Source organism: Anoplolepis gracilipes, chromosome 9, assembly GCF_047496725.1.
Source record: "Anoplolepis gracilipes chromosome 9, ASM4749672v1, whole genome shotgun sequence".
In the NCBI taxonomy this organism is placed as follows: Eukaryota; Metazoa; Arthropoda; class Insecta; order Hymenoptera; family Formicidae; genus Anoplolepis; species Anoplolepis gracilipes.
The window spans coordinates 5410439-5547234 of NC_132978.1; the positions used below are offsets into that span (position 1 = coordinate 5410439).

A 136796-nucleotide genomic window follows, 5' to 3' on the forward strand; every position below is an offset into this window, starting at 1 on the left:
TTAGAGTTGGTCTCGCCTTACGGAGGTTTGTTAAAATTTTATTGTCCACGTAACGTAAGATTCGTGGAGTGTGGCTAAAGTGACAGCTCTCACGGCTTAATATTTCGCCGTAGAGCGTTCTCAGAATCACTATCTTTAAATGTTTATGCATTCCCTTCGAAAAGAAAGAATCGTGAAGTCTACAAGACGTAACAGCGTGATACTACGTGATAAAACTTGACGTATTAAAATTTATATGTATATAAAGTGATTCTAAAATGCGTAAAATTTCTTAACTAATATGATGCAATACATTCGACATATTTAACGCGATTATGAAATATAATGCGTAAGCAAAGTACTTTAATCAAAGTAATCTTATAACTTGCTGTGTATTAATTGCACAATGATTCTATTTCCTCTTCTTATATTCATTATAATGAACTTACATTGTAATAAAAATTATGTCAATAGTGTTAATGATTATTTGTGAAAAATAGAATTCTTTTATTTAATTGGTTCGGTTAAAAGTTAAAATATAACATTGCCACACTTTTGGCATAGGAATCTTGATCTAATCATTGGATCAGTAAACCTCCATATTGAATGAGACGATAACGCGACTATTTTAAGGATTACAAAATTTATTTTATCCTGTTTTGAAATCTCCTCTTTGTTGCAAAATCTTACTCAATGATTGAAAGAAGCGTAAACTATATAATATTAATAATATGTTTCGGATTTTTATTTTTTTGTATATACAGGGAGATCTATTGAGTCATTATCTCTAGTTAATCAAGTGTACACGTACTCAATCTCACGCGTGCGGATCTTCAGAATCGATTTTTCTTAAAAACTTATTTTTAATTTTATGAAAAAATTTTGTTCTATTTTGTTTCCACTTATATTTGCACAAGTAATTATTTCCATTTTGCTTTTCTTTTCTTAAATATTGTGGTGAGATCCATTGTATATATAATAACTTTTAAATATCTCTTCTATGAAATATGTATATGTAACATTGCATTTATAAAATATATTTAATAATATATGTATGTGTGTGTGTGATACATTTAAAAATATTAAAAAAAATAAATTTCATTATCTGCATAAATTTTATACTCTCAAACAAATACACACGCACGCACGCACGCACGCACGCACGCACGCACGCACGCACGCACGCACGCACGCACGCACGCACGCACGCACGCACGCACGCACGCACGCACGCACGCACGCACGCACGCACGCACGCACGCACGCACGCACGCACGCACGCACGCACGCACGCACGCACGCACGCACGCACGCACGCACGCACGCACGCACGCACGCACGCACGCACGCACGCACGCACGCACGCACGCACGCACGCACGCACGCACGCACGCACGCACGCACGCACGCACGCACGCACGCACGCACGCACGCACGCACGCACGCACGCACGCACGCACGCACGCACGCACGCACGCACGCACGCACGCACGCACGCACGCACGCACGCACGCACGCACGCACGCACGCACGCACGCACGCACGCACGCACGCACGCACGCACGCACGCACGCACGCACGCACGCACGCACGCACGCACGCACGCACGCACGCACGCACGCACGCACGCACGCACGCACGCACGCACGCACGCACGCACGCACGCACGCACGCACGCACGCACGCACGCACGCACGCACGCACGCACGCACGCACGCACGCACGCACGCACGCACGCACGCACGCACGCACGCACGCACGCACGCACGCACGCACGCACGCACGCACGCACGCACGCACGCACGCACGCACGCACGCACGCACGCACGCACGCACGCACGCACGCACGCACGCACGCACGCACGCACGCACGCACGCACGCACGCACGCACACACACACACACACACACACACACACACACATTTAACAATTATCATTTATTTTTCTTTCTCCTTTTGTCTACTTTTTACGAAAATAATATTCTTTATGTGCGCGTATATATAATAATATTCTTTATGCATAATATAATTCCAATAATTTTGTAAAATATATATATATATATATATATATATATATATATATATATATATACACAATTTTAATAATTTCTACAATAGTACCTATATTATTAGCCATAATATGTATAAAAATGAAAAAAAAATTACGCGCAGCTAAAATAATGTAATGAAATATATTTATAATATGAAAATAAATCTGTATTTTTCCATACTTTTCGAATCTACAATTATGATTATGGATCTAGCACGAACTAATCGGTTGTTTTACCATAAAAAGTAGATCTAGTTATGTAGTTCCACCGACTCTAAAATGGATCCATTTATCGCTACTATACTGTAAAACCATCGTATGAAAAACGGCATATCTCTTCTGACTTCTCTCTCGTATTAAGAAATTTAGAAGAAAAAATAAAATCAGAATAAAAATGTAAATGTTAAAAATATTATCGTAAAAAAATCGACAATATTATCTACATTTACATTATATTATACTAATGTTCTTTTTCTGATGATTGTAATTTCCTTAAAACAATTAGATTTCAATGAGAATTTTTTATTCTTTTGTAGCCAACAAAATTAATTTATATAAATCAAATTTATAAAAAAATTTGGCTTTAAAAATATTTATAAAAAAAATCATGAGATATAGCAAGACAAAAAATTTATTATAAAAATCTAGAATTACAAATATTTTAATATTATATAAATCACACATTCTATACTACAATAATATATAATTTATTATATATTTATAATAAATTTTACTATATACACATATTATTTCTTATATATATATATATATATATATGTTTATATTTTATTATTTTTAAATTCTGAAGACATTCATTTGGCAAATAAAGCAAGTTGCATATATAAAACTCTACATTAAATCTTTATATTTAATGATCAAAAAATAATACATTTTATATAAAAAAATTATGTAATTATTATCTAGTTTATTTTATAGTTTTCCAATTATCATGTTTATTAAAATTTTAATCATTTTCATCTTCAACTGTTTTTAAACTACCAAATACTTGTGATGGTATAATTCGTTTTTCAATTGGTACGTCTGAAAATAAATAAACATTATTAAAAAGTGATTTAGCGTGTGTATCTGTACACGCGTATATGTATAATATATAAAATCATTTATTTTCATCATATGAAATTTCGATGACAGATTTACGTTTAAAAGTTCAGAATTGATTTGTTTCTTAACAAAAATTGTCGACGTAACAGCTCTTCAAAATCATTAAAGTAAGTATAATTAAACTTTAAAAGATAACAATCTCATTCTCTTCAATTATTTAAATTTAAACTTTTAAATATAATAAAAAAATAATTTTAATTATAAAAGTATTTAAGACAAATATTTGAAAAAAATATTTGCAAATGATAAATTTTCCTGATACATTTATGAAAAATATCATAAAAATTTAATACGATGAAAACTCAGTCTTGTATACAGGGTGATTCAGACCACTCGTGCAAGTTTCGAATGTCTCGAAAACCGAGAACGGCAGTCAAAAATATTTCCTACAAAAGTTGTAGGGTTTCAAGTAACGCATTACATAATAATATTAGTACGACCTTGAATAGCGTTGTCAAGGTCACGTGAAGGTCACCTTCAATTTCTTAAATGGAACCTACTATTTTTTCTTACATATTCTTATAGCTTACCTTAAAAGCTTTCCAAAACGCTACAATAAAATATTTTTTCATTAAATACTTTCGAGTTAGTTAAGGATTCAAAGTTGCAGTATTTTGACGTAAAATACAAGATATCTCATAAAATATTCATTTTTCGATTAACTTATCTTAATACTTTTATGCATAGAATAATGGGACGAATCAATTGGCATTAAGAAAACACATAATTATCTTTAAGAAAAAATCTGAATTTGCAACTGGCAGTTACACATTTTTACTTTAACATAATTTTGTGTTTCAATTACGGCAATTGATTTGTCTCATTATTCTGTGCATAAAAGTATTAGGGTAAGATAATCGAAAAATGAATATTTTACGAGATATCTTGTATTTTATGTCAAAATATTGCAATTTTGAAGCCTTATAACTCGAAAAATGTTTAATGAAAAAATATTTTATTTAGTGTTTTGGGATAAGCTTTTGAGGTAAACTACAAGAATATGTAATGAAAAACAGTAGGTTCCATTTAAAAAATTGAAGGTGACCTTCACGTGACCTTGACAACGCTGTTCAAGGTCGTACTAATATTACTATGTAATGCGTTACTTGAAACCCTTTCAACTTTTGTAGGAAACATTTTTGTCTGCCGTTTTCGGTTTTCGAGATACTCAGCTGACACAGGTGGTCTGAATCACCCTGTATATCTGACTAATGTTGACAAACAAAACAGAAAGGAAAAAGTCTATATATATGTATATATACATTTATATATACATATATATATGTATATATATACACATATATACATATACATATATATATACATATATATATATATATATATATATATATATATATATATATATATAACATTTTAATTTTAAGCTACTTGTAAATGTCAATTTACCTTCTTCTATTTCTTCATCATCTTCGTTTTCATTTTCATCTATATCGATATCAATCTCATCTGGATTATTCACATGAGATTCTTTACCATCTTTTTCTGTTCCACCACGTACAAATTTAATACCTCCTTTGATATCAGCAGCATTGTCTGTAAATTTAAAATTTGTTAAGATATATTTTGTTAAAAAATAAAGAAAATAAGTATTAATCTCTAATTACCTGTACTTGATGTAATTTTACTATCTAATAAACGCATAGCATCCATTGGAACATCTAATATTTGATTAGATGCATTATTCAACATTTGTGCAGACATCATGTTTACTTGAGTATTATACATAGCTTGCACACTACGCTTAATTCGTAGCATTTCACGCATTGTATCCTCATTTCCATGCCTAACTTCAAATTCTTTCCAAACTTGCCAGAACTTTGAAGTGACCTATATAGTATTTTAAAATGTTTCAAAAATTTGCTTTATCAAAGTTGTCATGTTGCAAAAAGAAAGTTCCAGTTTAAATTTCTAAATAATTAGTAATTTCAATCGCTTGTTAAATTAAAATAAATACATTATATATGTAATGCTGGTTTTTTGTGACAATATACTATAAATATTTTTCATATCATACCCTTGGATCACATATTTGACTACAATGTCCGTATATCGCTCTCGCTCTGTCTACTTCTCCTAATTTGGTTTCCATTTCTGCGAATCGTAAACACATTTCTCTAGTATTCTCATCATTTAAGACTTCTATAGCCTTTTCATATATCTGTCGAGTTTTCGGCACTCCATATATATCTGCAGCTTTCTTTATATATATGTTGAACATCTGCAAATTGAGAAATTAATTTCTAAGTTTTTAATTTCTAATTTTCTAAGTTTGAAATTAATATACATATATAAAATTAATAAAAAGATGCAAAATATTTAAGTATACAGCAGTACACTTCCTTTTACAAAAAAAAAAAAAAAAATGTTTTAAAATTATGCATAACTTGTTAGCATATATATAATGATATTACATCAAATCTCTCTTCCGGGAGAACAGCATTTGTCGCTCGTTCATATACAGACATAGCATGTCTTGCTAAACCATGTTCTTCTTCTAATTTTGCATATAATAAATATAAGGCTGTAACAAACAAAAATTAATTATTCTCTTTTTATATAATATATTGATTAAGATAAAAAACAAATTATATACCTTTGGCGTATTTTGGTGGACAATGTTCTAAACATTGCTCAAACAAATCCCTGGTACGTTCTAATTTCGTACCACCATAACGAGTCAAAAATTTTGTGAGATATGTATTCCAAATGTCATAGACATTAGGCCATTTAAACAATGCAATACCTTTTTCATATGCCTAAAAATAAAAATAATTTTTTAAAATGTTATTAGATTTTACTAGATGCATACTATCCGACAATAATAATTCGTTCCGTTCTTCTACCAAGATAAATATGGGATATGTAATATATCCTAAGTAAAACTCACTATAGAAACGGAACGAATTATTGTTGAGCAGTGTACGTGTGTAATTGCTAAAAAATATTTAACATACTCTAAATGCTTCTTCAAAGTAGTTGTTTTCTTCTAGAAATAGTCCATAATTAATGATAATTTGAGGCGTCGCAATTTTCAAGTCGATTATTTTATCATATACCGCTTTACAAGTCTGTATAATGAACATATGTAAAATGAAAAATATATCAGCAATGTAATAAAAAACTATGATATACTGCATATGTGTAATAATATATACATACTTTAAATGTTCCAAAACTTTCTTCTAAATCTGCATACATAGACCATACTTTCAAAGATTTGTATAGTCTCATTTGCACTGTTTCTGTTTCATCATGATACGCCACTTTTCTAGCTGGCATTGTAGTAGCACGATGCATGAGTTTTAAAGCTTCTTTACAATTTCTGTATAACAATGCATAGAAAATGTTTATTTAAATTCAATTATTCTTTGCCTAATTTAACAGCAATTTTTCGCTATTTGTATACAAAGGTTACAAAATAAATATTTAAACGAATAAACCGAACTTACCCATGTTTAATTTCTATTTCTGCCCATTCACACCACACTGAAGCAAGATCATCTACTTTCGTATATGGAACATGAGTCGCCTTTTCAAATACCACTCTAGCATCTTCAATTTGTCCATTTTCCTCATAAAATTTGCCAAATGCAACCCACAATGTATGTAATTTACCAACTGCTAATTGTGGTTGCACTGTCTGCACTGCTTCTGTGTATGTATTAATTATCTACAAAAGTATAAACCAGTTATAATAATATTAATAAATAAAGATTTATCTATAAATTTTACGTAACGTTCTTTTACCTCATGTGGTTGCCCTTCATAAAGCTTAATTCTTTTGTGCCATTCTGCTACATTATGTGGATTTTGTCGTAGTAATACAGAATTAAGTAACAATAATCTTCTTTCCATAAGATGTTCTAATCGAGCCAGTCTCAATTCTAATTTTATATCATCTAATGCAAGAAAAATGTAGTTAATAATCAAATTTTTAATAAATATGTAAATATATATATTGTAAGTTATATTAACAAACTGAATTATAATATACACATTATTTACCTTCTTCAGTGGAATTTTTTGCTGCTTCTTCTATAAGTTTTTTAAGACTAAGTTCCTCAAATTGTGCATAAGCATCAAAAACTTGAGTAAAATCTCTGACGGTAGTAACAGTCTGTATAGCTTCTTCATAAATATCTCTTGCCTACATAAAATATATTCATTTTAATAGATAATGTATAGAATACAATATTTTATAATAAATAATATACTTGTAATAAATAATGTTAATTATATATATATATTTAAAATTGATATACCCTTTCAAAGAGACCACTTCGAACATAGTAATCTGCTAGTGAATTCCATAAAGGTCCCAATTGGTCTGTATAACGTCTTAAACCACCTCTAATAATAGCATCTACATTCAGAGACTTTATTTTAGCAGGATTTTTTGATATTAAATCACATAATTCATTCCATAATTGATGATTAGATTTTCCATGTTTTGATACAAAATCATCTTGATTTACAATCTGTGCAAGTTTTACAGCAGCCTCATCAAGTTTACCAACTGATATTAGATATTCTATATATTCTTCCGTATCTTCTGGTGCCAACTATACATACACACACAAATATAAATATATATGTATATGCATTTATATAAAATAAATAAAATATATGCATAATAAAACAAATAATTTTGCAAAAAACAAATAGTTCTCTCAAATTTTGAAATCTAATCTTATACTAGTCAAAAATTTGAAGAATATTAAAGTATTAAGTAATAATACTATAAATTGTTACAAATATTAATATTATTAAATATTAGTGTTATTACCTTTAAATATCTTCTAAAGACCCTGACAGCAGTCTCATAAACATTATGTTTCTTTAAGAAATTAATATATAATGGCCATATACGATGATGCTGTGTGATGGGAAGTGCTCTAAGAGAACGATCAAATACCTGACGTGTTCGTGTTATATAACATTGTTCAGTCATTAGTGTACAATAGTCCATCCATATGCGTGGCATTTTATGCATAAATACCAAAGCACGTTCAAATGCATTATTAACATCTTCGTACAATGGATCTGTTATACATCGATCTTTTAACTGGTTCACACGTTGTCGAAGATAATTGTACCACAGCTTATAACTGTAATAAATGATAAATATAATAAATAATATTTAAAATAGTAGATAAAGTAAATGTACAAGCAGTTATATACCACAAAAGATATAAAAAGTGCTTTTACCTGCCTGGAAGTTCTTTCAATGCTCGTTCATACACCACGTTTAAATTTTTACTCTTTGAATTTTTTAGATGATCGATGTAGCGTTGCCAATGTTTGACTGAATATGGATTTCGTAAAATTTCTTCCTCATATGGTAAATCCTCCTCATTCTGTTTAATAAAATTTTTAAGGTTATACACACATATATGTACGCGTAATATTTTATGTAATTATAAAATATTTTTATAAATTATAAATGTACTTACAAAGGCATATAGATTTTCTTCATTATGTGTATCTTCTGAAACAAATTCCATTCTTTCTTTACGTTTTCACAAATATCGTAAATTCTGAGAGCTTTCCGGCATGAAATACACATAAGCATAATGTCACATGATTAGCTTAAATAAAAAAATTTTTGAGACGTTAAGTTAGGTTAAAAATTCTCTAGACTCAACAACCAATTGCGTGACAATATTTGTGTTGCACGCATGCGCATGAAATTTCTCTCGAATTCGCGCAATACTGCTTGTGAGGTGAGTGTGCTCTCTAAATATTCATTATTATATGCAATAACAAGTAATAATTATTACCGGTTACCGGTTGTCAAATGTACACAAAGAGATATTCAATTATAATATTAATATAGTGTTAAATGAATTCGTTAAGTATAGATATAAAATTTGAGTAACAATACTGTCTAAGCTATCCTAAGATACATTATGTTAAATATATTTTTAATTAAAAATTTAATGAATTTTTATTGTAGAGAGCCAGACATGTCCTCTAATAATGCAAACATACATGTTCCACAAAACTCGAAGAAGGAAAAGAATAACATTCTAACCGCCTATCATATGCTGCAATTTTCAAAGCAAGATAAAGATATTGATGCCATAGATATTGAACGCAGATCTCTTGCTATGAAAAATATAACAGCAAAGTTATTGTAAGTTGAATTATAGTTTTCTGTCACATGTCTAAGATTTACTGTATCAAACATTTTATTTATTTTTAAAATATTACACATTACAGTGATTCAGAGGATACAGCAGCAGTACTTTTACGAAGAGATCTTGAAGATTATCATACTTTAATGACAGATACAAATAGAATAAACAATTATTACAAACAGATAAAATCTCAATTGCAAGATGTAAAAAATGATCCATTGAAATGGAAATCAGAATTAAAGGATGAAGCTGCTACTTTGAATCTTATAAAACCTTTGGTTTGTCAAAAAATTAATACTTTAGCTTGCAAAGGAAGATCTTGTAATGATAGGGACATAGAAAAAATAGTAAATAATTCAAAGAGAAGCAAAGATGTGCAAGAAAGAAAAATCTCTTCACAAATACAAGTATCTTCTAATCAAAACTTAAATAAAGAATTTTTGTTGAAGCCTGATAATAGTGAACAAAATATATCTACATGTTTTACAAATATCCATGGAAATGACAATTCTAGTAAACAGATAAGTTATATCAAACAAAATGCATTAAAATTACAATCAAATAGGCATTCTTCTTATCAGAATTTAGATAAATTTGTACAAAAAAGACCTACAATAAGTAATAATAATACAAATGATACAATTGACGGGTTGTACGGACGGACAAATCCACATGCACCAAAATTAAAACGAGCTGCTTCTCCACAGTCTAGCAATGAAGAGACAAAAACAGAAAACAGCGCACTCGATTCTTTTAGAAGCGCTAAAGACGAATTATATATTCAAGAAATGAAGAGAAACAAATCGGCACCAAAAAAAACTCTAGGTGGTCGTTCAACGGCCAATTCTCAGTTCGTCTGTCCATTTAAACGAGATAAGGAAAAGTCAATACAGAGTAATAATCCATTACAAAACAAAACAAATACAGAAGAAGTGGAGGATGAGAGACTAAGAAATATCGATCCAGAGATGATCGAGTTAATTAAAAACGAAATCATGGAGTCGGATAAGACGATAACGTGGGACGATATTGCAGGTCTCGAGTACATCAAGAAGACTGTTAAAGAGGTGGTAGTATTTCCTATGTTGAGACCAGATATCTTTACCGGTCTTCGTCGTCCGCCCAAAGGGATTTTATTCTTTGGTCCACCTGGAACGGGAAAGACTCTCATCGGTAAATGCATTGCTTCACAGAGCAAGTCCACGTTCTTCTCGATTTCAGCGAGCTCCTTGACCTCTAAATGGATTGGCAATGGTGAAAAAATGGTTCGCGCGCTATTTGCGGTGGCCAGGGTTCATCAGCCGTCTGTTGTCTTCATCGATGAGATCGACTCGCTATTAACGCAACGTTCGGAAACAGAGCACGAATCTTCTAGGAGACTGAAGACAGAGTTTCTTGTACAGTTGGACGGCGCGACGACTTCGGAAGATGATCGTATTCTGATTGTCGGTGCAACTAATCGGCCTCAAGAATTAGACGAGGCAGCGAGACGGCGTCTTGTCAAGAGGCTGTACGTTCCTCTGCCAGAGCTCGAAGCACGCAAACAAATAATTAATAATTTATTGAGATCAGTACGCCATAATCTCGATGAAGCTGATATTATGAGAATTGCAGAAAAATCGGCAGGATATTCCGGCGCCGACATGAAGAATTTATGCATGGAAGCGAGTATGGAGCCGATTCGAAGTATCCCTTTCCATCAGTTGGGAGATATCAAAATGGAAGAAGTGAGGCATATAACGAGTTATGATTTCGAACAAGCACTGATTAACGTGCGCCCGAGCGTGTCTCAGTCTGATTTGAACATTTATATTGAATGGGATCGTACTTATGGCTCTGGTAATGCGCAAAACTCTAATAAAAAATGATACAATCAATAAATAAGTATTTATAATGTGCTGATTGTTGAAAAAAATTCTCTTATATTTAAATTTTTTTTTAAATATTTTACATAATATCAAATTTTTGTAATATATGTAGCTTAAAAATTTTATATACGAGTTTTGTCATTAATTCATTATCAAGATTGATTAAAAACTTGATTCTTTGTTTATAGTAAAATATGACATGTATTTATTGCAGTAATATTACCAATACATATACGTATAAATTTGCATATTCTTTTCTTTAAAACCAGAAAATTTCACCAGAACAAATCACCTATAACTTGGAACAATAATAGTCTAGATTAATTATATACTAAGAATGTATATTTAATATATTTTTTAAATATACGTTACATGAACTGAACAAATAAAATGTCTATTTTGTAGATAATAATTTTTAGAACAAAAATTATTAACTTTCATTTAAGAGATATACAAACTTTTACTGTAAAATAATAACAAAGATTGCTGTTATATATATAAAATAAATATTATATTATTGCTATATTTTTCCAAAGTTGGTATTAATAATTTTATTTAAACAAAAGTTATTAATATTTATAAAAGATCAATGCTCTATCACGACATGATAGTAAAAGATTGCGATTATAATATAAAATAAATTACGCATGTACATAATGTGTATAAATTAAATATTTTTTACTGTATTTCTCTTTCTAATTTTTGCTTATTTTTCTAAAACGTACAAAACTAAAAACGGTTTTCAATTAATATCAGATATGTATATCGCATTTTAAATTAAAAACTTTATTCTGTGAATAACACAAATGTGAACTTTCCATAAATTATTAGTACTAGAAATTGTATAATCTAATTCAACTCCATGTATATGACGTTTTAAATTATAATTTTGTTAATACAATCGGCATCTCTTTAATCTGAGTTAATAGCTCAGGATACATTTCTATTAAAGTTATAAATTCTGGAGTATTCTCAATATCTTTTAAATATAAATTGATAAAACTTTTGGCATACTTCTCTAACATTTCTCCATTATATAAACATGCCATCTTTAAATGTTCTACAACGTTGCTTACTGTTGTATTTATAATTAAGTCGTTTTCACATTTTAATTTAAGATTTTGTATATCATATTTATCAGTTGCTATAAAAAGCTCATACAATGCATTTTTCTTTGTGCCTAGTGTAAATACATCACCAGTTCGTACAAAATCTAATAATGTCTTTAGAATATCATAATTTATATCAGTTATTATTACTTCATTCTTTACACTTTCTATTAGACCATTGTTAAACATAGCCTCGAAGACTTTACTTTTTGAACATAGTAAACTCTTATTTGCTTCAAGACGTTTATTGTCTACTATAAATGTAACAGACAAGTCAGATTTCTCCTTACGAACCATCAGTATCTCTTTATCTGTATCGTCATTAAAAATATCTGTATTTTTTGTTGTAGCATGTCCCGAAACGGTTATACTACTGTTATATATTTGTACAACTACATTGAATTCAAAGTGTATTGTAAGTGTATCGTTATGTGATAAATACTTATAAAGGGAAGAACGTGAAGGAATTAGTTGATACAATAGATGAGAATTCGAATTATTTTTTAAATCTAAATGTGTTAGTCGTAATACAGAAGCAATTTCTTCTTTCTTAGTCTTTAAAGAAACAGAATAAGAAATATTTCTCAAACAATTGTCCTTTGTGCTTGTGTTTTGCATATTTTCCACCAAATAAAAATTACACCGATGAGCTTTCTTATCAGGAATCATTTCAAGATGAAAATTTTTTATGTTGCTAGAACATAAAGTATTAAGTTTATACATTTTCAAAAAATCAGCAATACTCCATATATAATAGAATTTGTCTTGTTTTAATTGTGTTCTACAATAGTAAGTGGCCTCTTCATTTATAGAAGACATCTTTGTCATCAACCCTGCCTGCAAATATAATTGATATTCAGTGATATATTCTTATAAACATCAAATATTATATCTTAAAAAGCATTTTATAATTTTGTAACTTTTTTTTATAAGTATAATGAATAATATGCAAGTAATATTAAATAGCCTTTTTAGACTATTGATATTTATTCATTAATTTTTTCTAGTAATTTTATAATTTTATATCAATTAATCATTTGTACAAAAGATAATAACTCCTCTAAAACTGTACAGTACAATCATTATTTAATCCACAAGGTATATGATTTTTTTTATTCACAACAATAAAAAATTGTTTGGATATAAACAATTATTGTGCTAAGTTAATAGTTAAAAAAATTTGATTTTCACTCTAAAAACTTTGAAAAATGAGATTAATTTACAAAAATATTTTTAACAAAAATTATTTTTTAAAATAAGAAAAGCGAGGAATATTTTTCAATATTAGTTTAATTTACAGATCACATACAATAATATATTATTATATCTTAAAATTAAGAAAACAACTATCATTACGTATAGTTACCTATTTCATTATTCCATATATAATTCTACATAAAAATAATTAATTAAACAATAATTATCACTCAAAAATATAAATGAAAAAAGATATTAAATTTTGTATTTTCAAAATTTAAGAAATTTTAAATACTTTTTAGACAATCTATAATTTACAACAAAATTCAAACAGAATAATGCTATGTATAAATTATATGTGTCGCATAATGTAGAAAATATTTAAATATACATGTATATAAAATAAAATATACTCGTATATAAAATAAATATAAGTCAAAATATCTATCAGAAGGGAAAAATATACACTTATTATATATTATAATATATAATGCATAAAATTATAAGTAAAATTGTTTTGTCACAAATTATATTGCCTAATGAAGCTTTTACTCTATACTCTCTTTCGATCAAACAATGGACCAATAAAACAAATAATTAGACCATAATAAATTGATACATATAAAATTATAACTCCATATTAGAAATTGCATCTGATGCATGTGCTTATTTCTATATCACATAAAGTAAATATAAATACTGCAATAATATCGAGTAAAATATAATATAAAATTTAATTTTATTCAATAATGTGTATATTTTTAGAGGAAAAAACATCTAGAATAAAAGAACAGTTTACCTATTTATAAAGTCAGTGATTTAATTCAAAGAACTGAAATTGCAAGATGCTTGCTTCATTATTTTCCTTTCTAATAATAATTCTTCTAATTTAATAAAAAATCTGAATTTAATAGTGAAATGTGTATTATGTAATAAATATAAATATTGTAAGAAATTCTACACACAATTCTCAATCACAAACTTTTACACTCGTATCGCAGCAAAGTTGTTAGCTGTTACTATATAGTGATTGTAAATCATTACAACTTCTTTTGTTTATAGAATTGTTTTGTATATTGTACAACCTGGCCTGAACCTTGAATATAAAAACAAAACACACACAGGAAAGAGAGATTTTCCAGACCGATAATCGTCTACGTCAATATAAATATAAAGCATAAAGCTCGTATCAGACTCATTGTCAGTCAGACAAAGGCTGAATTCAATTAACGCGTATTTGTTAAAAGCGTTTGATTAATCAGAATAAAAAATTTGTTTCTTTTGTCTATTTATCTATTTTCGCTACAAATTAATCTTATAACAATTTTGATCGAGACATTTACATTTATTCACAAATTAAAAAGAGAGTTTTTGTTTAATATTTTATTAATGTATAGTGTTTATCGAATACGAATTATTCGAAAAAATATTTCGATATATTTTGCAAGAATGAAATTGTTGCTCAACGACAAAAAAAAAACATATATTATTTAATCAGTTTTCAACAAAACGTGTTTATTTTTTTTTTTTTTTGCTTTATGTGTGCATTAATATTTAAATAAATTGTACAAAATTATATGTATAAATTAACGAAAACCATCAAAAGTCATTACTCTTCACAATTTCGCAATTTTTAATTTGATATCTTATTGCTAATTAAATTTTAAGTGTATGTATATATATTTTCTATATTCAGTTTATAGATTTTTTTATTTTTGAAATTAAAATTGTATAGCTATAAAATCAACTCTGTATTAAGTGTTACGATTTTATGAATGAAATCTATCATCAGTGTGGAGGATCTCGCCACGACAATAACAAAAGTTTCATCGAGTACGAGGCTGCTTATCCCATTTAAATTTGAAGATTCCTTTGTAATATATTGTGCATAAAAATATTCTTAGATTTATTTAGTCGTCATGATAATGACCGAGAAATAAAAAATGAGCAATTGCTTTTCTTTCTTAACAATTATGCTAATTTGTGTCTCATTCATAAATTATAATCACTTTACTTTTGATCATAAATTACAAATCAATCAACAATATTCAAATGTGCATTCCAAAAGGTGATACTTTCAATAACTATATCTTAATTAAAAACATTTACAAATGTTTCTTCTTCCACATATTTTTACAAATATTTTTATTTTATTGTATTTTGTATTTTTACATAATACAAAAGAAGAACTAACGCGTGAAATATATAAATAACTATCTTCTGTCCGTTTTGCCGATTCCCCTTTTACCGGTAAATAAGTGTTTCGGCATTTTATTGCCAATGAAACGATCAGCTTCGCCCTTGAGACCCTTCTTGGCTATCTTTTTCTTCAATGCTTTATGTGCTATATTCTTTAGTTTTGTCTGCATCTGCAACACGAATAAGTATAATGTATAAATTATATTTTTATTCGATGTATATAGAATTTATATGGATGGCAATATATAATCAACAACAATCTTTCATATAAATCAGAAAACAATTAAAATGAAAGACTGGACTCAAAAATAATAATTTCATTTTTTAAGAAAAATTGACTATCAATCAATCTATATATATGAGTTTTTTTAATAACTTTTTCATTTTAAAATTAATTTTCTGAAATTTTTAAGAATAGTAATAAGATTAATATATTGTGATTACAGAATCTTCAAATATCTCTTTTTTAACATACCACTACGTCTTTAACACCCATTTCATCTCGCGGAGGTCTTGACATACTACGTGCACGCGATTGTGACACAGATTCCAAACGCATGCGTTTCTTAGCAGGTTCTGAACGCGATCTGGATCTTTCTCTCGTTCGTTTAAAGTGTGCCTAAAAAGTTATAATAGTTTATAATCGACAATACTTAAATACATGCATAAAATAGTATTACTAACACTATAATAGTAATTAAGAGAGATAATACCACAACATATACTCGAAATAAAATTTTTTTGGAAATATTTAAATTATATATATATATATAAATGTTAACATTTACATTTTCAGTATCTTCTACATCCACACCCAAATCTTCCATCTGTCCCTTCAACTTCGCGACCGATCGGTCACGAACCCTGGCCGCGGCTGTACGCGGCATAATTGGCTTGGTAGAAGCTTTCATTATTCGCGCCTCGTCCTTCATAATAATCTTCTTTTCTCGAATCTGTTTCGCCAGTTGCTTGATCTCGCGCATTGTCTCCGACAATTCGGGTACCTTGTAATCGTACATACCAGCTTCTTCTCTCAACTGTTCTTCTTTTTCTAATTGATTCAATTTCTGAAAAACGGAAAGAATGATACGTTTTATCACAGCAACTCAACTATATATAGTCTCGTATAACTTGGTAAAACAAAGTTTAAACTGACTTCGAATATATCCGGATCTATGTAATCTGCAATGTTATGACCTTCCCACATCTCTGGTATGATGTCGTACTTTTGATCTCCCTCAATATCGTAATTTTTCTTCAGATCAAGGACGTAATCGTCTCCCATCTCTTCTTCTATTTCCCTCTCCAGTTTGCGTTTTCTCTCAGTTTTCTCTGCAGCATGCTGCCTTTTCTTTAAAACACTCTCTGGTATGCACGTGACGCGATTAGGATCTATTCTTTTCGGCTGAGCAATATGTAATCGATTGAGAAGCCCTTCAACCTATTAATTATCATAAATTATTGTTACAATTGTGTATCAAAGTTTTCTAGAAAAAAAATTTTTTAAGACAAATTACCTTTTTAGTTTTAATCTTTTGATCGACTCTGAAAGCTAACAATCGTTCACAAGCCTCCAATTTTACTTCCATCACACCGAAATCGGTGACGGTGCTCATTTCTATCATGGGTACGTTTGCATCATTCTCAAATGGTTTTAGAACAGCTCTCTTTTCCGGGGGTAATTCATTTAAACGTATAATATCTGTTTTGTTCATCACTATTATTAGAGGCTTATTCGTAAATAAAGGCTTTATGGATTCAAACAATTTTACCTATATATGGACAAAACAGTTCTTATAATATTATATTAAAATATTATGACTATCTCTTTGTGCTCTTCAACTCACTTGTTCTTCTAAAGTATGACCACATTGCTCAGACAAGTCGAAGAAATAAAGCACAGCAGCTCGTAAATGAGCAAGAGCAGTCACTGCTTGCATTTCTATTACATTTCTCTCTTCCAGTGGATGATCTAATATTCCAGGTGTATCTATTACTTGCCACGTCAAGTATTTATAATCAGTATGTCCTACATATAAGGATTTTGTAGTAAACGCGTATGGTTGAACCTCTACATCCGCTCGAGTAATCTGTAGTTTAAATTACATAAAATTAATCACATTAAATACTGCTAATATAATATATGCAACAGTCATTATATATTACTTACTTTTATTGATAAAGCTGCTTTTGCCAACATTTGGGAAACCACATATAATTATTGTGCGCGTATAAGGATCTATACTTGGTAATCTAGCTAAATGTTGGCGAACTTGCTCAAGATATGTTAAATTAGCCGCTTGTCTTTTCATAATAGTGGCCATTCGACCCAAGGCAGCTTTCTTTAACTGTTTGCACCGATATAATGAATCTCCATACTTTAATAAACGAACATAATCTTTTGCCACACTGTAATCATAAAGTAAATTTTGTAATTTTATCGCATATATATATATATATATATATATATATATATATATATATATATATATGTGTAGATATACATAAACATTTTTTTACTTGTCAATTAGATGCCTGGCTGTATTTATCTGTCCAAGAGCTAACTTATAATGATCCTTGTCATATAAAACATTCATTAAATCAGCATAGAAGGGATGAACATCATCCAACTTTGGAAATTCTTGTATTATTTGGGATAATTTATCGTGAAAGTTCTGCTGAGTAAATTTGACTTTTCGTGTATAAAATGCGCGTATTCTTGTGATTTTATATTGCTTGTGGACAACTGTCGGTGTCTTGCGTTGTGTTTTCGATAAAATTATATCAATAAAGTCCTGTGTAAAATTACAAAATGTAATTATTTAGTTCAATGTGTTTTAAGAAACTACGAGAAATTAAACGCAAAATATATCAATTATAATCTAGAATATAAAATCAACCTTCGCAGGTGGAACAACCGCAATTTTCTTGAAATTATATAAAGCCATTTTAAAAATTTTTAATTTATTATCTTTGTATTAGAGAAAAGCACTTCTCTTTTTTTCTTTAATATTTGTCTGAAAACATAAAGAATATATACGCTTTACTCTTATCTTCTTTTACTAAAGCATCACGAAATATGAATAAGAAACAAGCACGTGTTTTAGAGTTTCACTCAGTTTCACCAGTTTAAGGTTATATAAAAAAATGTTACACATTACCCACATTACATAAAGGTAGATTTTCACAAGCCGCTGAAATCGCTCGTTCATATTGTTTAGGGTACGTTTCCGTTTTTTGCGTTCAGCAGAACAAACCGCGTCGTAGCAATAGAACGTGATTAGCTATTACTTTCAGAACCAACAAATCAACGTCGAGTGTTGACAAAACGACGACTCAGCAGTAGAGATCCTCTAATAAGAGTCTCGCCATATGATATCCTCGCAAATGATATCAGTTTTGATTGGTCCTCTATAGTTAAACAATTCCCGCTCATATTTGAATCATATTAACGTTACTATTAACATAAACATTATATTTCAGTAATATAAATAAAAAATAAATGTTTTAGAACTAAATATTATAATCTTTTTATGTTAAACACATCAAAATAATATATATAATAAAAAACTGTTTATATTTAATTTTTAGTAATTAAATTTAATCCTTATTAATTGCATAAAAATTAACAAAATAAAATAAAAATAAAAAAAAATAAACATATAAAACTGTAAGGCATAAGCCTTACCTTCCGCCGCCATTGGCATTCCCCTAGTTTCCTCCCTAGCATTAAGGCTATATCGAGATGGCATTTGAGTCGACAATGCAGATGACGTGCAGCCTGTGATTGGCTGAGAGAGAGCAAGTAATCGAGGCGCGAGAGTTATTGTTTGTCTCGCGAGCGTGACTGGTTTGAACCAGTCAGTCTTTGTCCTGACTCGTAAAGTAACGGTTCGATATACTGTGCGGTTAATAATTATTGAGTATAATAAGCCGTAGAGTTCTTCCGCGGTTGTTCGTGATTGTAATACGAAATACAGTGTGGAACACGTACAAATAATTTCTTTATTTCACCAGTGTGACCACGATTTCTCTTAAGCCCTCTCTTCCTAAATTCTCCGCGGTTTCTTCCTAGCCCGCTCGACTACCCTTACAAAACATGAAATAATAAATTGCTTTATTTTCATGAGAAAACAAACTGTTATCACAAGCATTATAAAAATCTAAAATATATAATATTTGTGTATCTCATGAGAAAACATAAACTACTATCACAAACATTATGGCCTTGTTTACACCGACATACTTTGATACGCGTACTAAATACTACTGGCCAATCATAGCCATTCCATTCTTTAGAAGACTGGCCATGATTGGCTAGTACAGTACTTAGTACGGGTATCAACTGCTCGGTGTAAACTAAGCTTATAACATCAGCGGTCAGCGCATTAAAAGAGGTTAGGGTTAGGGTTAGGTTAGGTAAGAGAGAGAAGGATAGTGAATATATATCTTTCTCTCTCGCAGAATTTTGCCCAGATTGCCAGCTCCGTACAGTTAGCCGAACCACTTTGATTTTTTTATAATTAAAATTAACTAATCGTTTGGTCATCGTTTGGTGATGATTGGTCATCCAATTAAAACGTTTGGTCATTCATCGTTTTTTTTTTAATTAAATAATTAAAATTTCGAAGTTAAATTAGCCGAACATTTTTATTTTTCGTCCAATCGAGTTAAACAAGTCAAATTCGTTCATTTTGAGCCAAAATCTATTACTAAAAAAATTTTCAATAAGATCGGTGAGGAGGACCGCTTATCTTCACATTTACCTGTTTTTCTGCCAAAGTGTGAATCAGCCTTAAAAGAATTTGGAATTTTACCGCACATAATTCTTTTCATTTATCGGATAAACTATGAATCACCAAACGTTGTAAAGAATTTATTCGTGACCACTTAACGATTCTGTATCGAATAAGCTCTTATTTAACTCGATTGGACGAAAAATAAAAATGTTCGGCTAATTTAACTTCGAAATTTTAATTATTTAATTAAAAAAAAAACGATGAATGACCAAACGTTTTAATTGGATGACCAATCATCACCAAACGATGACCAAACGATTAGTTAATTTTAATTATAAAAAAATCAAAGTGGTTCGGCTAACTGTACGGAGCTGGCAATCTGGGCAAAATTCTGCGAGAGAGAAAGATATATATTCACTATCCTTCTCTCTCTTACCTAACCTAACCCTAACCCTAACCTCTTTTAATGCGCTGACCGCTGATGTTATAAGCTTAGTTTACACCGAGCAGTTGATACCCGTACTAAGTACTGTACTAGCCAATCATGGCCAGTCTTCTAAAGAATGGAATGGCTATGATTGGCCAGTAGTATTTAGTACGCGTATCAAAGTATGTCGGTGTAAACAAGGCCATAATGTTTGTGATAGTAGTTTATGTTTTCTCATGAGATACACAAATATTATATATTTTAGATTTTTATAATGCTTGTGATAACAGTTTGTTTTCTCATGAAAATAAAGCAATTTATTATTTCATGTTTTGTAAGGGTAGTCGAGCGGGCTAGGAAGAAACCGCGGAGAATTTAGGAAGAGAGGGCTTAAGAGAAATCGTGGTCACACTGGTGAAATAAAGAAATTATTTGTACGTGTTCCACACTGTATTTCGTATTACAATCACGAACAACCGCGGAAGAACTCTACGGCTTATTATACTCAATAATTATTAACCGCACAGTATATCGAACCGTTACTTTACGAGTCAGGACAAAGACTGACTGGTTCAAACCAGTCACGCTCGCGAGACAAACAATAACTCTCGCGCCTCGATTACTTGCTCTCTCTCAGCCAATCACAGGCTGCACGTCATCTGCATTGTCGACTCAAATGCCATCTCGATATAGCCTTAATGCTAGGGAGGAAACTAGGGGAATGCCAATGGCGGCGGAAGGTAAGGCTTATGCCTTACAGTTTTATATGTTTATTTTTTTTTATTTTTATTTTATTTTGTTAATTTTTATGCAATTAATAAGGATTAAATTTAATTACTAAAAATTAAATATAAACAGTTTTTTATTATATATATTATTTTGATGTGTTTAACATAAAAAGATTATAATATTTAGTTCTAAAACATTTATTTTTTATTTATATTACTGAAATATAATGTTTATGTTAATAGTAACGTTAATATGATTCAAATATGAGCGGGAATTGTTTAACTATAGAGGACCAATCAAAACTGATATCATTTGCGAGGATATCATATGGCGAGACTCTTATTAGAGGATCTCTACTGCTGAGTCGTCGTTTTGTCAACACTCGACGTTGATTTGTTGGTTCTGAAAGTAATAGCTAATCACGTTCTATTGCTACGACGCGGTTTGTTCTGCTGAACGCAAAAAACGGAAACGTACCCTAAACAATATGAACGAGCGATTTCAGCGGCTCGTGAAAATCTACCTTTATGTAATGTGGGTAATGTGTAACATTTTTTTATATAACCTTAAACTGGTGAAACTGAGTGAAACTCTAAAACACGTGCTTGTTTCTTATTCATATTTCGTGATGCTTTAGTAAAAGAAGATAAGAGTAAAGCGTATATATTCTTTATGTTTTCAGACAAATATTAAAGAAAAAAAGAGAAGTGCTTTTCTCTAATACAAAGATAATAAATTAAAAATTTTTAAAATGGCTTTATATAATTTCAAGAAAATTGCGGTTGTTCCACCTGCGAAGGTTGATTTTATATTCTAGATTATAATTGATATATTTTGCGTTTAATTTCTCGTAGTTTCTTAAAACACATTGAACTAAATAATTACATTTTGTAATTTTACACAGGACTTTATTGATATAATTTTATCGAAAACACAACGCAAGACACCGACAGTTGTCCACAAGCAATATAAAATCACAAGAATACGCGCATTTTATACACGAAAAGTCAAATTTACTCAGCAGAACTTTCACGATAAATTATCCCAAATAATACAAGAATTTCCAAAGTTGGATGATGTTCATCCCTTCTATGCTGATTTAATGAATGTTTTATATGACAAGGATCATTATAAGTTAGCTCTTGGACAGATAAATACAGCCAGGCATCTAATTGACAAGTAAAAAAATGTTTATGTATATCTACACATATATATATATATATATATATATATATATATATATATATATATATGCGATAAAATTACAAAATTTACTTTATGATTACAGTGTGGCAAAAGATTATGTTCGTTTATTAAAGTATGGAGATTCATTATATCGGTGCAAACAGTTAAAGAAAGCTGCCTTGGGTCGAATGGCCACTATTATGAAAAGACAAGCGGCTAATTTAACATATCTTGAGCAAGTTCGCCAACATTTAGCTAGATTACCAAGTATAGATCCTTATACGCGCACAATAATTATATGTGGTTTCCCAAATGTTGGCAAAAGCAGCTTTATCAATAAAGTAAGTAATATATAATGACTGTTGCATATATTATATTAGCAGTATTTAATGTGATTAATTTTATGTAATTTAAACTACAGATTACTCGAGCGGATGTAGAGGTTCAACCATACGCGTTTACTACAAAATCCTTATATGTAGGACATACTGATTATAAATACTTGACGTGGCAAGTAATAGATACACCTGGAATATTAGATCATCCACTGGAAGAGAGAAATGTAATAGAAATGCAAGCAGTGACTGCTCTTGCTCATTTACGAGCTGCTGTGCTTTATTTCTTCGACTTGTCTGAGCAATGTGGTCATACTTTAGAAGAACAAGTGAGTTGAAGAGCACAAAGAGATAGTCATAATATTTTAATATAATATTATAAGAACTGTTTTGTCCATATATAGGTAAAATTGTTTGAATCCATAAAGCCTTTATTTACGAATAAGCCTCTAATAATAGTGATGAACAAAACAGATATTATACGTTTAAATGAATTACCCCCGGAAAAGAGAGCTGTTCTAAAACCATTTGAGAATGATGCAAACGTACCCATGATAGAAATGAGCACCGTCACCGATTTCGGTGTGATGGAAGTAAAATTGGAGGCTTGTGAACGATTGTTAGCTTTCAGAGTCGATCAAAAGATTAAAACTAAAAAGGTAATTTGTCTTAAAAAATTTTTTTTCTAGAAAACTTTGATACACAATTGTAACAATAATTTATGATAATTAATAGGTTGAAGGGCTTCTCAATCGATTACATATTGCTCAGCCGAAAAGAATAGATCCTAATCGCGTCACGTGCATACCAGAGAGTGTTTTAAAGAAAAGGCAGCATGCTGCAGAGAAAACTGAGAGAAAACGCAAACTGGAGAGGGAAATAGAAGAAGAGATGGGAGACGATTACGTCCTTGATCTGAAGAAAAATTACGATATTGAGGGAGATCAAAAGTACGACATCATACCAGAGATGTGGGAAGGTCATAACATTGCAGATTACATAGATCCGGATATATTCGAAGTCAGTTTAAACTTTGTTTTACCAAGTTATACGAGACTATATATAGTTGAGTTGCTGTGATAAAACGTATCATTCTTTCCGTTTTTCAGAAATTGAATCAATTAGAAAAAGAAGAACAGTTGAGAGAAGAAGCTGGTATGTACGATTACAAGGTACCCGAATTGTCGGAGACAATGCGCGAGATCAAGCAACTGGCGAAACAGATTCGAGAAAAGAAGATTATTATGAAGGACGAGGCGCGAATAATGAAAGCTTCTACCAAGCCAATTATGCCGCGTACAGCCGCGGCCAGGGTTCGTGACCGATCGGTCGCGAAGTTGAAGGGACAGATGGAAGATTTGGGTGTGGATGTAGAAGATACTGAAAATGTAAATGTTAACATTTATATATATATATATATAATTTAAATATTTCCAAAAAAATTTTATTTCGAGTATATGTTGTGGTATTATCTCTCTTAATTACTATTATAGTGTTAGTAATACTATTTTATGCATGTATTTAAGTATTGTCGATTATAAACTATTATAACTTTTTAGGCACACTTTAAACGAACGAGAGAAAGATCCAGATCGCGTTCAGAACCTGCTAAGAAACGCATGCGTTTGGAATCTGTGTCACAATCGCGTGCACGTAGTATGTCAAGACCTCCGCGAGATGAAATGGGTGTTAAAGACGTAGTGGTATGTTAAAAAAGAGATATTTGAAGATTCTGTAATCACAATATATTAATCTTATTACTATTCTTAAAAATTTCAGAAAATTAATTTTAAAATGAAAAAGTTATTAAAAAAACTCATATATATAGATTGATTGATAGTCAATTTTTCTTAAAAAATGAAATTATTATTTTTGAGTCCAGTCTTTCATTTTAATTGTTTTCTGATTTATATGAAAGATTGTTGTTGATTATATATTGCCATCCATATAAATTCTATATACATCGAATAAAAATATAATTTATACATTATACTTATTCGTGTTGCAGATGCAGACAAAACTAAAGAATATAGCACATAAAGCATTGAAGAAAAAGATAGCCAAGAAGGGTCTCAAGGGCGAAGCTGATCGTTTCATTGGCAATAAAATGCCGAAACACTTATTTACCGGTAAAAGGGGAATCGGCAAAACGGACAGAAGATAGTTATTTATATATTTCACGCGTTAGTTCTTCTTTTGTATTATGTAAAAATACAAAATACAATAAAATAAAAATATTTGTAAAAATATGTGGAAGAAGAAACATTTGTAAATGTTTTTAATTAAGATATAGTTATTGAAAGTATCACCTTTTGGAATGCACATTTGAATATTGTTGATTGATTTGTAATTTATGATCAAAAGTAAAGTGATTATAATTTATGAATGAGACACAAATTAGCATAATTGTTAAGAAAGAAAAGCAATTGCTCATTTTTTATTTCTCGGTCATTATCATGACGACTAAATAAATCTAAGAATATTTTTATGCACAATATATTACAAAGGAATCTTCAAATTTAAATGGGATAAGCAGCCTCGTACTCGATGAAACTTTTGTTATTGTCGTGGCGAGATCCTCCACACTGATGATAGATTTCATTCATAAAATCGTAACACTTAATACAGAGTTGATTTTATAGCTATACAATTTTAATTTCAAAAATAAAAAAATCTATAAACTGAATATAGAAAATATATATACATACACTTAAAATTTAATTAGCAATAAGATATCAAATTAAAAATTGCGAAATTGTGAAGAGTAATGACTTTTGATGGTTTTCGTTAATTTATACATATAATTTTGTACAATTTATTTAAATATTAATGCACACATAAAGCAAAAAAAAAAAAATAAACACGTTTTGTTGAAAACTGATTAAATAATATATGTTTTTTTTTTGTCGTTGAGCAACAATTTCATTCTTGCAAAATATATCGAAATATTTTTTCGAATAATTCGTATTCGATAAACACTATACATTAATAAAATATTAAACAAAAACTCTCTTTTTAATTTGTGAATAAATGTAAATGTCTCGATCAAAATTGTTATAAGATTAATTTGTAGCGAAAATAGATAAATAGACAAAAGAAACAAATTTTTTATTCTGATTAATCAAACGCTTTTAACAAATACGCGTTAATTGAATTCAGCCTTTGTCTGACTGACAATGAGTCTGATACGAGCTTTATGCTTTATATTTATATTGACGTAGACGATTATCGGTCTGGAAAATCTCTCTTTCCTGTGTGTGTTTTGTTTTTATATTCAAGGTTCAGGCCAGGTTGTACAATATACAAAACAATTCTATAAACAAAAGAAGTTGTAATGATTTACAATCACTATATAGTAACAGCTAACAACTTTGCTGCGATACGAGTGTAAAAGTTTGTGATTGAGAATTGTGTGTAGAATTTCTTACAATATTTATATTTATTACATAATACACATTTCACTATTAAATTCAGATTTTTTATTAAATTAGAAGAATTATTATTAGAAAGGAAAATAATGAAGCAAGCATCTTGCAATTTCAGTTCTTTGAATTAAATCACTGACTTTATAAATAGGTAAACTGTTCTTTTATTCTAGATGTTTTTTCCTCTAAAAATATACACATTATTGAATAAAATTAAATTTTATATTATATTTTACTCGATATTATTGCAGTATTTATATTTACTTTATGTGATATAGAAATAAGCACATGCATCAGATGCAATTTCTAATATGGAGTTATAATTTTATATGTATCAATTTATTATGGTCTAATTATTTGTTTTATTGGTCCATTGTTTGATCGAAAGAGAGTATAGAGTAAAAGCTTCATTAGGCAATATAATTTGTGACAAAACAATTTTACTTATAATTTTATGCATTATATATTATAATATATAATAAGTGTATATTTTTCCCTTCTGATAGATATTTTGACTTATATTTTTTTATATACGAGTATATTTTATTTTATATACATGTATATTTAAATATTTTCTACATTATGCGACACATATAATTTATACATAGCATTATTCTGTTTGAATTTTGTTGTAAATTATAGATTGTCTAAAAAGTATTTAAAATTTCTTAAATTTTGAAAATACAAAATTTAATATCTTTTTTCATTTATATTTTTGAGTGATAATTATTGTTTAATTAATTATTTTTATGTAGAATTATATATGGAATAATGAAATAGGTAACTATACGTAATGATAGTTGTTTTCTTAATTTTAAGATATAATAATATATTATTGTATGTGATCTGTAAATTAAACTAATATTGAAAAATATTCCTCGCTTTTCTTATTTTAAAAAATAATTTTTGTTAAAAATATTTTTGTAAATTAATCTCATTTTTCAAAGTTTTTAGAGTGAAAATCAAATTTTTTTAACTATTAACTTAGCACAATAATTGTTTATATCCAAACAATTTTTTATTGTTGTGAATAAAAAAAATCATATACCTTGTGGATTAAATAATGATTGTACTGTACAGTTTTAGAGGAGTTATTATCTTTTGTACAAATGATTAATTGATATAAAATTATAAAATTACTAGAAAAAATTAATGAATAAATATCAATAGTCTAAAAAGGCTATTTAATATTACTTGCATATTATTCATTATACTTATAAAAAAAAGTTACAAAATTATAAAATGCTTTTTAAGATATAATATTTGATGTTTATAAGAATATATCACTGAATATCAATTATATTTGCAGGCAGGGTTGATGACAAAGATGTCTTCTATAAATGAAGAGGCCACTTACTATTGTAGAACACAATTAAAACAAGACAAATTCTATTATATATGGAGTATTGCTGATTTTTTGAAAATGTATAAACTTAATACTTTATGTTCTAGCAACATAAAAAATTTTCATCTTGAAATGATTCCTGATAAGAAAGCTCATCGGTGTAATTTTTATTTGGTGGAAAATATGCAAAACACAAGCACAAAGGACAATTGTTTGAGAAATATTTCTTATTCTGTTTCTTTAAAGACTAAGAAAGAAGAAATTGCTTCTGTATTACGACTAACACATTTAGATTTAAAAAATAATTCGAATTCTCATCTATTGTATCAACTAATTCCTTCACGTTCTTCCCTTTATAAGTATTTATCACATAACGATACACTTACAATACACTTTGAATTCAATGTAGTTGTACAAATATATAACAGTAGTATAACCGTTTCGGGACATGCTACAACAAAAAATACAGATATTTTTAATGACGATACAGATAAAGAGATACTGATGGTTCGTAAGGAGAAATCTGACTTGTCTGTTACATTTATAGTAGACAATAAACGTCTTGAAGCAAATAAGAGTTTACTATGTTCAAAAAGTAAAGTCTTCGAGGCTATGTTTAACAATGGTCTAATAGAAAGTGTAAAGAATGAAGTAATAATAACTGATATAAATTATGATATTCTAAAGACATTATTAGATTTTGTACGAACTGGTGATGTATTTACACTAGGCACAAAGAAAAATGCATTGTATGAGCTTTTTATAGCAACTGATAAATATGATATACAAAATCTTAAATTAAAATGTGAAAACGACTTAATTATAAATACAACAGTAAGCAACGTTGTAGAACATTTAAAGATGGCATGTTTATATAATGGAGAAATGTTAGAGAAGTATGCCAAAAGTTTTATCAATTTATATTTAAAAGATATTGAGAATACTCCAGAATTTATAACTTTAATAGAAATGTATCCTGAGCTATTAACTCAGATTAAAGAGATGCCGATTGTATTAACAAAATTATAATTTAAAACGTCATATACATGGAGTTGAATTAGATTATACAATTTCTAGTACTAATAATTTATGGAAAGTTCACATTTGTGTTATTCACAGAATAAAGTTTTTAATTTAAAATGCGATATACATATCTGATATTAATTGAAAACCGTTTTTAGTTTTGTACGTTTTAGAAAAATAAGCAAAAATTAGAAAGAGAAATACAGTAAAAAATATTTAATTTATACACATTATGTACATGCGTAATTTATTTTATATTATAATCGCAATCTTTTACTATCATGTCGTGATAGAGCATTGATCTTTTATAAATATTAATAACTTTTGTTTAAATAAAATTATTAATACCAACTTTGGAAAAATATAGCAATAATATAATATTTATTTTATATATATAACAGCAATCTTTGTTATTATTTTACAGTAAAAGTTTGTATATCTCTTAAATGAAAGTTAATAATTTTTGTTCTAAAAATTATTATCTACAAAATAGACATTTTATTTGTTCAGTTCATGTAACGTATATTTAAAAAATATATTAAATATACATTCTTAGTATATAATTAATCTAGACTATTATTGTTCCAAGTTATAGGTGATTTGTTCTGGTGAAATTTTCTGGTTTTAAAGAAAAGAATATGCAAATTTATACGTATATGTATTGGTAATATTACTGCAATAAATACATGTCATATTTTACTATAAACAAAGAATCAAGTTTTTAATCAATCTTGATAATGAATTAATGACAAAACTCGTATATAAAATTTTTAAGCTACATATATTACAAAAATTTGATATTATGTAAAATATTTAAAAAAAAATTTAAATATAAGAGAATTTTTTTCAACAATCAGCACATTATAAATACTTATTTATTGATTGTATCATTTTTTATTAGAGTTTTGCGCATTACCAGAGCCATAAGTACGATCCCATTCAATATAAATGTTCAAATCAGACTGAGACACGCTCGGGCGCACGTTAATCAGTGCTTGTTCGAAATCATAACTCGTTATATGCCTCACTTCTTCCATTTTGATATCTCCCAACTGATGGAAAGGGATACTTCGAATCGGCTCCATACTCGCTTCCATGCATAAATTCTTCATGTCGGCGCCGGAATATCCTGCCGATTTTTCTGCAATTCTCATAATATCAGCTTCATCGAGATTATGGCGTACTGATCTCAATAAATTATTAATTATTTGTTTGCGTGCTTCGAGCTCTGGCAGAGGAACGTACAGCCTCTTGACAAGACGCCGTCTCGCTGCCTCGTCTAATTCTTGAGGCCGATTAGTTGCACCGACAATCAGAATACGATCATCTTCCGAAGTCGTCGCGCCGTCCAACTGTACAAGAAACTCTGTCTTCAGTCTCCTAGAAGATTCGTGCTCTGTTTCCGAACGTTGCGTTAATAGCGAGTCGATCTCATCGATGAAGACAACAGACGGCTGATGAACCCTGGCCACCGCAAATAGCGCGCGAACCATTTTTTCACCATTGCCAATCCATTTAGAGGTCAAGGAGCTCGCTGAAATCGAGAAGAACGTGGACTTGCTCTGTGAAGCAATGCATTTACCGATGAGAGTCTTTCCCGTTCCAGGTGGACCAAAGAATAAAATCCCTTTGGGCGGACGACGAAGACCGGTAAAGATATCTGGTCTCAACATAGGAAATACTACCACCTCTTTAACAGTCTTCTTGATGTACTCGAGACCTGCAATATCGTCCCACGTTATCGTCTTATCCGACTCCATGATTTCGTTTTTAATTAACTCGATCATCTCTGGATCGATATTTCTTAGTCTCTCATCCTCCACTTCTTCTGTATTTGTTTTGTTTTGTAATGGATTATTACTCTGTATTGACTTTTCCTTATCTCGTTTAAATGGACAGACGAACTGAGAATTGGCCGTTGAACGACCACCTAGAGTTTTTTTCGGTGCCGATTTGTTTCTCTTCATTTCTTGAATATATAATTCGTCTTTAGCGCTTCTAAAAGAATCGAGTGCGCTGTTTTCTGTTTTTGTCTCTTCATTGCTAGACTGTGGAGAAGCAGCTCGTTTTAATTTTGGTGCTTGTGGATATGTCCGTCCGTACAACCCGTCAATTGTATCATTTGTATTATTATTACTTATTGTAGGTCTTTTTTGTACAAATTTATCTAAATTCTGATAAGAAGAATGCCTATTTGATTGTAATTTTAATGCATTTTGTTTGATATAACTTATCTGTTTACTAGAATTGTCATTTCCATGGATATTTGTAAAATATGTAGATATATTTTGTTCACTATTATCAGGCTTCAACAAAAATTCTTTATTTAAGTTTTGATTAGAAGATACTTGTATTTGTGAAGAGATTTTTCTTTTTTGCACATCTTTGCTTCTCTTTGAATTACCCAGCGAGAAGGCTGATGTCAATTCAATGTCGAAACGACGTCAATGTTCTCGATATCATGTCTTCGGAGTGTTCATATCACAGACTTCTATACTATAACTAGACCGCTAACTTCCTTATATATTAGACCTAAAAAGTGACCCCGAAAAATATGTACAACATTAATAGGATAGAGAAAAGGAGGGGATAGATATATAATATGGCTACTATAGAAAACTCGTCTGTGAGTGACATTGCTTTAAATTCAACCAATCAGCGTGACTGTCATCCTACTAATGATGACGCATACACATAAGTTTTGTACATACTTTTCGGTGTTATGTATTTTGCCGGAGTTAGCAGTCTAGTTATATATAGAAGTCTGTGGTTCATATCGAGTGAGGCCCAGTTGTACACAGACCGATTAGACACAAACTGATTTGATTGGCTAATCGTGCTGGTGACTCTAACCATCGGTTGATATGATTGGTTGTGTCCAATCGGTCTGTGCGCAATTGGAATTCTCCCTTCATATCGAACAGAATTCGAAATTGTCTATTTTTCGATGTATAATGGGAATGATAAATTAATGCGTAGAGATTGGAAGTGGAGCCCCCCGCAGGGGGGCGGAACCCTCTGTATCCACGCATACACTTTTCACGCATAGAAAGTCTACGCGCGGGCATAGTGAGTTCGCCCCCCTTGCGGGGAGCTCCACTTCCAGAAAAAATAACCTAACCCAACCCATTTGTTGTGTGAATAGGAAAGTGTACGCGCGGATACAGTGGGACTATATTATATATTATGTTGTAATTAATATTGTATAAGGTTTAGAGTCTTTATCGTTGTTTTTCTCGAAAACTATCGCTCGTATAATAAAAATGGATAGGGTATAAAATGTGTATTTTGAAGAGATCTACAACTTTTATTTGAAACATTTTTTTAAATTTTCAATATTTGATAAAATAATTGCAAAAAAAATGTCAATTTGAAAAAATTTTTGTAACTTTTTAGTAAACAACGAGCGACGGCTAAAACCTTTTAAGCGTTACTTAGGGTGATGACCTTGGCAACATATGTCAAGATCAAGGACATCAGAGCATCCTTCCCTAAACAGGATATTTACCGAGAGAAAGAGAGAGAGAGAGAGAGAGAGAGAGAGAGGGAGAGAAGAGAGAGAGAGAGAGAGAGAGGAGGGAGAGGGAGAGGGAGGAAGAGGGAGAGAAAAAGGGAGAGGGAGAGAAAAAGGGAGAGGGAGAGAAAAAGGGAGAGGGAGAGAAAAAGGGAGAGGGAGGGAGGGAGAGGGAGGGAGAGAGAAGGAGAGAGAGAGGGGGAGGGGAGAGAGAGAGAGAGAGAGAGAGAGAGAGAGAGAGAGAGAGAGAGAGAGAGAGAGAGAGAGAGAGAGAGAGAGAGAGAGAGAGAGAGAGAGAGAGAGAGAGAGAGAGAGAGAGAGAGAGAGAGAGAGAGAGAGAGAGAGAGAGAGAGAGAGAGAGAGAGAGAGAGAGAGAGAGAGAGAGAGAGAGAGAGAGAGAGAGAGAGAGAGAGAGAGAGAGAGAGAGAGAGAGAGAGAGAGAGAGAGAGAGAGAGAGAGAGAGAGAGAGAGAGAGAGAGAGAGAGAGAGAGAGAGAGAGAGAGAGAGAGAGAGAGAGAGAGAGAGAGAGAGAGAGAGAGAGAGAGAGAGAGAGAGAGAGAGAGAGAGAGAGAGAGAGAGAGAGAGAGAGAGAGAGAGAGAGAGAGAGAGAGAGAGAGAGAAAGAGCCGCTCCGCGACGGTGCCGCGACGCTCCTTCGATTGTCATCCACATTGTTGTCGATGATCTCAGACCGATCGATATATTGATTTTCCGGCTCAGCTGAGAGAGTCAATCAATATTTTTAAAAAACGCGCGCTATTACGTTTTTGAAACTATTGCATTTATGATGCAAAGAAAAAAATTTGGGAAAATTTATTTTTATTTTGTTCACAATGAGATATTTCAACGTGAAAATGTTTGGTCGCTCTGAAAAGAGCGGATTGAATAAAAAAACATTTTTAGAGCAGATGCTCGAAATGCCCGTCGTTCATTCTAACGCAAGCTCTCATGCATTTTATTAAATTTCTTTCGACGTTCTTCATTATTTCTTTGTCGATATTCCAAATAGCAAATCGTAATTTTATCTCTAGATCTTCTATATCTTCGGGAAGCGGTTTATAAATACCAGAAATAAGTTGGAGCTGGAAGTTCATATTTTTTAATAAATTATAGCTCAAACGATTGCTCCTTCATTGCTCTCTTCGAATTTGCAATTGCTCCATTATTAAATAAAGTACTTTATAAAATATTTACAAAAAACGTAAAGCTAGTAACTTTTACAAAAAACATATTTCTACTTACACGGAATTTAACATCCAATGGACGTCCATACAACCTCCATAACTCCGTATGACATCTATGTCCATGGTGGATGTTGATTAGATATCTAATAGAAATTGTCGTAATTGTCGTAACCCGATACACTTACCTGGAAAGGAAAAGTAAATACATAAAATTAAGAAATAAGAAACTAAAATCAAGTAAGCAAAGCAAAGCATTAAAACAATTAAATAAGAAAATTAAATAAGAATTAAACAAAAAGATTAAGAAAAAAAAATAAGACGTGACCAACAAGAAAGCAAGTCACGGTCAAGCTGAATAAGCATTACGACACCCGAGCACGGAGCACGTCCCGCGCTCCGACCCAGAAAACCTCATCCTTTCACCTTCGAAATTAAAGCGATATATAAACCGATCGCGAGACCCATCGCGGTCGCTCGTAAGAAAGTAGCTAATAAGAGAGCCGCGCGTAATTAAGTTATCAACCTATTGATACCGTTCATCTACACAACAACCGAATACGCGAGTTAACAGTAGTGTGAGAATAGTGTAACAGTACGACCGAAATATATTCTTTTACTAAACAAGTACGGAGTGCGTTTATTTGCTGCCTGAGTTCCAACTCTTTGGGCAAATATCCCGGAAGACCCTATCCTCACGGCACGGGCACAACATCCTTATTACCTCCATGGTAGATGTCATCTACAAATCCATCATGGATGTCTACTGGACATCTGTTATGGATATATGATAGATTTTTACATACATATATCTTTCTACCTACAAAAAAAGTCATTTTTTGATAGATGTCTAAAAGATGTCTTCTAAAAGTCATAATTAATTTTAGTTGACGAAAAGATGTCTTTTTGATCATCTTTTCGACAAGATAAAAAAGATCTATTTTATAATATACGTGTTCCTTTGCTTGCCGCTCCGTGGCGTGCTCTGAACTATAACTCGTATTCAAATTTTCATAACATGTATATAAAGCCTAACAGAACAGATACTACTAAAAGTATAATTTAAAGTATGTCTTTTTTGTCAGTTTATCTTCTGATATAATCTCGACAAGAGATTCAGAACATGATAAAAATTTTCATCTAATCGGATAAATTGGAAGTAATCCGTTTTATTGTCTATTTGAAGCACAAAGTCGAAATTTCTATTATCTAAAATTAAAAATACATTAATTTTTTTAATTCAAAATTATACAGGGTGTTCCCGAACTGGCGGATCAACTCTCGTCGGTAGATAGAGCGTGTTAAACTGAACAAAAAAATCTTATATTATTTTGCTAAATTCGCAATAATTAATAAGATATAAATTAATAAAGATCGGCCAATCCATGCCAGGATAAGCGCACGGCGCGAAGAAACCTCCCAGTTGTTACTTGATACTAGGCGTGCGGCAAGACATAAACGCAGAACGCAGTGAACATGTCTCTTTAAGTACGCCCTTTGTACGTTCTTTGTACGTCCTTTGTAGAGCACTCCGCCTACTGCGCGCGCTTATCCTGGTACGTATTGGCCGATCTTTATTAATTTATATCTCATTAATTATTGCATTAATTATATCTCATTAATTATATTACTCTATCTACCCACGAGAGTTGATCCGCCAATTCGGGGAACCCTGTATATATATATATATATATATATATATATATATACATATATGCATTATTTTATTGGATTTGTGAATAAACAATCTATTATTGCTCCATATAACGTACATATGACATCTATGAATACGTCTAATGGATGTCGAATGGAGGTATAAAATGCGGAACTGTGGATGTCTAGTAAATGTTTACGGGACGTTTCATGGACATCTAATGGAGGTTTCGAATCTTCATGGTAGACGTCTAGTGGACATCCATTAGAGGTTTTTGTTCCATGTAATAGTTTTCCGTACTTAAAAACAGCATAAAACGATTGCTCCTTGATTGCTCCACCCTAACATTCATGATTAAGTATTATTAATAAATAATTAACAAATTATTAATTGGACAAGTGACAACGGCGCCACCTGTCGGCCACTAATCGGAATTACAGGGCTCAACAGCGGGAATCATCAAACACAAAATAACAACTTTATTGTTTATAATTATACCTCAAAGAATTTAACAATGATTTTTCGATAGAATGATTGCTTCACGGTTTCCTTATTAGAAAATTCAATTGCTCCGTTTGTAGCATTACTTTTTCCGATGCAGTAACTAAAGAACAATGAAGGAGCAATCAAGGAGCAATCAAAGAGCAATCAAGGAGCAATCGTTTTATGCTGTTTTTAAGTACGGAAAACTATTAGAAATATGTTTTTTGTAAAAGTTACTAGCTTTACGTTTTTTGTAAATATTTTATAAAATATTTTATTTAATAATGGAGCAATTACAAATTCTAAGGAAGCAATAAAGGAGCAATCGTTTGAGCTATAATTTATTAAAAAATATGAACTTCCAGCGTCAACTTATTTCTGGTTTTATAAATTACTTTCTTGCAGTATCCCCATAAAAAAATCGAGAGGGTTGAGATTCGGAGATTTTGCGGGCCAACGTATCGGGCCGTACCGACCCATCCAGCGTCCGGGAAAATTCTTGTTTAAATAATTGGTAACGATCCTGGCGTTGTGTGGCCCAGCACCGTTTGTTGAAAGTCGCGCCCGCTAATTCGCGATTCGTCGCGGGAAGCGAGGAGGGGGTATAGCGAAGATTGTACAAATTATCAGCCTGCGATTATCAGCGATTATCAATAAGCGCGAAGAAGATATGACATCATACACAAGTCAAGAATACTACGACATGCTGATAGCACTTGGCGAGTGTCACGGGCAGCAGAACCATGCTGCAAGAAGATACGCCGAATTGTATCCAAACATCCATCAGGTCACGTCATACTTGGAGCAGCTCAAAGACTGTACGATACTGGCAGTGTCCTGCCGAACAAACACGACACTGAGAGAAATCGCGACGTTAGAAATGTACGGAACACAGAGAGAGTCATCCGTGCTTTGAAGGATGCTCCCGAAACGAGTATTTGAGTAGTTGCACGAGAACAAGATTTATCTTGTACAACCGTACAACGAATATTGAAAGAAGAAAAATTGCACGCGTTTCATTATACACGCGTGCAACATTTACGACCAGCAGATTGCCCTGCAAGACGAACATTTTGCGAAAATTTTCTGCGAAACATTGATCCAGATCCCACATATTCCTCTCGTGTGATATTCAGCGATGAATCGCTATTCACACAAGAAGGAATTTTTAATGTGCATAATATGCACTTTTAGAGCGAAGAAAATTCCAGAGTCACGCGACTTCGAAATTTCCAAACTCATTGGAAGATTAATGTGTGGGCTGGAATAATGGGCACTGAAATACTTGGTCCAGTTATTCTTCCAGATATTTTAACTGGAAGAACCTACGTAGATTTTTTAACAAAAAATCTACCACATTTCTTAGAAGATGTGCCATTATTTGAAAGAAACGATATTGTCTTTCAACAAGACGGTGCTGGGCCACACAACGCCAGGATCATTACCAATTATTTAAACAAGAATTTTCCCGGGCGCTGGATGGGTCGGTACGGCCCAATACGTTGGCCTGCAAGATCTCCGGATCGCAACCCTCTCGATTTTTTTTATGGGGCTACTGCAAGGAAGTAATTTATAAAACGCTTCCCGAAGATATAGAAGATCTGGAGATAAAATTACGATTTGCTATTTGGAATATCGACGAAGAAATAATGAAGAACGGTCGAAAGAAATTTAGTAAAACGCATGAGAGCTTGCGTTAGGATGGACGGCAGGCATTTCGAGCATCTGCTCTAAAAATTTTTTTCTAATCAATTCACTCTTTTCAAAGCGACCAAACATTTTCACGTTGAAACATCTCATTGTGAGCAAAATAAAAATAAATTTCCCCAAATTTTTTCCTTCGCATCATAAATGCAATAGTTTCAAAAACGTAATAACGCGCGTTTTTTAAAAATATTGATTGACTTTCTCAGCTAAGCCGGAAAATCAATATATCGATCGGTCTGAGATCGTCGACAACAATGTGGATGACAATCGAAGGAGCGTTGCGGCGCCGTCGCGGAGACGGTTATTTCTCTCTCTCTCTCTCTCTCTCTCTCACTCTGTCCCTTTCTTTTACGCACACACTCAGACATACACACTTCGCGTGTAGCAATCAGCTGATCGCAGCGTCCAACGTTATTTTAAGGAACACTTATTCCTGACGTAATTGTAAGACATTTTCTTCTTTACCAAAATTTTATTTAAAGCATAATTTTATGTTATAAAATAAAATAGTTTTAGCGACTCATGCGACGGTAATCACCCGTCCGACGGGTTGAGTTGCTGATGCACAGTGTGGTGATTCAGATAGATGTAAATAATATTAGTGAAGGAGAGAAGAATTAAGAGATGAGAATGTCACAGAGATAAGCGATTCTGATAATGAGCGATTCTGATAATGAGTTCAATGAGTTTCGACAGAATAATAGTGATGAAGATGAAGATGGAAGTGGTGATAATGAAAATGACATAATACTTATATTTGCTAATGATCATGAACGAGGTTTATATATTCTTGAAATAATTCGACAATCGGCTTTAGAAGAAGGAATTCTGTCAATGACAAAATTAGATGCTCTCCTTCGACTTCATCCTGTGTTTCCTGAAGTGCCACTCAGCTACAAAACTCTCTCGACAACTCAAAATCATTTAGATGTGGTTGAGTTAGAAAATAATACTCAAATGTGGTATAAAAGTATCCGAGCTAATTTAGATAGTATGAATTTTCGAGAATATTTACAAAAATTTAATAAAATAACTATCGATATCAATGTGGATGGGCTGCCTCTTTCAAAGAGCTCCAAGCAGAAATTTTGGCCAATTTTAGGTAAACTAATTGGATGCAAAAATGAGCCATTTATTATTGCAATACATTATGGCAACAATAATCCTGAGATTGATGAATTTCTGATAGACTTTGTTTTGGAAACTCAAAACTTATTAGATAATGGGTACATTTATGATGGTCAAGTCTATCAATTTGTTATAAGGCATTACATTTGCGATGCTCCTGCTAGGGCCTTATTGAAGGGTATTATTGAACATGGTGGACGTTATGCTTGTGAGAAATGTACTGTGATTGGTGAATGGATTCAGAATAGGATGACATATTTAGAACTAGATCAGCCTTTAAGAACTGATGAATCATTCCACGAACAGAGAACAGCCCTCTCATCATCGAGCTGAATCTCTTCTTGAAGTCATTCCAACGGGAGGATCTCAGTTGCGCACAGACCGATTGGACACAACCAATCATATCACCCGATCCTTAGGGTCACCAGCACGATTAGCCAATCAAACCAGTTTGTGTCCAATCGGTCTGTGTGCAACTGGGCCACACTCATTCCAACAGGTATGGCAAATCAGTTTCGATTGGATGTATTTCATCTTGTTCATTTTGGAGTGTTTAAAAGATTATTGCTTGCATGGATGAAATGGAATGGTCCTTGGAAGCTGCATTACATAACAGTTGATGCAATCACAGTTGCTCTGAAAACCATTAAAAGCTCGTGCCCTTCAGATTTTAATAGAAAGCCAAGAGAATTCGACTTGGCGCATTATAAGGCTACAGAGTTTCGTAGAATTCTTTTGTGTGATGGAATTGTTATTTTCAAAGATAATGTACTCAACAACGTTTATAAACATTTTCTTCTTTTGTACTGTGGCTTCTTAGCAGCCCTGTTTTTGTGCAGTCTCATCTTGATTATGCTGACGAATTGCTTAAATTATTTATTACGCATTCTGCAGTTATATTTGGTGACAAATTTGTGATCTACAACGTTCGCTCCCTATGTCATTTGGCGCAGGAATGTGCTGAACATGGAAATGTGGAATCTTTCAGTACATATCCCTTTGAGAATAAATTAAAATCCATAAAATCACTTTTGCAATCCTGCTATAAGCCATTGCATCAAGTTGCGTACAGAGATCATGAAAGAAATCAAAATGTTGAGATTATTTTAGAGGATAACAATCACATTCAGCTTAGCATGAGACACTTTTTGCCTGAAAGTAATGTTCAAGGCTTACAATTTAGATGTGTCTCTATTAATGGTGTTACGTTGAAAGTCAACAAAAGGGATTCTTGTTTTAGAACGAAAGAAGGTAAAGTTGTGTGCCTCCAAAATATAATTCTGCAAGGTAAACAAGTGATTTTAGTTAGATTTTTGTTTCAAGATTATGCAGATGTATATGAATATCCTCTATACTCTTCAATCTTGGGTATTGTTAAAGTATCAAATTTGGAAGAACAAAGGGTTTTTTATCTCGCGCAAGTTGAAGCTAAATGATGGTTTATACCAGATGGAAATTCATACATGTGTGTGCCTTTACTTCATACAGTGTCAATGTTTCTATAATTTTTTAATTTTTTATTATCACTCTGTTTTATTTATGTTTAATGTGTGTCTTTAAATTAATATGATAGAATTGCATTCTTGTATTTGTTTCATCATGTCCAAGTCAGAATGATGGTGAATTAATGTTCTTCACCTCTCTGTTGTGTTGTGTAAATCGTGTTTTTAGTAATATTTTCTCTATATTTTAGTTTGTCGTGTTCAAATTTATAAACCAAGAAAATCCTAATAATAATGAGTTCTATGATGTTGGCTTGGCTCAATGATTAAAGACGGAAGTTGATGCAAACATGAAAACAAAAATAAAATGGCCTAGTAGTGGCTCTAAATTAGTTGAAGATTTTGTTTGTAAAGAAAAGTCAGCCCATCCATCTTGGCCATCGTCAGATATTCTGGTAAAGAGATTTTATGGTAAGCTTTCATTTAAAAAAATTCTCATGTTATAGTAAAACTACTTGGGATTAAGCTTACAACTGCTGATTATAAAGCTACTTAGAATTTCCCAAGAAGAGTTTAATTTACTATTTTAATAGTATTTTTCTTAGAAAGAATGATTGAACTTCGAATATTATGAAGTATGGCTTAATTCCTTGAGCATGTTGTCAATCATAATATAACTTATTATTCATATGCTTTTTGGCCTATGTATTTGCCCAGAATTATTCATTTTGTGTCTATATATTAATATCTGGCGTATTTTCAGATACATACATCAATGCAGCTCAGGCGTGCAAACAATTTTTTTACGACTCCAACTATGAGAGTTCTAAGGAAATGGGATCGGGACATAGAATTAAGAAAAAGTCCAACCACCTTGACAGTTCTTCAGAAGAAAATGAAGCAAATATGTATCATATAAAATGCGGCAATAATTCTAGAATTCCGCTTCCTCCTCGTTTAAACTTTAAACTTACTAGAAAAGGCATGACTTTAAAGTCGTCAAAATGTGAAAACCAAAACTTAAAAAGAAACGTTTCATCCAGAATTGAAATTGTAAACTCTAAAAGAGCCAAACAAGCAAGTGATATTCTTCATTTAAGGAGTAATGATTCATCCAGGAAAAGCTCATCTGTCCAAAATGAATTTCGCGAAACATTAAATGCTTTAAAGAACAAATCTGAAGATAAAAAATGTTGAGCTAAAAGCATTGAAAGAACTTAATCAAGTAAAACAAAAGGCGTCTACTGTAGTGACTGAAGCATTACAACAAGAGAAAGCATTGATATCAGATATGTGTTCTCCTTCTATTTCCAATGCGAATCTTTCTCCTCTAGACAGTTTTTGTCATTCCGTATCATTATATAAAGGAAATACCGACACTGATGATACTGTGGAGGAAAATATATCAGAAGACAGCAATGTGTCTCATATTTTAAATAGATCAATTGAGGGTGAGTTTGATTTTTCATTTTAAGATTGATAATATATATATCTGTAATCATTAAATGGCTATCATCTAATTTTCAATGATTTCTAAAGTAATACATATCATCTTTGTGTGTAAGGATTTAATGTGGAAAGTCAAGTAAATCTGTTCTCCCTCAGAAAAGAGGTGAGAGAGGTCAACAGTAAATTAAACATTGTAATTATGAACCAGGAACAATTGAATTGATTTATAATACCTGGTGAGAAAGTGGTGAAGAGATCAAGCAAACTTCCTCCTTTTCTCTTAAAAACTGAGAGAGAATTAACTAAAATGGAGCAGTTTCTGGCTGCCACTGTGAGCAGTGATGCCAGAAGTCTAACGAGAACAACGCACAACCACGAAAACAACGTACGACAAAGCACGCTCGACCGTCACCCAGCGACTTGCTTGTAACGCAAACCGTTCACGACCCGCACTGCGCCGCTTGTAAATACTCGCGCTGCGAACTGCATATACTACGAATCGCTCGCAACCCGCGCCGCCTTAGCTTGTAGATACTCGCATGTACGGCGAACCGCCCGCAACCCGCGCGGCCTCAGCTTGTAGATACTCGCATGTATCGCGAACCGCCCGCAACCCGCGCGGCCTCAGCTTGTAGATACTCGCAGCCCGTTTACATCTGTAACCAACCGCACCGCTAACCGATTACACCCGTACCGCTTGCCGAACACGCCCGCTTGCGCTCACGCACACATACACACTCACCCCCCATGCACTCACACACGCACATCACACGTACACAATCACACTTGTAAATAGCACACGACCCCTACCACATGTAAATACTACGCTTAATAAACATTTGTTACTGACAACCCTGTTCTCGTCAATTGGAGTCTTCCCCTTCTCCCGAATCCTGGAACCGACGAGCTTGTTTGAGACGTCGGAAAAGGTGCACCGTTACAACTTAAATTTCGACGCAAAATTACCATGAACATTTTGAGCCCTTTTTTTGGACTCAAAATCACATTATAATTTTATCGTTTACATCAGTGCTCGGAGTTAGTTGCTCTTTTCGGGCTGATTTCCGAGGCAACGCCTCCTATTTTCCCACTAGCGCTCGAGGCTCGACGGCTGAGCAGTCGAATCGCTTCAGGCGTGTCCCTGTAAGAAATGTATTGGGATCCGTATGTTACGCACACAAATCGTCACATCATTAAAGGTTTTTTTGCTAAATAATTTTTATTTTTATAAATAATTATAAACAAAATTATGTTAATAAATAATAAATATAATAATAAATAATATATATAATAATATATAATAAGAAATATATAATAATGAATTATAAGAAAAAAAAATTAAAAATTCTATCATGAATATTATGTAAATATTATATATATATATACATATACATATACATATACATATACATGTACACGTACCGGCATAAATGGCGTCCGTCGGTAAATGTGTATGATGTACGTGTATGACAACCGAGAGCGTCACATACACATGCAGCGTGTACGTACGTCACTTGAAGCGAGTTCATGCAGCGGAGGAGAAAAAAGTGGGAGGCAATCCGATGTTGCATCCTTAGCGCAAGCTGCACGATCGAGAGAGAAAGCATGACAAGACGTGATGCCGATTAGTGGTGTCCTGTAGCACTGCCTCACTCATTCTACGCATGAATGAACGAGAGAGCTATAGGACACCTCGTTGTCTCTATATGCGTCTCGTTCGCTCTCGCGCTTATGTCATGCTTTCTTTCTTATTCCTTCAAGAAACGTGGCTGAACCCTGCGCATCAAATGCCGGCATTCATAAAATTATAATTATATCATATTAATATTAGAAGTTCGGTTTCATACATAGCAAAAAAACATATGCTTATTCTAATTAAATATTAATTTATTTATGATTGCGTAATTTTTTTTTCTATTTATGTAAAAAAATTTGGTAAAAAATATATATACATGTATCATTATGAGTAATTTTGAGATTCACTAGAATAGTAATTGTAAACTTGCACCCGTTTGTAATTAAATTTATAATTACATATAAATAAATGTGTAGAAATGATAATTCGTGATATAAAATATTTTTCGTAATTGTATTATTACAAAACTCAAATTTTAAATTCCCGATAAAAAATTTCTTATGTATAGTTATGCAGAATTGAATATTATTATAGAGGATTCTACACAATTGTTTAAAAATATGTATAATTATTATAGATGACACCGTATAAAACGTTACGTATATTTATATATAAATGGATTGATAGCTACAATTAGAATTATGTATATGTAAGCTTATACATACTTATACACAATGCCTGCAACATTTTATGTATAATTATTAATAATTATATATAAAATGGACAAATTTTGTATATAAATTTGTGTAATTAGATACTACTATTTTTGTCTGATCATATATAAAAATTTTTTACCGGGTTTATAACACAATATCGATATCTGATCGAATTCATGGTTTGTCACAAATGAACCAACGAGCATTTAACTGTAAATTTACAATACTTATATAAAAATGTAACTAATTTAGGGAAGATAACGTTATGCTGCGTAATATTACAAAATTTAGATATCTTCATAAAATTTTTTTAAATATTAATGATTAAATTATACATATATTAATATTAAATATTAATTTAAAGTAAATTAAAAACTCTATTTATTTTCTCTCTTTTTTTATTTATTTTCATAAATACATATATATATATTTTTATATATAATTATATATAAAATATAAAATAAAAAATATATAAATATATATATATTTTTTTTTAATTTTATATTTTATATATAATTATATATAAAAATATATATATGTATTTATGAAAATAAATAAAAAAAGAGAGAAAATAAATAAAGTTTAAAAAATAGAGTTTTTAATTTACTTTAAATTAATATTTAATATTAATATATGTTGTGATGCATATGTGTACATGTATAGGGACATTATACGAACGTCCTCCGCAGTACACGGATTTGAATCAACTAATTATTATCAACCGTCACAGAATATCGTATGAGAATTTCAACGGTCACTGCTTATTCTTATGCAATATTACCAAGTTAGTGATTTTTTATGTAAAGTTGACTCATGGTGACTGCCAAAATCATTATAAAAACACCCTTCAGAGACGATCCAGAATAATTAAGTTGATAGCTTAACTACATCTTTATATTTAATTTATTGTTTATATTTCCCGTTCCATAAAAATTCTTATTATTGTATGTAATCATAGCACTGAAGAAGACTCAAAATTGAGCTCGAAACGTACGCATTTTAAGTAATTAATTCTATTCTTTTATAATATCTCCAATTTTGTAAATTTGGGGATTGCGATTTTCCAAAAAAATTTTTTGTAAGTGATTTATTACTTGAACATGTTACGATATATGTAAGATTAGTGGATAAATAATCCATTATACTCAAACTTTGTTATTTATTTTATCATAGATTGAGTGTATTTACCTTAGTCAGGACACATTTTTGCTCTCTATCGCCGTTTACATTTTATACTTTAGTCAATATATGTATAATTTAATCATTAATATTTAAAAAAATTTAATGAAGATATCTAAATTTTTGTAATATTATATATATAAGTAGTAATGGGGCAGGTATGGCCCGTCAAAACAAACCCCCACCACCGCGCCCTCGGGCACCGCGGGGGGTGTCTGGTGTTTTCCCCCACCACCACCGGGACTGACAGAAAAAAAAGTGGTGGTTGGAGGGGGAAGGGTTCGTGTTCAGGTAAGAAAAATTTATTTTTTGGAAAAATTTTCTGGTTTTCTCGGGACTTGAACCTGGGTCCTTTGTATTGCTGATCCTGGTCCTGGTGTGCTGAGCTAAATAAGAACTTACTAGAGTAAAGGTTAGATAAGGCATTTATGTTACGTAGTGGGGCAGGTATGGCTCTTGGTCCGATATCGGTTACGGTTCTGGTGAAGGGAGTAAAAAGCGCTTTGACGTTCTGCAAGCGAGGCAGGTATAGCTCTTGGGGCGATATCGGTTACGGAGACGGTGGTGGGACGGAAAAGCGCGTTCTGCACGTGGGGCAGGTATGGCCCGTCAAAACAAATGACGTCACATGGTAGTTGACCACGTATAACGTCATGCCTGTGAAAATGAAAAAAAGATAATAACACAGGAACGTGCAGGTTCTGTCAAACGCGATGGTATGACGCAACGAAAGAAATAGTATTATCGGTGTCTTATATTACGATGAGCGCCTATTGTTGAAAGAGGTTGCGGAACATCCCCTTTCAACAATAAAAGTAACGGAACTACTTATATGTAAAATGGGAAAGAGGAGCGGGTGAAAGAAATAGATGATTAAAAATAAAATTGCTCACATTTATTGATGCAGATTTTTACTACAAAAATTAAGATTCTTATTACATATAATTAAGGTAATAATTAATTTTTATTAAGTAATAGTACAATGTATTTTTTTATATTTTATTACACAAAGGTTTACATGTTTAAGCGTTACATGTCGGTATGTTTAATACGTTTTTCGTGAAAGAAAATTTTATTAAATAATCGTACAATCAAGCGATCGTTACGTTCGCAATCTTCGGTAAAAAGAGTAAGAAACTGATTAAGATCGTAACCACTACACATATAATATAAAAATACGCAGCAGTATTGCCCGCAAGTTTGAGAAAAAATTCCTTGTAATTGCTGGGTGTTCCAATGGTGGATGGTGGAATTTCGTCGCAGTCGGAGTAAAAATCCGAAATACAAAGGGGGTAATCCGTAGTTATCGAAGTAAGTGCCTGTACCGCATTTATCGAGGAAGAAAGCGACCCAATGTTCTCCAGGTCGAGTATGGTTGTCGGTGTTAGCAACGATGGCCGTCGACCTCGTCCACACCCTCGGAACTCTGTCGGCAGAATACACTCCCACATGTCTGGCATCGAGATGATGGAGTGCTTGCAAAATTTCGCGAGAGTTCATTTTTTTCCAACAAAGGCGAACGAACGTGCGGTATTATTTGAATAACGTCGGTTTTTACCTCTTTTGATAATGCGATTTTATCAACATCGACTTTCGGGTTTTCAATGTCGGTTTGCGTAGTAATGTTAGTAATTTTGAACTTGTTTTCATCCAGCAACGTCTTTGATTTCGTCAATTTCACGAATCCCTCTTCTTCTTCTTTTTCAATTAGATGTTCGATTTTTTGCAGGTTTTGTTTCTCTATTTCATTACTCGATTTAATATTTTCATTCATGTCACAAAAAACATAATCTTTGCTTTCAATTTCCTCGGCGATTTTGTCGTCCGTGTTCTCGGAGTATATTTCACAATCTTTCTCAGTACTACAACTAACTTGAGTACTAAACGTAACGTCGATATCATGATTATTTTGTGTGACTAACCAGTATTTTAGTTTATAAGCATTGTGTAATGCGCAACGGAAGATTCCAAAATTCCAAAATCCGTGGTGAGAGCAATATCGTCCGTCTTCTTCTTTTGACGATAGGTTTTTAAATGGCGGAGAGATATCTTCCAAATTATTTATATCTCTGGAAAGTATATTCCGCAAGTAGCTTGCCTTTTCGTTGCCTCTAACGTAAATGTAACGCACACGTCTTGTAATTTCGCGCAAATGTGAAATAAAATATTTCAGATTAGTTTCACCGTCGAACCACTCGATACCGTAATAATTTTGCGAGAGCCAATTGTTTTCTCGTCTTGCTTTTGCGGATAATTCTCCAAATGGATGTGGAGGCATCATAATCCAATGACCGACGATTGGGGCGTCAATCGAGACAATAGCGACTTCCTTTGGGATAAATTTATCGTTGACATCGCGGAAGCCTTATATGTCGATGACTATGTCCATATTGTGAAAATTTATGTGCTTGCAATGACAAAGTATAACCTCTTCACGAAACGCTCGCGTTCACGTCTCGAATGAAACTAAATCTTTTGTTACAATACACGTTTTTGGAAAACACGGCGATATCGATATTTTATTTGAAATTGGAGGGGGAATTTTTAACCGAGTATTACACTACGTGGCATAAATCGTGCATAGATAAACTAGCCGGAAAAATCGACGATGACTTGACGCGACGCGTCGATTTCTATCACATTATCGAACTCTGCGTAAACAATACAGTTGATGGTCTCGGCGAGAGCTCTCTCGAATCGCACTTGTAATCGCAAACTTCCATGTTTCACAAGATTTCAATGGCCGGCACAATTAGCGGACAAATCGGGTGTAAGGTCAAAAGCAAATAACGTATATCCCTTGAAATAATCCTCTCTGCTTATAGAATTTCCTTCATTCAAAAAATGGATACCTGTCCCCGAAAAAAGTGTTTGATAAGCTTCAACATAAAGCGGTTCTTCAACCGAGAAAACCGGCTTTAACGGCCTACTGGGAATTTGCATACCATCAACATACATCGAGAAGAAATTTATACCTCAATTTTTAAAATTAAACGGATTTAATTTTCTATCACCATTAAATGCTTTATTATTGACGAAACCGACTATTATTTGTTTCGGTAGTTGACCTAATATTGCATTATCTATTGATTCCGCCATTATCCCGCTATGAATCGTAAAAGTTTTAACCTCGACTCTCGTATGTGGATACTTCGCAGTAACTTTACTCAACATTTTAGCGTGTGCGAGTAACACCCCGGCGCTTATTTTCACTCTTCTCACAAGTAAGCTGGCATCCAATATATGAATTTTCGATAAACTGTTACTTTCCATGAGACAAAATGAATCTTTGGAGCGTACGAGTCGTAAGCGTACTTCTATGCCGTTAATTAAAAATTTGTCTTGATTGAAAACGTCGCAATGAAGATGTTCTTTAAGATCTAGCGCTCGTTCTCCGTGAATGTATCGAGCTCGTCTCACGAGCGCGGCGTTGCCTTTTGATTCCAATAGATCGTCCATGTATCCGGGTGTATCTGCGTCCCACAGACTCGAGGTTAGATGGGTAGTTTTTGCGGGTGAAGAGTAATTTAACAACGCCTCGATGTACGCGCGGTACGCGTAAGCGTTGTTCGGAGGCGACACGAGCTTTTGATTGAAATACACGTCGATCTGATTGAAGATGGAGTGGAATAAATGATTTACGGGACCTACTTTGACCTCTGTGGCGGCGGCGGTATCTCCCGTTCGCGGCGCGAGGTCGTCGTTGGTTTCCACGCGCACTCGAAGACTCAGCATGGTATGTGTGAGATCTAAATATTCTTCTCCATGGCCTGGGATGACGAATTCTATTGGTGAGTCGTCCGAGAGCGAGCTGACGGGTTTGTAATAGATCCATTGTGAACTTTCGATGCTAGTCTGCGTGGGTGGTAAAGAAAAAAGATCGAGTTCACTTTTTAAACACTCGCTCGAATGCGTATGAAGAAAAGACATGATTATTTACCGTAAATTTTTATCAATATCTTTTACCGATATTTTCGTTGTCTACTGTGTTTAGCGTAGTATCGTTTAAGAAAATATGTCGGATACGGTGCGCTTTCTAGAAGTTTTACGACGTTTCGCGGAGGAGTTATGTCTTTTCTTTGACTTGCGATTTTTCTTTCTCCCCTTGCTTTTTAATGTTTTATTCCGCGCTTTGGTTTTTTTCGGTAATCTTTTCTTATTTGATCGCCGACGTTTACGTGACGACGTTACCGCGGATTTAACGATACGCGCGTTAAGCCCGGCGAAAGGAAACTGAGCTGCGTGCATTTTCGCATCTGTCTTATATCCCGAGCCTTTCATCAGACTACTTATTTTTTCTTTAGCTTTTCTCTTGAGATTTTCGCGCGATTCTTTAAAACGGTTTTCGGCCGACACCTTTAACGGTATATTATTTTCAATATCACCGATTATATTAACACCTGCTTGTAAAGCTTCTTTCCCTACTGCACGCGCTCCTCTACTTAGATAAGGTAGTATACGTCTAAATAATCCTCCTAGAAAACTTCCGATTCCATGACCGCGTTGATAAGGTGCGTCGACAAAAACTCTCGGAATTCCACCACCTCTGCCGCTTTGTAAATTGTAATACTCGTAGTAGTCTGTCATATTGCATTTGAGAACTTAATTTTTATCTTTTTCCCTATGACGCCGACGTTCGCAATACTAACGGGTTCGCCTAAAGTGTAACGTCACAGTCGATGTTCCGGATTCGAATGCTATTTTTTTTCCAAACTGATCTCTTATATCGATTTCTATCCTACTGAAATTTGTTCGTCGTAACGGGATATAATGCAGAGAAGAGAAATGTTTCACTTGATTCGTTCCGTACTCGTAATCGCGACCATGCCCCTCGACCGACACTATTCGGAGAAGAGGAGACTGCACATCGCTTGTTATGTAAGGTTCGCAAATATCACAATAAACGAATAGTTTATCAGGAATACCGCGAGTCAAACTACAGGGTTCGTAACTAAAGAATCCAAAGCGTTCCTTTTCAAAACCGAGTTTAACAAAAATTGATGTAGATTTTTTTTTTTAATCAGGATTATACGTCGTAAGCATAGTATAGCATCGTCCTTCCCGCTTAGGAGCATTACAAAGTGCATCCCCTAAACCGAGTATTCGTAGAAGTTTATCGGAAAAGTTTACATAATGATTTAGTTTACATTTATTTTTATCACACTCAAGGTAAAATTCTATACTACCGGCAGATAACCCCCGTCGATCCAGACGAAAATGCGAACCGACTCCTTTACACGTCGTATTAATCGCCGAGAAGTTCGTCCATATTTTTATAAATGCCAGCCCGTATTTCGTCTTCCCTCGAAATTATCACAGAATCTTTTTCCTCGTTACCTTGAATGTCAACATCGGCGAATGTGAGTATATTCTCATCGCGTTGTATATGAAAAAAAGTATTGGGAAATTGAATTTCGCTGAGCGCGACTTCCCATTCGCCGTATAACTGTATCGATTGAGACAATTCCGTAATAAATGACGAGGTAGTATTGTCCGGAAAATAACGCATACTGCTATTGCTCGGAAGAACCAGTAGAAATTGGTCCTCCCTCATCTCAAAGATTTGTTAAACTTGAAGCGGGAATCCAACTATCGAACTTGCTAGGATAACCACGCCAGCTAACTAACAGCTGTTTATTATCACCACGTCCTCTGCTCTTTATCACGCGATAAATTCTTCCTCCTGTAAATTTTCCTCAACTAGGGCTAATTCTTGCTCGTAAAAAATACCGTCTATGACCTCGCCGGCTAAGTCACTTAGTTCGTACACTCGCGGTTTTCGCCAATCAAGAACCCGATGAATTCGAAATATCTCCTCGCTCCACTTTGCCTCGTATCCTTTCTCGAAGGTGACTTTTGCTCTACTGATCCGCACGAGTTCGCCAACGCGATATTTAGCCTTTTGTTTTTCGCATTTCTCGTTTTTCCAACGAAGAGTTATATTTTCGCGCGCAATGCGGGCATTTTCCCGCGTAACGACCGCAGATTGCATTTTGATACTGGAATGACGCGTGTGATTATAAGCGTGAACGATATCCTGCAAAACATTTATGTAACGTCGTGTATTTTTATGCGTAAAATAACGCCACATACGTTCCTTGAGTGTTCTATTAAAACGCTCCACTATAGCTGCTTTAATATCAGGATTGCGAGTTACGCGAAAGCGAATGTCTTTTTCTTTTAAAAATTTTTGTACAGGACGCGCTATAAATTCTTTACCTTTGTCGGTCTGTAGGCAAACCGGTAGACGACCATTGCTTCTCGAGAATATACGATCAAAAGCTCGTATTACACAGATACCTGTTTTGTCACGTAAAGGTTCAACCCATACAAATTTACTAAGCACATCGATTACTACGAGTAAATAGGAATAACCGTCATTATAGCTCTTGAGATTACGGAGATCAATCAAATCAGCTTCCCACAAATCGTCGATATTTGTCACGTTATAATGTAAACATGGAAATTTTCGTCGTACCGGTCGATGCAGCGTGTACGCGTCTTGCGATTTAAGCCAGTCGAGAACATTGTTGGGACTAAAATTCGGTTTAACGGCTCGCGTTAAATTGTCCACCGCGGAATATCCTGCGTAGTGCGAGGGGTCGTAATACAGTTTTTCGAATTCCGACATTAGAGTCTCATCCAATCGAGTAAACGTTTTTTCCCTTTCGACGGAGAATCTTCGTTATCGTGTGTTAATGTTTCATCGGCGCTGTCTTCGCCGGCGGATACAAATATCGTGTCTGCGTCGGACTCGTTTAATTTACGAGTGTATGATTTTGAGCGCAGAGTTTTCTTCGGAGTGGAGCTCCCGTGAGGTAACGGATTTTTAATACGATGAACTCGTAACAAAACGCGATTACCTATGAGATTGGAAGGCGTGTTTATATCATGCAGTAATCGAGCAAACTGAATTCTTCCGGTTGATTTTACGGTTTTTCTTTCCCGTATCGCGTCGTTTATGAGATCCGAGATATTCGATCCCGTTACGACTATACCGTCTATAGTCACAACTCCGCGTCTATCCCAGCTAATCTTAAACTCCGGGGTGTCTACCAAATATTTCAATAGAGCGCGTGCTTTGTCGCGATAAGATTTCGGCACGGAGACGACTATTTGTTTTATCATTTCCACCGATTGAGCGCGTTTTTTTCTGAAACTGCTACTAGCATTACTACCGCTAATGTTACCGTCACTGCTAATTAAAGTTTGCGTTTCCAAAAGTTCATCGTTATCGTCATCATACAAATCTTTTATGTCTTCGTTCTGCTCTTCATCTACCTCGCCATTATCTTTGCGTAAACGTTTTCTCGCAGCTCGAACAAAGTGAAGATAACGTTGAAGTACTTCCTTATACATTTTCCATCTTTCCCCCTCGTCGCGGGGAGTCGCGAGATTAAGAATACGGCACATCTCAGTATCGAGTCGCGATAAAGTAGTTCCAGGCGTCTGCACCGTATTATTATTTTCGTTAACATTTTCCAGATTTTGTTTTATCGAATTATCCGACGATGATGCGCTGGGTGCTATTTCCGGATGATGTTGATGTTGCATGCGCTGCATTCTCTCGAGATTTTCCGTAGAAATTAAAATCATTTTTTTTAGCTCTTTCCATTATTCAAATATCGGAATCGTTAATGCTTTACTTTTTATTCTGAAAAAAAGCTGATATAAAAAGTTGTATAATTTTTCATTTCCCGATAATCCGTGATAATATAACCTCGAGTAAAGGAGCAATAAGATAGGGTAAGAATCCTCCCCGTTGTACCAGTAGCTTTCTTCTGCCTCTCCAATTACCTCGTTTTGTCGCGACGCGTCGTAGGATGGTTTTATGCTTGGCTAATCGTCTTTTTTCGTTATTTCCAAGCGGTACGTTTCCTTTGAGCGTATTATAAGCGCACTCTTGTATGCACTTTATTAGTTTATTATCTGCAGTGCGTAAGAAAGACACTCTTTGATATTTTTCAGATAGCACAAAGTTTTCAAAAGACATGCGTTTCGCTCGCCGATTGATCGTCTAGCAGTTTTTATTGCTCCGTCTGACGAATTCCGCGACGCCGGTGACGAAGGATATTTATTCTCTTTTACCATTACGATGTAATAGCGCGACTGGCAAGATGCGTATGTAATCACCTTCCTTTTATATACTCCCTCCTCTATTGCTCGATCTACGAGGTACGTAGACGTAATGCAGCGAATCGTCGGGAAAGATACACGCCCGAAATCGATATTCGTCTGGAGTGGATTGTTTCAAATCAAGCAATAAATACCCATGCGGTCTCGAGGTTGCGTCGTAGTATGCTTCTTCCATAAACTTTGGGTCGTCGGGATATACTTGACGTGCTAAATGACGAATTTGGGCACGATCACGCGGATTTTTGAAAACAACTATATAATTCGCGTTGAGAGATATGTCACGCTGTCCACGCCCCTGATGAAACAGATTTTGCGAGATAAGAATAACACTGAGATTCTTATGATGGCTTCCTTTCGTAAACAGATCCACGATAGCGTCGCACGATGATGATTCTCTCATAAGATCGTCGATTATTACCAATTTCGGAGAAAGCGGATCGTTGGAATATTCTTCCGGGCGCGGCAATCCCTCTCGAAATTCGATTATTTTTTTTCGCGTTTGTCAAAGTATTATTACCGCTAAAGTATCCGCTTCTTCGCGCGCTTTTCTCTTCTACTTCTCTTTCACTCACAGCGTGTTGTAAGTGTTGATACGCATCTTGCCACTCGGCGTAATAAAATAAAATTCTCTCGAATCGTACATCGGACATGATTGATAAACTTCGAAGAAAAGTTTCCACGAAAATCGTTTTTCCGCATCCCGTAGGTCTGCAGACGATCGACGTCCAAGGATGTTTCCAGCGTACATCCATTTTGCAAAATGAGCGATTGCGCATTTATACACAAATTTATAAATGAAATAAGTTCATCGTCACCCTTACAAATAATAATAATAATAAGCCTGTTAAAAATGCGCATGCGCGATAAATTTTTAATGTTAAACGTTGGAATGCAGAGGAATAAGCTTATCCGCGCTTCGGGGACCTCCATCCGCGGCGGTCGCGTGCTCGCGCTAGCGAATATCTCGCTGAGCGTAATGGCGCGGTGATAAGCTGTAACTTTAGTAAAAATGCTCTCACTAGCATATATATGCTCGCGATAACAAGGGATTGAGCGTACGCGCTATTTTTAAAAAATTATTGTTTTACTAAATAAAAAATATACCACTTAAAAACTAAATTAATAAAACTAAAAAATATAAAAAGTTGGGAGGAAATAGGAGCAGTATTTTTATTGAAAATAAATTTTTTATTTTTATATATGCATTTACATAGTATTTTTCTTATTAGTTATATTTACATTTTCCAACTAAACTAAGATTTACATTTTATTATAAAAAAAATTACAGTTATATTTAAAACTAAAATTTTATTTTACAAAACTTTACATTTTGACAATATTTATATTTTATGCAGGGTGGGCGGAAAACATGCGCAATTCTATATTTTTACACACAAAGTTAGAGGAGTGAACAGGAAAGTATGCTAATATCTATCAAGTTTCTGATAAATACCCGTACGGTAGAGAATATCGTTTTGTTTTTATAAATCTTCGTTTTAATAGCACAGGCGCACATCTTTTTGTTTCATCACGCGTAATTATATCATGAAACACTGTGCGCCGAATGGCTTTAAACCGAAGATTTATCCTCGATTCAGGGGTTGTTTCTTCTACTTGTTCCTCTGCCTGTTCCTCTCTTTCTCTTTGTAATAATAATTCTCTAATGCTAATAAAATTAACTAAGCGCGAGTTTTTAAAATTCAGAGTTATACCCTTTACTTTACAAACTTCGCGAGTGAGTCCATCGGGTGTACGAACCACATACGCGTAAAATTTCGGTCCACCGGATACGAACGACTCTATGTAGCTACCCTCGCCGTAGTTTGCGAGTTCATCTGTCATATCGCCTAAAAAATTACCCGTACGCGGTTCGTATTCCTGAGGATCGCCGGTACTCACGTATATACATGAATCGGTATCATAATATAAAACGCGGTTTTCTAATTTTTCTAAATATCCGTATAATTTTAATCTTACTTGTGCCGTTGTGTAAGCTGCTATTACTACATTAGTAAGGGGCGAAGGTACGATTGCTTCTTGTCGCATTCGTGACGAAACATATATTACCTCGTCGTTTACGGGCAATATATCGGTTATTTCGTTACGGGATAGTGAGTAGGCTCATTAATTTCTGCTGCGTTTTAACGATGTTAGTATGTGGCAAGTTTTCGCGTTGACCAAATTTTCCCTAAAAAGAATTTAACGCTAGTTTCGCGACCGAACGTAAACCGGGGTTGTGTACGATGTTATTTTTCTCAAGAGCAATACCTTCTGTTTCCTCGTACTCACGAAGATATCGCTCTTTAGCATCGTCATCTGTGCATTCGCTCGGCCAACTATTAGCCTCCTGCTTTAATTGTAAAAATGTGTTTATATATCCGGCGAATAGACCTTCCTGGCGCGTGGTGTGATTATAACGAGTGACATTATACTGCCAAATCTTACTAACCTCTGTCACAAAATAACCTTTCTCAATAGCTTTCTTTAATTCGCACGATATCCATGTACCTTCGAATTCGCGTTCGGAAGGTTCATGAGCGCACACGGATTGAGAAAATGTTTCGCAACAAGCACGACACAATGCGAATAATAATTTACCCTGTACGCGATAGGGTAATACAGGGTGAAAAAGATTGCGGGGAGGGAGTACTCTGCAACGAACGATTCCTTCGACCGAATCGAAATTATATCCCGGCGATATTCCGATTAATTCCGCGCATTCCTCGCCTACGTATACCGTTGGATGCCCGATCGGAAGAGCACCGGTTTTTAACACATACGGGTACAGTGAACATACATCAACGTAACGTATCTTCTCCGTTCCCGTAATCTCGTAGCGCGTCACAATATTTTCCGTGCGCCCTCCGTAGAAGGAGTGTCGAGGATCGAGCGGTTCGTTGTCTAACATTTGATGACGTTGTAAATATTCACGCATCTCAACATTTTCATTTATATCGCGATCAAAGTCGCACTCCCATTTCTCTATCACCCTGTATCCCCGTGTTCGAAGACGCGATGTCGTTGCGACGGTATGCTCATAACGTAAATCGATTGTATCTGTATGATCTGACGAAAGCGGTTTATTGCGATTGACTCGAAAACATCTCGGACAACCATGCCAGAAACATCCGTGAAATTGTAACGTAATATTGCGTTACCCCGTTTTCCGCAGACTCGTAGTACCCATCGACAAGCGAGCCATCGGGTAAACGATATTCCCTGCTTCGCCCTGCGTGGAAAATGCGATGACCGAGCTCACGCTCCTTCCACACTAACCACTGTAGAGCTTTGTGCGACTGAATATTTACACGTCTGTAACCACCCGCAGGAATAACACCTATCTCTCTTTCGCGCAAAAAGTTTTTTCTGAATACTCTCATGCACGTAGAAGCAATAGTTGTACATTCCTCGAATGGACACACATCCCCGCGCTGTAAAAAGATCTTTTTAAAAGCCATGCACGCTTGTCTAAGAATATCTACGTCATTACAGCAGTAATCCAATATTTCGCGTTGAAAATCAAACACGTAGTTCGCACGCGTCATCTCCGAGTGCCATACCAAAAATTTTTTGCATTCTTTCACCTGCATAGAATCAGGTGAATAATATTGTACATCGGGCAGTGGACCGACATAAGATTGATTATCGATAGTATTAAATAAATAAGGAAAATTACCTTTATTCGAAATATCCGTCAGACCGAAAGCCTTGGGTAATTCGGATAAACGCATCGGCATATAATTAACACTATCGATAAATTGTGTACGTCCCACCGTTAATACAACTATTTTCGTTCCATTTAAAATTACTTGCGGCTCTAACGAGATACGGTTTTCCACGATATGATGTAAAATAAATTGAGCATCAAACGATTTAGCGTTATGTGCGATACAAATTATTTGTTTAAAATATTTTGTCGGACGCGTTACAAAATCTACAAATTCCTGTACGGGATTACGATGAAATATATATTCCCGAATCCCGCACCAACGACATCGCACCGAGGTTTCATTTATTTCCGTGCATGACTCACAAATTTGATGAGCGACGCAGAGCGTAGGCACGTGAATTTTTACATTCGTGGTACTTTGGAGCGTTTCGTCTTGCCTCGTCTCAAAGTCGTAAAACACGAATGCTACGCGGCTTTTTTTACGTGCGGGTATACAATTATTTCCGCCGACGTCCCTTCGTTGTTGTTGCTCCCCATTCTCTTCGATAAATTCCGCACAATAAGGATTGGAATTATCGCCGCGCCGAATAGGTAACATATAACAAAAGTGGTTCAGCGATTGTAAAGAATGACACACGGTACAATAAGCCATGTCGCATTTGTGTTGTTTATTTCTTTGAATTAACCGGCCGCAATCGTTACAAAATCGTACAATTTCGCAAACGTTTTTTTGCGATTTTCCATCGTATGATTTCCGCGCGCGGTGACGCTCCAAGCACTCACGATTAAAAAATCCCCGTCCACAATTATCGCACCTAATATGCGGCGTATCTGTTTGCTCGCACGGCGGCATCGCGTTACATCGCGGACATTTGTTAGAGCATCGATGCTCCCCCTTATCGGAGCAATAACTTAAATTACACGGAACGCAGTATTCTCGCCCACCCGCGGCGGCCCTTAAATTTAAAATTACGTCGAAATGCTTTATGTCCGGATGAAATAATATATTTAAGCACGTTCTTGTCTCTCGCTGTAAAGAGGCTAAGAATTCAACCCCGTTGTACAACGGTTTACCGCCCCGACCAAAAGTAACGATATTATATATCACTATAGCAATATTATCCCCGGCGAAATATTGTTGAAAGCGTTCGATTTCGGGAATTCCACTTCCTTCCTCAGGAATCGTGACACCCGCATTCCTCGTAAGTTGCAACGCTAAGTCGCATTGTAACACAGAGTTTTGTCGTCTCACTGCGTTCCATTTTTCATGTAACTCTCCCGTGCGCAAATTTCCACGCTCGTTAAAAATTTGAGCGGATACAAGCGCACGAGGGAAACATAAATTATCCGAATTGGAAATCGTTAAAATCGAATGCTTAACAATAATATCCCGTGTAAATGCGTTTCGTCCGCTTCCCTGAGGAGGAGTAACTTTAGAAACGCGGATATTAAACGCTAGAGCTATATCATGACCGTCGCAACTTTGCGCTAACGAATTTACAAGATTCCAAATATTCTCGTAAGTCAAGTCGCGAAATGGTCGGAACGATATACCTGCGGGTCCATGCGTAAAATTTCCAGAATCAAAAGTCATCCCGACGTAATCACCCGGTACGCACGAACGCGTTACGTACGTGTGAAGTTCCCGAAACGCGTTCTCTAGCCAGTTATATACATTAACCCCCTCAGGTACGGGTCGGATACGAAAACTAATTTCGCGTCCCTCTATACCGAAATTTCTAAATTGGCGCACGTTTTCCGATAATAATACAATACTTCTAAAATTATTTTCTACCTCTTCCTCCTCTTCTCTTCTATCGGGCTCGTTTTCCACAGCGTCAAGTGTTTCCTCATCTGCATGCGAGTGATTTTCTTCTTCTCCTACGCGTACTTGTTGATGTTGATCTTGTTGAGGTTGTATTTCGCCGCTTCTTCCACCCCCGATCTGTACTGTGAAAAATAAGAATAATTAAATTATTTTGATGAAATATTTCGTAAAATATTTCTCTCTTACGTTTAAATTTTGTTAATAATGTAAAATTGTTACGTTATTATTTATGTTAAGCTAACTTACTCGTTTTAATCTTCTCCCTTCAACCTTCTGTTACGCCGGTATATCTTTAGTGATCGTACACCGGCGTGTATGAAATGTCGGAGACGATAGTTGTTGAGTAAAAGTTTCCTAGTAAAATTTTTTCAATTAAAATAAAATTTAAACGTAAGAGAAGAACTAAAGAATGTGTTAAGTTATTACCTTCTTCTATCATCGACACGTCATTTATATCATTTTCTTTTTCTTCTTCCTCCTCCTCGTCTTCCGCTTCTTCTTCCACTTCTCTCATTCCTTCTTCCTCTTCTCTCATTTCTTCTTCTTCTTCTTCTTCCTCAGTCATTTCGCCCGATTCTATTTCTGCCTCTTCATTTCCCTCCATCAGGTCTTCATTTCGTACTTCTTCGTTTGCTGCGATGTAATCTAAAAAATATTGTATTATTTCTCTTGTTTAAAAAATCTTTCGCGCTATTTTTTTATTCGTTGTAATATTTTTTACATACTTGCAATCTGGGAGAATATGACCATTTCGTCAATCGAGCTAACTTCTCCGGAAAGCGGTTCCTCTGTGTCATTCTCTGTGTCCCCCTCCGTTAAATCGATAACAGGAGGTTCTGGAATTAACACTATGCGTGCCCGTCCTGAAATGTACGGTATTTTAAAATTTGAAAAATAATATTTTGTTTTTCATCAACGCTATAAAATATGTGTTAAAACTTACGTGAAGGACCCGCCTCTGGCGACGTGTCTGCTTATCGTCTCCTGCGTAAACTTAATCTTCCGGTTCGATCTTCGTTTATTCGAGGGAGACGATTTCCTTCGACTCTCGCGATTGCGAACGGACGCGTTGAGTCTAAAAATTGTTTGATTTAAATAACATATTTTATAATTTTAAACCCGATAAAAGTAAAAATAAAAACTTACCATTCAAATTCTGGAGAAATCGATGAAAATGCAGCCGAAGAAATTCTATGTGCCCACCAGCATCGCTCTCTTCCTCACCAAAACAGATTCGCGATTCGATAACTTCTCCGGCGATATTCAAAAGTTCGCGAAAATTGCAAAAATGTCCTAGGCGGAATAATACCGCGAGCACCACGCTAGGACACTCGCCAGCGAACTTTCCGAAGACACTATAATTTTTTTCGTCGTCGCTTGTTAATCCCGATAACAATTTGTCAAATTTCTGGCCGCATAAACTTTGTGCCAGTGAAAGGCAAATTTCTACAACGTTTTTAAGATTCGACATGATAATTAATTATTTGCACTGTAACTCGCGCGATGGATAAAATTCAAATTCGGAACTTAAAATGTACTTTTTCCAATACGGAGAACCATATTTATACATTTTAAAGAAAACGGCTCTTTAGGAAGAGGGGAAAATTCTTTGATTTTGTATTGGTCGGATTGTTAAACAAAATGCGATAGGACAATGCAAAACTTTCGAAAGAATGTTTTATTATTATATTTTCTTCTTTTATGATGGATTAACGGTAAGTTCAAAGAAAGTTTTGGAAATAATCTATTTCCCGCGTTTACATTTCTTTTTTGTTACGTACGATAATAAACGAATATTCCTTTTTTGTTACGTGAAGTAATTTTTATTATTTTCTTTATTTCCGCGTCGCCTCGTTATAAGAAATATGTCGTGAAAAAATTTCGGTAATCTTTATTATTTTCTTTATTTTCTCGCCGACTATTTATAAGAAATATATCGTGAAAAAAATTTCGGAAAAAACCAACAAGCAATAAACACTTATTCCTTTTTTTTTGTTACGCTAAGTAATCTTTATTATTTTCTTTATTTTCCCGGCGGCTAGCTATAAGAAATATGTCGTGAAAAAATTTTGGAAAAACCAACAAGCAATAAATAAATATCTTTTTTTTTTTATAACTTTTATATGTGACGCAAGGTTTTGTTTTTTCTTGGCACTCTTTAGAATTTCTTTCTCTAAATTTATATTGAATACAATTTTATTTATTTATATATATATATATATGAAAAATTTTCCTTTATTATATTTTTCACGATTTTTGTAAAACTACGTTATAAAAATATTATTCTCTGAACTTTAGACGCGACACAGAAAAGCTATGGAGAGTAACGTACATTTTTATAATCTATTTTTTAAATTGATTTAAAATTCCATATACATATAATTTTTTATTATTCTGCGCGCGCATTTTCCCCACCGCATTTCTATTTCATCTTTCTAATTTAAGTATTCGGGAAAATTAAGTTCAGTCGTTTCCTGCCATCCGAACTAGCAAGTTCAACTGTAAAAGTTCGTTGTTTTCATTTGTATTCTGTGCGTGATTATTCGAACTTCGATTTTCTACGCAGAAGCAGCTATCATGGACAATCATAAGGAAATTTCAAATTTCAAGAAATCCTTGTATACAGTCAGCGCTTCTAAGTCAGAATGCAATTTCGTGGGAAAAATCGAACTGCAACGTATGTTGTTATCTACAACATATGGCCTGAATTCATCCTATACGAAGAAAATTCATGTGGGCCTTATGGCGTCGGATGGAGAGGAACTGGATTTTCTACCGATTGTTAAATTATCATCTCATAGCGCTGAAGGAATTTGCTTCGATATGGAATCGTGGCAGAAATTTCAAGAAAACATGGAACAGATGTCTTTGTACTTAAACGGTGATAAAATTTAATATTTTATTTAAATATTATAAAACTTCTGATCAATAGTAATAGCAAGGAAATAGAACGTAACGTTCGCATTCAGCTAAAAGATTTATCATTTCTCGATATATACTTTGAAATAACATTTTTAGAAATAATCTCGCTTTACCTCAATCAAATTGTACATATGATAGTAACAAAACGAAAATTATAATCATTATCCCAGGAATATTTTCTTCAATTATTCATTTTGTAAAAACTTCTTGAATAATTTTGATTTTGTAAAAAATTTTAAATATAAACGTTACATATTTGTACATTTAAATCTATTCTTGATTTCTTTCACCCACTCCTCTTTCCCATTTTACATATAAGTAGTTCCGTTACTTTTATTGTTGAAAGGGGATGTTCCGCAACCTCTTTCAACAATAGGCGCTCATCGTAATATAAGACACCGATAATACTATTTCTTTCGTTGCGTCATACCATCGCGTTTGACAGAACCTGCACGTTCCTGTGTTATTATCTTTTTTTCATTTTCACAGGCATGACGTTATACGTGGTCAACTACCATGTGACGTCATTTGTTTTGACGGGCCATACCTGCCTCACGTGCAGAACGCGCTTTTCCGTCCCACCACCGTCTCCGTAACCGATATCGCCCCAAGAGCTATACCTGCCTCGCTTGCAGAACGTCAAAGCGCTTTTTACTCCCTTCACCAGAACCGTAACCGATATCGGACCAAGAGCCATACCTGCCCCACTACGTAACATAAATGCCTTATCTAACCTTTACTCTAGTAAGTTCTTATTTAGCTCAGCACACCAGGACCAGGATCAGCAATACAAAGGACCCAGGTTCAAGTCCCGAGAAAACCAGAAAATTTTTCCAAAAAATAAATTTTTCTTACCTGAACACGAACCCTTCCCCCTCCAACCACCACTTTTTTTTCTGTCAGTCCCGGTGGTGGTGGGGGAAAACACCAGACACCCCCCGCGGTGCCCGAGGGCGCGGTGGTGGGGGTTTGTTTTGACGGGTCATACCTGCCCCATTACTACTTATATATATATATATATATATATATATATATAGGTCTTTATATCTGTCTCACTCAACAATGCCGTTTCTCTTTTCTTTTTATTTATTCTTTGTTTATTGATGCATTACTAGGAGACCGCGTTTTTCAACTTTTTATTTCCTTCCTATTTTTGTTTTATTAAATTATTTATCGTGGTGCCATAGCAGAGAACGCATTATTAATCGCGATAAGTATTACGATGCCTCAAAACTTGTGTCCTGAGATACGAGGTCGCATCGTCTGACAGTGGCAGGCCGGAAGAACAGTAGCGGAAATCGCTGCTGCGATTCCGTGCTCTGACAAAACTGTTCGACGATGAATACAACGATTTGTCGATGGTGGTAATCATGCTTTGCATGATCATCGTTGGCATAATCGTAAGCCTCGTAAAACCAGGGCGGAAGAAGACGAGGCTATCGTTGCCGCAGCAGTTGAGCAATCCTTCGGCGCTGTTCAAGAGGCTCTCAACGCGGCGAACGTCCAAGTATCGGATCGGACCGCCCGGCGACGTCTGAACGAAGCTGGGTTACATTGCTACTGTCCAGCCCACAAAATTGCGCTGACTCTTGTTCATCGGGAGCAGCGCATCGCGTTCGCTTTGGAGAACCTGGTGATGAGCCGTGAGGAGTGGGAGACTGTGATCTGGACCGATGAAAAGGTCTTTGTATCATCTGTCGACCGCACATCTCATGTATGGCGACCAAGGGATCAAAGGTTGCATCCGAACCATGTTGTGCCTCTTCACAAAAGTGGAAGGATTTCGTGTGGAATGTGGGGCTGGATTTCGGGAACTGCAATCGGCGAATTGGTGCAAATTCCCTCGCGGATGAACTCTGCGGACTATATTCGCATACTAGAGGATGTTCTTCTTCCTTCAGTACGCGCAATCTATCCCGCAGAGGATGTACCAGTTATCCGGTTAGTGCAGGATAACTCCGGAGTCCATACCTCACATGAAACACGGGCATGGTTTCGGGATCATCTGGAGATTCAATTGGTCAACTGGCCTGCACGTTCACCAGATCTAAATTTGATCGAAAATGTCTGGGCACAAATGGTTCAACGATGGGAACCAAGACGGGAGAGGACGGTAGCAGCGTTAGTTAACCATACGAGAGAAGTCTGGGAAGGGCTTCGGCATCGACCAGACTTTCTTACAAACTTGATTGATTCGATACCAAATCGACTCAATCAAGTTATTGACCGGGACGGATACTGGACGGATTATTAAATGATATGCAGCTTCCGCGTTTGTCCCACGATCGGCCCTTTTCAGGGCCAATAAAACTTTCACACCGCGAGGAGAAGCGTCTATAGGCGTCTCACTCGTTCGTATACTCTGTATATATATATATATATATATATATATATATATATGCTCTGTATATATATATATATATATATGCTCTGTATATATATATATATATATATATATGTATGTATGTATACACACAGACGCACACACACACATGCGTGCGTGCGTGCGTGCGTGCGCGCGCACGCGCGCATATGTATGTCATGCATTAATAATAGAGAAAAAATTTTAATATTTTTAAAACTATTTTTTCGCTGTTTTTCTCAAAAATAATGTTTATTAATTTCTTAGACGACTCCTATCGAAAAAGAAGTTTTGCAAATAAAAGATTAATTAAATAACATTAATTAAATAAAACATATTTTATTAGAAATTATAACACAATAACATTAATTTTTTAATAATTTAAATAATTTATTATTTATGGAATTATTAATGTTAAAAGATTTTCTCAATCTACTATAATGTAAAATCTTATGAAATATTTAAACACAGAAAAACAAAGAAAAAGGAAAAAAAATAAATTAATTATTTTAATAAATTATTTAAATTATTAAAAAAAATGTGATTATGTTATAATTTCTAATAAAATATGTTTTATTTAATTAATTTTTTATTTGCAAAGCTTCTTTTTCGATAGGAGTCGTCTAAGAAATTAATAAACATTATTTTTGAGAAAAACAGCGAAAAAATAGTTTTAAAAAATATTAAAATATTTTTTTCTTTATTATTAATATTTTAGAAAGAGTATTTATTATGTCTGTAAATTCTTTTTCTTATCAGAGTAATGTAAAAAACTAAAAAATGTAATTTTCGAAAAAAAAATTGCACAAAATGATCTTAAAAAATCAAAGTTATTTGAATCCCCTCTTCGTTCATAGCTCAAAAATTTTGTATTTAAGTCTAAAATGTCATCAATTTTTTAGAAAAAAATCGAAGGGGTCTTATTAACAAAAAAAAAAAAAAATTTCGATTAAAATTGACTAAAACGATGTCAAATTATTTAAAAAAATTTTTTCAATACTTTTTTTCGAAAACTACATTCAAAAACAAAAAAAATGACCACCTGATAAATGCCAATATTTTTATTCTTCTTAAAGTAATAACTATTTGAATTTTTTTTATTAATTTCTTTTCTTAATTTATAACTCGAGTATGGATGGAAATAAAAATCTAAAAAAAATCGTGGAAACTACTTTCAATAAGTGCAAAAATATAAAAAAAATGAAGCAAATAAAAAATGTTTGCGGAAAAAAGTGATCGACTTCGTATGGAATGCCCCATATATATATATATATATATATAATTTTTATATATCTTTATATATGTATATATATAATCTTTATATATTTTATATATATATATATATATATATAATATACAGGGTGGCCCATTTTAAACAATACGGTCAATTTTCTCGTAAACTAAGCAAAATATCGAAAAATGGTTCAGACATGTGTTGCATGGTTTCGAAGAGGCTATAAGATGGTGCCATTGGTTTGACTTTGGATAATCATTTGAAGGTCACGTGAAGGTCACCTTAATTTTTTTAAATGGCACCCCCTATTTTTTATTACATATTCTTGTAGCTTACCTCGAGAGCTTTCCAAAACATTATAATAAAATGTTTTTTCATTAAACACTTTTTGAGTTAAGGCTTCAAAGTTGCAGCATTTTGATTTAATTATGTTAAAGTAAAAATGTGTAACTGCTAGTTGCAAATTCAGATTTTTTCTTAAAGATAACTATGTGTTTTCTTTACACCAATTGATTCGTCTCATTATTCTGTGTATAAAAGTATTAGGGTAAGATAATCGAAAAATGAATATTTTACGAGATATCTTGTATTTTATGTCAAAATACTGCAACTTTGAAGCCTTATAACTCAAAAAATACTTAATAAAAAATACTTTATCATAAGTGTTTTGGAAAGCTCTCGAGGTAAGCTACAAGAATATGTAATAAAAAATAGGGCCATTTAAAAAAATTAAGGTGACCTTCACGTGACTTTCAAATAATTATCCAAGGTCAAACCAATGGCACTATCTTATAGCCCCTTCGAAACCATGCAACACATGTTTGAACCATTTTTCGATATTTCGCTTAGTTTACGAGGAAATTGACCGTATTGTTTAAAATTGGCCACCCTGTATATATACATATATATATATATATATATATAATTACTTTATCTTTTTCTAATCACTCGCTTACATATCGCTCTGTTGCCTTGTCACTCATATCCTATCATACTTCTTTTTATATTTATATCTTTCACACGTCATAATTAGGTTTTTATATCGCTTTTTCATCTAAGAAAACAGAGATATAAATGTTTAGACGAGCTTGTGAAAAAGCAACAGCAATATATAGACTAAATTTGTCTTAGTTAAAAACGTCATTCTATCTTTGTTACTTACTGAAAGTTGAACAAAGACAGAGCATGCTTTCAGCTAGCAAGCGAACATGGCCTAGAAAAAATCATAGCGCCATCTATCACGATATTAGGCAACTATTTACGACTCTTTTTTACTCTTTGTGTCTCGATCTCGCATCACGCAACTGCATAAAAATTTTGCGTGTACAGATATTTTTTTTGGCTACTCAGATCGATAAATTTTCCACAATTGAAGTACTTATAAGAAACAAAGAATGGACGCTATATATTGTGTATGGAAAAATTGCAGAATTTTTATTTCAAACAAATGTTGACATGACGAGCAGATAACAAAACTGTAATTTCTTAATTTTTTTCCTTTCTCAGCTTAAATTATAGCGCCCATTATTTGTTCTCATAACTACTTCAATTGTGGAAAATTTATCGATTTGAATAGCCAAAAAAAATATCTGTACACGCAAAGTTTTTATGTGGTTCGTCGGTAAAAAAGAAGCGTTTAGGATCCCCTTAAATATATAAACAATATTTTAAATATACACCCTCCGGAAAATAACCGGAATGGCTTTCTAATATATGGAATCGGTAACGCCATTTATGGCTGATTGATTTATGTAGTGTGAACCTTCCTTACCAAATTGTGAAAATTTCATGACATTTCGTTCAGTGGAAGCCAAAATACAACGGATTAAGTGACAGTCGTTTTTGTGCATCGGTCGAAAAATGTATAAAGAACAAAGAATTAAAATTAAATTTTGTTTTAAAAATGGTAAAAATGCTACCGAGCGCTTGAAATGCTTAAAATCGCTTATAGTGATAACTGTTTATTAAAAACAAAAGTTTTTGGCATTGACGATTCAAAGACGGCAGAGAAGATGTGGATGATGACGAACGCCCAGGCCGACCATCCACAGCGACTAGCGAAGAAAACATCCAAAAAGTGCGTGATTTCGTGAAAGTTTGCAAGAAAGTTGAAAGTTTGCATTTGCTAAGCCGTATTCGTCGTGTTCATCCTGAATATCGAGAAGTTGGCGATTATTGCACGATAATGCACCTCTCGTCCTATACTTGCGTACCACTTCCGGGTATATAACGTAGATTCGCGGTCCTACGATGAGATGCTATTGAGAATAAAACGAAAATGAAGAAATTGCAGTCTATCCCTTACCCCCCCCCCCCTACCACAATTTTGGATCTTACATAGAAGCAAATTTTTCTTAATAAACTTACAAAAAATTATGATTTATTAAAAAATGACACTGTTAAATGTTATAAGTTAAATCTTTATTTATAATATGTTTGAATTGACTGTACAAATTGCTTTTAATTTTAAGTATAACATATATACTAATATTTAGATAAGCATAAAATGTTCTGATTTTTTTATCATTTTGTATTCTGTTTTATTCTATTTTTTATGTTCTATACATACATCAAAATTCACAATGAGTAATATACTCATCCTTTTCTTATTACACATATACAAGTAAAATGAATATTTCACGATTATTAGAACATTCTCTATGAACATTTCTTTATTATTTCTGGTATACATATACAGAACTTTTGAAATACGAATGAAATATTTCAGGAATATATTATGTAACATTTATTGAGATATAATATTAATTATAAATATAATAATTACAAAGCCTGTTAAAATACAAAAATAAAAATCTATAAGCAATATTAGATAATAATATAATTTTACAATTAAAAATTATTTTAATATTTTGTGTATTTGTGTGTTGTATACTGAAACAACGATATTTCTTTCCGTATCATATCTTTCTGTATTTTGCTTATATTATCATCTTTTATTTTATCATCTAATATGAGTTCTTATTTTAGCCGCAATATCACTGAGAGGACGCTAGCGCGTAGTGTGTTTTCTCAGTCATGCCGACTCTCGTAAGACCATCGGTCTTTAATAGTATCTCATCGGTGATATAACATAATGTATTTTTCTGCAATAACATTGCCAGTACACGTTTATACACTTGAGTTTATATAAACAAATAATTTAAAATAAAAAATTTTCCTTAAAACAAAAACAAAAAAAAATTTGCTCATAACTTAGAAAAATACAATTATGCATGTGTTACGTCCGGTGGACTCCACGATTCTTTTCTTTCATAAAAGATCAATCACCAACAAATATCTGATAGGTGAGACGAAAATTCCAAAAAACCGTAAGATAACGAATGCTAGAAACTGAGCCGTGCATAAACATTCAAAAGGCTCTCTAGCCTACTTAAGAATTTTTAAATAAAAGTCACCGTAAATTGAGATCGTTGTTTAAAACTAGAGTCATAAATTGGAGACGGTGACGAAAACTGAAACCATTTGATAAGAGTGCTCGCCTAACAGACCACCCTTGGGTGACAGTTGCTTATAATAAATTCTATAGAATATAGCAACAAGCAATAATTTCCTCGAACTGTATCAAACTCTCCATTGGTTAAGACCAAAATTCTCTGATAAAAATCTGTAGCAATAGGCAAAAGCCTCTAAGGTTCGAAACCGAAAAGACAACCCCTCCAAATATATGAGAGCGTTAATTACAATTCTTATTCGTCAAATTATCCAATGGAGAGGAGGTAGTAGAACTCTGCGTTACGCGAGAAAACCCATTCAAACAGGCAGTCGATTTCCAGCAGTCAGTCCGCTTTAAACAGTCAGTTCGTTTTCATCAATCAAATATTAACTATCGTAATTGTTATGCCGTACTCGTGACCATCTAGTTTTCTTCATTTTGACTTTAAATATATAGCCTCGGGGATTCTTTTTCTTGACATCTATTTGTTGTTCTAGAATTTATATCTCCGTGAAAATGAGTTCATATTTAATTGTATAGTGTGAATGTGACTTGTTATAATTCTCTGATGGATGTCGATCATCTTTTTCACGGATAATTAGAAATCAGTATTCGCCGACCCCAGCCATTATTGCTTTATCTACGTCCGCATTCGTCAACAAATAATGAGTTCAAATTTAAACAGGGTTGGGTAGTAACTAGTTAAATAGTTAAAAGTTAAGTTAAAAAGTTAATAACTTTTAACTTAACTTAGTTAATTTTAAATGCCATAAACTTTAAACTTTACACTAGTTAATTTTAACTTAACTTATTAACTTTTTTTCTATATCAGTTAATAAATAATTTATTAATATCAAAGTCATATGAAAATTGATGATCGTAATGTATAAAATATATATATATATTAAAGCTATTTTATTTGTTTATATGTCGATTTATTATTAGATAAAGAATTATTAGAGTGCTTGGGGAAGAAATAAATTAGGGACTTTAGAAGAACTCTATTTAAAAATTTTAATGATGTTATAATTAATAATGTAATTTACCAATTAATAATATATAAAGAAAAATAAAAAATAATAAAAGATAGTCTTTTATAATTTATAAGAAAGAAAAATATATTTTCTACTTTTTTATATATTTTTTTTATTATAGCCTAAATTAAAAATATCAATTAAAAGATTAATTATACAAAAAAAGTAGTTTTATATAATTAACGTTAACTTTTAACTTTAATTTTTAACTTTTTAACTTAATTTTTAACTAAGTTAGTTTTTGTTTTTAACTTTAAATGTTAACTTATTTAATTTATTGCCAATTAACTTTCAACTTAACTTAGTTAAAAAAAAATTAACTTCCCCAACTCTGAATTTAAACAATTTTATTTCTTTGTTTTATCCTATTGTCTCATTTAAATTTAAACAATACTAACTAAGGTTTTCTAAAAAATCTTTCATTCTTTTAAAATTATTAAGCCACTTACTTAGATCCACTTATGTATATTCTTGAAATTAATCATTGCATTTCCCTGTTTCTTTTCTAAATTCCGATTTCTATTTTTTTCTGCGGGCACCTATGTATTTTTACAGAACCGATATCTCGTATACTGGCACAAAATACAATTAGGCAGAACCTGCAAATTCTTTCTATCTTTCTCTGCGGGCACCTGTATATTTTTGCAGAACCGGTATCTCGTATACTGGCACAAAATATAATTAGGCAGAACCTGCAAATTCTTTCTATCTTTCTCTGCGGGCACCTGTGTATTTTTGCAGAACCGGTATCTCGCATACTGGCACAAAATACGCAAATAAGGCAGAACCTGCAAATTCTTTCTATTTCTCTTTACGGGTACCTGTGTATTTTTGTAAAACTGATATTCCATGTACTGGTACAAAATACGCGTATAGGTAATACTCTCAAAATCCTAATTATCCTTCTTTTTCTTTTCTTTTCTTCCAAATAATATAACGATTTATTAAATTCTCAATATTCTCTTCTCTTTTGTTCTTAATGGTAGAACTTCAAAATAATTAATAAAGAATTGCTCGAAGAATATATAAAATTATTAATAAACAAGTAATTTTTGGTGGCTCGGGCTTGGTGAATATTATACTTTTTTATATTCGTAGGAATCGGTCCTCGCGCCTAAAAAAGTGCGTCGCTGCAAGCAGTGAGATTGACGAACGCGAGTAACAAAGAGTTAGTTAGTCTAGTCGTAACCAGCGAGCGACACACACCTTTTATATTACTTACATGTATTTCCATTTTATCATAATAAACCATAGTAATTCCGACATATCTTTGGGGGCTCGTCCCGAGATAAATGCAATAAAGTCGTGCAGAGATAAACGAGTGATAGCGTGTAAATTACGACGAAGTAAAGACGAACCGACGCGTGCATATAACCTCGTTAATTCCGCGAAATAAAGTCGTTCAGTTGTACAGTTATTAAATCGCGAGATTATTAGTGTGGCTATTGCAATGTCGAAGAAAAAAAGTCATAAAGATGTCGGATCACGGATCACAAAATAAAGACAAAGATGACACAGGATGTGAAGACTACCCGACCGAAACGGTATCGCGTAGAAAGTCGAACATACGTCGAAGGAACGATGTGTCGCGGATATTGATAAATTGAAGATAATCGATCTAAAGGACAAATTACGGAAATTAGGTCTGCCGACCACAGGCAATAAGACTCAGTTAAAGATGAGGCTACAGGACGCCCGCCCCGGTAGTGAACGAGAAAACGAAGTAACGAAAAAAGGAAGTAAGAAAAATATGGCGGACTATGAAGACATAGAAGACGATAAAGAAGCAGAAGACGAAGACATTACAAGTGACGAAAATATAAGTAGTGAAAATATAACAAGTGACGAAAGTGACGACGATCGTATGACACGAAACGCGCGCAAACGGGCATTAGCCAATAAGATGCAGCGACGCCACGATACGCGATCAGGCGCAGACGCCACAGAGAAACGCGAAAGAACAACGACACGATGACCGTACCGACACGACGAAGATAACGTGTCTTCAGACGAAGATACCGATGTTTCCAGTAGACAAAGACGTGACGTATTAGAGCGAGTCAACAGACGCAGCGCTAGTAAACGAGAAATTACAGGAAACAATTTTACCATCAAAGACGTAGAGGGAAGCTTATCATACTTCACGGGTGACGACAAATTATCGATCGAACATTGGATTTCGGAATTCGAAGACATGAGTGTATTACTCAAGTGGAACGATTTGCAAAAGTTAGTCTATGGTAAGCGAATGCTAAAAGGATCGGCCAGGCGATTCATATCGTTTGAAAAAAAAAATCACGTCATGGAATTACGCTCAAATGTCGCCTGAAACGAGAATTCAAAGTCAGGTTAAATAGTGCAGTGATATACAGTCAGTTATATAAGCGAAAACAGCAACCGACCGAAAACAGCAGACAGTACATTTATGCCATGCAAGAGATTGCTGAGCAAGGTTATATTGAAGAAGATGTCCTCATTCAGTACATAATCGACGGTGTACAAGATGATGATTGCAATAAGACAGTGCTGTATAATGCAACGACGATACGTGAACTAAAGAAATGTTTCGAGGAATATGATCGCATAAAAGAAAAAAGACAACGACGAAAAACGGTTACTAAAAAAAACGGCACGAAAGACAACACGAAAAATGCGACGAAGACATGAATAAAATCCAGTGCTAAATCAGTGGACAATAAACGTTGTTTCAATTGCGGTTCCCCCGAACACGACGCCAAAAGCTGCGCGAATGCAGACAAAGGACCTAAGTGCTTTAAGTGCAACAATTACGGACATATAGCGTCCAAATGCTTGGCGACACCACGACAACCGGAAGCTACAGTATCCCTTGTAAAACGTGTAAGAGGCACGGATGATAAATGTATCCCGATAAATATTAACGGAAGGGAATATAGTGCATTGGCTGACACAGGTAGTGAAGTGAGTCTAATGCGGCATGATATATACGGCGAGATTGGTAAACTCAAACTAATCGGCACAACGAGATCGTTTACTGGTCTAGGTAACGTGTCCACAAAGCCTTGCGGCACTTTCCGCTTAAAATTTTTGATTCAAGAGGATTATTCAGATTCATACCTATGAAGCTGAAATATACGTAGTATCCACACATTCAGTGGTAACAGGATTAATACTACGTGTAATTTTCTGGACAATACCGATGTCATAATATGAAAGGGTCGAGTTGAAGTCAAACGCCCAGCAGATGAAGCCACCAACGTGACTATTGGTAAAGAAATCACCATTGATACACATGATCATTACGACGACCGGACAGGATTCGAGGAACTAGCCATGAATTGTATCGCCACAGAAGAAATAGATGTGACCGAATTATACCGAAGCAGAATCGAGGCGATGATTACTGCAATTAAGCCGAGAGATGACGTCGAGACTGCCGTTAAAACCAGAATTACGTTGAAGGATCAGACCTTGGTTTATCTTCGTCCACGCAGGCTTGCTCCGAAAGAAAAAACATAGTAGACAGACAGATAAATGAATGGTTAGAATCCGACGTAATTAAGTCTAGTCGCAGTGAGTACGCTAGTCCGATAGTTGTAGTACGAAAAAAGGATGGATCTCGTGTTTATGTAGACTACAGAGCGCTAAATAAGAAGGTGGCCTGCGATAAATATCCGATGCCTCGCGTAGATGACATAATCGATGGATTGTAGATTTCCGCGTATTCTCAATCGTCGATTTGAAAAATGGCTTCTTTCACGTCCCAGTAGAAGCAGAGAGTCAAAAATATACGGCCTTCGTTACTCACAACGGTCAATACGAATTCACGAGAACGCCGTTCGGATTGTGTAATAGTCCAACTAGCTTTTTACGATTTATCGACAAAGTATTCCGCGATCTCAGTTAAAGGAAGGTGATTTTCATGTATATGAATGATATAATTATCCCAGGTCGCGATGATGAAGACGTATTCAATAAATGAACGGAAACTTTAACTGTCGCAGCGAATAACGGATTGAATATTAATTGACAAAAATGTAAATTTCTACAGAGACGAGTTGAATTTTTAAGCAACATTATCGAAGACGGTTGCGTCACCATCCAAAGTCCACGCTGTTCAGAACTTTCCCCAGCCAAAATCGTTTAAACAACTGCGAAGCTTTATGGGACTCACGAGTTACTTTAGGAGGTTTGTTAAAGATTATACGAAATTAGCCTATCCACTGTACGAAATAAAAGATGAGCACCATTTTCACTTCGGATTGTCACAGCTAACAGCCTTTAATAGCCTGAAAAACGCGTTAACAAAAGAACCAGTACTTCGTATTTACGATCCGTCCGCGATTACAGAGTTACATACGGATGCCAGCAAACAAGGTTTGGGAGCTGTTCTGCTACAGCAAAAGGTTGACGAAAAAGATTTTCATCCGGTTCATTATATGAGTAGCAAAACAACAGACTCTGAAAAGAAAAGGTGTTCATACGAGTTAGAGATCTTAGCCATTATTAAAGCGATAAAGAAGTTCCGCGGTTACTTATTAAAAATTAAGTTTAAAGTCATAACCGATTGCCAAGCGTTCCAGAAGACGTTGAATAAAGACTTACCGCCTAAGGTGGCCAGATGGGCTCTTATTCTAGAAGAATTCGACTACGAAATCGAGCATCAAGCTGGTAAATGCGTACAATATGTAGATGCCTTAAGCAGATACCCAATCATGGCCATACAGGACTCCGTTTTAACTCTGATTGAAAGTAAGCAGAACAAGGAAGAACGTCTACATACTATTAAACAACTTCTTGCTAAGGAACCTTATAAGGACTATGTGATCGAAAACGGATTGCTTATGAAGAAATTAAACAATAGAACTGTCGTTGTACTACCATCGAGCATGCAATACGAAGTCATGCGAAAGGCTCACGAAAACGGTCATTTCGGAACAAAGAAAATGATCGAATCAATTCAAGAAGATTATTCCGAAACTAAAAAAAAGGCTGAAAGTTTTATCGAATGTTGCTGTTACGTCCTGTAGACTTCACGATTCTTTCTTTTCGAGAGGAATGCATAAACATTTAGAGATAATGATTCTAAGAACGCTCTACGGCGAAATATCAAACCGTGAGAGTTGTCACTTTAGTCACACTCCACGAATATTACGTTACGTGGATAACAAAATTTTTAACAAACCTCCGTAAGGTGAGACCAACTCTAAATAAGACAACCAAAGAAGTTTTAGAAATCGAATAAAGTATAAACACTTGAACTGCTTTCTAACTCTAAAAGAATTTTAAATAAAACGGAGTCGCCGTAACTCGAAGCAGTTGTTTAGAACTGCAATCATAAATTTGAAACGGCGACGAAAACTTAAGAAGTATTCGATAAGAGAGCTCGCCTGACGGACCACCTAAAGTGACAGCTGTTTATAATAAATTTCTAAATAGCAATAAACGACTCTGACGGTACCAAACTCCTCATTGGCCAAACGAAAAAATCTCTTGAACCAATAGAGAAGAAATTCTGAGTCTCGAAGTCGAAAGAAACACCCCCTAAGCATATGGGGGCGTTAATTAAAATTCTAATTCGTCCAATTGTCTAATAGAGAGGAGGTACGAATTCTAGTATTTAATGCGAAGAAATGCGTCGCGATCAACACTACGGTTTGATCTCTCTTGCATAGTAACAATTATTTTTCTTCGACCTCGGCTTCGAGACGCGGAATTGATACTCCATCTCAGCTATTAATTCTTCGGGTGTTAACACTTACGAGTATTAATACTTTCAAATCCGCGACGTGCGTTTCGGCTCATAATTAACCCAGACTCTTTGTGAAGTGGTTGTGTGCAAATTAAAAGTTCAAGACGATAACGAGTGTCAATCATTGTAAGTGGTTGTGCCATCCAACACGAAGGAATGGACCGCTTACCAGGGTTCCTGTCAAATTCAAACCGACGTCGCTAAATCCTCTACAGCTTTTAAAATCGATCAACGCACTCAAGAAGTAATGAGTCTCTAACAAATAATTTCATATGATTGCTACCTCTCTTAAACTTAAAATCATTGAAACAGTTTTTGGTCTATCAGTAAATAATTTAAGTATTAATATTTCAATTTTTGTTTGCCTGTCCCCTCTCCCTCCTCTCTGTTTTACTCTCATTTTTATTTTTCTCTTTACCATTGTATTTATGTATACCGATATTCACACGTCAGGTTACTAAATATAGTTAAAGGTAACATTTTATTTCTCTTTTTACCTCTGTATTTATGTACACCGAAATTCGCACGTCAGGTTACTGAATACAGTTAGAGGTAATCTTTTTATTTCTCTTTTACCCCTGCATTTATGTACACCGACATTCACACATCAGGTTACTAAACACAGTTAAAGGTAATCTTTTTATTTTTCTTTTTACCTCTGTATTTATGTACACCGACATTCATACGTCAGGTTACTGAATACAGTTAGAGGTAATCTTTTTATTTTTCTCTTTACTATTGTATTTATGTACACAGACATTCACACGTCAGGTTACTAAATACAGTTAAAGGTAATCTTTTTATTTTTCTCTTTACCATTGTAATTATGTATACCGACATTCACACGTCAGGTTACTAAATTTATTCAAAAGTAATCCTTCTGTTTTTCTCTTCCTACCTGTATTTATGTATATCGGGATTCTCATTCAGGTTACTAAATATAGTTAAGGGAACTTATACCCCTTCCTCTTTCATCCTAATACTGATAATAAAACCTTGTTAATTTGTACAGTCATATTGTTACTACAACTAATTTAAAGCCTATTATTTTAATATTAGTGTCATTTTTTTTAATTCTAATACTATTGCACTTATTATCGACAGTATTCTATATTATTTTGTTCTCGGTTTGTCTCGTCCCATACAGCACGGAAATGTTGCAGAAACATTGCATAGATATTATACTGAAACATTGTAATATTGCATAGAAGTTGCGAAATATTTCTGCAATATTGTTGCAAGATTGCGGCAACATTGAAATGTTCGCCCTGGGAGATATTGCAATGAAACATTGCAGCAACATTGAAATGTATGCTTTCAGAAACATTGCAATAAAATATTACAGCAACATTGAAATGTGTGACCTCAGAAACATTCCAGACAGCACAAAGTCGACTAAAAGTATTACTAAAACTGGGCATATTTTTGTCAAAAACATCTTTTAGTCGAAGCGTTTAGTCAACAGAAAGTTGACTTAAAGCTGTCTTATGACTCGAATTCAGTCGCTTATAAGCCTATCCATATGTTGACTTAAAGATGACTATTGTAGATATCTTTCAGTCGTCTTTATAGCTTCTTTTAGACATCTTTTTAGTTATTTCTAAAGTTTTTTTTGATGTCTTAATTATAGATTATTCTTATAGGTTATATTTCATATTTTGCATCTCTTATTGGAATTATACCAGAAATTAAATTGATAAAAAAATATACTTTATATTTCATATTTAGTAGTACCTGTTATTCTTTGTAGTCTTTATATATTACATGTTATGAAAACTTGAATACGAGTTATAGTTAAGTCTGAGCACGCCACGTAGCGGCAAACAAAGGAACACATATATTATAAAATAGATCTTTTTTGTCTTGTCAAAAAGATGACTAAAAAGATGATCAAAAAGACATCTTTTCGTAGAAGTCATCTTTTAGACGTCTTTCAAAAGATGACTTTTTTGTGGGCAGAAAGATATCCTTTTAGACATCTTTTAGCCTTGTCAGAAAGATGATTTAAAAAAGACATCCTCTCGTCATCTTTTAGTATTATGTGCTGTCTGGACTTTACCGCGTTGACATATGCGTGCGCCACTGAACACTGAACACTGAACACTGAACAGACGACAAACATTATAAAATTTAGCGCATACAGCGCCGCCGTTAACGCAGAATGTTTCTGCAACATTGCTGCATCGTTTTGATGAAATATTGCAATTGTATGTCTCTGTAATATCCATGCAATATTACATTGAAACTTGCAATGTTGCAACGTTGCTGCAATATAACTAAAAGTTTCGGTGTTGTATGGGATTATTCTTATTAGTTTTTGTAATTTAACAAATAAATTAACCAAGAACTGTTTCCCCAAAAAAAATAAAATATTAACATTTCCTCGCGGGGGTTCATAGTGGATCCTGCCACCCTCAAGAGAATTAAGTCGGGCGCCAGAGTAAACAAACGGCGCCGTAACCATCGCATAGTCAGAATCGCAAATAGGACCTTAGCGGATAAGAATTTCATTGTAGATTTTTCAAAAATTAATATAGAGTTATTTAATTTATAGCTAAACAAACTAAACCGCAAATAAAAACTGACACCTCCCTTCCTATTTCAATAAACATTCCTTCTCCTCTTCCTCCTTCAAGAGAGCCGGAATCATCCCGCTCACCTGACCCATCTCCTCGTACCACCATCGATCCCCCTCCCCCTTCACACCTCATAGCATTGTCCTCTCACGAGCAACCCTCCCCATCTCCTCCCGATTTATCGGGCCCTTCCAACGAAACTCCCTCTACCTTTGAACCTCCTCCACGTCCACCCTCAGCAGCTTCTACCATTGTCTTGGTTGATTCACCCCCATCTTCCCCCCACAATTTACCTGATTCTCAAGAAGAATCAGATAAAATTTAGGAGACCCTTCGTGAGATTGCCGAGGTCGTCGATCTCGAGAAAGAAAACGCGTTTCACCGAAAGGGAACAGCCCAATAATTCCAAACACCAAGAACCTCCTCGTCCTCCCCCTCTGGATCCTCTCCAATATTTAATCAACAACCTCCCAGAGATATGATATCCCCTTCCAGACGGCTCGTATACAATCGGGCTTGGCTCTGTCGATTTAGAAACACTGTACTCCGTCCTTACATACAATCCTGCGGGATATGTTATCCCGTGGTTCCTCCCTGGTCATAGATATCTTCTCGCCGTTCCAATAGAGACTCTCTGGAAGAAATTTCCCCCTTTCACGATTACTTTTGAGGAATTATAATTCCTTCCCTGCCCTTTCCCTTAAAATTTTAAGTATTATTGTATAAATATCAGTCAGATAACAAGTCCTTTTTTTTCCTCTACTTCCAATTTATCTGACTGACGTCCTTCCGAATTAATGTAACACCCACGAATTCCCACACATTCACCACATACACACACACACACACTCTCTCAACCTATTAATAAGTCAAATAAATCTAATTTAATGTTAATAAATTTTTAAGTTTTATATATTTATATTTTCATTTTTATTTAATAAATGCATAAAATTAAAATTTCAAATTTTTAATCAAATTTATTAATCTTTTCAAACACATTCCCTGACTGCCAGATCGCACAAGGTCCCGTCCCGCGTAACAGGGATTAAATTCCCTTACCGAAAAGGGACCACTGAACGAACGGCCTACTGACCCAGTAAAAGAGATCCTCAAGGTCTTTGACCAGGTCCGGCCTTGCACAGTTCGTTCAAGTCGAGAACGTTAAGATTTTACGCGTTTCGACAAGAGTAAGTTCTGTCCTTCTGTTATCTCATTCTTTTTCCGAGTCTGGACGTAACATTGCATACCGTGTATACTATCTGAAAGGAAGAAAGGAAAACGGGAAGGCGAATTACGACCAATCCCAAAAGGCGATGTTCCGTTAAGGCGGGAATCTCTTTTTTTTGGTAAAAAAAATCGATTTTTTTTTACAGAATCTTGTAGTTTAAGGTCTTGAAAATACTTCTGTAAAGTTTTAATTTGAAATTAATTAAATTGTGAAAGTTATAAACCGTAAACCGACTTGGCGCGCAGATATATTTTGAAGAGCACAGCAGCTGTTTGAACTCTTTGCTGCGCGGTTGATACAATGTGAATAGATTTCATTGTTTTGACGAAAGGTTTCCCGAAGGACAGATTTGAACTTGTCTGTATTATTTTTTCGAGCATACAAGCACGCGTGAATCGCTCAGTAGCTTGCGAAACTCTAATCAGAATAGACGCGTCTACGGAAAAAAAATGGATAAAAAACATTCAAGAGGAAGTTCTGAACGTGCTGATAGAGCCAAAAAAAGAAAATTTGCCACGAATAGATACATTCAGGAAACGGAAACTACATTTGTAAGTACGTCAGCTGAAAAATTAGCGTCAACGCAAGACGAGGAAATTATAGTGAATCCCGCTCATGGCTATCGAATTCGATCACGAATCGGCACTTCATCAAGATGTCGCAAACGCTATAAAGCCAATTTACGATGAATTATCATCAAAAGAATTATTAGAAAGATGTTTGGGTGGTGAAACACAAAATAATAACGAAAGCTATAATTCTACTGTCTGGCGATTAACCCCTAAACATCTACACTATGGCTTAAAAACAGTAGAAATGTCCGCTTATATAGCAGCCAGCATTTTTAATGAAAGCTTTTTTGCTATTTTCAAATCATGACAACGATCGGAATTGAAATTGGCGAGCAAACTAAAATTTTTTCCAATGCTCGCGATGAAAAGCGACAAGAACGATCGGCGCGACGGAGCCTTGAAGCGACACAAGAAGCTCGTACACAACGAAAAATGGAACAACAAGAAAAAGACGAGTTTTATGAGCAAGAAGAAGGCATACTGTATGGCCCTGGTATAGCAGATTAGCTGTAAGTACTTGATATATCTTCATAAATTCAACTTGAAACTTTAAACGCGTTTTTCTCGAAACAGGTTTTTACAACTGGTTGACATGATTTCTAAAAAACTATTCAATCGATTGACTTGAAATTTAAACTGTATGTTCAGAAAACACCCCTCTATCGCGTGAACTAAAGAAAAAGTGATACGTTATATATTTTTTTTATTGCAAAAGAAATTACCAATTTTAAGAGTAAAATCGATTATTTAAGTTTGACAAGTCGCCATTTTATCAAAAAAATTTTTTTTTTGCTTCTAGTTCAGGCGATAACTACATGTATACAGAAAAAAAACACCGTTTGATTTTTTTGTTTCAGATGATCTCAAGGGTAGATATCGTGTCAACCAGCGATTAAGGCACTCCACGCGGTATCATAAATAAGCAGGAATAATAGGCGATATTCTTAATAAAAAAAATATTTTTAAATAAATAAATATATAATAAAAACATCCGGAAAAGATGAAATTAAAACACCGCATAGTTTTGCTAAAAAAAATTCCCAAAAAAGTCGTTTTTTTTTACCAAAAAAAAGAGATTCCCCCCTTAAGCACATACCACCTTGATCATTTGGGTCCAATGTACTCCTAGTACTTCTAAGCTGTATAAACATTTGTTAGTTATAGTAGATGGATTCTCTAAATTTGTGGTTGTACCCCACTAAGACTATCAATACCAAGGAGGTTTTGGATAAATTGACATCAATGCAGCAAATCTTGGGCAACCCCCGACGTGTTTTAACCGACAGAGGCACAGTGCTTACTTCTTCAGACTTTAATAACTATTGTGATGTTGAAAATATCGAACATGTTGCGATACAACCGGCGTACCACGTGGTAACGGACAAGTAAAACGCATTAATCGTATAATCATTCCTGTACTAACAAAATTATCATTAGATAATCCCGATCGATGGTATAAGCATGTATTCCAGTTACAACGATGTCTTAATAGTACATATCAGTGCAGTGTAGGAATGAGTCCGTTTGAAGTTTTGTTCGGAGTAAAATTACGACATTGCGACGATAGCAATATTATCTCCTTACTAGACCAAGAATACGTTCAATTATTCGATAAAGATCGCGATAATCTTAGAAACGTCGCCAAACAAAATATTTCAAAGATTCAAGCCGAAAATCAGCGTTATTACAATAAGTATCGGAAAAAAAGCTCGATTATACGAAGAAGGCGATCTGGTAGCGATTCGTAGAACTCAGTTTGTTCCAGGTTTAAAGATCAAACGAAAATTCTTAGGGCCTTATCGAGTGTCACGAATTTTATGTAACGATCGGTACGAAATAACGAAATCGTACGGAGGTGAAGGACCTGAAGTTACTACGTCGTCCGTTAATAATATGAAACCCTATCGCATATACTCCTCGGGGACCGAGGAATGGCCGAATGTAGGAATCGGACCTCGCGCCTAAAAAAGTGCGGCGCTGCAAGCAGTGAGATTGGCGAACGCAAGTAACAAAGAGTTAGTTAGTCTAGTCGTAACCAGCGAGCGACACACACCTTTTATATTACTTACATGTATTTCCATTCTATCATAATAAACCATAGTAATTCTCACATATATATATATATATATATTTAATTTTCATTCGGATGCATGTTTAGTTATCTCAAACTCTTAATTTTAATTTAACGCACATGTGAGCGGCGAATACATTTCTGACCATCATCAATATTTTTACATTTAGTCACTTATACATTTTGATATTACTTTAATTTGTTTTACTGTATAAATTATACATTGTAATGATCAGTCAGAACCTAAGATTTAACGTTAGAATTCTTCCCGCATTTTTCTGACTGATGACCTTCGAATTTGTGTAACGTCCGCGATAATAATTACAAATACAACCATCTACACATTACGTTAGTAGTTTTTACAAATATATATATTCATATTTCTTTCTATGTTACCACGGATAATAATGTTAAATTCTGTATGTTTATTCTTCTTGATTTCCTTAAAATTTTTATAATAAGTTATAATATTTAATTTGAATAATTAATTTAATTAATTAACCTCACTTTTACTTCCCTAATCCGAAATCGCACAAGGTCCCGTCCTGTGTAACAGAGATTTAATTCCCTTACCGAAAAGGGACTACGGAACGAACGGCCTACTGGCCTAATAAAGAGACCTTCGAGGTCTATGACAGGTTAAGGACTCTGTATAGTTCGTTCGAGTCGAAAGCGTCTAGAGTAAGAAGCGCGTTTCGACACGGGTAAGTCGCGTCCTTCCACTAACTCATCTTTTCCGAGTCTGGACGTAACACATGCTAATTTAAAAAGTGATTATTTAATATTTAAGATACATTTTTTTAAATATAAATTGAATGAACTAAACAAGTAGAATAAATTTAATTCTTATTTTGTATTACATTAGATTAATAATTTTTAGAACAAAAGTTATAACTTCCATTTGAGATACATCAATAATTAATTGTAAAATAACAAAAAAAATTGTTGTTATGCATAATATAAAAAAAAACCCTGGGTTTTAAGTCTCCAGCTTCGCGCCGAAGAGACTATTCCAACCTTTATTTATCTTTTTCTTAATACATTTTTATCTTTAACCTATATCTAATCTTAATCCTAGTTTGTCTAGGTCAAAGAGTAAAAAGAAACAGGAGGGAATGTATCGATGGTGGGGACTAGCCAAATCGCTGACAGAAGCCGCCATCTTGAGTGTCCACTTTTTTGACGCTTATTAGCATCGTCTGCAGCTGTTGTCAGAGAGACACATGTGCGTATTATTTTGCACAATTATTAATTCTAAAAAAAATAGTGAAATAAAATTATGGTGCATTGTCAGGCCTGTGGCATAACAACAACAGACGAAATTATGGGATAACATTTCATCGGTTAATAATTGTTATCAATATAATAACAAGAATTTAATGTTTTGAAGGTTATGTTTTATTTAGATATACTATTTAAAAGACAGTAAACAATGTGTTAAAATTTCAATATTATTAATATATATTATTTTATTTGTTGCATATTAAAATTATATATTTCAATTTAATCTTATTGAGTTGATTTTATTAAAAATATAAAGTATATTCCATATTTATATTTAAAACTTTGATTCATTTCGACACACACACATTATTCATTTCGATTGTTTGATTGACTGATTATAGATACAAATCTACCAATTTTCTAAAAAAATCCAATTACTCCAACGAATGTTATCTTTGACTTCAAAACATTAACAACGAACAATGGACGTTATTCTGACATTATTGGTGAACGTATCACACTGAACGATAATAAACAAATTGCGTTATATGTTTCGCGATAAATTGTTTCTTTTATATTACTCATAATTATGTATCGTCTGAAACACTAACTATTGTCCTTTAGAGTTATCTTCTTTTTTCGATGTATTTTATGATTGTTTAGCGCTGAAGATGGCTTGAAGACAAGCCGAAATGTACGCGTTTTTACACTTTTGTTCAACTAAACTTAACTTTTTAATTTTATATGCACAAAACATGACATTTATATCTTTATATTATTGTTTCCTTCTATCTATATTTTATCCTTTGTTTTCGTGCTTATCAAATACTCCTAGCTTTCCAATGCCTAGAATTAAAATATTGATTTAAAACTTTGTTCTTCCAGCATCTCCGAAAAGCCATTCAATTTTGGCGCCCATAAGCAGCCATTTTAAATGTCCACTTTTATGCTGGTACATATAGGCATTTCCGTCCGTTTAGCTCGAGCCATATGCTCCCTCCTGTTTCTTTTAAAGGCCACAGCACACACTTTAGCATAACGCATAATGCATAAAGCATAAGGAAATAAACCAATCAGAATCCTTCATTTTTATCCCCACTTCTCATTCTGCGGATCTTGCATAGTGTACAAAACATAATGCATAAAGAGTTGAAAAATCCGTAAGGACGAATTCTTTACGTTATGCAACCAGATCTCAAGAAACTACTTTCACTGATTTATCAGTTTCTAACCTTGCTATTTAATCTAAAGAAGAAAAAATATTGGTCAGTATTAGAAATCTAAATTTTATTATATATATTTTTCATATTTATAATTTTTATTTATATATAATATTTTACACATATTTATATATATTATATTTATTTTGATATTTATTTTTTATACATTAATTATATATGAATATTTTATATGATTATAGGATATTGAAATGGATCACACTTCATATTTTTATGATTCTCAGTATCAATATGAAAATAAAGATTTCATTGATATAAATAGTCAAGATTATGATAATTTACAAAATGAAAAGAAAAATTTGTATTTAGATCAAAATGAAACAGATGGAGATGCTTCACTCATTTCTTTAGTGCGTAACTATCCCTATTTATATAATAAAGAGTTAACTGATTTCAAAGATATTATTAAAAAGCAGAATGCCTGGATAGAAATAGGAAATACATTAAATAGGATAGGTACGTAATAATAGACTACTAGTAGATGAATATTGAAAAAGTATTGTCATGAAATTACAAATATGTATCATTATTATACATACAATAGATTATAACTAATTTAGTGTCATTTTTATTACTAACGGATGAATGTCAAACTAGATGGACACGACTAAGAGAACGATATACAAGAGAAAAAAAGCAGGAGACAGGAAGAAACAACTACTGGAAGTAGTGCTTTTAAAAGAAAGGCTTGTGAATTTTTTGAAAATATGCAATTTTTGAAATGATTTATTAAAAGAAGGTAATAATAATAAAATTCTTCAGAAATTATATTGAATAAATAATAAAATGTGTTTTTAGTTTAAGATATAAATATCTTATATTCCTTTTACAATAGCATTTTTTGTATAATTTAAACGATTTTTTTATATTATTTTTTCTTTTCTTTAGAACAATATCTAATGTGCATAGGAAACGCGCACCTCCATCAACAAAATGTTTCAATCTTCAAAAGTGTGTAAAACACTAACTCTAATATTTATTTAAAATGAAAAATCTTCCTATATCAATAATAAAATCTCAGTTTTTTATTATAGAAACTTTGGTTCGCGTAGCGGAGAAAACTCCTCTTCAGTAATCGGATCTACTTCGATTCCACAATCTTTAAGAGATAACAGCGAAGAAAGAGGTTCAGAAACAAATATATTTAAAAAAAGCACAAATTATATAAATTTTGGTTCGCGTGGCGGAGAAAACTCCTCTTCAGTAATCGGATCTACTTCGATTCCACAATCTTTAAGAGATAATAGCGAAGAAAGAGGTTCAAAAACAAATATTAAAAAGAAGCTCAAATTATATAAATTTTGGTTCGCGTGGCGGAGAAAACTCCTCTTCAATAATCGGATCTACTTTGATTCCACAATCTTTAAGAGATAACAGCGAAGAAAGAGGTTCAGAAACAAGTATTTATATATTAAAAAGAAGCTTAGAAGAAAGAGTTTCAGAAAAAAATATATTTCAAATAAACTTAACCAATGAAAAACAAATCATCAAATCTCCTACACCTATTTTGATTCAACAATCCTTGACAAACGATACAGATCTGAAGTAAGTATTTGTATACCCATACAACTTATTGTTAGTTTGCGATTTCTCTTTATTGCAATATTATTTTGTGCAAATTATGATATAATACATGAGCTTACGCGTGACACAAACACACACAAGTTTATAATATGTTTAAAATGCTTTATATTTTTTTAGAGGCTCAATTTCAGATGTTTGCTTAAATAATATCTCTTCATCAGCATTAAGTGCTTTTGATTATTTGAAAAAGAAAAATTATATTGTGCAACAAAAAATAAAAGAAAAATCAGCAGACATCATAGAAAATGCCATTTGCAAAGTTTCATCTTTATCTCATCACTGTGATACTATACTACACTGTGATATTTAAAATACAGATATATTTTTTATTATAAAAAATATAATAATCTTATAATATTATATAAAAAGAACATTCTTAAGTATTGTTAGTTATACAGAGTTTATAATGCACAACTGCTAATAATTTTTTTTCCAGGATATATTATGAAAGAAAGTTAATAAATACATTATTTAATATTTAGAGTTTTAGCTTAAATGTTTATAAAAGATTTTTTTAAATGCCGTTCGAAGAGTTTAGTTTCATTGTCCATGAAGAATTTATAATTCGGATGGGAGTCTATTGACCACGTCGCCAATTGGCCAGTTTAAAATGAGGCTCTCTGATTGGTTAATCGTTGCTGATGACCCTAGGCATCGGTCGATATAAGTGGCTGTGGTCAATCGTGACGTGGTCAAACGGGACGCTTCCTATAATTCTTGTTGCATAATTGTTGTTTTAATGAAGAGTTAAAATTAAATACAAATAAAGTGTATCTGTGAATAAAGTTTTAATTTTACTATAAATTTTTGCTTCTTTTTTTATACAAGTAACCCATTAATATAGTGACTTATAATAAGGCTTATTTAATGTTAAATTTGTGCATACAAATCTTTGATCATTACTCATTAATCATGAATATCCATCATTTTTACGTATGTTATTTAATTCTTGAATAAACATGAATCCATTAAAAATATAATACAATAATACATTTATTATTTCTCAAAAAAGGAAAAATATTTTAACATTCTTCTTTTAAATTCAACATGTTATACATACATATATGTTTATATGTGTATATATACAGGGTGTACCATTTTAATCCATCCAGTCGAATATCTCAAAAACCAAGCCCAGGAGAGAAAAATATTTCAGACAAAAGTTGTATGGTTTCGAGGGGGCCATAAGATGGTACCATTGGTTTGACCTTGAAAAGTCATTTGAAGGTCACGTAAAGGTCACTTCAAGTTTTTTAAATGGAACACCCTATATATTTTTACATATTCTTATAGCTCATGTCAAGAGCTTTCCAAAACACTTATGACAAAGTATTTTTCATTAAGTATTTTTTGAGTTATAAGGCTTCAAAGTTGCAGTATTTTGACATAAAATACAAGATATCTCATAAAATATTCATTTTTTGATTATCTTACTCTAATACCTTTATGCACAGAATAACGAGACGAATCAATTGGTATAATTAAAACACATAATTATGTTAAAGTAAAAATCTGAATCTGCAACTAACAGTTACACATTTTTACTTTAACATAATTATGTGTTTTAATTATACCAATTGATTCGTCTCGTTATTCTATGCATAAAGGTATTAGAGTAAGATAATCAAAAAATGAATATTTTATGAGATATCTTGTATTTTATGTCAAAATACTGCAACTTTGAAGCCTTATAACTCAAAAAATACTTAATAAAAAATACTTTGTCATAAGTGTTTTGGAAAGCTCTCGAGATGAGCTACAAGAATATGTAAAAATATATAGGGTGTTCCATTTAAAAAACTTGAAGTGACCTTCACGTGACCTTCAAATGACTTTTCAATGTCAAACCAATGGTACCATCTTATGGCCCTCTTGAAACCATACAACTTTTGTCTGAAATATTTTTCTCTCCCGGGCTTGGTTTTCGAGACATTCGACTGGATGGATTAAAATGGTCCACCCTGTATATATATATATATATATACATATATATATTTGGTAATCATATATATATTGTTCAGTCTTATATTTGTTATCATGACATAGCCTTTTGTATCGTCTCGGTAGGCAGCTCGGCGGTGGGCGCCCGCACGAAAGCGCAGCTCCCGATAGGTTGAACGCGCGGTTTTTGATTATGCGCACGACAATTCCGAGATTCGCACTCGAGGGCTCGGGTACATACAATTTATTATTACAATCGCGAACACATAGCTTATAGAGATACAGCGTTACAGATGAATACATTTATAAAATAGACACATAATTATTTCTTTTGTATGTGTTTTACTTTCTGCAAAGATAAAAATAAATCAAAATAATTGTATGTATAATCGCACATGTAAAATCAATCGAGTGCATGTTGAAATTGGATTATAAATTATAGGAGATAAATCTGAAAGTTATACAAGAATGAGAAAGATATTTTTGCAAACATGCATTTGCAATATTGACAAGCCACAAGAATATAAAGATACTTTTTTTTAGTTTATTTTATTACAGTTATGATGTTATTGCATTTATATATTACAAAAACTAAATTTATATGTTAGATGCAATTTTTGCAAATGTATATTTGTAATCCTTCTTATTTTCACCAAGTTATATCCAACTTTCAGACTGGTCATCTTATACAATTCATAATTCAAAATAAATTATTTTTTTATCGATTGATATTGATTTCATATATGTGATTATACAATCGTAAATTTGATTTGCACTTATCTTTTCAAAGAGCAAAACATATTTGTATGTTATGAATATTGTTATAAAAAAGTTATAAATATTATGAAGAATATGTATATAAATATATGAAAATAGAGGTACATATATACATTGGTATATATATACATTATTGACATATAATTATTATAGCACACATACACGGCTCCTTCGTGGTGTATGTATGCGAGCCCGTTCGTCCGATCCAGTGATGCTATTTCATTTCAGCAGCGGATAGAGTCTCAGAAATGGCATCACTGTCGAACGTCTTTTGCTAAGGTCGCGTTGTTACATGTGCGTCGTGTAAGAGATAAAAGAATGGGAAACATGTCAAGTTGTAAGTACAAATATAAATATATTTATTTTATTATACATATATTATACATATATATACAATTTCTTTTTAGCAAATATCAAAGAAAAAAAAATCGAGGAAGATGTAGGAGCGTCGTCTACGCTACAAGCACAGGAAACGGCGTCTACGCAAACGGTAGAGACAATGACTGAAAATGGACCACGGCAAAATAAAATTGTTCAAAAGGTTAGTTATTTATATAATTACGCACGCGCGCGCACGCACGCACGCACGCACGCACGCACGCACGCACGCACGCACGCACGCGCGCGCGCGCGCGCACACACACACACACACACGCATGCACGCACGCACATATACATATTAAAAAATTATTTGTGTTTAATGATTTTTATTATATTTTTGCAGAAAATAAAAGAAGCAGTATGAAGAGCGGATAAAAAAAGACGGCAAAGGTACATGTGGCCAGTGTATAAACTGGCCACGTGTACCTCATACGTCTCGACATCGGCACCGGTATATGCAGCGTCGTACGTACCATCACTGGCAGCACCGATGCCGGTGTACGCACCACCACCGGCGATGCCGGCGTACGCGCCATCACCGACCTTTGTGCCACCGACGCCGGCGTACGTTGTCCCAGGACTATCGGCCTACGCAGCACTGATGCCGGCGTACGCGCCACCGCCGGCCATTGTAACGTACGCTCCACCGGCCATTGTAACGTACGCTCCACCGGCGTATGCATATACCGGTATGCATAACCCAGTGAACACTGTATCGGCATACGTACCGCGGCCATTTTGAATACAAATAAAATATGTGATAAATATATAATATATAATATATAATATATAATAAATATATATGTAATTATAATTATATATAAATATATATGATTTGAAATTATATTCGGCTCCAATATTTACAAACATGATAAGTTATACTCAGCGATGTGAGCCCATGCGCGGATGTTGATGCGTAAAGAAACTGCGTAAAGAAATTAATTCTTTTCACGAAAGAATTTTTAATTAATACCCAGAGCACATATTTTCTAGATTCTCATTTTTGAGACCCCTAAAAAACCCGCTCTATAACCCCCCAAAGAGATGTAGACGAGAAAAAAAAAATCTCTTTGGGGGGTTATAGAGCGGGTTTTTTTAGAGGTCTCAAAAATGAGAATCTAGAAAATATGTGCTCTGGGTATTAATTAAAAATTCTTTCGTGAAAAGAATTAATTTCTTTACGCAGTTTCTTTACGCATCAACATCCGCGCATGGGCTCACATCGCCGAGTATAACTTATCATGTTTATAAATATATATATTAGGTCGGTCAGAAAGACCGTGCCGATTATCTGTCTCTTCTGCATTCAAAGCACTCGCGCGTATCGCTGAAGTTGCCTGCACATTTGTTTGTTCACTAACAAATAAGAGCAATCTTTTTACGACACTTTAGTTGTCCGCTAATGATATTTAGTCGCAGTTTAAAGTTTAGTTTCTGCATTGAAGGATGAACGATATCGTTGAGCATTATCGCCATATAATGCGTTATCATTTTCATGAAGGACTCAACGCTGCAGAAACGGCTCGTAGAATTTGTGTAGTTTACGGGGCTGATACCTTAAAAGAACGTGTGGTCCGAAAATGGTTTGGGCGTTTCCGTGCTGGAAATTTTAACGTTAAAGACGCGGAATGGTCTGGTCGCCCGTCAACAGTGGACACGAATAAAATTATAACTTTAGTGGACACAAATCCGTATCTGACAGTTAAAGAAATTCAAAAAATTCTCAGAGTGTCGCACGGAAGTATTGTAGCGCATTTAAGAGACGTTGGTTATGTGAGCAGAGCGGATGTGTGGGTGCCGCACAAACTGAGCGACAAGAACCTGCAGCAGTGCTTGGATATATGCGACTTGCTGCTCAAAAAGAACAAGGAGCACCCTTTTTTGAAAAAAATGATCACCGGGGACGAAAAGTGGATCGTCTATAATAATGTAAAGCGCAAGAGATCATGGGGACCGAAGGATAGTCATCTCCAAACTATTGCTGCAGCCGGACTCCATCCGAAGAAGGTGATGCTGTGCATCTGGTGGGATATTAAGGGAGTGGTTTATTATGAACTGCTCCCGGAGAACCAAACCATCGATGCCGCCAAATACTGCGAGCAACTCGACCATTTGAGAGAAGCCGTTGCCCAGAAGCGTCCAGAATTGGTCAACAAGAAAGGAGTGACCTTCCATCATGACAACGCTCGACCACATACATCTTTGCGCATCCGCGAAAAACTGCTCGAATTTTCCTGGGAGGTTTTGTTGCACCCTGCATATAGTCCCGATCTTGCACCATCGGATTATCATCTATTCCGCTCTCTTCAAAATTCTTTTGATGGAAAGAACTTCCCAAATTTAGATGCCATCAAAATTCACCTCGAGCAGTTTTTTATGGAAAAATCTAAGACATTCTGGGAGAATCCTTAATCTGCCGAATCGATGGGCTAAGGTGATCGAACAAAAGGGTGCATACATTATTAAATAAAGATTCGTATGTGCAAATATATTTGGTTCCTCATTTGGCAAAAAAACGGCACGGACTTTCTGACCGACCTAATAATTATAACTTTTGTATCTTTTTTTTCTACCTTTTATAAATTGTGTGAAGTATTCATGATATACATACATATGTATGTATGTATATCATGTATGTATACAACACACACGCACACACACGTGCGTGCGTGCGTGCGTGCGTGCATGCGCGCGCCTGTATATCCTTTTACGCATACAATTATACACTGACGCATAAAGTATACATTATCATATATATGTATGTATGTATGTATGTATACACACACACGCACACACATGTGTGTGTGCGCGCGCTTGTGTGTGTGTGTGTGTGTATATGAGCGCATATGTATGTATATCCTTTTACACATACAATTATACACTGACGCATAAAGTATGCATTGTCATATATATGTGTATATATATAAATATATTTATTATATAAACATATATATATATATATATATATAAGTTTATATAATAAATATATTTATATATATACATATATATATGACAATGCATACTTTATGCGTCAGTGTATAATTGTATGTGTAAAAGGATATACATACATATGCGCTCATATACACACATACTTATATATATATATATATAAATATATATATATATATATATATATATATATAATATATAAGTTTATATATATTGTAACGAGGCGCCCCCGTTACTAAGTTCCCGACCATCCGACCGTCGGAAGTCCGCTGCCCGGCGAACACCGGCTGGGCACAAGCGGAGGCGCAGTGCGCCCTTTTTTAAACGCAAACATAAACACAGCACACCCGTAACGGGTAAACCTCGGCGCGCCCGAGATTAAGTCCCGCTCGGGCACCAACCGACCGAATCCGAAAACGCCCAAGCGCGAGACGAGATCTCGGAGCCCGCCGAAGAACCAAGCTCCAGCAGCCGAGCCCGGAAACACCCGACCGAGCCGAACCTCGAGCAAGAAGGGGAAGACACATCGGTATAAAACCCGTACAACATCCACGCTCCAGACCAAATCTCCGAATCCGGTTCTCCAAGACGGGTTTCGCCTCAAAGAACATCCCAGTATCCCGACAAAGAGTCACGAAAGCAATCGCGGTGGAGCGTACTCCACCACCGCCGAGAGTTCTCGACATTTTCCACGATTCTCCCCCTCGATATCGCAGCAGAAACGATCTGTGAGTGGAGAGTACTCCGCTTCGGTCGAGCGTTCTCGACGATCACCACTGCCGCGAGTCAATTCCCTCGTATCCCGATCCGCTAGAATACAGGAGACAATCAAAGTCCCGAGGTGGAAAGTGAGCCGCCTCCGACGAGGGTTCTCGTCGTCGCCCGATCCTTCCTCCGCGAGTCCCCGAACCCTTCCCTAGCCCGCGGGGTGGAGGGCCTCTCGAGTGAATCGAGACCCGCCGAGCTACCGCCGGTATAAGCGCCAACGACCAAAGAACCGGGCCGGCACGCGCCACCAGCATAAAAACCGGCACGCGCGGTATAAGAAACGCGAACGGCAAAAACCCCAGCGTGCAAGCACTTCCACAAAAACGCGACCGCCGAAAAACCCGCCACGCGCCGCACCGCTAAAAATAGCGCCTGCCGCCGCGCCGATCCGCGCACCGACACTCATCCGGCCCGCCGAACGACACTACCGCAATTACTGTATGTAAATAATCCCATTGTACATAGCGTTCCCATCTATACGTTAGTACACACACTCACACGCACATATACCCATCTTTGTACATACAATAAACCACTCTACATTTCAGCATAACAACTCTCGCAGTGTCTCTTTCTCTCCCCTCAAACGACGAACCCTGATCTCGACAAGCTACCCGGTCCAACGTCCGATTTAAACAGGGGGGGGGGGCCGTCACAATATATATATATATATATATATATATATATATATGTGTATATATTGTATATAAAAAGTATTATGTCTAAATAGACACCAAGTCTGCAAAAGACACCCCCGCAAAGTAATATATAAATATAGAAATGTAAAAATTATTATACGTGTAACGAGGCACCTCCCGTTACTGACAACAGCCTCGTTCCCGACTGACCATCAGTCGGAAGTCCGCAGCCCGGTGACCATCAAAAGCGGAGGCGCGATGCGCCCTTTTTTTAGACCTCTAACTCGCGGCCGTTGCGACCGAAGGATCTCGGCGAGCGAGAAACTAAGTCTCGTTCGGGTACCGTCCGACCGTCACCGTAAACACCCGAGCGGCGACACGGTCTCGATGCTCGCCGAGGCCTCGAACTCCGCCGACCGATCACAGAGAAGCCCGAGGTCGCAACGGCGTTCAAAGTTTTAACCGAACCTTCCAGAAGAATTACGTTGAATAATTTATGTTATATATGTATAAAAGAATAAAATGTAGTACAATAGGGCCTCAGGCGAAAATCCATATTACAATAACCTAACGCCAATAGTGAAACCTCGTGGGGTTTTTTTACATGCACTTTGTAGCAGACTCAAAACCGTACAAATTTAAACTATTTTGTAACTTCAACCAGTTACGAGATATTTGCTCCGACATCTATGGACAGACACCCTATATATATAATACTTTATATATTCTATGAGACAATTTTAGTTATGCATATTATATAGTTATATAATAACATATTATTTCTTTATATATATGTATATAATGAATTATGAATAATTGTTATAATTGAAAAATTATAAATATTATCTAATATAACATTATAGAAACACGAAACTCGCACCGTTTTTTGACATTATAGGAACGTCCTCCGCAGTACACGGATTTGAGTCAACTAATTATTATCAACCGTCACAGAATATCGTATGAGAGTGAGTGACTTCCCAACATATATCGAATAGTGATAATACAGAGTGTTTTATTTCGTTTTACATGAAAAACTTCAATATTTTCACAGATTTCAACGGTCACTGCTTATTCTTATGTAATATTATCGTTAGTGATTTATGCAATATTATAGGTTAGTGATTTTTTATCTAAAGTTGACTCATGGTGACTGCCAAAATCAATATAAAAACACCCTTCAGAGACGATCCAGAATAATTAAGTTGATAGTTTAACTACATCTTTATATTTAATTTATTGTTTATATTTCTCGTTCCATAAAAATTCTTATTATTGTATGTAATTATAGCGCTGAAGAAGACTCAAAATTGAGCTCGAAACGTACGCATTTTAAGTAATTAATTCTATTCTTTTATAATATCTCCAATTTTGTAAATTTGCGGGTTGCGATTTTTCAAAAAAATTTTTTGTAAGTGATTTATTACTTGAACATGTTACGATATATGTAAGATTAGTGGATAAATAATCTATTATACTCAAACTTTGTTATTTATTTTATCATAGATTGAGTGTATTTACCTTAGGACACATTTTTGTTCTCTATCGCCGTTTACATTTTATACTTTAGTTTATATTTAAGAGAGCACTGAATTTATTTATTTATATAAATATTATGATATAATAAAAAATTACATAAATGTATGAAGATAAAGATACATATACAGAGTGTCCCATTTTAAATAATACACTCAAATATCTCTGAAACGGTGCGAAATAAAAAAATGTTTCAAACAAAAGTTGTATGGCTTGAAGGGGGCCATTAGATGGTGGCAATGATTTGACCTTGACATTTTTTTTATTAACGTACCGTCTCGGAGATATTTGATTGCATTATTTAAAATGGGACACTCTGTATATACATTTATTGACATATAATTACTAGTTTGATTTTCAATATTTAACTTTTAAATTTATCTTTTATTTTTGGAAATAAAAATAATTTGTTTGATTTATTTGAAGACGCGCGATGTAAACAACTGAATCACGCGAAAATATACATGTATCTATTGCGCGGACAGATATTCGCTGTCGCGCGGTGATAACGTACACGTAACGTGACAACCGCACGCGAGAAAATTCAAACACGTTATAACGTCGAATTTATTATAGTGTTATAGAATTTGATTATTTATATTAGTGTAGTTATAGTGTGTATGTGCATATAAGATGGGACGTAAGTACTACGAAAAATGCTTGCCTCTCAATGCTCGCAGGCTTTCGACAAAGTGAGGATGATTTAAAAGGTGAGTACATCATCAATTTTTTATTGTTATATCAAACACACATACACATGCGCACGCGCGCGCACACACACGCGCAAACACACACACACACACACAGATTGTATATCTATTACGTACACGCACCGGCAGAAATGGTGTCCGTCGGTAAATGTGTACGTACGTACATACCTGTATGACAACCAAAAGCGTCACATACACATGAGTAGTGTATAGTGGGGATTCTAAGCCATGGGGCTCGAGGGGGGTGCGGGGGCGGGGGGTATCTGGGAGGCGCGAGGGGTCTGGTGTTACGGAAAGGGGGGGGGGGTGAAGGGTCCTACATACGTTCGAAAGCAGATGTTTATCTTTGTGGTTGATTTTATAGCCGGGGGCATTTTAGAAGTCATAAAACTGTTTCTTTTTCTAATTTTATGATCATTTTATGGTCGTTATATCATTAAGATTTTAAGCGCCGACGTTCGGCAGCTTTGCACCCTCGCGGAAAATCTCCCATAAAACTGGAGCGAAACATCTTCCATAATTTTTTTAAGGAAAGAACTGCAACTGCAAAGTGTTTATCTTTGTGATTGATTTATAGCCGGGGGCATTTTAGAAGTCATAAAAGTCGTGGAAAAAGAATAGAAATTTTTGGCCGACGTTGCGACGAACATGTCGAAACGTTTTTATAAATGCAAAAGCGTTGACGTTTGGTAGGATGTGTTAAGACAGCATTAGGCAAAATATAAGAAGGATGAGAGCCCCGTCAAACCATAGTACGATTTGAAAGGGCATAGAGGAAGCTGTGGAAAAAAAAAGTTGAGTGGTTACTGTCATTAGAAGATATTACAGGTATTAGAATTGTTAGTGACACAATAGTGAATAAATGGAAAATATTAATTTCGAAACGATAATAGACGAGTCGTCAGACGAAGAGCATGCGTTGTCGGACGATAGTAATTATATTAGTGATTGCAGTGATACCGATTTTGACGACAACGTAGTAGAAAATGAACAACTCCGTGCGCAAAATCAACGTAAGATTTGCGCCATACACTTTTATTATTCAACGGGTGGTGCTCTAGCTCTCTGTGCTTCGTGTATGGACACATGTCGAGATGACATCGGAGTAATGTACGAAATACGGAGACATAAAGTTACATCGCCCAATGAGGTGGATATGCGATGGTGCAGCAACTGTCAAATTTTATTACATATAATAATGTCGCGTAATATGTGTTATGTTTGCACACAAAAATAGAGAAAAAAATGGAAAACGTGCAGCAGAAAGAACGCGACTTGTTGGAGCGTTCCTACCTAATCACCACATTGGGTGAATATTTTGGATGGCTGCAGCATTGTGAGGAGTTTATCGAAGAGCTTGAAGAACGCAGCCGTGTCAAGCGTCCGCGACTCTCAATCGGAAATAGATAATCTTTGGTGGCAAGAATTGCGCGACTCAAGGGTGCAAAAGCTCGATTGCAGAGACAGTTACCCAGTAGTGGTGATTATAGTAGTGAAAATAACGTGGAGAGACTCATATGGCGAGAGATTGATACGGCGTTTGAGAGCCGCATCTTGACTGGTGCGGTTATAAATTATAATCACATCGAACCTCGTCAATTTTTGGAAGATGCGAGTGACATTGTGCTCGAGCATGTGCGAGACGTTATGCAAAAACACAACAGTGTGAAAGTGAATACAGTGTTTAATGGCGGGCGATAAGCATGCCAATAAATCAATCAATACAAGAAACTGTGAACTCTTACATACATCTGATTTACGCGAGTGGTATGAACGGCGAGTCGTCGAGCCAATCCTTGCATCGCTCGAAGAATTTTAGGAACGCGATAGCGGATGGGCATTATCGCATACACTGAATTTTACTGTAAATATAAATAAATATAATCCTATGCGCGCCGGATGTTACGTGCAATTATCGCGAAAGATAATAATGAAACAAGCAGTGGTTAACGTGCAATCTAAAGACAATGCATGTTTTGCGTGGGCGGTAGTGGCTGTTCTGTATCCAGCTGAAAGATGCACACACCGACAATCATCGTATCCGCATTATACAACAGTACTGAATCTCCAAGATATTGAGTTTCTAGTCACTCTTAATCAAATTAAAAAATTTGAAATTTATAATGACATTTCAATCAACGTGTATAGTTTTGAAAACGAAAACATTGTTCCTATTCGCCTTACGGAGCAAAAGAGAGACAAGCACGTCAACTTGCTCTACGTGCAAGATGCGCAAGATATCGGACATTTTGCATGGATCAAGAATTTATTTAGACTTGTTAGTATGCAACTCAGCAAACACAAGACTAAAAAATATATCTGCGATCGGTATGTATATTTAATAACACTGTCTAAAAATATTTAAAACAAGGATATAAAAATTTTAACTTTTATTTTACAGATGCATGCACTTTTTTCACTCGGTCGAGAAATTGCAATCACATACAGTAGACTGTGGAAAGATGAACGACTGCGCTATCCGGTTACCGAGCGATAAGGACAAGTGGCTCGCATTCACCAACTATAACAGGAAGGAGCGACTACCTTTCGTCGTGTACGCCGACCTGGAGTACGTTTTGGTGAAAAAAGAAGAAAATTTTTATCAACATCACCAAGTATTTAGTATCGCTTATTATATTGCTCGTATGATAATTCGTTATCCGCGTATCATTCTCGTCGCGAAGCCAATTGCGTTGCGTGGTTCACCGACGAACTTAAAAATTTGGCGCAACGTGTAGAAAATATTTTAACAACCAATGTCTCCATGGTAAATTTAACGCAAAATGAATAGAAAGAATTTCGAAGTGCGACTTAGTGTCATATATGTGAGAAACCATTCGTAGAAAATGATACGCGCGTACGCAATCATTGTCATTTGACCGGGCGGTACAGAGGTTTCGCGCATTCAAATTGCAATCTAAATTACAAAGAATCTTTTTGCATTCCAATAGTATTTCACAATTTATCTGGTTATGATTCTCACTTTATAATCGAGGAAATAGCCACAGCGTTCGAAGGGGGAATCGATTTACTTCCGATAACAAAAGAAAAATATATTTTATTTACAAAACATGTTAAAGGTACGAAAGACAAACCAGGAAATCACATTAAATTACGTTTCATAGATTCATATAAATTTCTCACACCAAGTCTCGACAAATTGGCGTCTTTTCTGAGCAAGGATAAACTCAAAATTTTACAATCAAAATAAAAAAATTTATCCGCCGAAGATTTCAATTTATTAACAAGAAAAGGTGTCTTCCCGTACGAGTACATTGACTGCGTAGATAAATTGCAAGATGCGTGTTTACCATCGCGAGAATCATTTTACAGTTCCTTGACTGGTAACATAGTATCTGAGAGCGATTACGCGCACGCTGAGACTGTGTGGAAGCGATTCTCCATTCGAACGCTAGGCGAATATAGCGATCTGTATTTAAAAATCGATGTTTTGTTATTAGCAGACATTTTTGAAAATTTCCGAGAGAGTTGTATCAAGAGTTATGGGCTCGACCCCGTGTATTACTATACTCTTCCCGGTTACACGTGGGACGTCATGTTAAAGCATACGAAAATTATATTTGAATTACTCACAGACATTGACATGGTTATGTTTATCGAACGAGGTATACGCGGTGGTCTGAGTCAATGTTCCAACAGGTACGCGCGTGCTAATAACAAGTACATGCAGTCGTATGACTCATCGAAACCATCAACGTACTTGATGTATTTCGATGTTAATAATTTATACGGATGGGCAATGTGTCAACCATTGCCCTACGCCGATTTTCAGTGGGTCGATAATGTTTCCAATTTTGATTTATCATCGATCGCGCTCGATTCGTCTACAGGCTATATCCTCGAAGTCGATCTCGAGTATCCGCAGCATCTTCACGATTCGCACACTGACCTACCGTTTTGTCCGACACGCGACAAACCACCCGGCAAGCGCAAAGGAAAGCTTCTCGCAACCTTATACGATAAGAAGCGTTACATGATACACTACCGCAACCTGCAGCAATGTTCACGTCACGGTCTTCGTGTTACAAAAATTCATCGTATATTACAATTCACTCAATCTCCGTGGCTCCGTACTTATATAGAACTCAACACAAAATTTAGAACACTGGCAAAAAATGATTTTGGAAAAAATTTGTACAAACTAATGAATAATGCAGTGTTTGGCAAAACGATGGAAAATGTGCGCAATCGCGTAGATGTTAAACTTTTAATAAAATGGGACGGAAGGTATGGCGCAGAGGCATTGATTGCAAAACCAAATTTTCATAGCAGAAGCATTTTTTCGGAAAATTTAATCGCTGTAGAATTACGTAAACTCGAGGTGAAATTCTACAAACCAATTTACATGGGTATGTGTATTCTCGATATATCCAAGACATGTTTGTACGAATTTCACCACGATTATATGGTACCAATGTATCAGGAGAGATGCAAAGTCATGTACACTGATACGGATAGTCTTATATATCACATTGAGTGCGACGATGTGTACGAGAATATGAAACGCGACATCAGTAGATTTGATACGAGCGACTATGCGATAGATAATGCGTACGGTATACCGCTCGTGAATAAAAAGGTACCGGGTCTAATGAAGGATGAAAACAACGGTACCATAATGACCGAATTTATCGGGCTTAGAGTAAAAATGTATGCGTTGCGCGTGGATGGTAAGAAGGATACGAAAAAGATAAAAGGCGTCAAGAGTAACGTTGTTGCGAGAATGATAACGTTTGACGATTTACACGCGGTGTTTGAACGAAGAGATTGAAATAACGCGTAGTCAATCGTGTATAAGATCAAAATTACACGAGGTATACACCATTCGCGAAACAAAAATTGCTTTAAGTCCGTACGACGACAAGCGGTATATCGTACCTACAACTACTGATACGTTACCGTAGGGACATTATAAGATATCTTTATAAAATATAATGTGTGTGATTTTTTTTCTTGTATGTATATTTCATATTTTATATATTGTAATGACTATTGGAAAGGATGTATTAATAAAGATTTTGTATATTTCAAATATTTCATATATTTTTATATTGAATACATTGTATTTCTTATAAAATTAAATTACATGATCCTTATGTACCCAAGAATTGTTCGAACTATCAAATCCCAGCCATTTCACGTAAACCTCGTCACCCCTCCTGCGCAGTACTTTCTCACGAGATACACATCTGGATAATTCGTGCGATGCAACTCGTGCTCCTAAAACGCTCCAGCGATAGATTTTTTGCGATAATCCTCGAGTAGATATGTTACGGGATTAGTATGTTGCACTTTAACAATCTTAAACACCTCGGTTGTCCAATTTAGTGTGTAACCCTTTTCGAAAAGTTTTTTGTATTTGCTAACCGTGTACCAGGTCACCTATTTTAAACTTTGCAGGAGCAGCAATTTTTATACTGTTGTATACCGTATTTAAAAGTCTATCAGCGATCGTTGGAGTAACATCGATAGGTCTCATATTGATAATGCGATGTTTTCGCGCGTTATATTCTGCAACGAGTCGGGATAGCGCGTCGATCCACTTGTAAGTTCCGTTCAGCGTAAACATCTTCCACATGTCGTTCTTCAGCGTGCAATTGAATCGCTCGACGACAGACGCCTTCAATACCGAATATGTGGAATAGTGATTAATGTCATTTTTCCGTATAAGCCGTTGCATATCGGTATTGTAAAATTCCTTCCCGTTATCAGTTTGCATGTTTTTCGGGCATCTCTTGCTATCTCGAATTATTTTGGTGATTGCATCAGCCGTCTTGCTTCCATATTTACTCTTGAGTGGTACAGCTCATGCATACTTGCTCAACACATCGATGACGGTGAGTATGTAGTGGTAACCTTTGTTGAAACGAGAATACGGACGCATCTCGACGATGTCGGCTTGTCACAGATCATCGTATCCCCGCACTATGACGTGTCTTCGGGGAAAATTTTTTCTCGCCGGCGCGTGCAGTTCGTTCACCAACTGTCGTCTCTCCAAACTATGTTGATTCTTTGCTTTGTCAGTTTTTCTCGATGACCGTTGGTTGTTCGTTTTTTTCACTCATTTTCGTTTATTGTCCTTTAATAGCCGTTCTTGGCCTGTTCTGATCTGTTCTTGATCTGTTCTTGACCTTTTTTTTTTTACGTGAAGAAATGCGTTACGCATCTCTCGAGGAGTGAGAACTCCCCGAGGGTATGTGGGACTCCCCCCTATTTATCGGGGTATACGCATTAAAACCTCACGGTGGTCCTCTTGGCGGTTGGCGGGTGGGCCCTGGGGTCGCTTTCGCATTCTACTAGGACCCACCCCCGCCTGTCTCACCCAGATGATAGGGGGGAGATTCTCTGCCTTTTGATGCGCCACTGAGAAAAAGCCTCAGTGACGCATCAACAACGGCGTTGCGGGACCACCACGCAACCCCGCCGCCTTCCCTGGGGTCAAGGTGCAATGGGAAATGGGTGTTCCCGCACCCATTCCCCCTTGGCCCCTGGGAAAGGCGAGAGTGTAAATCTCTCCCCTCCCCCGCTAATGACCAGATCTTCGGTCGTGTGGGGGCGAGGAGGGTCCGAGAGATCCCCCCGAGTTCACTGCCCCGTCTCTTTCCTCACATCAATGAGGAAAGGGTTTTCTCCCCTCTCCTTGTTCCATACTCCCAAAGCGAAACACGCCCGGGGGTATGTTGCAGGGAGGTGGAGCCTTCCCTCCTGGATCCCCCAAAGGAGGACCCTCCTTCCCTCTTGTGAGGGAAGGGAGTGAGGAGCCGTCAACTTCCCTTCCCTGTCTCTCCTCTCCGTCCTCTCCTCCAGACGGGCGAGCCTCCTCGCCGACCACGTCTCGAAGTCCCTCGTTCTCAGCTCTGAGACTGAATCCGAGTCCGAAATTACTTCTTCTTCTTCATCGGGCCTGGAGCCGAGCGAGGACTCTTCATCAGACCCCGACTGAGACCCGAGCTTTTTGCCCGCGGCCTCAGCCAAGGGGTCCTCCTCGACTGTGGGGACCCTGTCCATCTCCCCTTCTCTCTCTCCTTTATAGAGGTTGGTGGAGATATTATCTCCACCTCTCGGGAGGGGTCGGAGGAGGAGCAAGAGCGGCTACCACCGTTCCGCCCTCCCCCTTCCCCACTTTTTTTTCCTCGCCTTTTTACCTTGGGCACCCCTTTACCTTGGGGTGAGCAATGCTCACCTTCTCCCCCCCAGGATGTGATCCGCAGGGACCCCCAGATCTGTGCATAGAGCACATCTGATTGTCCCGCGGCACTTTCACATCAGGTGACCGGGGGATCCACACCGGTAACACCGGTTCCCCTGGTACACCTCATCCACACAGGCCACGCCGATGTACCACACCCGTAGGCATCTGAAACACCTCGGCGGGGAAACATCGGCGCGCCTCTCTTCCTCTTCTTCCTCCTCTTAGAGGAGGAGGTTGGCTGCGGAGGGCTGTCTCCTTCTTAGGAGACAAAACGCCCCCACGCAGCCCCACTTCCTCCATAGTCCTTCCCGCCTGGACCCCCAGACCAGACGGAAAGGACCCATCCCTAACTTTTCCTCTCTCGCCCTCCGCGATCTGCGCCCAAGTTATCCCAATGGGTGAGGGCATGACCCCATCGCGGGGGGCGTACTCCTTCACCTTCCTCCGGAACGCCTTGACTTTTTGGTGGAGCCCGCTAATAGCGGACTCCACCTCAGTCCTTATTATTTCACGGAGAGACCCCGCATCTGATACAGCCGGATGCGGGGTCTCTTCCGCGATCTCCATCGGCTCGGACCCCTCCACAGTTTGTGTGGAAGCGTCCGAGCTGGAGCCCTTCTGGGGCTGGCGGTCACCTAGAAGGCGCTCTACACTCCTCAAAAGGAGCCCCACGCACCTGTCGGCACTGACGAAATGACCATGCAAATCATCCGCCAATCGGCAGATGCGCAAGGCCTTCTTCCCCGCCTTATTTTTGTTAACTCTTTTGAGAGAAGCCCAGATGCCTTCAACACTACGCACAGATAGTGCCTGCGCACTACGGGCCTCCTTCAAGAGAGCCAACACCTCGTCTCTGCTATCCTCGGCGATAGCATGTGCCCCGGGGGCCTCGCCGTCAAGCTCCCGGGTAGCCCTACGCTCGATGATGACCGGGGGGCAATACCCCTTCAAGCCGGTCCGCAGTATCCGACTCTGCGGCGGTTCCTTTGGTGGTCGTTATTTCTATCAGATGATTAGCTCTTGGCACCCCTCTGGGTCGCCCAGGGGTTGTGGGTCCTAAGACCCGACAATCACACCGGAGTCTTTTTCGGGGTGAGCCCCCCACCACGGCAAAGTAGTGAGTCGTCAGGGGGAGGGGGGTGCACATCCTGTGGAACAGGGGACCGATAGATGGCCCTATAGTGGTCCGGCCGCGTACATGGTGGTGCAGGCCGTGCCGTTTGACCAGACCGGGGCGACATCCCTTTTGGCCCTAAACTCGCCCAAGTCAGCCATCTCGTTGGCATCCCCCGGGTGACACCCCTGGCTCATGCCCTTGCCTCCGGTGTCCCTTGGAGGGTAGCCATTTGCGTGCGCCTTTCGGTTATTATAGTGGCCAAGACGAATCACCACTAGGCGGATTCCTGTATTGGCGGTCCGGCCGCACTTCATGGGTTCCCACCTTGACGAGGACCTTCCACAGGGCCCTGGTTTCGCAGAACCCCTCCTAGGGTCCACTACTAACAGATTCCCGCTTCCAGTCCCCGATCCAGCAGGGCCCTTCCCCTTGGACGAGTTCCCAGGGAAGGAGTCGAAACACGTACTAGCCCCAACGGCAATTAGCCCGGAGGGGTCTTCTGTGCAACGACGCCCCAATTCAGCGCGAAGCGGTTTCCCCCGGTCAGGCACCAGCCATTTCACAGGATGTTATTGCGTTGTCGATCAACATCCTGCCCCGAACGCCTTCGTGTTTTGTACAGGGGGTAGGCGCACCCCTGTTCGAACCGTGTGTAGCATCGGGACGGTAATGTTCTTCAACCCTACATCGGGCGTCCTGCCACCATCAGAGAGCGAACCTTGTTCCTTGTACTATTGCTTCCACGTGGAAACAATTGCCAAGGTTCTACCCAGACCCTTATCGTAGGGTTATGCCACCTTAATCCTAATGCAGGGTGTTATCCATGCTGATAAACATCCTGCCCCGGTCGCCTCCATGTTGTACAAGGGGTAGGCGCACTCCTGTTCGAACCGTGTGTAGCATCGGGACGGTAATGTCCTTCAACCAACATCGGGCTTCCTAACCCGTGTCCCCGCCTCCGCGTTTTTATACGAGGGGGAAGGCGGACCCCTGTGCGTACCGTGTGTCACATCGGGACTGTTGTCCGTCAACTCACATCGGGCGTCCTGTTAACCGTGTCAGAGGAAGCGGCCCGTGAGTATCTTGTCAGTTGTTTCCACGTGGAACCAACTGTCAAGGTTCTACCCGCACTCACATTGTAGGGTGAAAAACTACCTTAATCCTAAAAGCAGGGTGTTATCGCATGCTGATATACAACCTGCACCGGGCGCCTCCGTGTTTTGTACAGAGGATAGGCGCACCCCTGTTCGAACCGTGTGTAGCATCGGTAATGTCCTTCAACCCACATCGGACTTCCTAACCCGTGTCCCTGCCTCCGCGTTTTTATACGAGGGGGAAGGCGGACCCTTGTGCGTACCGTGTATAGCATCGGGACTGCGGTCTTTCAACCTACATCGGACGTCCTGTTAACCGATCCGTCTTTCGAGATTCCTATACAGGGGAAAGAGGACCCCTGTTGCGGTATTTGGTGACTTTGGGACTCGAATCCAGCCGAAAATCCTTCCATCACCCACCACCAGAACCCGAATCAGGGGGGAGCGACCCCCTGTTGCCTCGCCCTGCTGTCAAGCCAACAGGTCGAAGTCTTACCCGACACTGCATTGTAGGGTGACTATCTAACCCTAGGACGACCAAAGCGATGCCGGCAAAACCCGTCGCCCCCGAAAAGCCGGCGGATTCCCCGACACCGAGATGGCCCGGAAGCAACGACCGTCCCAGGAGGCTCGTCGGCACCCGTAGGTCCGCCTCCCCCCCCAAGAAGCCGTGCCCCGAATCTCTCGCTTCCCGTCTTGTTGGGATTTGCGAGACGCGTAAGCCTCACTTCAGGATCGGCACCCGGGGAGGCTGATCAGCATCGAGTGCCTCTCCATCCGATCGGCTCTTTTGAAGAGGACTCCTCCAGAAGAGAGGACGCTCTTCAGGCGGGCACGCTAAGGTCCTCGCGTAGTGTCTTCGTTACTCCTCAGCCCCCGCCCAGCCACGCTCCGGCTTAAGGACTTTCGCCCTCGGAGTACTATGTGGCGTTCATCCATCATTTCCGCCGCGACCGTCGCGCCTGTAGCAGGGACCGATTCGTACGCGTCCGACACCCAAGTATGCATGCCGGTGCTATGTATCCTGCCCGAGCCGAAGTCCAATAGGAAATCCGGCTAAAAGTGCGCTCTTAGCTATCCCTTCACTCCGGTTTCCTGGGGCTTCGGGACAGAGCCTCCCCACCACGTCAAGGTGGCGCACCATCGAGGAGGGGGCCTGTTCTTGATCTTTTTTTTTTTTACGTTGGGAAATGCTTTACGCATCCCTCTGGGAGCGGGAACTTCCAGAGGGTATGTAAGACTTACCCGGCTAATTAGTTATCGTCGGGCATACCCACTAAAACCCAACGGTGGTCCACGCTGCTGTTATGGACGGGCCCCGGGATCGCTTTCGCATTCGACCGGGACCCGCCCCCGTTTCGATCTTTGGACCGAAAAACGGGGGACTTTCTTCCGCGCGGGCGGCATCAAGCGTCCAGGGACGCCTGATGCCGCACTGTTGGCAGCGTTGCGGGACCACCACGCAACGCCGCCTCTACGCTGGGTCGCAGTGCAATGGTGTGCAGGTGTCTGCCGCACCTGCACCCCCGCGACTTTGGAGAAGGGACAATTAGGGGGGTTAGAGGATGCGGGCGTTATACGCCCGCATCCTCGCTCCCCCTCCTTTGAGAAGGAGGGGCATTGGGATCCGCTTCCCTCTCTCTTTTGGCCGCCTCCTTCGGGGACATGACGTCCCCACAGAAGGAGGCGGCCGCCTCTTACTGGTCCTCCTCGTCTACCATGGCTTTCACCACGGCAGACAGGGAGACCTCCTCCCCTATGGCGCCCCGGAGGATACGACGTTGCTCTTCCCACGCCTGGCACTCGGTCAGGGTGTGTTCAGCCGTGTCCACCCGGGCGCCACAATGGTGACACGCGGTAATCGCTCCCTTACTATACGGTGCAGGTACTCTTCAAAGCACCCGTGCCCAGTGAGCACCTGGACCAACCTGAAATCGAGGGCGCCATGTCATCTGTCCACCCAGTCAATTAAGACTGGGCGGATAGCCTTGACGGCGCGCAGGCCTGTCCTGACATTGGACAGGCCCTCTTCCCACTCGGCTAACTTGCGCCGCCGAGCCTGGAGCCTGAGCCTCGCCATGACTCTTGGTGGCAGAGGTCTTTGTACATCCGGGTCCGGATCCTCCCGGCGGGCCACGCGCATCCGATACATATTGGAATACGCCCCCGCCGTGAGGATCCAGGGCAAGACCCCGGCCACCACGCACGCCGCCTCAAAAGCGACCGTCCTATACCTCCGTATAACGCAGATGGCCAGCCTCCTCTGCATACCCCTAAGGGTCTGCAGATTCTTTCTGCTAGCCACTATGCACATTATGCCACACGGGGGCTCCGTATAGAGCTACGGATTGGACTGTCGTCATGTACAGACGGCGCGCTCCGTCCCCTGGCCCCCCGAGATTAAAGCCCCATGAGCCTGCCAAGATTGGCGGCTACTGCTCGCACTCGGGGAGCTAGTTTTGTCATGTGAGGCTCGAAGCTCCACCGACTGTCGAGGACGAGGCCCAGGTATTTTAGCTGGGTCCCGACCTTGACCACGACATCTTTGATCTCAATTTTAGCTTTGTCTTGAGGCGGCCCTTTCTTTCGGCCGGGGCCGAACCATATCGCCTCGGTCTTCTGTAGGGCCACCTTGAGACCCAACCACCGGATCCGGTCGACCACGTGTCTGGCTCCCACCCCCGCGAGACGAATTGCGCTGCTCCAGTCTCTCTCCCAGGACAGAACCAGTGTGTCATCCGCGTAACACACCAGCTCTTGCCCCGGGAGAAGGGCCCCTCGTAGGACCCAATCATACCCTAGGTTCCACAGGAGTGGTCCTAAGACCGACCCCTGTGGAACCCCTCGGTGAACCTCGCTCTTGATGTTTCTTGGTACCGCCCCTGGTACACAATTACCCTGTCCCTGAAGTAGTCCCATATGATCTCTTGTATGTACGCGGGAACCCTGTGGTAATTTAGAGCCCCGCGTATTCCTTCCCAGGGGAAGGTGTTAAAACGTTGGCGATGTCAAGTGACACCGCCACCGCAACCCTCCCTCTTTCCATGGCTTGTTCTGCGAGGGTCTTCACGCGCATGATCGCGTCGATCGTTGACAGACCCTCGCGGAACCCAAACTGGCGTTCAGTCAGGTCAGGACCACTCCGGGACAGGTGCCTCTTCAGGCGGGCAGCTATAATTCTTTCAAAAAGCTTGCCCGCCTCATCGAGGAGGCAAATGGAGCGGTACGCGGAGGGAGATCTAGCCGGCTTCCCCTCTTTGGGGAGCAGCACCATTCGCGCTTCCTTCCAGTTTTTGGGGAATTCCCCCTTTTTTAGGCACTCCGTGTAAAGCTGCCTAACCAGCCCTGATGTGACCTCCGCGGTCAAAGCCAGCGCCCTAGCGGGAATTCCGGATCCGGGGCCGTCTTTTTGCCCCGGATCTTTCTGATCTCCCGCCTGAGCTCGTCCTCATCGATCCCCAGATCTGCTGTCCAGGGGGCACGGTCGACCACCCGATACCTAAATATATCGGTACGACTCGCGCCCCCCGGGAAGAGGGTGAATACCACCCTCTCCAGCACCTGTGGGTCCAGCCCCTCGGCGATCGGTTGGCCGCCCGCACTGAGCTTCTTCCGCACATCTTTGTACGGGCGTCCCCACGGATCGCTGTCTACCGATTGGACGAGCTCATCCCAGGCCCCGGCCGTTTTAATGGCCCACTAGAGGGTTTACTTAGCATTTTTGTACGCCTCCCTCAGCGGTACCGTCATCTGGGCCCCATCTCGTCTTCTCATTTGTCGCGTGTATTGGCGGCGCTCCCTATTGCACGCTGAACGAAGTTCAGCGAGCTCAGGCGACCACCAATACACGCTCCTTTTCGGAGGGGTGACTCTCCTCCGGGGCATTGACGCATCATAAAGTTCTGTCAATATTTTTCGGAGTCGAGCCGCCCCCTCATTTACATCCGTGACGGGACGAATCATTTCCTCAGTCGCCGATTTGGCGATGGCGACTGCTATTAGGAGGTCACGATCCATCTTCTTGAGACATCTCCCCTGGGTGGGGGTGTCCCCCTCCGTCCGGTGGGCCTCCCCGGCATGGCACCCATGGACGGGTCGGAGACGTCGAACCTTATGTATCTATGGTCCGACATCGTCTCCGTCCTCTCCACAACGCGCCACTCGGAGACTATGCGCGCAACATGAAGGCATCCAAACGTCACATCTATGATGGACCCCATTGTCGCGAACGCATGTGAGGACCCGGCCCTAATTTAGTGTTATCAGGCCGAGCTCCTCGGTCCACTCCTCCAGGGTTGTGCCCCTTATATCTGTCACTGAGGATCCCCAAGCATGCGATTTAGCATTGGGGTCCCCAACAACTAAAACCGGACGGAGCAGGAACCGTCTGACAACGTGTCTCACCCCGTCCAGCACTCTCTCCAAGTCGGCACAATCCCTGTTTGATGAGGCGTACACTGCCACCACCAACATCTTTCCTCACGTGGCAGCCACAAAGCCCCTCCCCTTCGCCACAGGAGCGAAGGGAAGGGAGCCCGGCCGACTACTGAACATTATGACGACGGAACCGCACTTGTCCCCCGCCCAAATTGTTTTGTTTGGGGGAACTGAGTACGGCTCGGCCGCCACCACCATATCTATCGACCACTCCGCCGCGTGCTGGCATATCATATCCTGTGCCGCGACGGAGTGGTTCAAGTTGGCCTGGAGGACGCGATTAACAGTCATTTACGACGTGTCCATCATCTCCTCCAGGCGTCTTCCCTCTTGTTGGCCATTCTTTTCCCCTCTCTTGTTTTCTGTAGTGTGAGGGGCGATGGCTTGTATGTTGCCCTCTGGATTTTTTCCTTTTGGGCCCTAGTTCTTTTTTTAGGTGCTTTCCCTTTTTTGTTTTCAGGTTTCGCTACCTTTTCCTTCTTTTTCTTTGTTTAAGCTTTCTTCCCTTTTTTCCCTTTATACACAGGGGATAGAGGGCAAGCCGGTCCCCCCATTCTATGTATCGCTTCGATGCCTTTAGCGGCACACAGTTGGCATTTAGGGGGGGACTCACATCCTGCTGCCTTGTGCCCTGGAAGACCGCATCTATAGCAATTTTCACTGCGGTCCTCCAGAGCACTGCATTTAGCCTTAACATGCCCTATGCCTAGGCATTTGTGGCATTGGAGTGGCCGTGGCTCCAGCATTGTTGCTTTAGCCACAGACCACCCCACCTTTAGTCTCCCTTCCTTAGCTATCTTTATAGCCACTGACTTGAGGCATTTGGCCCACACCATCCAAAGGCCGGATGGGGCCTTTTTCAGTGTTCCCACTTTCATTTCCTCTATCGGGGCCCCACCCATTTTTGCCATCGCTGTCGCTATTTTCTCGGCAGTTGCTGCGTCATCCAGGTTTGTAAACCGGACTTCCGCCATTTCTTTTGGTCTAGCGATGCGCACGTCCGTTTTTCCCGCTACTACTTCTTGTATTTTTGTTGCGAGAAGATCAGCTTTCTGGATACTTCCCTCACCAGGGATTTCCAAAATAAGCCTTCCTGTCTTGGCTCGCTTTGGCTTCAGATATTCAATCCCCAAGTCTTTGAGATCGATCTTATTTGTGACCTCATCCATAACTTGAGCAATGGAGACATTGCTTTCCACTGCCCCAGATTGAGGGAGAACATTAATTGTGACTGCGGCAGTCCTATTTCTGTTCTTTCTTATTCCTTTCCCTTTTTTGGGTGATACCCCCTCCTTCCTCGGGCTGAGCCCACCACCTTTGAGGGTGCATGAGGCCCTTGTGGAAGAGGGAGAACCATCCTTTTTAGGGATATCCTTCTTAGGGGGGTTACCTGCTTCACCCTCTTTTTTCCCTCCTTTTCCTCTCTTTCCTACCCTTCCTTTGACTATGTTTGCCCAAGTGGACTGGGGCTTTTGTGAGGTGGTATTATTTTCTGCCACATCCATATGGCCAGTAGCATCTGCCGCCTTGTTAGCAATCTTACCCTTCTTCCCAGTTTTCTGCTGCTCCGGCGATTTTGCAGCTTTGTTGGGAGGGGAGGTCTTGCTGTTGTTTTCTTTGTGCTCTTTCTTGAATGCTCTTGACTTGAAGTTATTCTTTTTCTTCTTAGAGCTTGAGTCTGAAACGGGCACAGAGACGTCCATTTTAGGATTTATTTTTCTAAATTTTTTCTTATTTTCCGACATGTCTTCGGAGAATGCCTCCAGTCTAGCTGAGACCAGCTGTCCTGTTTGACGCATGGCTTTGCTTAACCACTTTTGGAAGGTCTTCTCCATGTTTTGCGCATTAATTGTGTTCCTGGAGAAGCTGGCTTCCATTTTCTTCTCACCGTATTCGCCTTTCCTGACTCTGGGAGGGCGTTTGGGGAGGGGTTCATCCTGAATAGGAGTTAAGTTCTGTTGAGTGAATCTTTGTTCACTCAGCCTCTTAACTTCTTCTTTGATTTTCTCAAGTTCAGCCTTGAGAGAATCAACTTTCTTGTGTAAGGCTTTCTTTTCCTTTTCTAGGGCTTTTATCTCCTTCGTGACAGTAAGTGCCGCTAGATTTCTTGCTGTATCTTGAATATTTGCAGCAGTCGTTTTTAGTATGCCTGCCAGAGTCCCTTTTAGGCCTTTTGATATTTTCGAAATCCGCAAGCAGGTCTCTGCACCGTCTGCAGCCTGCTTCAGGTGCATAGCACGACTAGCCTCTTCCAACTTTTGTGGATCTTGGCCAGCCTCATCCGACAACTTAATGGCCAGAGCTTCTGTTTTTTCTCTGTTTAATCTGGCATTCTCAACGATCTCTCTCAACTTCTGTGAGAAGTTCTCTGTCTATCTGATCGTTAAGATCCTTCTTTGCTGCGGTATGCCCCATATATTCGCCGGTTGTTGGCGGCCTGCCTCTCCCCTTCGTTGTTGTTTCTTCAGAGCAGGAGGGAGTGGGATCAATGATGTCTGAGATGTCCTTAGTTTTATCTCCTGACTTCTCTGATCCCCCATCTGGTTTCGCAGAAGCAAAAGCATTTTTCTTTGCTCTCGACTTTCGTCCAGATTTACGTTCAAGTCTAGTTCTGGATCTAGATCTAGATCTGGACTTGCTGCGCTTCTTTTCAATTTCCTCACTGTCGGAAGATTCAATCTTCTTCCTTATTGCACTCCTTCTCTCTATTCATCTACATTCCTCTCCTCTATGGTAAGGGGGAGGACCGGGAAGTCTTTCGGGTTAATAGTATAACCCGGTTTACTAGAGGCAGGGCCGGGCTTTGGCCCTTTTACGATCCTTAATTTATTGTCAATGATGGCGACACAGGTGGCTCTTGGGGAAATGCCCCCAATCCTCACCTCTCCCTCGCCATCTACCGCCTCTCCCATTTCTTCCAAAAAACGGGCTTTCTCCTACCCTTTCTGCACTGACTGCGGTGTTACGTAGTCATAGTCAGTGTAGTTCAAATGTCTTTTATGCGTGAAAGAGTTCATTTTTAATGAATCCCACGCTCCGCTGCGGCTCCGCCACCCAGGATGTATCCTCACCCGCCGTAGAGTGTCCCGAAACATGACCGGCAACACTCGACGACGGGGCCACGAGTCCCCCCGGCCTACGACACAGGTCGGGGGATGGGCATCCCCAGCACTGGTCCCCAGCCCGCTATTGATCCATGGAGGTTTTTACGCTTCCATGGGCTTTCAGGGGTCCTGCGCCTCCGACCGCAGGTACCGCAGCGGGTGGTGCCAATCGGGGGGGCCCCCATGGACGGTTGGGACTGGATCGCCGCTCCCCGGCCCAGTCTACCTGCCATGGCAGCCAGCGTCCCGTGTGAACGCCCTCTCCGAGATAATCCTTCGAGAGGGCACCGGCGGTACACCGCTTTGGAAGGGGAAACGGTCGCAATGCACCACCGGTGGCACCCACTCTCGCTGCCAGGCCCTGACCTCGGAATAAGTCCGAGCGGCTGTGGTAGCTGAACTGACGGGCTGTGCCCGTCTACGACCCGCGCCGGAACCTCCGCCGTCCCGACCCCGACCTCGGAATAAGTCCGAGCGGCTCGGGACGGTTCAGCCCGATAGGCTGAGTATACGCCCGGGAGTTCCGGAACCATACCGGCCCGTCTGGCCCACCTGTTCTAACCTGTTCTTGATTTGTTCTTGACCTTTTTTTTATCGCAAGGGAAATGCATCATACATACCCGCCGACCCCACATTGGCGCGTGGGAGGGAGTGTCGGCGGGTTATGAGGGACTTTAACCCACTAAAACCCCTGCGGGTGTCCGGCCTGGTCGATTGACAGGGGGAGCGTGGACATTGCCAGCGGCATAATCTTCCACGCTCCCCCCTCGACATATCTGACTTCCTCGCGGTGCCGGTCAAATGTGGGCCGACACCGCTTGATCGGGAAGCTGGTTGTGCTCCCTGATTTCCGGCTTATAATGTTAACTATTTTGAGCTACGGGAGGGACACCACCTCTCCACATAGCCCGCCTCCCTCCCCAGATGGGTGCGAGATCCAAAGATCAGGGTCCCTACCTTGATCTCTGGTCCCCCCAGTTCCGGGTCTAGAATCCGGGGCTCTCCCTATCTCCCTAACAAAGGGGGTCAAGGTCATACGGTTCCTCACCATGAGGGGGCCGTCCATCCTTCGCCTAAACGGATGATAGCGGTTGGTAAGAGGAGGAGAGGAACGCACTTGCACTCCGATGGAGTTTTCACCGGGCTACGTTCCTCTCCCTTACCGTCATCCGTTTCCTACACGAGGCGGTTGGGGAGGGGAGTCGCGGGGGTGGCATAGTTCCCCCGCCAGCAACATAGGGGACAGCGGGTTGTCCCGCAGGGAGACGACGATGCCGACAAGGCTGTCGCACGACGCGTCGCTCCTTCTCTCTCTCTCTCTCGGCAGCCTCCTTCCGCGACATTACAGTCTCGCAGGAGGCCACCGCCCCCTATTTGACCTCCCACTCCAGCATGGCAGCGACTACCGCCCTGGGGGAGAGGTTGAAACCAATGACTGATACGAGGGCACGGCGCTCCTCTGCCCACGTCAGACAGCTGTCCAGCGTGTGCTGCGCCGTGTCCCTTCCATCCTCACAATGGTGGCAAGAGGTGGTGCCCTCTTTACCAATCCTGTGCAGGTACTTACCGAAGCAGCCGTGCCCAGTGAGTATCTGCGTCATCCCGAATGAGACACCCTGGCTCCCCGTCATCCATTCCAATAGACCGGGAGCTATGGCCTCGACGGTCCTTCGACCCACGTGGGTCTCTTCGACGGTGAGGTGGCGTCTCCATCTCACCAGAAGGAGCCGTCGGGCCTGGCACCTTAGTTGCTGTTTGATCCTGGCCATGATAGGGATGTTATTAACTGTCTCTCGGAGCTGGCGCACACGCCGATAAACTTTGGCGTGGGAACGTGCCACCAGCTCCCAGAAAGGCAGGCCGGCCAAGATCGTGGCCTGTGAGAGACGGTGCGGTATGCCCGCGCCGCTCGTAGGGCCATGGGACGCTGTATCCTTCTAAGCATTTTGCGCAATACGCGATCTCCCATGACCCTCTCGGCCCAGACCGGGGCCTCATATAGGGTCATGGCCTGAACCGTCCCGCACCAGAGGCGTCTGACGACGCCTCCAGGCCCTCCGAGGTTGGGCAGGAGATTATCAAGCGCCGCGGAGGCCTTGGCCACTTTGAAGGTCAGGAGAGCAAAGTGTTCCCTGAACCCCCAGGTGTCGTCTATCTGGAAGCCGAGATATTTGAAACTCGACCCCACAGATACTAGGGTGTCTCTTTCTAGAGGCCGTTGGGTTTCCGGTGGCGCTCCATGAGAGCCGTCGTGCAGAAACACGGCCTCGGTTTTTTGGAGCACGACCTTCAACCCGACCGTTTCTATCTGGCGCACCACCTCTGCCACCGCAAGCCTCGCGGTGTTGCGCGTCTCCATCCAGTTGACTCCCCAAGCCATGACCAGGGTATCGTCTGCATAGCATACAAGGTCGCAGCCTGGGGGAAACCAGCCGGTGAGGACCTTGTCATAGGCGATGTTTCATAGCAGGGGGCCTAGTACTGACCCCTGCGAAACACCCTTAGTGACAGCCCTGGCCTGTATCGGACCATCCCTCTTCGGGGCAAGGAGGTATCGGCCTCGGAGGTAATTCCCGACCATCTTCTGGAGGTACTCGGGGACACCGAAATCTCTCAGAGCCTCACAAATACGCTCCTAGGGCAGGGTGTTGAAGGCATTTGTGATGTCCAAAGACACCGCAAGCGACACTCCGCCCTTCTCACTATGACCTTCCGCGAGGGATCTCAGACGCAAGATCGCGTCGACCGTTGATCTCCCCTCGCGGAGCCAAACTGCCGATTATTTAGGTCGGGTCCTACTTCTTTCATATGCCTGACTATACGGCCGGCTATGATGCGTTCGAGCATTTTGCCGGCCTTATCCAGCAGGCATATGGGCCGATATGCCCCAGGGCTGAGGGGGTCTTTTCCCGCTTTTGGAAGGAGGACCAGGTTAGCCCTCTTCCATCGCTGCGGGAATACCTCCTTCTTCAGATACGCGGTAAATAGCCTTCCGAGGACACTCGCGAGTTCATTGAAGGTCAACCTCCAGATTCTTCGGTGAACCCCGTCGGGCTCGGGGGCCTTGCTACCCCACAGCCTCTCGAGAATCCCTTTCATCTCCTTTCTTGTGACCCCCATATCCTCCGTCCATCCGGCAGAGATCATCCCGATTGCAGGCACTAAGACCATCGCGCCGGTGGGCTCTGACGGGTCGCCGGGGAACAGAGTTACGACGATATTGTCTAGGTGCTGGGGGTCCAGGGAGTTTATCACCGGAGCGCCCTACTTCTTCAGTTTCCTGAAGATAGTTTTGTACAGACGCCCCCAGGGATTCTTGTCGAGGGAGGCGATAAACTCCTCCCACGCCCGACGCTTGGCGCCAAGGCGAGTCCTCATTGCGCCGTAGTTTAAGCGTTCATCTCGCGTGTCCGGATGGTCCGGTCCGAGTCGTCTGATGGCCCGACGAAGACGACGACTCTGGTGGGCGTATTCGGATCGCAGGACAGCGATCTCTGGCGCCCAACAGTAGGTCTTTCTTTTCACCGACCCCTCCGGGACAATGGGCATCGATGCAGCGCATGCGTCAATGACCCCAGACATGAGGCGATCTGCCTCAGCATTGGGGTCGGTGATATCGCCTATCCTGTTATCATCGAGCTAGCAGGTTGTTTGGATGTAGGCCAGGAGTTTTTCCTCATCCAACTTTTTGAGGGCCCATCTATACCTCTTCGAAAGCGCCGCTGTTGGCGAGAGTATGGTGCCGTCGCGCGTGAGGATCGCTCGGAACCAGATGTACAAGTGATCTGATCCGGTTTCTACACGATCCAGCACGCGCCACTCCGACACCCTTCGCAGGGCAGCAGAGTTAGCCCACGTGAGATCCACGATGGAACCGCCCCAGTGTCCCACGAATATGTTGACGCTGCCCTGGTTGAAGATCCGAAGGTCCTCGGCAACGGCCCAATCCTCTATCAGCCTTCCACGGGGACTCGTTCGCGGGGAACCCCACATAGTAGAGTGGGTGTTGAAGTCCCCCGCGACGACGACAGGACGTGGCGCTAGGCTTTGAAGACAGGCGGCCAGCTCTTCCAGACGGCCGCCGCAATCCACCATGGACAGGCTGGGAGGAAAGTATACCTCCACCACCGTGATGGGTCCCCAATCCGCTGCAACAAATCCCTCCCCCCGGGCGCGCAAAACGGGAAAAGAGACACCCGCAGCGGGTCCAGCTACTATAGCCACCAAACCCAGGGTATCACCCATCCAGCGGTCGTCATTGGGTGGGACTCGTACGGGGTCGGCGACTATGCCCAAGCCACAACCACTCTCTACCATCGATTGTGCGAACAAGTCGCGGGCTTAGTAGGAGTGGTTGTGGTTTGCCTGCAAAATGGAAAAGGAGGGAGCTCTACTCATGATGGGTGAGACTCCCCCCGCATTAAGTTAAGTTTCCGCCACTCTCTTCTTATGTCATAGCAGAGGTGGGGGTATCAGGTGTGGCCTGCATCACCTCCACCACCTCCATTTCATCCTCGTTGGAAGTGTCTCCGATGACTTCTCGGAGACACTTCCTCTTACCCACCGCAATCGTGTCGGGCTTTGACACCTGGAGAGGAAATTCATACTCTCCTGCCCTTTTCTTTTGAGCCTTGCTCGGCTCCCCCTTGGGTGAGGCCGAGGTCACCTCAGGAGAGGTGGAGAGCAGTGCTATGTCTTTCCCGCCCGAAGGGGGGAGGGGGGACCGCCCTCGCCCCCCTCTTTTTAGGGAGAAGGCACGCCGGCCTTTTGGCTTTGTGACCCGCCGGAAGCCTTCTCTCCTTGCAAACTGGGCAATTGGGTTGCTTGATGCAAATCGAGACAACATGCCCAGTCTCGCCGCAGCGGTAACACTGTAGGCTCCTATCCGCCGCAGTGCACGCAGCCTGCACGTGACTACGCGCGTGGCATCGATAGCATTGTAAAGGGCGGACGGGCAGTAGCTCGACCGTCCCCCTACTCCACCCAATCTGGATTGTCCTGGCCTTGGCGAGATTGTTTGCCGCCGGGATAGGGCAGGTGACTATGACGGCCCTAAGGCCGTCAGCTGCCTGTGCAAAGCGGCCGATCTTGATATCGGCCGCCCCGCATCCGCCAGCCAGCGCAACCTCCGCGACCAGCTCCATCGCAGCAATGGATTCGTCAAGACGACAGATTCTAATTTCCGTCGCCTTGACAGGGCGCGAAATTTTAACTCCCTCTCTTTCCTCGAGGGCCACTTGCGAAGCAGAGGCCAGTTTAGCGGCCTTCTCACAACCCTCGGCCCCGGACTCTCTAGGATCCCGGATCTCTAGGACGAGGGCACCAGTAATGGCTTTCCTCGCCCTGATGGATTCGATGCCGAGTCCCGCCATGGGGACCTTGCTGCGAGCAAGGCGCATAGTGTCTCCGTAATCCCCCTTGGCACAGATGACTACCACCGCAGCCGACCGTGGCTGTTTCCTAGCAGCCGGTTTGCTGGCTGTGGCGGTCTTCCGGGGTCTTTCTTCCAGCTCCAAGGTCCGGGGGGCAGTGTCCCTCGCTTTCGAGGAAGGAAAGGAAGCAGAGGGGGGAGCGGTCATGCTTCCACTTTTCCATCCTTTCCTTCTCCCGACCACAGTGGCCCAGGTCTCCGCCTGCGGCTTGGTGGCTACCAGAGAGGAGATAGCAGTGGCATTGCTCTGCTCTCTCAACCTGCAGGACCTAGGGGCCGCAGCAGAGGGGGTGGGGGTGTAAGCGGTGTTGGCGGCGGCGGTGGTGGATCCACCTTTTCCTCTCCCATTTCTCTTCTTCTTACCCGAGGCTGGGGCTTGTTTCCTATTCGTCTCGGGTATTTTTTTGTCCTTCGGGGCTGAGGAAGAGATGACCTCGCCCTTGCTTCCCTTAGCGCCGTCAGTCTTTTTCTTCCTTGGCTTAGGAGTCTCAGACTCCAAGGACTCCTTGGGGCCTTTACGGGAGGAGATCAAGTTCCTCAAGAGGGTCTTGATTTCATTCACATCCTTCTTAAGTCCTCCAATTTGACGACGAGCGTGCTTGTCAGCACTTCTGGAGGGGTGCCCGGGCCTTGAGCGCCCGAGGTCGGGGAATTTGGGGGAGCTCCGTCTCCATTAATACATCCTGGCCTTCGGAGTGGGAGACCTCTTCCCTTTGAGGAAGGATTCTTTCACTCCTCAGGCCACGTATGTCCAGGTGGACCTTTTCCACACTGGTGACCTTGGGTGGGATTGGGGTAGGGGCCGCAGCAAAGCAGTACCTCTCCACCCTAAGGGCTTCAATTTCTTCCCTGCTCTGTCCCAGCTCTCTCCTAAGGGAGAAGACCTCCCTCCGGAGGTCATCTCCGGCGGAGTCCCTCTCCCTCGCAAGGCGCTCATTCAAAACACATAAGGTGGCCCTTAACTCCGCGGCCGTGTTTCTGAGGAGGCCCTGAAGCGGACCCTGCAGGTTTCTTGAGAGCCGGGCAACCTTCAGAATGGAGTTGGCCCCAGTAAGGAGGCGGCCAAAAATGTCGTCTTCCGGGGCCTAATCAAACTCCTCTCTAAAGGTGTCTACAAACCTGGCGACCTTCCCGCTCTTGTCCTCGAACGAGACGGTCGTATCCAGGATACGCCAGGTTTTGTTGGCTTCTTCCCGCTCACGGGCAAGCCTGTCCATCTCCTGTTTGAGGTAGTATTGCCCCGTTTTCGGTGGTCTACCTCTTCCCCTCTCCTCGGAAGTTCGACTCGGAAGCATCCGAATCGAACTGCTCCTCATCGGTAGGGAGCACCGTCTCCTCATCCTCAGGGATAGAAGATGCTCGCGATCGGGTTTGGCGCGACGCACTTGATCCGGCCGGTGACGCGACCCTGGAGGACCTTCTAGAACCGGAGTCCTTCTCCCTCCGGTTGTTTCTGCTACTGCCAGTTGGCAGTGTGTAGGGGGTTGGGGTAGGGCTCTCCACACAGGTCTTTTTTTTTGGACCCCCCCAATTCCGTCCTTTGACCTCGTTTTCGATGAGGCCGGACCCGGTTTGCTTCGGGTCTCCCCTTCCTTCTTCGCCGCCGGGTTGCTAGTCCCGGCAGGGTTCTGGTCGTCGAGCCTGGACAGCACTACCAGTGCTTCTCGCAAGGTGCCCTTCACCACCGTCCCTGAGGGCAATCTTTGTTTCCCCTTGGCGATTTATAGTCGCCACACTGGTAGCTTTACGAAGGGTCCCTTTGACCAGGACCTCCCCGTCAGGGTCCACCGCTCCCCCATCTCTCCAGAGAGACGAGCTTTCTCGTCCTCTGCCGCCACTGACAAGTTGGACACATAATCAAAATTAGAATTCATTTATTAATGAATCCCACGCCCCGTTTCGGCTCCGCCACACAGGGTGTACCCTCACCCGCCGCAGAGTGTCCCGAAACATGACCGGCAACACCCTACGACGGGGCCCCGAGTTCCCCCGGTGAGGTGGCATACGACACGGGTCGGGGGATAGGCATCCCCGGCACTGGTCCCCCTACTGACCCATGGAGGTTTTTACGTCTCCATGGGCTTTCAGGGGTCCTGCGCCTTCGACCTCGCAGGTACCGCAGCGGGTGGTGCCAACCGGGGGGCCCCATGGACAGTTGGGACTGGGTCGCCGCTCCCCGGCCCAGTCTTACCCACCATGACAGCCAGCGTACCGTGTTATCGCCCTCTCCAAGATAATCCTCGGAGAGGGCACCGGCGGTGCACCGTTTTGGAAGGGGAAACGGTCGCGGTGCACCGCCGGTGGCACCCACATTCGCTGCCAGGCCCTGACCTCGGAATAAGTTCGAGCGGCCCTGGCAGCTGGACCGACCCGGAGTCGCCGAGCTGTGCCCGTCTACGACCCGCTCCGGTCCCTCCGCCGTCCCGACCCCGACCTCGGAATAGGTCCGAGCGGCTCGGGACGGCCCAGCCCGGTAGGCCCGGGAATTCCGGAACCATACCGGCCCGTCCGGCCCGATGGGCTCAAGAGTTTCGGGACACCATCGGCCCGCACGGCTCCCTCTCGTGACCGCGCACTTAAAAGCAGACCACCCCTAAGCCGCTTGTCCACGAGGGAAAAGCCTCCCCATTGTGGGACACCGGCCAAAACCGGCACCCACATCCCCCCCGAGGGACGCCATGCGGCAGGAGCACCCACACACGCAGCACCCTCCTGGGGCCGGGAACACCCAGCCGTGTCGCGGGCGGGGGGCAAACCTCCCCCAACGGTGCCGCGCCACCGAGCGATTGCACTCAGGGCCGCCTATCTCTACCAGCGATTGGGACGGCACTTTAGACCACCCCGGAGGATGGGCGCCGTCCCTGAGCGAGTCGCTGGCTCTCCCCTTGTACCCTTAGAAAGGGTACTGTGCGCTCTTAGTTCCCCTTCCACCCCGGAGGTTCACCCAACTTGGCCGTAGCCGTGTGGATGTTCCATGGGGTTTCAGGGTTAAACCTCCTTACCACGACAAGAAGGACCTGTTCATGACCTGTTCTTGACCTGTTCTAACCTGTTCTTGATCTGTTATAACCTGTTCTTGATTTGTTATAACCTGTTCTTAACCAGTTCGTAGCCTTTCTCGATCCGTTCTTGACCTGTTCTTGACCTGTTCTAACCTGTTCTTGACCTGTTCGTAGCCGTTCTTGACCTGTTCTTGCGTTGTTCACCGCCGTTCTTCACCCATTTGAAAATCGTTTTTGACCCGTTTGCAGCTTTTTTCGCAGTCGTTTTTGACCCGTTCGCAGCTTTTTTCGTAGTCGTTTTTGACTCGTTCGTAGCCGCTTCTGACTCGTTCGTAGCCTCGTTCACGGACGTCTTTTGACCGATCGTAGGAGTTCTTGAGTTGTTTGTAACCTTGAGTGTAGCCGTTAAGAACGTGTTCGTAGCCTCGTTCGCAGCCCTGCTTGAGATGCTGATAGCCTCGTTCAAAGCTGTTGCAGCTGCTGTTGCTAGGTCTTTCACTGCCACTGCCACTTATTGTAGTTAGATAGCAGTTCGATAATTCTTCGTAGCTGTTCGATAATTGTTCGCAGCCGTTCGATAATCCTTTGTAGCTGTTCGATAACCGTTTGATAGCCGCTCCTAACCCGTTCACTGATGCTCATTTAGGTTGATAGTTGTTTTTGAGTTAGCGTTAGCCGGGCGTTGAAGTTCGTTTAGCACAATCTGTATTGCTCGCACGTCCTTCTCAAGCGAAATCAGCTTCTTGTCTGATTCTTTCTGTCGATTCATTAATCTTTTAACGCAGGACTCCACGTACAGTTTGTTGACGGCATCGGTGTCAGCCTCTGGTTGCACTACACGGCGAATCTTACGTGACCTTGCATCGAAGTCTGTAACGACACGACACAAAGCGTTTTCGTGCACATAACTTTTTACCAATCTATCCCAAGAACCGTTTGTGCCGGTTGCATCATTTCTTGGATCGAATAATCTAAATTTATTGATAGGCATTTTTTTCTGATGCTTCGTAAAGTGTCACGCAACGCTAATCGACTGATTAGTTTTGTCGAGACACCATTTAATTTATAATAATTCCTGCTTCGCGAAGTTCCTCGATGATCGATTGGATCTCGTTGTCGTGAGCGTTGTGACCAGCTTGGCGCGAAGCGTTGAGCAATCGTAGCCGATCCACTAGTTCGTTGGGGTTGTCCCAGTGCACGCAATCAATCATATTGTTGGTTAGCGTCATAGCGCGAGGTATAGATATCTCCCCTCCAGATTTTGTATTTTTCGATTCGAGCGACATTAACAGTGCAATTATATGTTTGTACTTGTATCCCCTGTTATCCTTCAAATGGCCCTGCGCATCATAATTGCGTCTATGCGCGTTCGTCACCAATAATATGCTCTTGTATTTTTCCAAATCGTTTCCCCTCGTGTAAAGTTCGTCATCGGGAATTTTCTTGAAAATCAACTCGTACAATCCTGACGTTCCAATGTACCGTACGTCGTCTATGATAATAGAGTCATCTTTGTTGATGTTGAATCGTTTGTTGCCGAGTCACATTTCATTCTTTCTGTCAAAATAGACTCCATACACATGATCAATCTCGTGATTTTTGTCGCCACTGAGCAAAGCGCCTATGTACTTTTGCCCAAGTGGTCCAAAGTACTCCCGCAACGTTTCTTGACTTTCCGGCGTTTGTAACTTGTTTCGAACAAACGATGATTCGAGCATGTTGCCCGAGGTTTCGAAAACATCTTCGTTTACGCTTATTGGTGCGGCTAACGGCGTAGAGGCTATCGACGGTTCTACAGTAAAACGTCCGATCGTTTCCTTTTTTTCGGTGTCGTATCTTCCTTTTCCTTCTCATCCTCGTATCGCTTGATGGGTAAGATTTTAATCTTTGCGCTACTCTCCGACTTATTTCTTTTGCAGCGGCTCGATAATAGGTTTAAAATGGGTCTTGACCGCGATATAGTCATCGATGTTACCGATCTTCAAAGCGCGATGTTTCTTGCGGATCGATTCGCTCGTTTTCGCAATCTCCTTCGCCATCTTTTCACACTCGCGAATATTATCGCTCCCAGCCATATCGATAGAGAGTGTTGAACGCTCGCGTTTCACCCCTCACGACAGAATGTAGGCAACGACTAATTGTTTTGTGGTATCGCAAACACGTTAAATCCGTTTCTGTATCGCCCGCTTGTAAGCAAGCTATCTTTGTCTATCACGAGAAATCCATACTTTTGCTGCCAACAAGTACGACATAACTTACTGAAATCCTCGTATGACATGTCGGTATTCACGTGATCGTTGTACACGTGTTTCAAGTTGGTGTCATCCTGTTTAAACAAGATTAGCGTTGTCGCGTAAAAGATGTTTCGGTATTCTCGCATATGTCTGGCAGAGATAAAAGCAGTCGACGTTCGAATGGCGTTCCATTGAAAAATATTCTCTTATCGTATTTTGTTTGTCGCACGCCACGTCATTGAAAACGAAAATCGAGTTTGGACGTGCTTCGCTCGGTGGAATGACGTCACTGTTATTGGAGAATGTAAAATAGCCGATTTCATCGATCGACGTTAACAAATTCTCCAGATATCGATATTTTGGCTGTTGCAGTGACTTTGAATACACGTACACATTTTCAAAGCGGACGTTGTGCGGGCTTTCTATCAAACTAATCAACACGTTAGTTTTACCGCAATTCGAGGGGCTGCAAACAATTGCGCGTATAGTATTCGGCAGCATCGTACCGTGTCTACGCATCTCCGCGTTGTCCTTCATCGAGCGTAATCTGGCGTCGTAATTTGTCACGCGTATCGCGAAAGGTTGTCACACGAATTTCATTTTCCCACTTCCGATTCGGATCGCACGCCTATCTATTTATAGCTGCGCGGAACTACAAAGTGCTCAGTAACGAAAAAATGTTTGTCCTGCTATCAAGTCCTTACGATATTCTCGATTTGAGTGCCGAACAGCTACAGTTTGTATCTAAAGCAGTTTTATTGCGAATGTGTGGCAATCACGTCCACTACGTGTGGGACAAACTTCCAGAATACATAAAGGCGGATTCGGAGGTTCAGATCTATCGTCGCTGTTTCGTACATTACAATCAACCGTGGCAACAAACGCACATTGACGGTCCAGCGTCAATGATAAAAGATTGTCGTGAATGTCAACGCAAATAAGTAGAGGTCTATTAAATCGTGCGATAAACGCGCTTTCTATCGAATTGCATATTTCTGGATACCAGTTTTGCGGTCCGGGCACGCGGCTAGAAAAACGATTGGCTAGAGGTGATCGAGGTATCAACCCATTGGACGCGGCGTGTCGTAAACACGATATAGCGTACTTTCAGAGTAACGACCTTGCCGAAAGACACACGGCGGATAAGATACTCGCCAAAAAGACGCAAACTCGCATCACTGCGAAAGATTCGTCTCTCGGTGAGAGAGCCGCGGCCAAAGCTGTCTGGACAGCGATGAAAATCAAAACGAAGTTTGGTATGGGTCTAAAGACAAAAACGAAGAAAAAGACGGTGGAAAAACGAATACTTCCGGTAGCGAAACGCGGGGGTGTATTACCGATTCTATCAATGTTGGGCGCTCTCGGATCTCTGATTGGTGCAGCGGCTGGTGTAGCAAAGATGGTGAACGATGGAAAAGCTACACAACGTCAGTTTCAAGAGATGCTACGTCACAATAGCGCCATGGAAGGTCGCGGATTGTATCTCGCACCATACAAATACGGACGAGGAGTCTCAATGAGAAAGAAGAAAAAAAAACGTCAAAGAAACGCTAAAAATGCCAGAGGGCGTAACTGCGATTGGAGGCCGCCCCGAGCAACCCTGACCCACCGGGCAAACGGAAGAGATCATCCAGCCGTGAGTCCTCGTCATCAAAGAAGGAGAGCACCCGGACAACTCAGCCAAGTGTGGTGCTTGAGAAATTTTGACGGCTCTATACACCGTCAAGCGCAACTGCCATTCGTGGCTGAACCTTTTTTAGAGACAGTTTTATTTTTGTTCATTGCTCGACGCGCTTATTTTTAGTTTATGTAATGTTACACATAGATAGCATATTGTAATTCTATACAGCGTTACTAGTTTTAAGATTTTATATTGTATAGAATCATTATTTTGAGATACAGTTTATTATTGTTATTTGTGTGTGTGAGAGAAATATATTCTACACGTGTGAATGACTTCCACTTTTCTGTACCTCGCTGACCGGGTATTACTCGCTTTTATTCGGATGACTATATTCATTATTATTATTAATTAGTTAAATAAATTGACTAGTATTTCTTTAACAATACTTATCTTTTAGTATATTTACCTTTTACGCGGGTCATCATTTGCAGATACCTGAAAATAAGAAATATATAATTAGTTATATAAATATAATTTTATACTTACCGTAGAGTTTAGATTCGTCATCCGATTTGCATGCGCGATCGTTATAGTTTTACTTATATTAGTGTTGCGTGGTTAGTCATTTATTATTTATTAGTATTTTGCGTGTCTTGAGAGTCAACGGTAAAGTTGGTCTACTAAAGTTCGCGCTATTTGAATTGCATAATTTTGAAATAAGTTTTATTAAAATCATACTCGTTTAGAATTATTCTTTGCAGCAAACGAGCTTAATTCATCGCGATATGTGTTTCTGAGGCGTCGCTATTTTCCCCAGATTCCTGTGGCGGTGTGTTGAGCGAATGCAAATGCGGTATGAATTTGTATATGCAAAGAGCGAACGGCTGATTTGCGCGATAAATTGAGTTCGCGCTATCTTGCCGTGTGAGCATGTGCGGATTGTCATTTCCGTGTCGAGGAGGCGCCTTTTAGGAGAAAGACGCGACATCGACCAGCACGGACAACCCTCATCTTTGACCTTATGCTCGCATGCTCGACCTCAAAGTTAAACTCAACCCTTGACGGTCGACTTTGTCAGCATCGGCTAGGATTGCCGCCGAGGTCGACCTTGTCACCAGGGTCAACCTCGTCGACGGGGTCAGCCTCGTCACCACCACGAGGTCTTCGCGTGATCCGGCGTGACGTCATCCGCCCATCATCATCGGATGTTCGGCACGCGCATCTATGTCATGACTTCGCGCATCAGGCCACCTGTGTGCGCATCCCTTTGGCGAAAGAAGGGATGGAGAAGAAGGCTAGATCCCGGATCAGAGCAAGGGCTCTTGGTCAGTTGCCGGATAGACTTGTAAGAGATAACACGTAATACGTAGACGTGTTCGCGATAATTGCGAACGGCCATTTTCGTGTAACATCTAAACGAAGTGGCTGGTCGAAGTGTTTGAATAATTAGGCTTTCTACAATTGTCCACAATCAGCGGATTCGCGGCCACGCGTAGCTCATTCGCGAGGAAATAAAATCTTGAATTCCTTCGCGTGCGCGATCCGGCAGAGTCATTCGTCTTGCGCGTGATCGTCTACGTGGCGACCACATGCTCGAGCGAGAAATCGAGTATCGACGTGTCCGGGCGATCCTCTCTCGCAAACATCAAGCGTGCGGAAAGCATTAATTTCGTTACGTGTTCGCGAGGCTAAACGAACTTCGTCCCGCAAATAATATCTGCGTATATGAACTCAGGACTTTGCGTCGTGCCACGTTGTAGTGTCCGCCATTACGGTGACCCGATATTTTAGTTAGATGCGAGCGCGCGTCATAGCATCTACAGTACTCCTTCGCGGAAATCGGCAGATGTATTGAAAGTGACCATCAATAAACTTTGTCAATTTTCCAAGAACGCGGACTGATTTTCATTGGCCATCTTGCGACCACATCTCCTTCTCTCAGTTTTTGTGACCACTCCCTGTCACGGCATTACTGCGTGACCACCGAGTGCCCGGGATTCCATCCAGCCAGCAGGATACCGATGCCCAGTCGGGGAGTCGCGAGGGTCCAGTGCAGCCACAATTTTGGTGAAGAGACACCGTTCCCTTGTTACTTGGTGGTAAAAGTAACTGGCGACCGTTCTTTTGTATCAGGTGAGAGTACCGATGCCAAGGCACACAACTAATTAGATATACATTCGTTCTATAAAGATTCAATTTATCAGTCAGATCAACGTTGACCGGTCACATAACTACCAACATATAATTGCTGCAACTAGCAAAACGTATGCACATTCCATATTTTAGAGATGTTTTTTGTGCGTAACTCATTATCGATCGGTGGTATATATCGAAAAGAGAGCGGCATCATAAATTTGGATAACGCTAAAGGCTCGGGTACTTACTGGGTAGCGTATGCAAAGAGGGGGAATCGAGCTATATATTTTGACAGTTTTGGCAATCTTCGACCGCCGAATGAATTGGTGCGATATTTAAATGTGACAAAAATAAAATATAATCACACATCCTATCAAACTTATAATCAAAGCATCTACGGACAATTGTGCTTGCAGTTTCTCCGAACGGTCGATGCACGCGAATTTAAAGACATACATTGCGCTATTTAACTTAGTATTCGTTAAACAGTTTGGTCAACATGTCTATGACATTCACGCTGACTGGAAAGAGCAGCGTTCTCGCGGCAAACTACTTTGCCAACGTAGATTTAAGCGACGGTGAATACGAGCTTGGTCTAGCGGATTTTGAAAGTTATCACACGATATCGAACGTGAATTCCTTGAATAATAAATTTTACTTTGGCAAAGATGATGCGGAAATTACGATTCCCGAGGGATCGTACGAGCTGCAAGCGATATATGAATTTTTGAAACCTACAATTTCACGAAAACGTTCGCAACACACAGTTCATGATGGTGATAAAAAACACACTGATGACGACGATGACTTTGAGGCTGGAGAATGGCCTATAGTGCTCCGCGCTAATTACAATACAATGAGGAGCAAGATTAAATGCGCCTACAGATTAAATTTTAGCAAGCCTAACAATATTGGATCGCTGCTAGGATTCTCGAACCGTATACTGCAGCCGCGAAAATGGTACGAGTCGGACGTGCCGATTAACATTATGAACGTGAACATTATCCACGTCGAATGTAATGTGACCGCGGGTGCGTACAACAACGGCAAACTCGTTCATATGATACACGAATTTTCACCGAGGGTACCACCAGGATATAAGATATCGGAAACACCGGCGCACATCATTTACCTACCGATCATCGTGCGGTGCATTACGGATTTAACGTTACGCGTTGTCGACCAGGAAGGATGATTACTCGATTTTCGAAGAGAAGAGATCACGATTAGATTGCATGTACGGCGGTGGCAAAATTAACGTGTGATGCTCGTGTTGAACGGATCGAAAGACGTGAGAGACAATACAATCTTTACGACGCCAGCAACAACATCGACATTTGCTAATATCCAATCATCCGGCACTAAGAAAAAGAAATTGAACGCATCAAACGTTGCGTTTTTGCAATCTTTGGGATTCGCGGTGCGAAACATTTGAACGATGACTGACATTCTCAACATCGCGGACGAGCCAATCTTTGACGATCGCATCGTCAAGATTGAGACTCACTCCTACAATCCATTCGCCAACACAACGTTCGGATACAGTAATGAGATAAGAATACCCATACAACAACAGGATCTGTATACATTGCCGTACGAGAGTTTCTTATACATCGAGGGAGAATTGAAGATAAAAAAGCCAACTGCCGGTTCCGATGTGGTACTGCAAAATAATTGCGTTGCATTCATGTTTGATGAGATTCGATACGAACTCAATGGTGTGGAGATTGATCGGAATAAAAACGTGGGAATAACAAGTATGCTCAAAAACTATGTAACAATATCATCCGATAGAAGTGTGATTATGAGAAATGCTGGCTGGAGTGAGCCAACTATTGTGGATGGACACTTTAATTTTTGCGTACCGCTCTACATGTTATTGGGATTTTGCGAGGATTACAGACGCATAGTAATTAACGCTCGTCACGAGTTGATTTTAATACGATCGCGCAATGACAACAATTGTCTGCTTGGAGCTTCGACGCTGGAGCCTGTGCTCAACATATTCAAGATACAATGGCGAATGCCAACATGTGTTGTTGAGTGAAATTAAAAAGCTGTCTATGCTGCGCGCTCTGGAAAGCGGACGCTACCTCAGCATGGATTTTCGCTCGTGGGATCTGTACGAGTTTCCGCTGTTGCAGCGTACAACCAAGCATTTGTGGGCCATTAAGACCGTGACTCAGCTGGAGAAACCATGATACGTTATCTTTGCTCTGCAGACAGGCCGGAAGAATGTTATGTCCGAGGATGCGAGTAAATTCGACGACTGTAAATTAACAAACGTGAAACTCTATCTGAACTCGAAATGTTATCCGTATGACGACATGAATCTGGATTTCGATAAAAACAGATGATCGATTCTGTACGATACATACGCGCATTTCTGCAAAAACTATTACGGATACGAGTACCTCAAACCGAGTCTCACCGTCTTACTGTTTCTACATTACGGTCCGTTTGTGATCATCGATTGTTCTCGACAAAACGAATCGGTCAAGAGTGTAACCGTGGATGTGCAATTAGAATTTGAGTGTAAGGAGAATGTGTCTAATAATACGACTGCGTACCGTCTCATCATACACGATCGCGTGATCCAGTACAACCCGTTGACCAACGTTGTGCGCAAAATTACCTAAGTGTTTACGACAATAATTTAGAGAGAGGGGAAGCAGGATATAAATCCAAGTGTTACGAGATGGTTGTCATTCTTCTTAACTGACGAAAAGAGATCTCATCATGTCTGTACCAACGTTTGTCGATCTGCAAGGATTTGTCGTTTCGAATAAATTCATCGCAAAGGAGGTGGCGGTGCTGAGAAGAAGAACTGTTCTCGCACACTACATTTTTCGGAGTCCTATACCATGGCATCTCCTTACAAAATGCAAAAAGTGTCAAGCTTCATGGTTGATGGCGAATCATCATGGACTACAATGGGAGGATGGAATCGTTGCGTACAGCATGGCGAAACGATTGATTATAACAGCTGTAGTTGAAGAAGAAGATGATAAAATGCAGTGTATCGTATACGTTAAGGATGTCAAAAACGAGAATGACTTGCTAATATGCTCGGCGACGATGCGAGAGAAAATTTAATCATTGAGACCTTGGATGCTGATTACGTCGATATCGAATTTCTAAATAATCTAGATGTTAAAAATACTATACGATGTGGAAAACATGTTAAGAATTGAGCATTACAAAATGTATTCAAAATATTTAACTGGTGGTCGCAACGCCAGAAAGAATTGCAAAATTTGGAAAAATAAAATATTTAAACATTATTATGTTTTATCTCTTATTCCCCCTCCTCATTCCCTCCCTCCCTCACGAGTCATTTAAGAATTCTTTTTATCCGAGTATCGTCTCTCCCTTCTCCTAAAAATTTCAGAGCACTAAAGTATTCTAGAATCTCCCACCACATTTACTACTAATCTCCCCCCCCAATACTTTGAAAAAACGGGATGTCATGTATATTTGATTCTTCATATTCGATTCTTCATACGGTCAGTGTTGCGTTAACCGTTCGTGAAAGTGGTCCACTTTTGAAATCTGGAAATATGTACTACGTCAAAAGAAGCAGTGACAGTCCCAGCAGAAGCGTGAATAATTACGTACCGAGTCGTTATGAAACTCCATCATTTGAGAACAAATGTGACAAGTAAGTTTTTGTTTAACTTCTTTCTATTTTTCACAAATTGTTTTTAAACTAATTTTTTTTTTATTTTTCTACAGCATTTCGTTGAAGCGTCGTGCGATTCCTATACTAAGTAGACGATACGCATTGACAACCACGGAATTCAAATTCCTTGAAATTGATATCAACGTGGGTCCGAGTTACGTGGAAATTGTCATAGGAGATCATCAAGGAAAGGAACTGGTATTATCTCTCGAAACGTGGAAGGGACTCTACGAGCAACGTCGCAATATTCACGATTTACTGCGAAAGGACTCTAAAGATACCTATAATTTTATAAACGTTGGACCGCTAACAGTACGAGTTCATACGATTGACGATACTAAACTTTATAAGTCTCGAATCTTTAAACGTACGCATGATGATGATTGAACCGACATTACACCGTATGTTTGATCTCGATCAATGCATCGATGTAACCTTTGATCGATTGGTTAGAATCACCGAGACAGTCGATACTAAGTTTACACAATTCTTCAATATCGCATCCACTATAACGGATAATAAAGAAGTATCAAATGTAATACGCGCCAGTGACGCCTTCAATAAACATCAACTCGTCGATTGCGAACTGGCAGCTTTAGTTTTTAGTCACAATATGTAATAATAAAAAAAAATATAAAAGAAAAGAATAAAGTTTTTTTTAAATTTAAATCATGATATAATTTATTCGCACGCATTTCCCATCCGTGCTTCCTCCTACCCGTAAACAGTCCCAGTTCTCATACGTAGCTCGTTGCGGGGGATGACATCATGCTGGGAAGGGAGAATGCGAAGCTAGGGACCGCGAAAGAGTAAGCGCTAGGAAAGAAAGAGATAGCGCGAGGCGAAGGAGAGTGAGAAAGTAAGCGTTAGGAAAGAAAGAGATAGCGCGAGGCGAAGGAGAGTGAGAAAGTAAGCGCTAGGAAAGAAAGAGATAGCGCGAGGCGAAGGAGAGCGAGAACGCAAACAGAGAATTTTTTTTTATATTAAATATTAAGTTATTATATCTAATTATATATATATATGAAGGAAGAAGGATGGGATAGATGAAGGAAGCGCAAGCAAGCAATTATATGTGTTTAACATAATTTCTTTTTATTTAAAAAGTGTGTGTGTGTTTATTTACAAAAATCTGTGTGTGTGTGTGAATAAAAATAAAATAAAGTTAAAATCAGGGGAGGGAGGGAGAAGGCGCAGCATCTTTGAATCAGAAAAAGGAACATCTTTATTAAAATATATTTAAAATATATTTAAAATTTGACCATATTATATAGAGATACTTACAATACGAGGGGCTCCTCTCCGAATAAGCTGCGGAGGTCAAATATGTCCCCCTGTATGTGAGGGTGTGCAGCATCTATTTCCTGGGCACGGGAGCGATCACGCCATAATTCCTCCCATTCTTCGGCCTCCTTTCGATTAGCCCGCACCCAGCGCACATTCTCCATGTGCGCGATGTTGATATATCCCGGAATGTGCTGGTTGGAACTAAATTCGTAATGCTGTAAAAGATAAAATCGTATACATATAAATATATTATAAAAGATAAAGCGTATAAAATAATAAAATAATAAAATAATAAAAAAAACTACTTACATTGTTGAATAAAACGTCCAGTAACGCTCGGAACAGAGCGCGAGCCACATTCTTCGCCCGACGAAGTGAACGGCGAGGATATCGCCTATCAACCCATTCGGGAAGTATCATGCGACGGTATCCCGACTCAAAAAGCGCATGCATGAATGCTACTACTTGCGACATTTTTAGCTTTAGAAAATGAACTTCACTTCACTGGATCACAGACAGACACTTTATGCCAGCTCCAGCGAGAGCTAGGTAACGTCTCGGTAAAAAAGGGTAGAGGATGAGCATGGCATAAGAGCTAGTACAAATGCCTACTCTTCACAACTAATAAAAAAAAATAAAAGCTAACGTGAATTTTATGGAGTCCCCGGCTATAAATCAATCATGCGTTTTTGCACCTTTAAAAACGGCCCGACCTGTTCGTCGCAGCGTCAACCAAAAATTTCTATTCTAAACTTTATGCCAGCTCCAGCGAAGAGACCGTGAAAGAGAGAGAGAGCCAACACCTAAAAGTTAGATAGTGCGAGGTAAAGGAGAGCGAGAGAGTAAGCGCTAGGAAAGAAAGAGATAGCGCTACATTAGAAATAACGTAAGGTTTAGGGATCGTGAGAGAGCGAGGCGAAGGAGAGCGAGAGAGTAAGCGCTAGGAAAGAAAGAGATAGCGCTACATTAAGGCGAAGATGATGCGAGAACGCAAACAGAGAATTTTTTTTTCTTTTTTTTTCTTTTTTTCTTTTTTCTTTTTTTTCTATTTTTTCTTTTTTTCTATTTTTTCTTTTTTTTTCTTTTTATAATTTTTTATTATACATTAACTTATTATATCTAATTATATCTAATATATGGAGGAAGAAGGATGGGATTGATGAAGAAGGCGCAAGTAAGCAATATACGTATTTATCATAAATATAATTTTTATCCAAGAAGGTGTATGTATGTGTTTATTTACAAAAATCTGTGTGTGTGTGTGTATGTGAATTTAAAAATAAAAAAGATATAAAAAAAAATATATATAAAAGACTGCATGTGACGATGGTCGAGCGGTACGGCACGACGGCGACTGCTGCTGCGAGGCGCTGGAGAGGATGACCGGGCGGTGGTGGTAGCGTCCAGGTAGGGCTTCTGCATAACAGAAAAAAAAATTTATTAATATTTTTATAATTTGAAAAAGAATACTTACACATCAAGGATTACTTACAATTACTGATCGGAATCAGTATCAGAATCTGGATCATTATCGATGACATGTTGTAGATACAACATGTTATCGATATGTTGACGGATTTCCCGATGGATTTCTTGCAACTGCTCAGGATATGCTTGCCGATTTCCGCCTGGTAAACAGCAATTCTCGCAAGGCTTTCCCCTTAGTCTATCGTTTTCATTAGTCCATATATAAGTTTGTAGATTGGAGATCACGATTAAAGAATTTTTTATACCAAGTTCGCGATTTCGTTGAAACTGCACCACCGCATTCAATAGTTTTTTGGTCACCATTTTTCACAGCACTTAGTTCTAGCAAATGTCTACAAAAAGTTTATTTCTGCGCACAAAAACGGCACACATTACATGCTATTATTTGGCACAGTGAATGTCCACAGTTATTGCACGAGTTCCAACTGTGATGAATATATTGTCCAGTTTCATGTTTATACACAATTTTACCTTGTGTATATGAGTCTTGAACTTCAATAAAACACCCAGAACAAAATTTCTCACTATTTTCTTCGTCGTCGTCGTACTTTTTCACTTCATAATAAAATATGATATTGCACATTTGCTGTCGTTCGGTTATATTTCGTAAGTCTTCACGCACTAACGGCACTACTTGCTCATTTAAATAGTCTTCGGGGTCACTCTCATAATCGGAGTCAATCACTATTTCCACTTCTTCATCGTTCATATCTTCATCGTTCATATCTTCATCATTCATATCTTCATCACTGTCGTCGATGATAATCACATCTTCATTGTCTTCATTGTCTTCGATGACAATCACATCTTCTGCTTCTATATTCATTTTTGCACTAAATAGAACGACACTCGACGACTGTTGAATACGTTTTAACGCGGAGACAGATCCTCAAATTCGAGCAGCCGAATGTTGGCGCTGATGCGTTGCATTCTTTCCTTAAAAATTATGGAAGATATTTTGCTCCAGTTTTATGGCAAATTTTCCGCGAGGGTGCAAAGCTGCCGAACGCCGGCGCTTAAAATCTCTTTTTCCATAATATTCTAATGGTCATAAAATGATCATAAAAATTAGAAAAAAAATAGTTTTATGGCTTCTAAAATGTCCCTCGGCTATAAATCAACCACAAAGATAAACACCTTGCAGTTGCAATTCTTCTTCCTTAATAATTATGAAAGATGTTTCGCTCCAGTTTTATGGGAGATTTTCCGCGAGGGTGCAAAGCTGCCGAACGTCGGCGCTTAAAATCCTAATGATAATGACCATAAAATGATCATAAAATTAGAAAAAAAATAGTTTTATGACTTCTAAAATGCCCCCGGCTATAAAATCAACCACAAAGATAAACATCTGCTTTCGAACGTACGTAGGACCCTTCACCCCCCCCTTTCCGTAACACCAGACCCCTCGCGCCTCCCAGATACCCTCGCCCCCGCACCTCCCTCAAGCCCCATGGCTTAGAAGCCCCACTATAATACTACTCACATGCAGCGCGTGCGTACGTATTGTATGAAGTGCGGCGGAGTTCAAGCAGCGGAGGAGAAAAAAGTGGGAGGCAATCCGATGTTGCATCCTCAGCGCAAGCCGCACGATTGAGAGAGAAAGCATGACAAGACGTGATGCTGATTAGTGGTGTCCTATAGCTCTGCCTCACTCACTCTACGCTTGAATGCAGCCTGAATGAGCGAGAGAGCTATAAGGCACCGCGTTGTCTCTATATGCGTCTCGTTCGCTCTTGCGCTTATGTAATGTTTTCTTTCTTATTCCTTCAAGAAACGTGGCTGAGTCTTGACAATGAGTATTGGGCATAAAATATCGATGGATATAGATTTAACAATCTTTGACATATAATCATTTATTCATATAGCACGTATGTAATAAACAGATAGGAATGGTTATAGGAAGAAGGATGAGAGAGAAAAAGAATGAGTGAGCGAGTATCTGTATATCTTATCGTTTGCACTGTTGTGAGATAAATGATGTAAATAAGAAAAAAAAAAAATCCATCGATACTTTATGCCCAGTACTCAGTAATAAATACGATTGATAATTGATTTTTACAAAGACATTTGGTCGCTTATTTTCTCTCTCTCTCTCTCTCTCCCTTTCTCTCTCTCCCTCTCCCTTTCTTTTTCTCTCTCTCTCTCCCTCTCCCTCTCTCCCTCTGTTCCTCTCCCTCTCTCCCTCTCTCTCTTCCTCTCTCTCTCTCTCTCATTATTATTTTTCTTTTATTATTATCATTTATTATTTTTATACATGGTAACCAAAAAAATTCATTGACGGAAAATTATTTTCAATAAAATGTAAAATATATTAAATAACAAATAAATTATTATTATTATTCTAAAATTGGATTACAATTTTTAAAATATTTTCTTTTCATAAAAAATGACGAATTTATAAAAATCTTCAAAAAAATGTTTCACTACACGTGATACGTCAGTAATATTCATGTGTTCTTGGAAAATCTTCACACTTTCAGTTTTAGAAATTCTTTAGAAACACATAACTGAAGAAGTAAAAAGCATTACATCTGACATATACATATGATTATTGACCAATTTTTGAAACGTTTCAAAGTCATAGTTGAAAAATAATTAAATATTTTTATTAATTTTTATAGTCTAATTCCTGAATAATAAGTTATATTTTATTTTATTTGATAGCGTTTTTTTAAATAATTTTATTCACCAAAATATCTTTTTGGATTACCCCTGTATATCTATAAAAAATGGTATTTACTCAAAAATTTGTAAAGGAAGGTATGCATTTGAAGCAGTTTGGAGAGCATGATAGGATCATTGGGTTCATTTTAGATAGAACAATCGTTTTCATATCGAGCAAAAAAAACATGTTACTATGAGATGTATGCATGATTTCAATATCTCTTTTATCTTCCTTTTTCATGAAAATGAAACTAAGTGTGAAAAAGGAATCAAACAATTCTGGCGTGTTGCTATAACTGCTTGAAATGCATATCCTTCTTTATTGCCAATACTTTGTTACATTATTTTTATATATCATTTTATATGTCATTACTTATATATAGATACATTAGCATAAATATACATAAATCGTTTATTATCATCTCTGAAAGATAAGATTACAGTCCTTTGCTTATATCCATATTTTTATAAGTAGTTAGTGCCAGAGACGATATTTGTGTGCTGGCTGCTTAAAAATAATGCCAGAGGCGATATTCGTGTGCTGGTTGCTTCAAAAATAATGTCAGAGGCGATATTCGTGTGCTGGTTGCTTCAAAAATAATGCCAGAGGCGATACTTGTATGCTGGTTATTAAAAAAAATATTTTATACCAAATGCGATTTGCATGTGCGCTTTGATTTATTAAAAATTATGGCATTATATGTATTGTCCAAACATAATCTATTGTGCCATTTTATTTTTTAGTAATAATTATGTAACAATATAAACGAAGGACTGTACTTATTGTTCAGAGATGCAAGT

At 38.3% G+C, this 136796-nt stretch overlaps 9 protein-coding genes and 3 pseudogenes across 9 annotated transcripts; 4 read left to right on the top strand and 8 right to left on the bottom strand.

Moving 5' to 3' along the window:
* Nucleotides 1-2904: 2904 nt before the first annotated feature.
* Nucleotides 2905-8768, bottom strand: LOC140669554 (pre-mRNA-splicing factor syf1 homolog). The gene is made up of 15 exons (XM_072899524.1): nucleotides 8626-8768; nucleotides 8381-8529; nucleotides 7959-8280; nucleotides 7435-7734; nucleotides 7178-7319; nucleotides 6920-7071; nucleotides 6622-6842; nucleotides 6332-6494; nucleotides 6127-6240; nucleotides 5766-5928; nucleotides 5584-5693; nucleotides 5187-5390; nucleotides 4777-4999; nucleotides 4559-4705; nucleotides 2905-3070 (listed from the first exon to the last, which is right to left on the bottom strand). Exons 1-15 carry the CDS (start codon nucleotides 8674-8676, stop codon nucleotides 2994-2996), a joined length of 2538 nt encoding a protein of 845 aa, XP_072755625.1. The 5' UTR covers nucleotides 8677-8768; the 3' UTR covers nucleotides 2905-2993.
* A 157-nt stretch (nucleotides 8769-8925) lies between these two features.
* LOC140669634 (fidgetin-like protein 1) lies at nucleotides 8926-11418 on the top strand. Its single transcript, XM_072899640.1, has 3 exons — nucleotides 8926-9022; nucleotides 9129-9308; nucleotides 9395-11418. The coding sequence occupies exons 1-3, from the start codon at nucleotides 9015-9017 to the stop codon at nucleotides 11178-11180; spliced, it is 1974 nt and encodes a 657-aa protein (XP_072755741.1). The 5' UTR covers nucleotides 8926-9014; the 3' UTR covers nucleotides 11181-11418.
* A 4196-nt stretch (nucleotides 11419-15614) lies between these two features.
* On the bottom strand, nucleotides 15615-18826 carry LOC140669477 (nucleolar GTP-binding protein 1-like). Its single transcript, XM_072899354.1, is given in 9 exon segments — nucleotides 15615-15855; nucleotides 16161-16304; nucleotides 16474-16752; nucleotides 16842-17126; nucleotides 17203-17457; nucleotides 17533-17775; nucleotides 17836-18094; nucleotides 18206-18480; nucleotides 18586-18826. Coding segments are annotated over 9 exon segments (1944 nt in total). The 5' UTR covers nucleotides 18634-18826; the 3' UTR covers nucleotides 15615-15699.
* Nucleotides 18827-22141: 3315 nt separating this feature from the next.
* LOC140669478 (nucleolar GTP-binding protein 1-like) lies at nucleotides 22142-25349 on the top strand. Its single transcript, XM_072899355.1, has 9 exons — nucleotides 22142-22379; nucleotides 22485-22759; nucleotides 22869-23106; nucleotides 23187-23429; nucleotides 23505-23759; nucleotides 23836-24120; nucleotides 24210-24488; nucleotides 24660-24803; nucleotides 25109-25349. Exons 1-9 carry the CDS (start codon nucleotides 22332-22334, stop codon nucleotides 25262-25264), a joined length of 1923 nt encoding a protein of 640 aa, XP_072755456.1. The 5' UTR covers nucleotides 22142-22331; the 3' UTR covers nucleotides 25265-25349.
* A 4193-nt stretch (nucleotides 25350-29542) lies between these two features.
* Nucleotides 29543-33713, bottom strand: LOC140669613 (fidgetin-like protein 1). The gene is made up of 2 exons (XM_072899612.1): nucleotides 33649-33713; nucleotides 29543-31083 (listed from the first exon to the last, which is right to left on the bottom strand). The coding sequence occupies exons 1-2, from the start codon at nucleotides 33711-33713 to the stop codon at nucleotides 29781-29783; spliced, it is 1368 nt and encodes a 455-aa protein (XP_072755713.1). The 3' UTR covers nucleotides 29543-29780.
* A 4375-nt stretch (nucleotides 33714-38088) lies between these two features.
* LOC140669614 (uncharacterized) lies at nucleotides 38089-38892 on the top strand. The gene has a single exon (XM_072899613.1). It carries the CDS (start codon nucleotides 38089-38091, stop codon nucleotides 38890-38892), a length of 804 nt encoding a protein of 267 aa, XP_072755714.1.
* A 7413-nt stretch (nucleotides 38893-46305) lies between these two features.
* On the bottom strand, nucleotides 46306-47644 carry LOC140669615 (uncharacterized; annotated as a pseudogene).
* A 1921-nt stretch (nucleotides 47645-49565) lies between these two features.
* Nucleotides 49566-50585, bottom strand: LOC140669708 (uncharacterized; annotated as a pseudogene).
* Nucleotides 50586-84392: 33807 nt separating this feature from the next.
* On the top strand, nucleotides 84393-85168 carry LOC140669619 (uncharacterized; annotated as a pseudogene).
* A 21689-nt stretch (nucleotides 85169-106857) lies between these two features.
* Nucleotides 106858-107223, bottom strand: LOC140669620 (uncharacterized). Its single transcript, XM_072899619.1, has one exon. The coding sequence runs from the start codon at nucleotides 107221-107223 to the stop codon at nucleotides 106858-106860; it is 366 nt and encodes a 121-aa protein (XP_072755720.1).
* Nucleotides 107224-114194: 6971 nt separating this feature from the next.
* Nucleotides 114195-114830, bottom strand: LOC140669623 (uncharacterized). Its single transcript, XM_072899623.1, has one exon. The coding sequence runs from the start codon at nucleotides 114828-114830 to the stop codon at nucleotides 114195-114197; it is 636 nt and encodes a 211-aa protein (XP_072755724.1).
* Nucleotides 114831-116089: 1259 nt separating this feature from the next.
* Nucleotides 116090-116767, bottom strand: LOC140669624 (uncharacterized). Its single transcript, XM_072899625.1, has one exon. It carries the CDS (start codon nucleotides 116765-116767, stop codon nucleotides 116090-116092), a length of 678 nt encoding a protein of 225 aa, XP_072755726.1.
* Nucleotides 116768-136796: the final 20029 nt, after the last annotated feature.

Coding starts and splice junctions, on each gene's coding strand:
- LOC140669624 (XM_072899625.1), bottom strand. CDS start 116,767: ATGGTAGAGAGTGGTTGTGGCTTGGGCATAGTCGCCGACCCCGTACGA.
- LOC140669613 (XM_072899612.1), bottom strand. CDS start 33,713: ATGGACATAGATGTCATACGGAGTTATGGAGGTTGTATGGACGTCCAT. Junction 31,084..33,648: donor CATTGGATGTTAAATTCCGT/GTAAGTAGAAAT, acceptor ACAATCAAATAG/GCATTCTTCTTATCAGAATT.
- LOC140669623 (XM_072899623.1), bottom strand. CDS start 114,830: ATGGCTTGGGGAGTCAACTGGATGGAGACGCGCAACACCGCGAGGCTT.
- LOC140669634 (XM_072899640.1), top strand. Junction 9,309..9,394: donor AATATAACAGCAAAGTTATT/GTAAGTTGAATT, acceptor TACACATTACAG/TGATTCAGAGGATACAGCAG.
- LOC140669614 (XM_072899613.1), top strand. CDS start 38,089: ATGAGCGATTCTGATAATGAGTTCAATGAGTTTCGACAGAATAATAGT.
- LOC140669620 (XM_072899619.1), bottom strand. CDS start 107,223: ATGTGCATAGTGGCTAGCAGAAAGAATCTGCAGACCCTTAGGGGTATG.
- LOC140669478 (XM_072899355.1), top strand. CDS start 22,332: ATGGCTTTATATAATTTCAAGAAAATTGCGGTTGTTCCACCTGCGAAG. Junction 22,760..22,868: donor GCCAGGCATCTAATTGACAA/GTAAAAAAATGT, acceptor TTATGATTACAG/TGTGGCAAAAGATTATGTTC. Junction 24,489..24,659: donor ATGTAGAAGATACTGAAAAT/GTAAATGTTAAC, acceptor ATAACTTTTTAG/GCACACTTTAAACGAACGAG.
- LOC140669554 (XM_072899524.1), bottom strand. CDS start 8,676: ATGGAATTTGTTTCAGAAGATACACATAATGAAGAAAATCTATATGCC. Junction 7,072..7,177: donor AAAAAATTCCACTGAAGAAG/GTAAATAATGTG, acceptor TTCTTGCATTAG/ATGATATAAAATTAGAATTG. Junction 3,071..4,558: donor TGATGAAGAAATAGAAGAAG/GTAAATTGACAT, acceptor ATTTATTTTCAG/ACGTACCAATTGAAAAACGA.